At 42.4% G+C, this 144179-nt stretch overlaps 4 protein-coding genes across 4 annotated transcripts; 3 read left to right on the top strand and 1 right to left on the bottom strand.

The window, feature by feature from the left end:
* Nucleotides 1–32932: 32932 nt before the first annotated feature.
* On the top strand, nucleotides 32933–78348 carry chs1 (chitin synthase 1). Its single transcript, XM_056279381.1, has 36 exons — nucleotides 32933–33028; nucleotides 42759–42894; nucleotides 46955–47140; nucleotides 47587–47788; nucleotides 52463–52623; nucleotides 53490–53565; nucleotides 54045–54160; nucleotides 54327–54508; nucleotides 55011–55045; nucleotides 55182–55278; nucleotides 55432–55528; nucleotides 56469–56590; nucleotides 57026–57121; nucleotides 58040–58204; nucleotides 58303–58450; nucleotides 59667–59732; nucleotides 60009–60184; nucleotides 61210–61268; nucleotides 61483–61683; nucleotides 61851–62019; nucleotides 62292–62407; nucleotides 64919–65098; nucleotides 66514–66618; nucleotides 66717–66834; nucleotides 67786–67864; nucleotides 67969–68213; nucleotides 69040–69067; nucleotides 69793–69886; nucleotides 70191–70272; nucleotides 71741–71894; nucleotides 74882–74986; nucleotides 75153–75263; nucleotides 76244–76381; nucleotides 76592–76671; nucleotides 77245–77311; nucleotides 77531–78348. The coding sequence occupies exons 1-36, from the start codon at nucleotides 32982–32984 to the stop codon at nucleotides 77645–77647; spliced, it is 4356 nt and encodes a 1451-aa protein (XP_056135356.1). The 5' UTR covers nucleotides 32933–32981; the 3' UTR covers nucleotides 77648–78348.
* Nucleotides 78349–81466: 3118 nt separating this feature from the next.
* On the bottom strand, nucleotides 81467–100265 carry ddx21 (DEAD (Asp-Glu-Ala-Asp) box helicase 21). The gene is made up of 16 exons (XM_056278605.1): nucleotides 100113–100265; nucleotides 96702–96917; nucleotides 96060–96215; nucleotides 95031–95103; nucleotides 91584–91762; nucleotides 90393–90510; nucleotides 89481–89666; nucleotides 89150–89295; nucleotides 88171–88320; nucleotides 87648–87809; nucleotides 87032–87151; nucleotides 86569–86642; nucleotides 86180–86339; nucleotides 84966–85100; nucleotides 84098–84142; nucleotides 81467–82745 (listed from the first exon to the last, which is right to left on the bottom strand). The coding sequence occupies exons 1-16, from the start codon at nucleotides 100194–100196 to the stop codon at nucleotides 82512–82514; spliced, it is 2238 nt and encodes a 745-aa protein (XP_056134580.1). The 5' UTR covers nucleotides 100197–100265; the 3' UTR covers nucleotides 81467–82511.
* Nucleotides 100266–114094: 13829 nt separating this feature from the next.
* Nucleotides 114095–122195, top strand: LOC130112082 (globoside alpha-1,3-N-acetylgalactosaminyltransferase 1-like; the record flags this gene model as incomplete). Its single annotated transcript, XM_056279380.1, has 7 exons — nucleotides 114095–114228; nucleotides 114539–114647; nucleotides 115482–115595; nucleotides 116356–116472; nucleotides 120176–120291; nucleotides 120561–120638; nucleotides 122048–122195. Coding segments are annotated over 7 exons (816 nt in total), but the record flags the coding sequence as incomplete, so codon positions are not given.
* A 16159-nt stretch (nucleotides 122196–138354) lies between these two features.
* On the top strand, nucleotides 138355–139899 carry LOC130112081 (UDP-glucuronosyltransferase 2B13-like). The gene has a single exon (XM_056279379.1). The coding sequence runs from the start codon at nucleotides 138442–138444 to the stop codon at nucleotides 139897–139899; it is 1458 nt and encodes a 485-aa protein (XP_056135354.1). The 5' UTR covers nucleotides 138355–138441.
* Nucleotides 139900–144179: the final 4280 nt, after the last annotated feature.

The following is a 144179-nucleotide window of genomic DNA, read 5'->3' as shown; positions in this document are numbered from 1 at the left end:
CCAGCCGTTTCTTTTCTGCTGACTGTGAGGAGTTTGACCAGGGGGATGTAGCACGTGGGAGAATCCTGCTATTCCCCCCGGACAGGAGCCCCGACTGACCAGGGGAGGTGCTAGTGCAGCGACCAGGAAACATACCCACATCTGGCTTCCCACACACAGACATGGTCAATTGTATCTGAGGGACACCCAACCAAGCCGGAGGTAACACAGGGACTTGAACCGGCGATCCCCATGCTGGTAGGGAATGGAATAGACCACTACACTACCCAGATGCCCCACATCAATTGATTTTTACACCATTTTCCTGTGCTAAAGGACACTGTTAGTCAATTTGAACTCACTTCCCTCTGAGTCACATTCCCTCGCCTAGTCTGTGTTGATTTCAGCTTGTGCATTTCACCCCTTCTGTATTGAATAGTGACACAGGTGGAGATTCTAAGCATTGAGCAAATGTGATGGCAGCAGACAGCATGGTCTTTCCCCCAAATAACTCAGAGTCAAATTTGCTTGGAGTCAAACCTTCAACTCTGTGGTCTTATTTTTTTTTAATCTTTTATACAAAGATCAGTGAAGTCAAGGTACCACAACAGTATCCTTAAAGACAATGTAAAAGTGCCGCTGTAGATGGCGGTGGGTGAGAACTAGCCACAATAGTGTCCTAGATTGCAAGCATGTATGGTTTAAAGTGGAGGTAAACAATCCTGGGCAGAAGTTAGCGAGTGCTAGCTTATATAGTGTCAGTGTGATGGGGGGCATTCACAAGCCATGCCCCCCCCCCCCAAATGAGCTATTGTGCCCCCTCCCCAACAGCAGGCCAAGCCTTTGGTGCCAAACTTTGCATTTTATTAATTAATTTATGTATCATATGAAAAGTGAAAACCTTGCCGCTCTGATGGCCGAGCGGAATAAATCGCCGTTCTTGCAACCCGCTCGTCATGTAGCTGGGAGGTTCGTATCCCAGACTCGCCGTAACCGGTCACAGCCAGAGCGTCCACGGGGTAAGGCATTCATTAGGCCACCCTTACCCGAGGGATAGTGGGTGTAGCTCGGTGTAGTGTTCGGGGACTCGTCGTTCTCCAGCGACCCCTCTGGCCCACCCGGGCGCCTGCAGCCAAGCAACCGAAAGCATTCTCCCTACGCCTCCTTCGCGGCCTGAAGGTGATGCAATCCATGCGAGGCTTCAACGTGTTAAAGAGCGAGAGCAGCCGACACGAGTTTGAAGGAAGCTGGTGTTACGACTATCTCCTTCCTGTGGAAACGTGAGCCAGGGGAGTTATTCGACAAGAGTTCTGGCCATATGCCATTGGGTTAATTGGGTGGGATAAAGGGGAAAAAATAAAATAAAAAAATAAAAGTGAAAACCTTTTCGCTAAATAAAATTAAATAGAAAAATAAGAAAAGAAAAAAAACATCCTGTTGGTCATATTTGCATAAGGTCACATTTGGGGAAGTGGTATGCTCATTGGTCCGGTGCTTGACCTATGACCAACTGGTTTTATTTGTTGTCATTACGTCAAGATAAGCACTTAACGTACAGTGAGCAAGTCAGATGATGCTTGGCGCTAATATGTTCCAGTGAGAGCAAGCAACTATCAGACTGCACTTCGAACAGAAAAAAGTGGATCTAAGAAAATGGTTACATGGTGGTGCTTCTTCAAGGCCTCCTCCACCAACAGACGAGGGAGCAAATGCGCCCAGCACCACCACCTCTGTAGAGCAAGAGCCACCTTCCGTGAGCAGCCATGATGCACCTGGTAGCATAACCGCTAGCTGTGGAACTTCCACCTGTTATGGACCTGTCATGATCGCCTATAATTCAGACAGAGTACAAAGATGCTAAACAGTTTTTCAGCTCGCAAAACAAAATCACAGCCAATCTCAAAGTACCACACACATAACAGTGGCCCAGTGGTTAGCACTGCACTGTTGCCTCACAGCAAGAAGGTCCTAGATTCGAACCCCAGGCCGTCCCAGATCCTTTCTGTGTGGAGTTTGAATGTTCTCTCTGTGTCTGTGTGGGTTTTGTTTGGGTGCTGCGGTTTCATCCCACCATCAAAAAGATATACATGTTAGGGTTAATACTCCTGCCTATGGCCCTGACTGAGGCAATGGAAAGAAGAACTGGAGTTGGTCCCCGGGTGCTGCAGCTGCCCACTGCTCCTATACAATAGGATGGTTTAAATGCAGAAAACAAATTACATTAAAACCTGTACAATGACAAAATAAAGTGGCTCTCTTTCATTCTTTCTTTCTTTCTTTCAAAAGTACCACACACGTCTGATTGCAATGCCCAGTGTACTGACCTCTTTCAAACATGCCTTGATAGTTGGTGCCTCCACAGCAATGTGCAAGAATTCATTCTGCAGTCTGAGAAACTTGTTTTTGGACCACAGACACGCAATGCTCCATAAACAAAAGACCCAGTTAGTTCAGCTAGCGTTTGAGAAAGACTTAACCTGAAAATGCACTACTGAGTGAGTGGAAGGACACCGTTCCTAGGAGGTTCAGGACCAACACTCGCCACCTGCAACTCTTCTAAAGGTAAGCCATGTGTTTCATTCAGTTTATGATGCAAGCCCTGGCTTTCATGATTATTACACGGTGATGAATGATTTTTGGGTATGTCTGAATTTATTCAGTTAGAGTAGAGCATGTAGTCTACGGCCAAATCCTAATGTCCACACTCATGGACTATGAGGCGCGTTCCCATTAAGTCCGTGAGGGCTTAGGGCTGTCTCACTGTCAAATTGTCAAGTGCATGAGGCCTATCTCGCAGACATTTTGAGCCCTTTATGCAAACTTTCTATAAGTCTGCATTTCTGCAGACTTTGCCTTAGGGAATTACCCACAGTTCATAGTGTTGTGACATTGAACATGGGGTTACCACACATGGGCACATGCTGGCATATTGGGTACACTGGTATGCCTAAATTTGCAAGGAAACACTACATTAACAAAGATTTAAGATGGTATATAAAAAAACACATGAAATCAGAGGAATGCAAGTATATGCTATATTACACACCTAGTTTATTCATCAACTATTTCTTTTAATCTTTGCTTAATGATGTTGTTTTGACAGAAATTAGTAAATTGATTATTTGACAATTACCTCTCGTCCACTCTGTAAACTCAGAGCCTGGAAGACATTCAAATCAGGCAGCCGGTCCTTTTAAGTGCCTTGGCTGTGAAGAAAGTAAAAAGCGTAAAATAAAAAGTCCTAGACCCACAATAGTACGAAACATGTTTTAGCACCGTCAAGGTAACGTGGTATGTCGTAAAGTGCTGTCCCATTCCTATTAATACAATTTCGAGCCCTCGCAGCATCTCACACTCAAGCACTTACAAGGTGACATCAATTAAATCCGTGAGGGTTTAGGCTTTAGGGGGGACATTGGGATTGGGCCTATTTAAAATGATGTTCTAATGATGTGCACAGTGTAGCGAGTGTGTGTGTGTGTGTGTGTGTGTGTGTGTGTGTGTGTGTGTGTGTGTGTGTGTGTGTGTGTGTGTGTGTGAGCGATAGAGAGAGAGAGAGAGAGAGAGAAAGAGAGAGAGAGAGACTGCAGCATTTTTTGAAATGGAACTGGGTTGGTGTGTTGATTGTTGATGACAAACTCATATTATCAAGCATTTTCACCATAGATTGAGTTCTCGAATGGCAGTTTTTGCCACCCACCCCAACCCCAACCCCAACCCCAACCCCAACCTCACTCCCTACCCCTACGGTTCCCTAATGCCACCCAGTTAGATTTGTTCTGATGCTGACTCTGGCTCTGTCGCTATATTTTGAAAACAAACTGCCAAAGAGCCTCGTAAAAACGCAAACTGATTGACAGCAAGTAGGGACCAACGTGGACACCGATTTAAAAAGAACTCTCCTGATTGGCTGAAAAGAAGAGGGTACCAGGGGAGGACTGGGAAAGAAAAATGGCCCTGGGTATTTTGACTCAGACCAGAACACCAATCCACCACCACCCACAAAAACCATGCCACACTTTATGTAAACAAGATTGCTTAAAATAGATGTAAAATAGAACAAGGAGAATGTGTTGCTCTTAGGAGGAGGCTGGCTAGAAGGAGCACATTTTGACACAATGGCACTGGCAACAAGGTGGCAAGTATCTCTGGAACCATCTGACCAGTAAAAGAAATAATCCAGGGAGAAATGAGTAGGCAAGTCATAGAATAAAATAAAAATAAACATATTTCCTACCTCCTTAAATTAGTCATTTCTGCAGCAGCTCACTTCTCTCAGCAATGCTGTCTATAACCAAGTTACTGTCCAGGGCCATTAAAACGTCTTGCTCAGTAGCCATGAGCACAAAAGCCTCCAGGTGCTGTTGAGATAGGGTGCTCCTGAGCCTACTGTTGTTGAGTAGAGGAGCTCCACTCGCAAGCTACCAGGGTTACTGACAGGGTAAGTAGGAACTTGTAAGCAAGGCCCAGGATGTGGTATGCATCGGTCAATAGGTTGTACTGACTAAGAATACGGTAGCAACACATTGAACAGTCCTTGCAAGATGAGCAGCTCTTGTTCACCATCTCCACCTCATCTTCATTTCCTTAAGGTCCATGATCCTCCATAGTCCTGGTTGTGTAGTCTTCAAATCCCGCTTGTTTTAACCTAGTTCACTGTTCTGCCAGACTCATGTGCTCACTCTGTAAATTGGCCACCATTGATCTGCTATAGGGAAAGGGTGAGATCGCGGATACAAGTGGCTGAAATGAGTTTCCTCCAAAGGGTGTCTGGGCTCAGCCTTAGAGATAGGGTGAAGAGCTCGGGCATCCGGAGGGAGCTCGGAGTAGAGCCACTGCTCCTTCGTGTCAAAAGGAGCCAGTTGAGGTGGTTCGGGCATCTGATTAGGATGCCTCCTGGGCACCTTCCTTTGGAGGTTTCCCAGGGACATCCAACTGGGAGGAGACCTCAGGGTAGACCCAGAACTTGCTGGAGAGACTACATGTCCAATCTGGCCTGGGAACACCTTGGGATCCCCCAGGAGAAGCTGGAGAGTGTTGCTGGGGAGAGGGATGTCTGGAGTGTCCTACTTAGCTTGCTGCCACCGCGACCAGACCTCGGAGATGCAGCTGATGATGAGATAAGATGAGAAATCACTCCAGTCATTCTGTTAGTTCACTTAAAATGAATTGGAAAATATTTTGTTTGTGCACTCCAGGCAATTGGTAAATCATCTTTTAGAGGAATAACAGATAACACCTGTATATAATAACATGTTAGTTTCTTTCATGTTGTTGGTGTATATAGTCATTCACACCTCACATCAACAGTATTAATTTTTATGTGTTGAGTGAGCTTTATTGTCAGTTTAAATTATTTTAAATTGTTTGATTGCCGTTGAGTATTTGGCTGGGTTGTGTTGTTTTTCTACCAGCATGCCTGTCATCAAGCGTTGTATCAACCTTGTTTTCTGTTGACATTTTAGAAAGACTTTGTGCCTTGAGGATGTTGCTGAGGCGTCTGATTTACAATCTGAGGGCATAATGTGTGTTTTGTGTATTAATGGCATGCAAGGATTATGCCCACTTTATAGATTGCAGGAACATTCTTGCCACATTGTGGTAGTACAATATCAAAGGGTTGTCATGTTGTCCTCATAAAACAAATAATAGTTTTATATATATATATATATATATATATATATATATATATATATATATATATACACACATAGCGTTTTTTTACAGAAACCGTAAATGGTGTTGGTAAAAGTGTTCAACAAATGAACAGCGGAATATTAAGATAGATGTAGGGGGAAAAAACTTTAATACAGTACAAGTACAAGCCTTTTTCGTGCGTCATGCACTCATCAGCTGCCAAGGTGGCTAAACAACAAAGAAAAAAACACACACACAGTGAATAAATGCTGCGTTGCCTCGCACCAAGACCCTAGTTACGGTGCACAGCAACCAATGGGAGGATAGAAAACATTTGAAAAGTAACTTATCCAAAGTTCACTACTGTTACTTTTCAAATGTCTTCTATCCTCCCATTGGTTGCTGTGCACCGTAACTAGGGGTGTGGTGTGAGGCAACATAGCACTTATTCACAGTTTTTTTCTTTCTTTGTTGTTTAGCCACCTTGGCAGCTGATGAGTGCATGACGCATGAAAAAGGCGTGTACTGCTATGTATTAAAACTTTTTTTCCTGCATCTGGATGGATATATATATATATATATATATATATATATATATATATATATATATATATATATATATATATATATATATCCATTATCCGAACCGCTTATCCTACACAGGGTCGCAGGGATGCTGCAGCCTATCACAGCAGTCGCTGGGCAGCAGGCGGGGAGACATCCTGGGCAGGCCGCTAGGCCATCACAGGGCCGACACACACATTCATACCTAGGGTCAATTTAGTATGGCCGATTCACCTGAACTACATGTCTGGACTGTGGGAGGGAACCGGAGCACCCGGAGGAAACCCACGCAGACACGGGGAGACATGCAAACTCCACACAGAGGACGACCCGGGACGACCCCCAAGGTTGGACTCTTGCCCAGGCCCCCTGTTGTCTAGAGCTGGGTCTGGTTGCAGTAGTATGAATGCAATTATGCAATTGAACATAATTTCACTACGTTATTACTGACAGGTGTGCATCTCTTTATTAATACTACACACTCAAGAGGGTACAGTGAAATTGTTCTGTCTCTGTTTACAGCGCCGAGGGTGTCCACAGAGACCGGATTTTTTTTTTCTCAGTGCATCTACTTACTTGATAGCTGTTCGGATGTAGATAGAATTTGACCAAGTATTATAAAAAGTTTACTAAACTGAAATTGCTGATAGCCACCTTAATGTACCACAGTCAAGTGAGCAGGTACATCTCGTCAACCAGCAACCGTGTGCAACTAGTTTTAGAGGGCAGTTCTTGCTTGCTGTTCAATTTGGGATTGGTCCTACAATAGGCTAATGGATCAGCTTGCAGGATGATGTATTACGTCACATTTTATTAGTGGTTGCACACATTATTAATGGTAATATTTTCCTATTAGGTTGGAGGACTTTTGGAGAAAATATGAATGATTTCAGATTTGACAAAATCAAGTTTTGTCCTGCAAACAGATCTGTTCTAAAGGGACTGAGAGTGAGCCAGTTCCCTGCTTATGCTAAATTATTTTAACATTGAATTAAATAAGTCATAACGGACATGTAAAACTATCAGAACTAACTATTTTAGTTCTTATTTTACTGTTTTAAAAAATTTTAACATTTTTTATTTCCTCCCCAAATTATCATTATTCAACAAATTTATAATGTTTGTTCAGTTAGGAAATACAGCCATCTCCAACCCATGAATTTGCATTCGGCTATACGATATAGTTTAATCTATGAATTTAATTTTGTAAGATATGAGTATGATTTGTAGCAACTAAAAAAGCTGCGTAAACTGCGTTTAGGTGGGTTTAATCTCTACTACATTCTTTTATCTATGGCTCTGACACTGACTTAAAAGTTAAAATTACAAAGACTCAAGGAGTCGCGTTGGGAGTCAACTCCTGAAAACTTGAAGCAACACATCACTATGTGGCAGCATCCTACGAGAACAGCAATACAAAAACGCTCACAACTTTCTCATAAATTATCAAACATGCCTGAAGCATTTCTTATGGGCTCTCAACATTACACGCTACCAACCCATACATGTGTTTACCTTGACATTTACTGTTCCTTTAAAAGCTCTATAATCAATTTAATGGATCTTAGTTGGCTCACAGAAGGTTTAAGGGTTGCAGCGTTAGAAGTCTGCAGTATTTGCTTATCTAATAAGCAGATGACCTGGTGATTGTTGCTATATATCTTAGAAAATCCAACCAAACACATTACATTGATTACTGAGGTTGAAGCTACTTCAGCTTGTCCACAAATTGTTTTTAAAACAATAAGAAAATGTGGATTGTGCTGTGCGAACATGATTTGGCTTGGGATCCTGGCACAAAAACAGTCATGTCGTCATTCAGTTCAAATGAAATGTGAAAAATACGTGAAAAGTTTGGTTTAATTTGAAATATGTACTGTATAGTATAAAAAGAAGGAAAGAATCAGGTCATTTCACTGTGTTAATATGATGAATGTGAACTCTAAATTTAGAGTTGGATGCTATCCAAAACAGTAATGAACACACACATAAACAAATAGAGAAAGCGTAAGTTACAAGCTTTTCATACCACCACAGCAAATGAGTTTTTCCCCACCGGCGGAGTGAGAAGATGCAGAAGCATGATTGTTTGCTCAAGTAAATTAAAAAGACAAACTGAATTAAATATCGAAGGAGGAAGAGGAGAGAGAGAGGGGACTTTGGAGGAGAGGTGAAAGACGCAGGGATTTCTTTCCGTCTTATTTAATTTCTATCTTGTATAATAAGGTCTGGAAGGTGTGTGGAGTGTGTTTGGGAGAGACAGAAGTGTCTCATGGATGCACTTGTATGTTTCAAGGTTGAGGAAGGCTTCTTCTTCTTCTTCTTCTTCTTCTTCCTTCTTCTTTTTGCTACTCCTGTTAAGGATTGCCACAGTGGGTCATCCGATTTCATCTCCTCCTGTCCTCTGCATCTTCCTCTGTCATGCCAACCACCTGCATGTCCTCCCTCACCACATCCATAAACCTCCTCTTTGGCCTTCCTTGTTTCCTCTTGCTCGGCAGCTCCATCTGCAGCATCCTTCTCCCAATATGCCCAGCATCTCTCCTCTGCACATGTCCAAACCATCTCAATCTTGCCTCTCTTGCTTTGTCTCCAAACTGTCCAACCTGAGCTGTCCCTCTAATATACTCATCCCTAATCCTGTCTATCTTCATCACTCCCAATTAAAATCTTAGCATCTTCAACTCTGTCACCTCCAGCTCTGCATCCTGTCTTTACGTCAATGCCACCGTCTCCAAACTGTACATAATAGATGATCTTACTACCGTCTTGTAAACCTTCCCTTTAACTCTTGCTGGTACCCTTCTGTCACAATCACTCCTGACACTCCTCTCCACCCACTCCACCCTGCCTACACTCTCTTCTTCACATCTCTTCTGCACTCTCCATTACTTTGAACAGTTGACCCCAAGTATTTAAACATACCGCTGCTCGCTGATTATCACCTCTTCTCTTAACCTAGCTTCCACTACCAATTCCCACAACTTCATGCTGTGGCTGGTCACTTTTATACCTCTGTAGTTGCTACAGGCAGCTCTGCACATAATCCTCATTCTTGAAAATCGGTACCAGTATGTTTCTTCTCTACTCCTCAGGCATCCTCTCACTTTCCAAGATTGTGTTAAACAATCTAGCTAAAAACCCCACTGCCATCTCTTCTAAATATATCCATGCCTTCACAGGTATGTCATATGGAACAACAACCTTTCCACTCTTCATCCTCTTCATAGCTGTCCTCACTTCCTCCTTGCTAATCCACCATTCTTCCTGATTCACTATCCCCACATCATCCACCCTTCTCTCTCTCTCTCTCACAATTTCTTCATTCATCAGCCCCTAAAAGTACTAATTCCACCTTCTCTCCTCGCTTGTCAGCACATTTCAATCTCTATCCTTCATCACCCTAACGTTCTGCACATCCTCCCAGCTTTTTCCCTCTGTCTAGCCAATTGGTACAAGTTCTTTTTTTCTTCCTTAGTGTCCAACCTATCATACAACTCACCACATGCCTTTTCCTTTGCCTTCACCACCTCTCTCTTCACCTTACACTGCATCTCATTGTACTCCTGTCTATTTTCTTCATCTCGCTGTCTATCCCACTTCTTCTTTGCCAGTCTCTTCCTCTATATATTTTCCTGCAATTCCTAATTCCACCACCAAGTCTCCTTGTCTTCCTTCCTCTGTCCAGATTACACAATTTCCTAGCTGTCTCCCTCACCACTTCTGCAGTAGTTGCCCAGCCATCTAGCAACTCTTCACTACCACCCAGTGCCTGTCTTAGCTCCTCCCTGAACACCACACAACAGTCTTTCTTCTTCAATTTTCACCATTTGATCCTTGGCTCTGCCTTCCCTCTTTTCCTCTTCTTGATCTTTAAAGTCATCTTACAGACCACCATCCTAGCTACATTCTCCCCTGTCACCACCTTGCAGTCTCTAATCTCTTTCAGATTGCACCTCCTGCATATGATATCCACCTGTGTGCAACTTCCTTCACTCTTATATGTCACCCTGTATTCCTCCCTCTTCTTGAAATATGTATTCACCACAGCCATCTCCAATCTTTTTGCAAAATCCAACACCATCTGTCCTTCCATATTCCTCTCCTTTACAACATACCTACCCATCACCTTCTCATCACCTCTGTCCCCTTCACAAATGTGCCCTTGAAGTCCACTCCAGTCACCACTCTCATCCTTGGGTACCCTCTCCACCACTTTATCCAACTCACTCCAAAATTATTCTTTCACTTCCATCTCACACCTAACTTGCAGGACTTATGCGCTGACAAAATTCATCAACACACCTTCGACTTCCAGCTTCATACTCATCACTCTGTCCGACACTTTCTTCACCTCCAACACATTGAGATACTCTTCCTTCAGGATTACCCCTACCCAATTCTCCTCCCATCCACACCACGGTAGAAGAGTTTGAACTAAACTTCAATGCTCCTGGCCTTATTCCTCTTCCACCTGGTCTCTTACACACACAGTATATATATCTTCCTTCTCTCCATCATATCAGCCATCTCTCTGCCTTTACCAGTCATAGTGCCAGCATTCAAAGTTCCGACTCTCACCTCAACACTCATACCCTTCCTCCTCTCCCGCTGCTTCTGGACATGCCTTCTCCCTCTCCCTCTCCTTTGCCCAACAGTAGCATAGTTTCCAACGGCACCCTACTGGCCAACTGTACCGGTGGCAGTCATTGGTAACCCGGGCCTCGACCAAGCCGGTTTTGAAAGTTGGTTGATAATCCACATATTTGATTCGGCAAAGATTTTACGCCGGATGCCCTTCCTGACGCAACCCTGCCAAATTATCCATGCTAGGGACTGGCACTAAGAATGCACTGGCTTGTGCATCCCCACTGGCTGGGTTGAGAGCTCATTTTCTACATCACTACATTTCTACATCTTTACTGCATTTTTGCTGATGACGTTATTGCAAATCACAAGTTGTGTTTTAGCGTTAACTGTATTGTATTTTATACCTTATACTACTTGTATTTGCGCTATATTTTTTAGACCCTGTACTTTTTATTTCTGATATTTTAATTTCTTATCTCTTATTTATGCACCATTTTGAGGTTTGACACAACTGCAATTTCGAATTTTGAAATATCAAGCAAGGGATGTTAGTAATGCTTGATCAGTTATTCATTGGCTACTGTATGTGTGCAAATTTAGAATTATTTACACTTATTTGCAGTTTTTACCTTTGGCGGTGTAAGAAACCCAGCTTCCTGAAATTGAATTTAACTCTGGTGTGTCAGGGAGAATGTGTGTGATTGGGAGGTGTGTGTAGGAGAAGGTTTACACTGAAATGTAAAGACACAATACCAACCTACACTACACTTCAAACTAATGAGCTTGTGGAACATGTCGGCCACATTCAGGTGACGTTATTTGAGGAGCCAGAGAGAGAAATTTAACTAAAAATCATGTCCATTTGAAAAAGAGCATGCAACTATGCATACAGAAAAACTAATTCCCCGCACTGCGAAGGGGTTGACAAATACTACATACAGCGAGCGAGAAAACAAAGTAAAACAGAGAAACAACAAACTGATGCCATCTGGCTCATTATGATTCAGTACAACTGGCACGGACGCGCACACACACACACACACACACACACACACACACACACACACACACACACACACACACAAACACAAACGCACACACATCATCATTATCATCATCATCATCCATCATCATCGTCGGCAGTCACTCGGGGTCGAGTATGACCGTCCTCCCTCTGGGTCCCTCTAGGTCCTCAGGAGGGCGTAGAGGCCGATCCTGGAGCCGCATAATGGGAGGACGCCTGCGTGTGACAGCTTTTCATGTGAAGAGATTGATGTGCCTGCAGCCACCACACGGTCCTTGGCAGGGGGTGGCCAAAATCCAATGGCATGGAGAACCAAGACGATTGGGGACCACCCTCTGTTGCAGCCTTCATCCGCCTTCGCTGCCGTTGTGACCTGGAGACATGTCCCGCCAGTTCTGCCATTTAGGTCTTTGTTGAATCACGCTTCATCTGGAACCTCCCCCTTGACCTCTCCACCTTGGGTGACCCTACCAGGAGCCAAGCTCCGGACGGCATAGCTCTGGGATCATTGGTATACGCAAGCATCTCCACCACAGCAATATGACAATCCACAAAAGACACGCACACACACACACACACACACACACACACACACACACACACACACACACACACACACACACACACACACATACGTACATACAACTCTGCAGGACACTGAAAGCATCCTAATATATCTCTGAGATTAACTATACTTTAAAACTTTATGCAATAGCAAACGGCAGTATTAAACAGTGAGATTAAACAGCAAGTGTAGTCAAGAGCCATCCAAAGCCAGACTCAAATTCTGGGATTTGATTGATTTAATAGAGAGCTAATCGTAAGTGGTGCGTGTTCTGTATTCTGTGCATCGGTTCTCAACTGAGAATGGCTGTGTGTTTGCCCTCTCCTCAAAGTTAAAATCCCTACGGTTGAACAAAGGTCACACTTAAGCCTATCAGTATACTGCACACTCACACGCACTAAGAGGCATATTGGCAGGAAATTAACATTGGAAAGGAAGAGGAAAGCTGGGGGTGGAAGGCCTCGAACACACATGTGGTCTACAGAGGTTGCCATCGTCACCCAAACAAATCAAATAAGACAGACAGATAGATAGATAGATAGATAGATAGATAGATAGATAGATAGATAGATAGATAGATAGATAGATAGATAGATAGATAGATAGATAGATAGATAGATAGATAGATAGATAGATAGATAGATAGATAGATAGATAGATAGATAGATAGATAGATAGATAGATAGATAGATAGATAGATAGATAGATAGATAGAAGTTATTAAAACTATTGAGGCTCTCCTAACACATCCCCTCATACATCTTTTGGTAATGATTTACATTAACTTCATTACATGATACATTACTCAACACATTCATTACACAGCTATAGATACAATGTAGATATGCTATAACTGATCCAGTATGAGTCCTAAAGGTTTTATTCATATGTTATGACTCCACCTCGCAGGCCAATAATTCTTGTTGGGCCTACCGACTGGTTTCTTGCCTCTTGTTGGGCCTACCGACTGGTTTCTTGCCTCTTGTAGGGCCTACCGACTGGTTTCTTGCAGCTCTCCAACACTGGAGAGCTGAATACTCAGTCAAGATGAGATGTAGGCCTAGCACAAGAATTACCAGCCAGCCAGGTGGAGTCATAACATCTGAATAAAACCTTTAGGACCCAAACTGGACTAATTATGGCATATCTATGGACTGTCTATAGCTGTGTAATGAATGTGTGGTGTAATGTGTGGTGTAATGTAGTTAATGTAAATCACTTTCAATCTTTCAATAACAAATGTTGCGTAAGATCAGTCAGGACACCACATATTTGGAAAGACATGGTGGTAACAGGTATTGTATTTGCATGACAATGATTTTCAGCTTTGGCAATGAATGAATCTGCTTGCGTGTACAGACAGTACCTAGAGCGCACAAAAATCTATCACTAAAACAGAGCACAAAACCCCAAAACATCCAAGTGCCAAGCAACAAAAATGTGTGTGCTGCCGGCAGTGCTGTCCTCCTGAGCAGCAGTGAAACAAGGATGGCACCCACAGCTCAAGCATAGGAAACCAATACAAACTGGTCTCCCTCAGTTAATCAGACCAAACTTTATCAGAGGCATTTCAGGAATCAGGAACAATTTGTTGTCATTTTTTTCATGTACTTGTGTACACAAAAGAAACAAAATTCCATTTCCCCCAGCCCTCAGTAGTGTGACACAAAAGACAAAAACACACATCCCAAATTTCCCAAAAACGACATCACCAAAAACATACAAAAACAGAGAACAAAGCAAAAAAAAAAAAAACCCCACACAAACAGTTAACGCAGTCCACTCAGTGCAACACAGTCCAAAAAATTCCACTGTCCAGAGAACGAAAGCCAGCCAGGATGACTGTCGGAGCTGCCGGTCTGCATGGGCTAGCAGTTAGGTTATCCTGCCCTGCTTCCGCGTCCTGTCAGATCGGCCTTGGTGTTTCCTCTTCGGGAGCAGCTCCAATCAGGCCCATGGTCCCTGGGCCCAACAGGACGCAGCAGACCAAGCTCTCCCAGCCGATCCAGCGCCAGCTCTCCCAGCCATCAAACGAAGACAAAATAAACCTAGACACAGACGTGGCCAAAGACACTGCATGACGGCACTGGGTGAGGCCGCCACAAACGTAAATTCCACCGCCATCTTCCCACATTGGTACTGGGTGAGGCCGCGCAGCCATCTTCCCACACAGGAAGTGGAAATTTGTGTTTGGTGTTTAGTTAGTATGTGGTTAATACACAACTGAGGTCATCTGGGTCAGCAGGAGTTTCTTGCTGCCTATTGTGTTATATTCATAAGTGATTATGTCCTGAAAAGTAACAAAATCACGTGTTGAAACTGACAGAAAACTCACTAGCATCGAGGGAAATATCCCAAAAAGGTGTCACAGAGGCTGCAGTAATTGAGACTGCCTTACAGAACAAATGATTTGAAGATCATCAAACCAAAGTTGCTGAGCAGGACATGACGCACCAAGATATTCAGCATCTGCACTCATCTGCATGGAGGAGCCAAGTGAGGGAGCAATGAGAATAGAGGGTGACAAGTTTGTAACAGCACATGATGTGTGTGTGTGCAGGGCCCCAATCTTCATTCACAGTGAGATGTTAACCCTACGATTGCTCCTACAACATTTATGAACTGGGCCAACCTATGTAATTTCTTCCAACCTGGGTGGTGAACTTGGAACTTCAGCCTTAACACAGCTGGCTATAGCTAGCTAATGCAAATACAACTAGTTAGTTACTCCAGGTGATTGACATTACAATATGCTTGCCTGGCACACACAAAATGGCATAGAGGCAATACAGTGAGTCAGATTTCTTTGACATGTAACTGACTATCTGCATCCATTTGTCATGACCAATTAATGTTTTCGTTGTGACTAATTCACTGTTGTGACATCATGACTAAGTGAACAACACCCAGGACAACACGTTGGTCTTCAATGACACAAACATTTCCAGTTGTACCTGTATACCTATCAGTCCATGATTTAAGCTGAGAACATGTAATGTCAAGTCAAGTCAAGTCAATTTTATTTGTATAGCCCAGTATCACAAAATTACAAATTTGCCTCAATGGGCTTTACAGCAACACAACATCCTGTCCTTAGACCCTCGCATTGGATAAGGAACAACTCCCTAAAAAAAAAAAAACCTTTAACAGGGAGAAACAATGAGAAGAAACCTCAGGGAGAGCAACAGAGGAGGGATCTCTCCCCCAAGATGAACAGATGTGCAATGGATGTTGTGTTTAGACAATATACAAAATAAAGCATTGAAAGAGGATAGCAGAATTATAATGGAATTATAAAATATATGAAGAACATGATGAGGAGGATGCCAAGCAGTGTCCAGATGCCACCAGAACAGCCCAGGACCTGAACCATGTGACCACCATCATCATGTAGACCTGACAAGAGGACAGACTACACACACAGGAGACTCACATCACACCATTCACATATGTGGGAGAAGAGACGAGCTAAAACATTAATTCACAAATCTGAGTGAGAGGACATAACATTGAAACAGGATAACAAAATTAATTTATAAGATATATTTAAAAGACAATGTGATGAGGGGGATGCCAAGCAGTGTCCAGGTGGTGACCACTGTCACCATGGAAACCTGGGAGGAGGACAGACTGCACGTGCACACAGGGGAGACTCACATTACACCATTCACATACACAGGAGAAGAGAAAAGAGAAGACATAACTCAGAGAGAGAAAAGACGTGAGAGAGAGAAGAGAACAGATTGCAATAATCAATAATATATAGGCAATAATCTCGTCGGCAGAACAGTGCTTGGTAAATTCACTGAGACAGAAACCGACCCGCCATGCAGTACAGGTTGTGAAGCACTCAGCTTAAATGCAACTAATTGTAGGTTAAGGCAAAAAGATTAAATTGAAAACACCTTCATAATTCATGATGTAAAGCCAGATCATAGCCCCGATGTGGTCATGATGGCTGATTTCAAAAACCGAGGAGAGCTTGCACCGATCTGTGCAAAACAGGGCAGGCTACCACGGATAGTCAGCGCATGTCTCATAGTGAGCAGGGGTTTGGGAGTCAAATTTCTCACCTCCCAATTGAGCCTTCCACCAGTTGGACTTGTCAGATCATATCAAACATGCAATTCCTACTTGTCAAAATCTAGATATGTCTTAACATGCTTGCGTAGTGTGAGCTGGTCAATTAAAAAAAAGAGCGTTTAAGTGTGTGTGGTTTTGAAGCTTTGCAGCACTGTAACCATTGCAACAATGACACAGCCAAAACAACCTACATCTCACACAAACACACAAACACACATGTTTCTGTTTATTCACAAACATTTTTTTTCTGTAGAAAAAATGAAACAGTGCTCGCTTCTACTTGCCGTGCATACCATTTACACTATCTTGACTTGAGGTTTCTCTCACGTCATGTGAATCCAATTACATTAAAGCCAAACTCCACATGCAGCCTCCTGAGATGCTCTCTCCTATTTATCTTCCTGGCTGCAGTGCACTGATATACCCGGGTCTTAACAGAGTCCATGTTTTTATCATCTCTGCCTTTCCATCCGGTGATAAAAATGACTTTTAAAAGCATTTATCTTTTTAACATCTTTACACTTTAAGTGAAACCCCCACTCCTTCTTTTTTGTCAATTGGTATATTCCCTATCCATCTTTTTTCACTCCAACTCTGTCCCGCTCTATCGCTTTCAATCTATCTCTCTGCTGGACATATAGGATGAGGGGCAGCCCTTGAAAAGAAAGACCATCAAATGGATGATGCCCCCCTCCCCCCAAGTGGAGGAAAGTGCAAAGGATGTCAGGACATGTGAAAGCATCACCGGCCTCAGGGCCTAGCAGAGTGCCCTACTTACATTAAAGTGCAGCGGGGGTATTGAGATTTCTCTGGAAGTTTATGAGACTTGCAGTGGAAGAGGGAAGTTCATCATGGTGTGGGGCAGGGAGGATTTTTCACTCCCAAAGATAGAAAGTCAGTTGACTCAGTTCAGTTTGTTGAGTTAACACTGATTTGCCTGTTGTGGCATTGAGGCTGTTACTTTGAAAGGAAATGGGTATTTTAATTATTTCTAATTATTTGATAATTGATAACAATATGGTGCAAAAAAAAGAAGCAGGTACACTGGGTTTTTCTGGATGCTCGAATTACACTGATATGATTTGGCACCAAATTCAGTCTGCCGAGAGTAAAAAAAGAAACTTGTGTTTTGTTTGTTTTTTGTTTTGTTTTTGTTCCCACAAACTCATTAGTGTATTTGGCTCTATAATGCGTAGCCTTGTGTGGGAGGATTTTGAGCTGGATTCTAGACACTAAAGAATTTGGTTGGGAAATATTTGTAGGGTATTACATGTGTTTCACAACAACCGAGTTCACTAGAGCATGGTGGCATCTAAAGAGGGGCATTATGGTAGGGTGGATAATTTCCCCTTTGGCTTTTACCATGGCAATGGAGGCAATCATTAGGACATCAAAATGTGTGGTTGGGTGCTGGCTGCTGGGAAGTCTGTGCCTTCCCCTTAATAGAGAGCATGTAGGGCTGAGAAGACTATGATAACCACCACAGCACCTCATACAAACAAGGTGCTAGTCACGCTAGAAGATTAATAGGCTAATTAGACTAGGATGAAAGCCCAGCCAAACAAAGATGGCAGAAGGACGGGGACGAAATCCAAACAACAAAGAATAGGGAAGCCTATCAAAAGCTTCGGAGGACGACATTACATGTTGTTAAATAAGAAGGAGCAAATACAAGGGCTAAGGCAAGACACAGTAAAAGGCCATGTGGTCACAGAGAGGTCAAACCTTGGAAAATGATTAAGGTCAGCGTTACGATCGTCCGGTTAGCTTGTAAATACACCTCCACATTGATGCCACAAATTATCTGCCAGGGAAGACATGTTCTATGGTATGGAAGCAGTGACAACAACAGAGAGGCAGGAATCTACACGGCAGGTAGCATGGATGAACACGCTGCACTGGTCCTTGGGAGTGACTAGAAAAGACCGAAAGAAAAATGAAGACGTGAGAGCTACGTTCAAGATCAGAGGAATGGATGAGAAGTTGAGAGAGACAAGATTTAGATGGTTTGGACATGTACAGAGAGGAGGCATGGACTATATAGAAAGAATGTACTGAACCTGGAAATACCTGGCAAAAGAAAAAGATGGAGAGACCAGATAGAGGAGGACATGAGGAGGGTTAGACTGCGGGAGAGGGATGCATCAGACAGAAAGCTATGGAGGGCGAAAATCTGCTGTGGCGAACCCTGAGAAATAGGGAATAAGCGGAAATAATGATAATAAGAATATACCAGGGAAGAGAATAAGAGAAAACAGAATGTTTTTAAAAGAAAGCATTGCTGATTTAGTTCTAATCAGATGAATAATCTAAACAGTAATAAACAAGACATTTCCAACAAAAATGTTCACTTTAGACACTGTTTATATATCTTTGAGTCCTTTAACTCTCTCTAAATTAACCAGATTTGTTTTTTGGAAAATTTCATTCTTTCAAAATATTGCTTGGTTTCCATTCAATAATCCACAAAACAACAATAGCAAAAAGAGAATGGCAGCAAAAAAAGTGTGTGCATGTGAGCATGCATGTGTGTTTTCCCCTGGATCACCACCTTGCCATGGTGGAGATGCTTGCATGTACCACTGATCCCAAGAGCTATGCCATCCGGAGCTTGGCTCCTGGTAGGGTCACCCAAGGCAGATATGTCAAGGGAGAGGTTCCAGATGAAGCGTGATCCAACAAAGACCTCAACGGCGGAACTGGTGGAAGATGTCTCCAGGTCACAACGGCAGTGAAGGCAGATGAAGGCTAAAACAGAGGGTGGTCCCAAATCGTCTTGGTTCTCCATGCCATTGGACTTTGGCCAACCCCTGCCAAGAACCGTGTGGTGGCTGCAGGTGCATCAGCTTCTTCACATAAATAGCTGTCACGCGCAGGTGTCCTCCCATTATGCAGCTCCAGGACTGGCCTCTACCCCCACCTGAGGACCCAGAGGAACCCAGAGCGCAGAATAGACCCCGAGTGACTGCCGATGATGATGATGATGGTGGTGTGTGTATGACTGGAGTGGGCTAAAGTCTGGTTCATGTAGAGAGCTATGCACATATTGAAATGAGAAATATAGGCATTTTGTTGTACATTTCCCTTGGATCATTGCAGCTGTCAAATTTTAGTTTAGATATGAGGGGATGGAGCTTTAGAACAATTTTACAATTGCATCGCAGTGTTTACAATATTGTGATATTTGGAAACTCAAATCAGGTATCTGCCAACTCCCAGGCTGAAAGCAGTTGAACTGATAGCATAACTTCGAAAACAGTCCTGTCCTCTCTCTACCAATGCATCGGTCACTGTGGTCTCTTAAAGGGGCAGGACACCTTTCCACTTTGTCCACGTATTTCATTGGTCTAAAAACCACCACATACACCGCATATTTTTAGCCTATCGTTTGTCTCGTTTTTGAGTTGCAGACTGCTGTCCTGTGTCATGGCTAAAATTTGTAGAACGTGCATTTCTGGGTCTTCTTGGCTTGTCCAATGTGACAGTCCATCGATATGGGATATGGTCAAAGGCTCCCATAAAGTTCTGGCATTTATGGTTTAAATCAGCAAATGTGGCTCTGCTAATGAGTAAATTCTAGTGGCTGACCACGGGGTACATTATTGGTGTGGAAAAGGAATCATGCTTGTACATGAAATGAGTATTTAAACACAGTGGCCGAGATAGTCAGGTACGATCATGTCTTCAAAGATGAAGTGCTCTCCAAAAAATAATATATGAAGTTAGACATGTGGAACTGTTGCAAAGGCATGATGCTCTCTTTAAAGTCTTGTGTCCAGAATATCAGGAAAGACAAATAAATAAATAAATAAATAAATATCACTTCCTCTTTGAAGACATGATTGTAGCCAATACTGTCCTATCCCTCTCCTGTCCCAAGTAACAGCTGAATCCATAAATTATTTATTTTCCCTTTTTTTGGACTTTGAATAAAGCACTGCCAGCACCATTGCAACAGCTTGTCGTTGGTCCGCTGTGCTTGAGAGTGATGCACCTCCTCGATATCGATGGCTAATGTAAGCCATACTGTGCTAGCCCCCCATATGTAGGCAGTGCAAGAAGAGGTGCCTCTGATGTCATCATATGACATCAGCAAATCAGGGACATGGGTTGATTTTAAAGAGCCAGCATAGATTTTCTCCATCAAAATGGCTAGTATGTGATGCTGTCTGGTGTCTTCATGGAATTTATCACCAAGGCAATCACCTTTGCCCTTGTCTGGAAATACCAACATATTTTCAACTCAAAATTGTAAATAAAGGTTTATTAAACTGCCCTATAAGTGTGTGAGTCTCGACGTCTCTGGGTGAATTTGTCTCTATGCTTGTGCAAGAATTCTAAAATTTATATTTGTATTTTCTCATGTGTCCAAGTCATTTTATTCTCAACTAGTCCCTGGTTGGGTTTCCCATTCACTATATTCACTACTAACATAGCAGCCCTGTTGGAGGATTTTCCCTGTCAAGCAACAGAGAAGTAATGTCCAGCACAATAAAGATTAGATTAGTTAAGGGGAAACTCCATACAAAAAGGACTGGCTGAGGAAAAGATGCTTAAACTTATAGGCTTCCAGCAAATATATTTTATTTTCAAAGCTTTGACAATTGTTGAATTGTAAAATCTGTTGACAATTTGCATTAATTAATTGATAATTGATATGTCATTGATTGACTTTAATCGATATTGACATAAACGTCACAGAAAGTTGAATCAGTTCATCTGGACACAGCTTTTAGTGGGAGGAACATTTCATCACTCATCTATGTGACCTCTTCAGTCTCAACTGACTGCAGGTACCCCCACCCTTATAAACAGCACAGTTGCATAACGACTGAAACCAACGATTGGTTTCATATACAAATTGCTGTGTTCATTAACTAAAGTTACAATGGCAATATGCACCGTTCACTGAGAATTGGGGAATGATTCTAATCACACCATTGTAAAACGGCAACAGATGTATTCTTAGGCCCCCTCCTCAGTTTAGGGATTGTCATTCCCTCTTCACACCATTCCTCAATCCTCTGTGAATAGTACCACTTCAGTGCCACTGAAACTCTAGTTCCATATGAAACCGATCGTTGTTTACCATCGTTATGCCACTGCATTGTTTATAACGGTGGAGATACCTGCAGTCAGTTCAGATTGACTGCAGGTATCTCACACACACACACACACACACGCGCTCACGCACACGCGCACGCATGCACGCACGCGCGTGGTTGCCTCACGGCAAGAAGGTTTTGGGTTTGAGTCCCGGGGTAGTCCAACCTTGGGGGTTGTTCCAGGTCATCCTCTGTGTGGAGTTTGCATGTTCTCCCCGTGTCTGCGTGGGTTTCCTCCACGTGCTCTGGTTTCCTCCCACAGTCCAAAGATGTGTAGGTCAGGTGAATCGGCCATACTAAATTGCCCCTAGGTATGAATGTGTGCGCATGTGTGTGTGTGTGTGTGTGTGGCCCTGTGTGTGTCGGCCCTGTGTGATGGCCTGGCGGCTTGTCCAGGGTGTCTCCCAAACCTGCCGGCCACTGAGTGCTCTTCTAGTCTGGCGACCACTCAAAGTGCTTTACAGTGCATGCCTCACATTCACCCTTTCATACACACACATTCATACACTGATGAGGCTGTCATACAAGGTACAAACCTTCTCATAAGGAGCAGTTAGGGGTTCAGTGTCTTGTTCAAGGCCACTTCGACATGCTCTCTGGAGGAGCCAGGGATCAAACCAAAGACCTCCCCATCACTAGATGACCCGCTCTATCTATCTATCTGTCACTGTTGTTGTTTATGCATAAAAATACAAAAATTAATTGTGAAAAAATGCTCTCTCTCTAGCAACATCCAACACCGTTTAAAATTCACAATTGAATATGTTGACACTTGAGAACTTCTTTGTATAATCACAATTCTACCAGAGGAGGAAAGAGCAAAGAGCATTTTATGTCTTCTATTTTATCCTTTCAGTAGCATGTGTCCCAGAGGATGTCCCATCTCCATCAACACATTAACAATTATCTCACATTTATTGAGCCATGCCTGAGGTGATATTGGTATTCTCGATACAACAAAAGTACTTTCTGGCTCATGTGACTCGTTCCAAGATCGACATGTGCCAATAAAGGCCATAAATTATTGTCTTGCATCAGTCTGAAGTGTTTCAAGGTTTCAGTTAGACAATGAAATGAAAAAATCGAAACAAAACAACTCTTGAGATAAAAAACATTTAAGAAAGCATATTTCTACATTGGATTTGGGCCGACTTTGCATTTTGTTAGACACTATAGTGTCAGTAAGCAGTCCTAATAAGCCTCCTTAACTAAGCAGCCAACTTTGCGGCCCTCAGATTTGATTATTGACGTGTGTGTGTGTGTGTCATCTAATTTTTATGATATTTTACACAACTTTTTTCCATATCATATAGCAGAGACAGCAAAGAAATGATCCGTGACAAAGGTCAAAAGCTGAAAGGGTTTGTGGGAAATGACAACAATCAAATTTTTTTCCCAGTGAATCATTACAACAGTTATGATAATCACAACCAAGATAAGATGAGAGGAGTAATCTATGAGGGTGTGGAAAATAACCCCCAAGTGTCATCCCTTATCATCTTTAAGAAGCATGTGTGCTGTGTGTCTGGGTGGCATGGCAGTCTAATCCGTTGCCTACCAACAAGGGGATGGGCGGTTATAATCCCCGTGTTGTAGCTATGGTCATATCTATGCTCACATCCGGGACACACACCACTTACAGTTAAGGTCAAAATTATTAGCCCCATTTATGAAGTCAAGCATAACCCTTAACTTTTCCATGGAAATGACCATAATCAAAAGTGTTCATAGTTTAATTGCTTCCAAAAGAACAAAGAAAAATCTCCACTAAGCTTGATTAAGATATTTTACTGATGTACTGAATTGAAACAAGAAAAAACAAAAATGACAAGGCCAAAATTATTAGCCCTCTGACAATTAATAGTCAATAGTGTAACCTTTCTGATTCACAACTGACAACAACCTCTTATGGTAGTTTCTAACTAGGTTGGCATATGTCTCTTGGCAAATTGTTCCAGCTCATCCAAATTGTTTGGTTTTCGAGCATGGACATTAACCTTGAGCTCCCGCCACACATTTTCAATAGGATTGAGATCTGGGCTGTGAGAGGGCCACTCCAGGACTTTGATTTTGGTATCCTTCAAAAAGTTTTGGACCAACTTGGATGCACGCTTCAGGTCATTGTCTTGCTGGAAGACCCAGCAGTGGCTTAAAGCTAGACTGGCAGCAGATTTGCTTACATTATCCTTCAAAATGTCAACATAATCTTCTTTCTTCATGATCCCATGCCCCCAAACAAGTTTCCCTGTGCCTGCAGCAGCAAAACAGCCCGACAGCATCATGCTCCCACCACCATGTTTAACTGTGGCAACTGTGTTTTTACGGTTGAAGGCTTCTCCCTTCCTTCGCCAAACAAAAGCACCACCCATGTGCCCAATCAGCTCAAGTTTAGTCTCATCAGACCAAGGGACAGACTTCCAAAACTCATGCCCATGTTTCAAATGTTCACAGGCAAACTTCAGTCTGGCTTTGATGTGCCGCTGTGTGAGCAATGGAGTTTTTCTTGGACAATGACCTCGAAGCCCACCACGATGAACTGCCCTCACAACAGTCTTCCTTGAAACATCAAGTCCAGAAGAGGCCAGTTCAGCAACTATCATCTTGGCAGAGATCCGGGGATTGTTGTTGACATCTCTGACTATTTTCCTCTCCAAAGTCTTTGAAATCTTGCACTTTCGACCACGCCCAGGTTTGTTTCTAACAGAATTTGTCTCCTTGTGCTTTGCAATGATGCAACGTACAGCTGTTCTAGACACTGTGAAACGCTTGGAAATGGCAGTATAGCCTTTTCCCTTAAGATGAGCATCCACTATCTTCTCTCTGAGTTCTAGACTGATTTCTTTACTTTTTGGCATGATGAAATTACTTCTTACCAAGAATTTAAGAGTAGTCCCTCTCAATTAAGTGTTCAAGTGCCACTAGCTCTGTTCATTTGAGTCCCTTAAGTAAAGTTCAATGCTGATTGATTGCTCAGGTGTGGTTTGAAAGCTGACTGATTGGTCAGGTGTGTTTTGAAAGCAAAAAATCACATAGGGGCTAATAATTTTGACCACCTCAATTTTCAGTACATTTGGTATAAAGCAAACTTGAAGATTTATTTTACATTCCAAAATGTACCAAATAAGGGCCTCAACATTGATGAATGTTTTACTTTGTAAAGTTTTATGAATGATGCAAACATCTGGCAGAATTTTAGGGAAACGTTCCATAGTTCCTTGGGGGCTAATAATTTTGACCTTAACTGTATGACACATATAGTGCATTCTGATCAAACTCTCTATCAATGACTTTAGATTAACACATGTTCTAGAGGCCAGAAACACTGTAGTCATTACATGACCTGATCAAACTCTGTGTACATGACACGGATTTTGAGTTGAAAAAGGTTAAAGAAACCTTGAAGTGGCTGAAGAATAAAAAAAAGGTATCTTTCTTCACAAGCCAATTTACACAAGGCAAAATGGTACACTTATTTTTGCATATCAAGGACCAAAGCAACCACCACTAACTTCAACCCTATGTTATCAATAGTCCTCTCTACCAGCCGCCGCCTCTCTGATATACGTCAAGGGAATAATAAAAATTATTACCAGGGTGTGGGGTGTGTATTCAATAACAACATGATGCAGCTCCATCTCAAATAACTTAAGGTGGAGCAGACCTCAGTTTTGACCAAACATGTTGTTCAGTCATGCTTTCTCCAGCTCAAGCTCATCTCCAAAATTAGGTCATCTTTATCAATTGCCTTTCTCCAAAAAGCTGTACATGCTTTTATCTATTCTTGGCTTGATTATTGTAATGCACTTCATTCTGCTATCAGCAAGGGCTCCCTCCACCGTCTGCAGTTGGTACAAAATGCCACTGCTCGGCTCATTACCAGGACAAGGAGGCATGACCATATCACTCATGTGCTTGCCTCCCTACACTGGCTCCGTTATATTTCGAATTGATTCTAAAATTTTACTGCTCACTTTTAAGGCTTTAAATGGTCTTGCTTCTTCATACATTTTTGATTTATTGACTTAGTCTATGCCCCATCGACCATTAAGATCTGCAGATGGAGCCCTGCTAGTTATTACCAGGTCTTGGTTTGTCACAAAGCGTGATCAGGCTTTTGCTATTAGAGCCACCACACTATGGAACTCTCTGTAAGCACCATCAAAAGACTAGGGAGACGTTATTTGTTAACAAACTTTTACTGAACATATTATGGAATACAGCATACATAACTTCAGCAAGTGGCACTCACGCTGGCTCCATTACACTCTGCAACCTACTTCCTGCTCTGCGATAAGCACATGAGTATAACTACGTGCGCATGCACAATAACATGAAAACCCAATACACTACACCCCTTTCCCCCAGTTCACAAAATCTGCCAAGTGCCGTTGTAGGTGGTGTTCTCTTGCATGGCGCTGTAGAGGGGTGGTGGGCTCAGGCACATCCACAGGCCAAGAAGGACTTTCACCAGGCCTGGCGGCATTGACATCCTCTGGTGTTCTTGGCCTTGCAGGCATGGCTGATTTAGGTGGCGAATCTTCAGGTGGCAGGCCACCATGATCATTAGACTCTTTTGAGGCCGTGTTGGTGCATAAAGTTACCCGGCCACGCAACTGATCCACATGGCGGTGATGCAATTGCCCATCTGCTGTCTGCACTCTGTATGAAACTGACATCCACAATCACACCCAGGACCCATTTGTGACCCCCAGTATAACTCTTCATATACATACCATCATCTGGTTGAAAATAACTATTCGGGCCTTGATGCTTCTCTGCACACACCTCCTGCTTGAGGTACATCTCACTCTCATGGTCAGGATGAAGGCAATCTAGGGCAGTGGTCAGGTGTCAGTTCATGAGAAGTTCGGCAGGGCTTTTCCCTGTTAATTAATTAGGGGTGACATGCTGTGACAGCAGACATCTAGCCAGACATGTCTGCCAATCACTGACAGTTATCCTGGATAAGGCCTCTTTGGTTGTCTGGACCATGCGTTCAGCTTGGCCATTCAAACTGAGATGGTATGATGCTGTGGTCACATGCCTGATGCCATTACACCTGGCAAACTGCTGGAACTCTGCAGAGGTGAAGGAGGCACCACTGTCAGAGACAATGACATCTGGCACCCGTGAGTTGCAAAGAGGAGTCTTAGTGTGCTGATGACTGCAGAGGATGACATGGAACGCACCATGGACACATCTAACCACTTAAGAGTGTGAGTCCACTACTATGAGGAATGTCTTTCTTTGGAATGGACCAGCAAAGTCAATGTGTAGACGGGATCATTTCTTAGTCATCCACTCCCAAGGATGCAGCTGTACTGTAGGTGGTGCATGACATGACCTTTGACCATTTCCTCTATTTCTAAAGCCATACCTGGCCACCATGCATAACTTATTGTCTGTTTCTTCTCCCGTTCCCCCCCCCCCCATCTTGTTGTACCCCTAGCAGAGGCAGTGTGTCGCTGCTGGAGCTAAAGACTTCCAGGCTAACGTTTTCGTTGCTAGCTAGCTGAGGCTGTGCATTGCTGCAACCGATGGTAGACGCTTCCAGGCTATCGTTACTACTTGCTAGCTTGACATCCTTCGTCGGAATCTGCCCTCTTCTTCACTTTGTTTAGCTTTTTTTTGAAAAAAACAAAAGCAAAACTTTTTTGTGTGGCCGCTTCTTTCACTTTTCCGTTCTTTTGGCAGCCCTGCTGAGCTTTTGATTAACGCCGTCCATTTTCTGCTGCTTGGCATTTTTCCCCACACACTTGTCACTACCTAGTACAACCTAGTAACTGATAGTGGGTCAGGGAAAAATTAATTCCACTGTTTTTAACCTTGACTTGGTTTAAGAAAAACTGATCTTGAATCTGTGCAATGTAAGCCACCTGCTCTCTATACCCACCTTGACCGTTAGCCAATCTATACCGCGTATTGCCGCTTGCTCACCAGTCACCATTTGCCCAGCCATCTCACCAATATAATAATCAATCATGAGACTGCTTGGAAAAAAAACTTTTATTTCATTCTGATTGGATAATTGTCAAGAGAATGGGTCTAGTGTTGTGTCATATCAGTGGAGCCCAACATAAAAAAAAGAAAAAGAAAAAAAACACATAGATTTTTTTTTCTCCCATCGGGAGGGCCCTTTTATGCTTTAGGGGCCCCTGGGCCCATATGGTAGATCTGGCGTAGACCATAGATTATACCCAGGGGAAGCTACACTTAGTCTGTATGGTTTACCTAAGATACTACATAAACAGAATGTGCCATTACAGCCTATTGTTAGTATGATTAACTCAGTGACATGTAACATCTCTAACTTTCTGGCATCTCTTCCTAACCCATTGGTAGGCAGTACTGAACATCACAGTCAGAACACTATGGATTTTGTGGACAAGTTGAGGGACATCACTGTGGATGTTGCATCTCTCTTCGCATGCGTTCCTGTTGATGAAGCAGTGGAGGTGGTCTGTGGGAAATTATAAGACGACCCCACCCTTAGTAACAGAACCACCCTTAACACTGACCGAGTGTGTCTGCTCTTGAAGCTGTGTCTTCAGTCCACATACTTCACATACAGGGGGAAGTGCTATAAGTAGAGGCATGGGTGTGCTATGGGTTCCCCAGTTTCACCTATGGCCAACTTGTATGGAGGAAGTGGAAAAGAGGGCTCTGATGTCCTATCCAGGGACACCACCTAGCCACTGGTTCAGATTTGTGGATGACACCTGGGTTAAAATTAAATCTCAGGATGTACCACAGTTCACTGACCACATTAACTCCATGGACAACAACACCAAGTTCAGCAGGGAGGATGTGAAAAATAACAGGTTAGCCTTCTTAGACTGTGAAATTGCAATTGGTGATGTAGGACATTTGATTGTTGATGTATACTATAAACCAACACATACTGATCAGTACTTAAGGTTTGACTCTCATCACTGGAGCACAAACTATGAATCATCAGGACGTGGTACCACCAAGTTGACAATGCCCCCCACCAACACAGCGGCCGGGGAAGGGGAGAAATCCCATATTAAACAGGCCCTGGTTAAGTGTGGTTATCCTAACTGGGTGTTTGCCAAAGATAGAAAGATGCCCAAACAGAGCACCAGCTGATCAAAGCGAGGAGAAGGAAACCAGTGGTGATGCCATATGTGGCAGGAGTGTTGCGACAATAGAGACACATATTTTCCAAACACCGTGTCTCAGTTGCTTTCAAACCCCAAAACATGTTGCGCCAGAAATTGGTCCACCCCAAGGATCGGGTCCCCTGACACAAACTGAGTTATATAATGTATGCTGTTAAGTGCCAGGAGGATTGCCGTGACTTGTACATTGAGGAAACTAAACAGACGCTGGCCGAGAGGATGGCACAACACAGAAGAACTAACACGTCCGGCCAGGACCCCACAGTCTACACCCATCTACAGGCCAGTGGCCACTCTTTCAAGGACAAGGATATGCATATCCTTGATAGTAGGGAGGACCGCTGGTTTGAACGGGGAGTCAAAGAGGCCATCTATGTGAAGAAGGAACAACCATCCCTCAACCGAGGGAGGGAGGGGAGCTAAGAGTACATCTGTCGCCATCTCACAATGCTGTGATTACAACTATTCCCCAATGCTCATTGTAACTCTAGTTAATGGTCATGGCAATTTGCATATGAAACTGATTGTTAGTTTTGGTCGTTATGCCACTGTATTGTTTATAAGGGTGGAAATACCTGCAGTCAGTTGAGACTGAAGAATTCACTTAGATGAGCGATGAAACGTTTCCGCAATAAACGTTGTGTCCAGATGAACTGGTTCAACCTTTTGTGATATTCGTACCTGGATTATTGAGCATGCATAAAGACATTGACATGAATACCTTTTTCAAGCTCCACAGTCTGAGCACAATAACATGTTCAGGCCTGAATAGCTGGTGTTGTGCAAAGTCAATGACTCCGACGTTTCTCCTTTAACCATTATTTTTCCTTGGGTCACTGAGTTTATACATAATCTTTCAACGTCTATACAGCTCCTGCCATAAAACTTTGACGTAGCCTGATACAAACACAGCACCATTATGGCCTTCTTCGCAATCAGAATCAGAATACTTTAATCATCCCCGAGGGGAAATTGGGTTCTATTACAGAAACTCAAGCTCTAGTAAGAAAAAACTAAAAACTAACAAGATAACAAAAAAATAGAAACAAGAAAAACAGAAACAAATAGAAATAAAAGATAAAGTAAGAAATAGAAATGAGAACCAAAATATATCAACAAGCATGGTGCACATAACACCCTATCTATACTGCACTACCGCAGCACAAAACAAGCAGCACGAATAAAACCCAACAGGGTAAAACAAGTGGAAGGGCCAGTCCAATGATCATTAACTCCGAGTGTCTGAGGGAGGAGTTGTAAACTTTGATGGCCACAGCCAGGAATGACCTCCTGTGGTGCATTTCGTCAGAATGAGTCTACTCCTAAAAGTACTCCTGTGCCCAACCAGCACGTCATGGAGTGGGTGGGAGACATTGTCCATGATGGTGCATAATTTCAACAGCGTCCTCCTCTCAGAGACATCAGCTCCAGTGGAAAATACGGGGCAAATGCCTTGCCCAAGAGCACGGGAATGATCAGTGATCAGTGGGCCATAAGGAAATGTGCAAACTATTTATTATGACACCAGATTTTACACACCAGGCGGACGCAGGTTACGTCCTAACCCTGCTTTTCTTTCTACTGCTTTGGATAGGGACATGTGTATGTGCGGCATGCAGTTATTACTGTAGTGTCCATAAAGCCAGCTAATGCTGGTCTGGAGCAATACTCAGCAATAAAACTTTTGGCTGTAAATGGCTCTGAAATACTGAAACATCAAAGGGGCTATTGTAGTTCACAGGGCAGGATGATCCAGTCTGCCAGATGATGGGGTGAAAGCATTGAATCCAATGGTTGATATGCTCAGTGCTTTTAAAATCGACAATATGACTCTTGTGAATGTACACTCACCGGCCACTTTATTAGGCACACCTGTCCAACTGCTCGTTAACGCAAATTTCTAATCAGCCAATCACATGGCAGCAACTCAATGCATTTAGGCATGTAGACATGGTCAAGACGATCTGCTGCAGTTCAAACCGAGCATCAGAATGGGGAAGAAAGGTGATTTAAGTGACTTTGAACGTGGCATGGTTGTTGGTGCCAGACGGGCTGGTCTGAGTATTTCAGAAACTGCTGATCTAATGGGATTTTCATGCACAACCATCTCTAGGGTTTACAGAGAATGGTCCGAAAAAGAGAAAATATCCAGTGAGCGGCAGTTCTGTGGGCGAAAATGCCTTGTTGATGCCAGAGGTCAGAGGAGAATGGCCAGACTGGTTCGAGCTGATAGAAAGGCAACAGTAACTCAAATAACCACTCATTACAACCGAGGTATGCAGAAGAGCATCTCTGAACGCACAACACGTCGAACCTTGAGGCAGATGGGCTACAGCAGCAGAAGACCACACCGGGTGCCACTCCTGTCAGCTAAGAACAGGAAACTGAGGCTACAATTCGCACAGGCTCACCAAAATTGGACAATAGAAGATTGGAAAAACGTTGCCTGGTCTGATGAGTCTCGATTTCTGCTGCAACATTCGGATGGTTGGGTCAGAATTTGGCGTCAACAACATGAAAGCATGGATCCATCCTGCCTTGTATCAACGGTTCAGGCTGGTGGTGGCGGTGTAATGGTGTGGGGGATATTTTCTTGGCACACTTTGGGCCCCTTAGTACCAATTGAGCATCATGTCAACGCCACAGCCTACCTGAGTATTGTTGCTGACCATGTCCATCCCTTTATGACCACAGTGTTCCCATCTTCTGATGGCTACTTCCAGCAGGATAACGCGCCATGTCATAAAGCTCGAATCATCTCAGACTGGTTTCTTGAACATGACAATGAGTTCACTGTACTCAAATGGCCTCCACAGTCACCAGTTCTCAATCCAATAGAGCACCTTTGGGATGTGGTGGACCGGGAGATTCGCATCATGGATGTGCAGCCGACAAATCTGCAGCAACTGCGTGATGCTATCATGTCAATATGGACCAAACTCTCTGAGGAATGTTTCCAGTACCTTGTTGAATCTATGCCACGAAGGAATAAGGCAGTTCTGAAGACAAAAGGGGGTCCAACCCGGTACTAGCAAGGTGTACCTGATAAAGTGGCCAGTGAGTGTATGTTAGCCATTTATTGTCTTTTTTTAAATCAACAATAATTTCAGTTTTTGTTTTTGTTTTTTTGTCTAGCAAGTAAGCTTTCCTCTTTTAAACAGCCTCTTTCTATCCTAGCAAAATAACTTGTCTTATTACTGTGGTCTGCACTCATTTGCAACCTTGAGTCATCAGCAATGTGTTGACCATATGTGGTAGATCATCTTAATGAGTCAGAGTCCACAGCCTAATGGATATATATCTATGCACACAGAACTCGCAAATGGACACACACACACACACACACACACACACACACACACACACACACACACACACACACACACACACACACACACACACACACACACACACACACACGTGTGTGTGAATGATCCTTGTACCTTATTATTGTTATTGCCCCAATAGAAACAGGAGGAGCAATATCTGGAGCTACAGAGAAACTTTGATTAAATGCACACACACACACACACATACACACACACACTTGAAAATGCACATGCTTATTAATTTTTTTTACAGCTTTTGCACACTGTGGGTTGATCTGCGGCTATACAGACTAAAGGGTGGGCCGTATACCTGCCTGGTCCTACGTGTGTATGTCTCGTTCACTCGTCAGTCATCACACGCAGGCCTACAGATGGACAAAGGGGGAACGGACAACTATTCTGGATAACGACAATAGGAGAAAAAAAAAGATTTTTTTTTCTGGTGGATTCATTTTCATTTTAAATCCAGTTCGTACATTTGAGACTGAAGGTCAGCGTTCATTTTAAATCCTTTTATCCTAATCACGTAAACTGTATTTCAACTTCCTGTTTAACTATTTCAACGGTCAGAGTTGTCTTTTTTATTTGAGTTGGGAAGAAACATCGAACCCGGGTCTATTTAGAATGACGTTGAAGGCGAAGTCGCTCCAAAGAGAAACAAATATGCTAGGGTAGAGGATAAAACCAGATTTCATCCCTGTTATGTACCAGAACAGCACATAAGCTAAGGTTAATGTATTTTGCTTGTGTTTGACACCTTCATTGTTTCTGTTTTTCTGACTTTCATCTTAAATCGTGAACTTCATAGTACACTGTACCAAACCTGAATGATGAACATGAATGTTGCAGTGATTAACTTTTTAATACCTATGAATGTGTGTAGGGGCCACAGAGATCCTGCGTAACGGGCCACAGAGATCCTGCATCACTCCTGGAGAGGCTGAAGGACATTGAACTCACAACATGGAGGACCTGAAATACCGAGGGAAGAACAGGGAAGCCAGACACACGTAAGATCTGATCCAATATCTCTCACCTGCTGAGGGTTATCTGATGGCATTTTCGGTCAATTTAAATATGATCAATAAATAATGATTGAGTCCGGGATAGACTGGGATAATATCATATCATAAATTGAATTTCATCTCGAATCAGGGTAGAATAAAAATAGGAATACTGTTACCTCTACTTTATCACCAGGCAGCAGATGTCCATATTCCTCTCTGGGGTGGGGGTCTACCTTTTTTCTTTTGACCCCATCTAATTTTGTGGGGCTATTTTAGGACTCCCTTGGTCAGAAATATATATGCCTAGGTGGCTTCTGGGTAGTATAGCGGTCTATTCCATTGCCTACCAACACGGAGATCGTCGGTTTGAATCCCCCTGTTACCTCTGGCTTGGTCGGGCGTCCCTACAGATACAATTGGCCGTGTCTGCGGGTGGGGAGCCGGATGTTGGTATGTGTCCTGGTCACTGCACTAGCACCTCCTCTGATGAGTCGGGGCGCCTGTTCAGGGAGGAGGGGGAACTGGGGGGTATAGTGTGATCCTCCCAAGCAGTACCCCCCTGGCGAAACTCCTCACTGGCAGGTGAAAAGAAGCGGCTGGCGACTCCACATGTATCGGAGGATGCATATGGTAGTCTGCGGCCCTCCCCAGATTGGCAGAGGGGGTTGAGCGGCGACCGGAACGGCTCTGAAAATAGGGTGATTGGCCAAGTACAAGTGGGGAGAAAAAGGGGAAAAAAATACACCCCTATAGTATTTTTTCCAACCTGTTACGACAGATGCTTGGCAAAAGCTATGGCGATATGAAAAAGATGAGAGTTTAGCTGTGGAAAAAACTATCAGTGGTCTCACCAAATGAAATAAATAATCAAGACTCCATTTTAATCCTTTAACATCGACCCAGTCTCTGAAAAACGCTGTTACACAACACATCTTGAGCAGAGTTGTGAGTCTTTTCAATGATCAAGTGAGTACAGACGGAGAAAAGACTGGATATGTGTCACCTGTCTGTGAACGGACCGCGGCCTCCGCCGTGTTTCGCTGGGTCGAAGCAGAGAGGCGGCGGTTGCATTGACACCGTGCAATTCAGGCCCTACATCTTAACCAAAACCTTAAGCAAGAGCGGTCAAAGAATCTGTTTATTGTATAGATCCTTCCCTTGATTTATATGGTGTAGGTGATATAAGCGGTGGGATGTCTTTTTGAATACCGCAACACAATCTCCCCTATGGGAGATAAGATAAAAAGTGGAAAGAAAAAAAAAACTAACAATCACTCATCAGGTTATTGCTAGTTTTGCTTAGACCTTTCTCTACAGACTTTCTAAAGATGCTTTGGATGTTGTTTAGATTGGATTTGTGTGCTGGTGAGACCTAGAGGGACAAAATAACTTTATATGGAAAAGAATAGTGGCGTACCGCCGTTCTGGTGGCCAAGCGGAATAAATCGCCGTTCTTGCAATCCGCTCATCATGTGGCTGGGAGGTTCGTATCCCAGACTCGCCGTAACCGGTCACGGCCAGAGCGTCCACGGGGTAAGGCATTCATTAGGCCACCCTTACCCGAGGGATAGTGGGTGTAGATCGGTGTAGTGTTCGGGGACTTATCGTTCTCCAGCGGCCCCTCTGTCCCACCCGGGCGCCTACAGCCAAGCAACTGAAAGCATTCTCCCTACGCCTCCTTCGCGGCCTGAAGGTGATGCAATCCATGCGAGGCTTTAGCGTGTAAAATAGCGAGAGCAGCCGACACGAGTTTGAAGGAAGCTGGTGTTACGACTATCTCCTTTCTGTGGAAACGTGAGCCAGGGGAGTTATTCGACAACAGTTCCGGCCATATGCCATTGGGTTAATTGGGTGGGATAAGGGGAAAAACAAATTTATAAAAAAAGAATAGTAGCGTACCATGGGGTTTCAGTCTGGGCCTTCAGTAACGAACACATATTTCTCACATGGGTGCCGATACAGCCAACACAGCCATACACAAAATACACTATCACGCACTATGTGCACTACTGGATCAACACCAACAAAACAGTTGATGTTCAACAACCTCAACACACACCATTGTGCGCTACAGCAGCTACTGCAGCATCACCATCAGACCTTCCTTTATGTCCCTCAGCGACCGGATTGCACATCCACACCACATGGTACAAAACCAATTAGAAGAGTGCAGATCTCCACCAGGCATATCTCCCCTTCTCCGGTGCTCGGACTTGGCGACAAACCACCCCATTTTTTCCGCCTACCGGGACAAGGGGCCCTTTTTAAAAGACTTCAGATGTGTTAAACCATCGTGGGTTTCGTGATATAAAATGAACGTAGGCAAATGACTTCCATTCATTCTGAAGCAATAAGACATTGGTAAGAAAACAGCTCAGCCATGGGAAATTATTTATTGTAGCTACTGAGGTGATTTCCAGCTGTGGCTGTGATTAATCCTACTCTTGAAATCGTATTTTTATAGTGGCATTCTAACAATGGGGTGTATGGCACTTCTGCGTCTGATCGCCCCCTCATGATGTCAGTTAAACAAACATGGCAGCGAGGTGACTAAAGCGAATTCATGTTGGTTGGGTGTGGACCGGTACACACATTCTCACTGCCGGTGGAGTTTTGTCCATTCGGACACCTGCGTGGGGAACGCCCTAAGTACAGTTTTTTGTGTGCGCACATGGTTTATACATTTGGCCCCTGGAGCTGAAGTTCCACCTCACTTGAGAGACTCGTGGCAGCCTTCGCTCACAAAATTCACTAGTAATTTAGTCCATTTGGAAGAATATATGTAAAAAAAAAAAAAAGCAGACAAGCCTGACAGATTTGCAAAAAACAGAGTAGGTCGACAACAAAATCGGTACTAGCCTCCAACGACACTGGAGGCTAGTACCGAAACATAGCAGGGCCCCGGGGCGTTCTGCCACTACACGTTAAAATTTGATTGGCTGACGATACAATCACTCAAAGTTGCAATCAGTTTGCAGCTTCGGGCTTCAAGGAAAGGCTAGCAATACCGCTAGTGCTGGTCCAAGGAGCTGTGATGTGTTTAGATGACATAGGAAGTCCCTGATCAGACCCATGAGAAAAGAGGTAACATTTCAGGCCCACTTCAATTTAACTGCAGAAAACATATTATGATTTTGACTTTAACAGGGCCAGCAGAGAAGGTCCTGATGGCCCTGACAGCCCACCACTGATAATAAGTTATTATTGATAAAACGTGTAATGCACCATGCTTGCAGATCTATATCGACCAGCTGTTCCACTTCCTGTCCAAAGGCACCGAATCAAAGTTTATTCATCAACACTTCTTTGTCATCAATTCAATGATTAGCAAGGCAAATGAAAATAACTTTGAATTGTCCCCGAGTGTCATGCAATAAAAGCACCGGATCTACACGTTTCTCTTAGGTGTGACTGACAGCTCCAGGAAACCGTTCATTTCCCCTGTGCTGACTTGTGCTCTTTACTGCTGCCGCTTATATTGCCACTTTACAATAAATACTAACACTGGTGAAAGGGGAATACCACTGTTTGAAAAAAAAATCAAATACGTCATACGGTTTCAAAGAATATCTTTAAATTTAATGAAACTGTTTACAGTGGAATTTAATTTGTGAGACATTTGAACAAAAACTCATTCATATTCCGTACTCATTCAGTACAAGGTTTTATACCAGAAAGGTGAATCAGTTCATCTGAACACAGTGTTTAGTGGGAGAAACATTTCATCACTCATCTGAGTGACTCTGTCAGTCTCAACTGACTGCAGGTACCCCCACCCTTATAAACAATACAGTGGCATAACGGTCGAAAACAGCGATCAGTTTCATAGGCAACCTGCTGTTACCATTTGAGTTACAATGGCCATGTGTACTATGTATTCTTAGACCCCCCTCGGTTCAGGGATGGTCGTTCCCTCTTAACATAGGTGGCCTCTTTGACTCCCCGTTCAAACTAGCGTTCCTCCCTATCAAGGATGTGCACCTCCTCATCCTTGAAAGAGTGGCCACTGGCCTGTAGGTGGGTGTAGACTGTGGAGTCCTGGCCTGGCATGTTGGCTCTTCTGTGTTGTGCCATCCTCTTGGCCCAGCGTGTGTTTGGTTTCCCCGATGTACGAGTCACGGTAATCCTTCTGGCACTTAACAGCGACACAACACCGACGTGTTAGACAGCGCGCTCCACCGCCATCATCAAAACATCAAATGAGGGAATATCTTTTGGCAGAATGATGCTCCATCCCTCCGGTAGAGTTCAGAGACTTGTAGGATCTATGACAAGGTGCAATGAAGCTGTTCTGGGGGCCCATGGTGGACCAACCCCTTACTAAGACACATTATGTTGGGTTTTCCTTTCATTTGTCATGGCTGATAAGAGTCTATGTATAGACATGTGAGATCATGTGTGGTAGTTTGATAAATGTTGAACTCCAATAGATTGAAAGCTCATGTAATCTGCTGAGGTTACAGCTTGCAGGTATTCTCCTCAGGTGAAATTAAGTGCACTCATTTACTACTATTCAACAATGCTTACAATGCGAGATACACTCTTAGGAACGACATGTTAATTTGAAGACTCGAGCGTGGACGTTACTAGACATTAGTTATTACTCACACACACTCACATGCAAACGCGTAACACATCTGCTCCACCTTAAGTTATTCGCGATGGAACTACATCTTGCTGTTATTGAATACACATCCCACACCCTGATGATAATTTTTATTAAGCCCTTGACGTATATCAGAGAGGCGGAGGTTGGGTGAGAGGGCTATTGATAACATAGGGTTGAAGTTAGTGGTGGTTGCTTTGGTCCTTGATATGCAAAAATAAGTGTACCATTTTGCCTGGTGTAAATTGGCTGGTGAAGAAAGATCTTTTTTTTTTTAATTCTTCAGCCACTTCAAGGTTTCTTTAGCGTTTTCAAACTCAAAATCCGAGTCATGTACACAGAGTTTGATTGAGTCATGGTATAACTGCAGTGCTGCTGGCCTCTAGAACATGTGTTAATCCAAAGTCATCGACAGTTTGATCAGATACACTATATGCATCATCAGCGGTGTATGTCTGTGCGTGTGTGTGTGTGTGTGTGTGTGTGTGTGTGTGTGTGTGTGTGTGTGTGCATAGCTACTTATGCTCTTTAAGATCATAAGGAATGACACTTGGGGGTTATTTTCCACACCCTCATAGTTTACTCTTCTCAGCTTATCTCGATTGTGGTTGTCATATCTGTTGTGTAATGATGATTCACTGAGAAAAAAATTTGATTGTGACATTTCCTGCAGACCCATTCAACTTTTGGCCTTTGTCACGGATCATCTCTTCGCTGTCTCTGCAATCTAATAAAGAAAAAAGTTGTGTAAAATATCTCCGGCAGTCCATTGTTTAAGCTCGGCAAGCACACCTGTGGGCCATCAGGCCCGCATTAGAGCGACAATATCGTTCACATTCGTCACAGATGAATGTTTTTTGTGTTGGTCTTTTACAAGCTCTCCTCACAAGTGCTTTTCCTATCGAGCTCTCCTCATATCATGCCTTGCACAGTAGTTAAGACAGTCGGTGTCTTGCCCCCACTGAACAGTCTCTGTGGCCCTCAGAACCCATTCCTAAGTGGTATACCATAGTGTAACAGGCTCAGTAGATAAAGAGGTTGCCCTGCAGTGACAGCTTACTTGTCAAGTGATGCCATCCATTGACCAACAGAGTGGTTCCTCTGCATGCCATCTGAGGTTTGTGCCATTGGTCCAATAGGGTTCGTGATCCTACTGGACTCTTCTGCCACAAACACCATCGAGCGCCCTGCTGCCAGCGCCTTCTTGGATTTGAATTTGGAGTTACTTTCACCCAGCCTTTTCCTAAAGAGGCAAATCTACAAGGCAGTAGAAACAGATGCAGATAGTACCATCTACTTCCATGATGGTAGCAGCGAAGGTTGACCTGACTTGGTACTATTTAACCCATAGCTGGGGGGCTGGTTCGTGGGCATCAGGGAATATCCACACACCGGTGGGCCTGCGTACCGCACATCTAGGGGCCAGACCTCCTCCGAGTCCCTTGTAGTTCAGCCAGGGTCCAAGGTGTACCCAGTTACCATGTGTCGCCATGAGGAGGCACTACACAGGGCTTACTGTTGAAGAGGCTATGTACTGGCAGGGAGAGACTTACGTGCTCGGCTCTCCTGTTCGCATTTCTGCTAGCCAGCAGTGAAGGTTGAAAGTGAGACGTAACAGGCACAGAAAACTACACCAACACACTAGACGCTTCACAACAACCCCACTTCTTACAGAAGAATGTCAGACACATGGTCAGACACACTGTGTAAAATATAAAAATGATATGACACACACACATCAATAATCAAATCTGAGGGCCGCAAAGTTGGCTGCCTGGTTAAGGAGGCTGATTAGGACTGCTTACTGACACTATAGTGTCTAACGAAATGCCAAGTCAGTCTAAATGCCATGTAGAAATATGATTTCTTAATTTTTTTATCTCAAGAGTGTTGGTCCTGTTTTGTTTTGATTTTTTTTCTCAACTGAAACATTGAAACACTTTAAACTGATGCAAGACAATAATTTATGGCCTTTATTGGCAGATGTCGATCTTGGAACAAGTCACGTAAGCCAGAAAGTACTTTTATTGTATTGAGAATACCAATATTACCTCAGGCATGGCTCAATAAATGGGAGACAAATGTTAATGTGTTGATGGAGATGGGACGTCGTCTGTGACACATGCTACTGAAAGGATAAAACAGGGTGCTGCTGAGGGCCCAGAATGCTGTATTCAGATCCGTTGAGAAGGCAGCCCTCAAAACAGCAAGGGCCAATCTGTTGTGTGGCATCAGGGAGACCAAAAGACAATATGCACAGAGAATCAACAGCCACTTCACTGATAACAGAGACGTGCAGCACTTGTGGGAGGGTATCCAGGCCCTCACTGGCTACAAGCCTCCTCCTCAGACCTGTGGCGGTGCCCCCCACCCTCCCAGATGCACTGAATGACTTCTACACATGATATGAGAGGCTGAACAACGTGCCGGTGGTGAAGACTACATCCCTGATGGATGACCAGTTTCTGCAGGTGACCGCAGATGATGTGAGAAAGACCCTCTCCAGAGTCATCCCACACAAAGCTACGGGTCCAGACAGAATCCCAGGCTGAGTCGTCAGGGACTGTACTGAGCAGTTGACAGATGTCCTTGCTGACATCGTCAACATCTTGCTGACCTGGCAGTCATCCCCACATGTTTCAAGTCTACCCTCATCATACCAGTGCCAAAGAAATCCCCTGTATCCTGCCTGTATCCTGGACCCTCTCCAGTTTGCACTCCACAGAAGATGCCATAACCTTTGCCCTACATCCAGCCCTGTCCCACCTGGAGAGAAAGACCAGCTATGTGAGGATGTTGTTCATTAACTTCAGCTCAGCTTTTAACACAATCGTACCACAACACCTGATCGGGAAGCTGAGCCAGCTGGGTCTTAACACCTCCCTCTGCAACTGGGTGCTGGACTTCCTCACCGGGAGGCCACAGTCAATGCAAATTGGCAAGATCACCTCCAGAACCATCACACTGAGCACCGGCGCTCCACAGGGCTGTGTGCTCACTTCGCTCTTGTTCACCCTGCTGACTCACGACTGCACAGCATCATCCACCTCCAACCTCATCATAAAGGTTGCTGATGATACTAAAGTGGTAGGTCTCATCAGCAAAAACGATGAATCATCATACAGAGCGGAGGTGGATCAACTGGCGATGAGGTGCAAAAACAACAACCTCTCTCTAAATATAGAGAAAACTAAGGAGGGTATTATTGACTTAAGGAAGACCAACGCCCACCATACCCCTCTGAACATCGATGGTATGGATGTGGAGAGTCAGCAGTGCTAAGTTCCTGGGAGTTCACATCACAGAGGACCTCTCCTGGTCCTCAAATGTCACTGCGCTCTCCAAGAAGGTCCAACAGCGTCTTCACTTCCTGCGGCATCTGAAGAAGGCGAGTCTTCCCCCACCCATCCTCACAACATTCTGCAAAGGCACCATAGAGAGCATTCTGGCCAGCTTTATCACTGTCTGGCATGGGAACTGCAAGGCCTCTGACCACAAATCCCTACAGTAGATAGTGAAGACAGCTGGAAAGATCATAGGAACTGCTCTCCCATTCATCCGGGCCATCTATGATGCACGGTGCACCCGGAAGGCTCTCAGCATCATCAAGGACCCCACCCATCCTTCCCACATCCACCTCACCCTCCTACCCTCTGGCAGAAGGTACTTTCTCTACCAGACTATGCAAGTTTCATTCCTCAGGCTGTGAGGTTCCTCAACAGCCTGAACACTCAGACCTTCCATAAAATGACTTTTTGACCTTCCTACTCACTGTCCATGTCAGGTGTGCTTGTGATGTTTAGGTCTGTGAAGTAATTTTTGTTTTCAATGCATTTTTTGTTTTAAATATTTGTTGTGTGTTATTTGTTCTTATTTGGCACTGTGGTCCGTGTGAAACGTAATCTCATTCCCCTTTATGTATGAGATATGGATATGAGGCAATGACAAATAAAACCAGTCTAAGGCTAGAAGACATAAAATGCTCTTTGCTCTTTCCGCCTCTGGTAGAATTGTGATTATACAATGTTCTCAAGTTTCAACATGTTCAATTGTGTGACTTTGAAACAGGGTTGGATGTTGCTAGACAGAGAGCATGTTCTCTCAATTAATCTTTGTATTTGTATATATAAAAAGAAAATACAACATATAGGTAGGTAGGTAGGTAGATAGATAGATAGATAGATAGATAGATAGATAGATAGATAGATAGATAGATAGATAGATAGATAGATAGATAGATAGATAGAGCAGGTCGTCTATTGATGGGGAGGTCTCTGGTTTGATCCCTGCCTCCTCCAGAGAGCATGCTGAAGTGTCCATGAGCAAGACACTGAACCCCTAACTGCTCCTTATGAGCAGGTTGGTGCTTGGCAGGGCAGCCTCCTCCATCAGTGTATGAATGTGTGTGTGAATGGGTGAATGTGAGGCATACACTGTAAAGCACTTTGAGTGATTGCTAGACTAGAAAAGCGCTGTATAAATGCAGCCCATTTACCATATATATATATATATATATATATATATATATAGATGGATGGAGGAAAAAACTTTTAATAAATAGCAGTACAAGCTTGTTTCGTGCGTCGCGCACTCATCAGCTGCCTATATATATATGTGTGTGTGTTTGTGTGTGTGTGTGTTATAGTTAAAATCTTAAAGGGGAAATTCAAATATATATATATATATATATATGAAATCTGTTTTAAAAAGTCTTTGTTTCAATAAACTGGCTGCTGGCTGAGGCACCCCATTTATAATAGTTGTCTGTGTCTCTGCAGTGACTATGGTGACTTGCTACTATGAAGTAATAGACCAACTCTTATGTTCAATAGTATATGAAGTAAGGTACTTGACTCGGGGGCTACAATCAGGGGCTTCATTGTCTAAACTAACTTTTCCGGTTTCTGCTTATCAGTAATTTGTTCAGTTTACCAATCTGTGGCTGTCATCAGGGCAACCCATGTTTTCAAAAGCACAACTTTTGGCTGAAATAACCAGAAAATTAATTTGAGTCTTATGTGTATCTGTATGTGTGTGTGTGTGTGTGTGTGTGTGTGTGTGTGTGTGTGTGTGTGTGTGTGTGTGTGTGTGTGTGTGTGTCTCTCTCTCTCTCTCTCTCTCTCTCAGGGATACATGGGACCCGTTCCAGTTGAACCCCATAGGAGCAGAGAAAGAACCGAAGAGGATATGTTTCCGGATAGCCCAGTACCTGGTAGCTTTTATAGTGGGGCTGGCTGTCCTGGCCAGCGCTATTGTAGCTAAGGTATGACCACCCGTCTGTCTGTCTGTCTGTCTGTCTGTATGTCCTCACCAATGCCAATGCGGTCATTGATGAGAAGTCTTAATCTGATGCTAAATGCCTGAATTACAGTGCATATTTAGTCCAAATTATGAATCTAGTTTGGGACCAGCATCCATGGGCAACTTCACCCCACAGACTCTACGTGCTCTACTTCGCCAAGCTTTTTATTGTACAATGGAACCAGTATAGACATTTGGGGAGCTCTATTGTAAGAAGCTTTGAACATTATGCACCGCTCATGTTACACTAGACACACTAGACATGTTACACTAGACATGTTACACTAGACATGTTACACTAGACATGTTACTGGCAAGTCCCCCTGAATGCAGTGTAATTGCATGGACTTGCATCTGCTTTGCCAACTTAGTCACTTGTGAGCTTGACCAGCCTGGTGAGAGGCAGGACACAAAATTCAGCAATATCCCAACAACAAACCAGATCTTGTTTTTCTAATCAGATGACTGACTGCATTGCAAACAGTGTCCTCATTTACATAACGTTAACTGAAGTTCAACTTTTGTCTCACCTTTTTCTCCATGCCACAAGCTTGTTTTGGGACATGTTGTGTTTTTCATCCCCAATTTAACACGTCTAATTCCCTTTTCCGCGGCGTCCCACCAGTACATGACCTGTAAGGTATTTGGGGAGGGCGAAGCTATAACTACTATATAATTATATTGCTCGAATTAGACCCTACCTCTCCCTGGAAGATGCCAAAAAGGTGACGCATGCTTTTATCGCTTTGCGTCTAGACTATTGAAATACACTTCTTGCTGGTTTACCCAAAAAAAGTATCGATAGGCTGCAACTGGTACAGAACACGGCAGCAAGGGTCTTAACAAAAACCAGGATGAGAGATCACATTACCCCAGTTTTAGCATTGAGGGTTGATTTTGAAATTATTTAACTTGTGTTTAAAGCTCTGCATGGTTTAGCACCCTCATACCTGTCTGACTGCTTATCTGATTATGTTCCGAGCCACTCCCTTAGATCCTCTGGTGCCGCCTGCTCAGTGTCCCTAAAATGAGCTACAGAAAGTGTGGTGAAGCAGCATTTTGTTTTTACGCACCGCAGTGGCGCCCCCAGAAATTTTTCATAGGGGTGGCCAAATGGGGCCACTGAAAATCTTGGGGTGGCACACCGAAACCAAAAGCCATGATTGAATTTGGGGAATTCTATGCTGCTGTTGTAGTATACTGTACAGCCTAGTGGAAAACTGTCAATATGAAAGTTAAGAAAAATATACATTATTGATTTAAATGAACAGCACCTAATGCAAAATATCAGATAGAAGCATATTATGCATAATCAGAAGCATATTCTGCATATGCGACTCGTGGCTGGGGGGGCCAGCAGGGGGGCCAGGGATAGTATCAGGGTGGCCGTGGCCACCCCTTGGGGGCGCCACTGAGTCGCACCGACGGCTTGGAATAGACTCCCCCAACAAATAAGAGAAGCAACGTCCATACCTAAACTACTAATAAGACACATTAGTCCCTAGCTAACGGGTCTGACCCTTTAGCCGAGCGGTTAGTGACGTCGCCTTGTGGCGCAGTACACCTCGTATCGAATCCCGCACCGGGCAAGAAAATAACAGGTTGCAGCGGTGGGATCCGGAAGTGTGCAGATCCTCAGAAGTCTCTTCGGAGTGCGGGAAGAACAAGCGCGAGGGCGCGCTTCCGGGGAGGTTGACGACTGTAAACTACTAATAAGACACATTAGTCCCTAACTAAACAATTCGAGCCTTTAGCCGAGCGGTTAGTGATGTCGCTTTGTGGTGCAGCACACTTCGTATCGAATCCCGCACCGGGCAAGAAAATAACCACTTATAATAGCTTTAAGAAAAGGCTCAAGACGCATTTTTATGCTCTTGTTTTTAATTAATTCCACTTCATATTTCTTTTTATTCTTATTTTTTTTATCTTGTACTGTGGTTTTATTTCTTGCCTTGTTTTATGTTTTGTTTTGGGTTTTTTTTTGCCTAGGTCTGTGTTTTATTATTTTTAACTTACTTTATCTGTATTGTTGTTGAGTTTTATTGTTTCCCCTGTTTTTAATGTAAAGCACTTTGAGCTGCATTCTATGTATGAAAGGTGCTTTACAAATAAAGTTTATTATTATTAGTATTACTTCTTTCTGTAAGTCATCCAGGTTAAGTGAGGGCTTACAGAAAGAACTATAAACCTGGTCAGGTGACACAGCGACCTTATCTTTCCCTGATAGTTTGCCTATCAACATGGCAACTTGAACTGCATTACAGGTATTTATGGCAGGGCTAATTTATCACGTCGTGCATAGTTCTCTTCTGTCTTTCTCTTTTACTTTAACACCATCTCTCTCTCTCTCTCTCTCTCTCTCTCTCTCTGTCTGTCTGGGTGTCTCTTACTTTCATTTCTCAGTTATCAGTTATATTTTATTCTGTCTCTTTCAGGCAAGATGAAGTCACGTGCATGCTAGGATGTGGCTATTAATACAGTTAAAAAGATATATCTGAAATCGAAATCCCTATGTAAAACATGCAGTGTATCTTGTCACAAATGCCAGATTTAGAGAGATACATACTGTAACGTGCATGGATAAGAAGACACGCTGGCCGCTGGCTCGCGGGTCTGATTCTTTAGTCAAGCAGTTAGCGATGTCTTCTGCGGTACGGGCGATACGGGTTCGCGTCCCGGCCGCGGCAGTTCCTATCAATGTGTAAGGGAGATATGTGTCGTACTTTTTATGACAAGTGTTCCCAAACTTCTTCCTGCCAACTCGTGTCATGGACCCCCAAAATGTTCAATCAACTCACTGAGACCCCCTCCCCCGCCAACAAAGCATAGGCTACCAGTATACTGTGTGAAGCATAGCACAATCTTACGCCTAGTCCACACGTACACGTGTATTTTTGAAAATGGGGATTTTCCTCCATTCTTAAAAAGCTCCCATCCACCCAAGCGCTGTTTAAAAAACAAATCTGTCCAAATGAAAACCCCCAAAACACACGCTACTCAACACAATGAATGCGCTGTCAAGAGCATGCCAAACCACTAGGGGGCGATATAGCCCTAACCCTCAAGCCATATTGGCCAATCAGAAGCCGGAAGAAAAAAAGCCAACAACGCGCCAACAACTCGGGTTTCGCCCGTCAACGTCACAGAGTTTCTGAACATCTTCACCGCGGAAGGAGTTTCCCCAGAAGGTCTGTTTTCAATTACTTTAAACGCAGTTTGTGTGTGGACGAGAGGCCAACACACAAAGAAAAAGCTACGTTTTCAAATATACCCGTGTACATGTGGACTGACTAGGCCTTTCTCGTAACGACCACGGATGAGTGGACTCGGTAGCCCTCGTCAGTTCTGCGGGAGACACGGGTTTGCGTCCTGGCTGCGACGGCTCCTGGCTGCCCCCCTCGAATTCGCTACAGTATTATAGAAGTGGGGAGCAGGTGTGGCTAAATAAGTCGGTGTGTATAAAATCAGATAAACCGTTGTCCCTTTAAGATCAACTTCCTCGTGAGTTGGTAAGCGGACGGTGAAACCAAAGAAGGCATGGAAACCAAGAGGCTCTCAACAGGAGCCAGTAGGACACTTCCACAGGGAACACAGGGTTCCTTGTGGAAGTGTCCTTCCACAGGGAAAGTATCCTTCCACAGGGAACACGGGGTTCCTTGTGGAAGTGTCCTATTACATGGAAGTGTAATTGCAGAATTAATGTTGAAATGAGCTCAGCATATACAACACTATCTCTTATTTGTAGCCGCTGAAGAATTTCACAGGTGCTGTTGGGGGGAGGGAGGGAGGGGGGGTTAAATTCACTTTGACCAAACGGTACAGAAATTAAACACAGTGATCTTACTTTTCACCAGTAAACTGCCCCTTCCTGGCAAGGGCTGTCTGCATGTGACGGTGACACTGTCCTTCACATTAATAATGCGTACGAGAAGGTACTTTCCTCTATGTTAATGGTGTTCTTTTGTCTTCTGCTCAAACATTAAAGTTCTTGCCACCACAATTGCTGTTTTATGTCCAATCAGGGCTCTCTGTTGGTGCTAACAACGCTTTCCAGTCCCTTTTCCATGCGTACCCCAAAGGAAAGGCAGTTCTACATGCTGATGTTGGTTTTCTGCCTCGTCTTCCCGAACTTCCTGCTGTTCATGAAGTCATTGTGGAGATGTGCCTTCAAGAGCTTTGTACAACCCAACTTGAGAACCATGGGATTAGTAAGTTTTATTGCACACATATAGTACATTATGAACTACATGAACATTTGATTTACAATGCTCACATCAAACACTGTGTACTACAAAACTAAATACTGCAGTAAGTGGAGTTATTTGCAAATCTGCAAGCTTTGGTGCAAGTGCTTAAATGGGGCGCTACACTTGACGAGAATCAGCCCTCCCCGGCTCGGCAGAGGGGTGGAGTAGCGACAGGCACGGCTCGGAAGAGTCGGGTAATTGGCCAGATGGAACTGGGGAGAAATTTTTAAAAAAAACTCACAGAAAAAAACAAGGCTTTTTAATTTAGAAATAGCCCATAAATAAGTTTTCATATGAGGAAATTTTCATATTCAAATTGTTTCATATTCATACATGCCTCATTTCAAATGGAGGGAGAAACCTTGCAGTGTAAGACTCTAAATAACTACGTTGACATTATGTTCCAGATCTGTACCATCGAGTGCCTGGTCTCTCTTGGTACCTCGGTCCTGGTGCTGATCGTCATGCCTCAATTTGATGTGCTGACCAACCTTTTCATCACTGGAGGAGTCTGTATTGTGTCGTCAGTGCTGCAGATAGTTTACCGACTACAGAGAGACAACTGGAAAATTTTATTTCCAGTTTGTTCACTTCTTCTGATCATCACAGGTAACTTGCTGTGTCTCCGTTTCTCTGCCTGTCTCTCTCCTTTTCTGTGTTGTAGCTTGTTAAATATGAATATTTTTCTGACTGGTTTATCGAGACAAATTATTTATCTCTGTACAACTAACAGGCTAATTCATTAAGTGACTCCATAAATAACCAATTAAATATGTAAATGGCATATTTGTTCAGCTTTAATTGTCAATTTACAAATGACCTAGCCTGCTAACTTATCATGTGCCATACTACCTAAGTATGACCATGATTATGGATTTTCATGGACTGGTCCTGATGACGCCCCACTGTCGCAGTGTGCTATCTGCAAAGAGGTGCTAGCTAATGACAGGATGAGACCGTGTAAACTCCGGCGTCATATTGATACGAAACACCCAAGTTTGGTGACCAAGCCACAGGAGTCTTTTGATAGGAAGCTAAAGGAATTGCGGTCACAGAAGAAAGCCATTGACACATTTAGCACTGTAAACACCAAGGCAACCCAAGCATCATACCGAGTGGTGTTGCGCATAGCTAAGGCAGGTAAACCCCACTTTAAAAAATTGTTTAAAATGTTTAAAAAGATGTTTAAAACGTTTAAAAATGTTTAAAAAGATGTTTAAAACATAAAGATAAAGATGTTTAAAAGTGTTTGAAAAAGATGTTTAAAAAAATAAAAGATCATCTTCAAAGATATATCATTTAATGTTGAAACCCGTTTTTATACCTGAGTGGAACATACACTACCGTTCAAAAGTTTGGGATCACCCAAACAATTTCGTGTTTTCCATGAAAAGTCACACTTATTCACCACCATATGTTGTGAAATGAATAGAAAATAGAGTCAAGACATTGACAAGGTTAGAAATAATGATTTGTATTTGAAATAAGATTTTTTTTACATCAAACTTTGCTTTCGTCAAAGAATCCTCCATTTGCAGCAATTACAGCATTGCAGACCTTTGGCATTCTAGCTGTTAATTTGTTGAGGTAATCTGGAGAAATTGTACCCCACGCTTCCAGAAGCAGCTCCCACAAGTTGGATTGGTTGGATGGGCACTTCTTTGAGCAGATTGAGTTTCTGGAGCATCACATTTGTGGGGTCAATTAAACGCTCAAAATGGCCAGAAAAAGAGAACTTTCATCTGAAACTCGACAGTCTATTCTTGTTCTTAGAAATGAAGGCTATTCCATGCGAGAAATTGCTAAGAAATTGAAGATTTCCTACACCGGTGTGTACTACTCCCTTCAGAGGACAGCACAAACAGGCTCTAACAGGTACTATTTAATGAAGATGCCAGTTGGGGACCTGTGAGGCGTCTGTTTCTCAAACTAGAGACTCTAATGTACTTATCTTCTTGCTCAGTTGTGCAACGCGGCCTCCCACTTCTTTTTCTACTCTGGTTAGAGCCTGTTTGTGCTGTCCTCTGAAGGGAGTAGTACACACCGGTGTAGGAAATCTTCAATTTCTTAGCAATTTCTCGCATGGAATAGCCTTCATTTCTAAGAACAAGAATAGACTGTCGAGTTTCAGATGAAAGTTCTCTTTTTCTGGCCATTTTGAGCGTTTAATTGACCCCACAAATGTGACGCTCCAGAAACTCAATCTGCTCAAAGAAGTGCCCATCCAACCAATCCAACTTGTGGGAGCTGCTTCTGGAAGCGTGGGGTGCAATTTCTCCAGTGTACCTCAACAAATTAACAGCTAGAATGCCAAAGGTCTGCAATGCTGTAATTGCTGCAAATGGAGGATTCTTTGACGAAAGCAAAGTTTGATGTAAAAAAAATCTTATTTCAAATACAAATCATTATTTCTAACCTTGTCAATGTCTTGACTCTATTTTCTATTCATTTCACAACATATGGTGGTGAATAAGTGTGACTTTTCATGGAAAACACAAAATTGTTTGGGTGATCCCAAACTTTTGAACGGTAGTGTACGTACATTATAGCAACAACAATAATAGTAATAATAGCAATAATAATTGGGGGGGGGCAGCTGTTTTTACTTTCTCTGAGGGGAGGCTCACTTTCCTACCCTTTGAAAACCCCTGAACAAAGTGACTGAGCGACCATGTTAGCGTGACTGACTGAGTGATCATCAGTGTTGCCAACTAATTTTCAGGGGAAGTTGGTACAGGCAGGTTGACTTGTTATTAAAGGTTGCTAAATGATGCTGCGACGTCTCTGTGTGATGATGTCATCACATAATGACGTAAAACTGTGCCATTACATAAAAATGCACAATGGTGTTTCTCAAATTGGCCATCTCGGTGAAAAATAGGATTTGAAATTAGTTAGTTTAGATTTGCTTGTTTATTATCAAATATTTGTCTTTGTAATAGTATATAAACACAACACATTTTTTACGATCAGATATTTTTATTTTCAAACACAATACATTTAATTATTGAACAATTACACATTATTGAACTATTACATTTTATTTTCTTATTAACTAGTAAAACTACACATTCTGCGAGCGATCACTTTGACACGATTGGCTGCCGGATCAGGTGACCAACAATATCACTGAAGTTACACAACTAGTCGGCCGAGCGTTGAGAAGCATGGCGGAGAGCGCGCAGTTAAAGCACCCCAAATTAACAATCACTCTGACAAAACACTGGCGAATTTACAAAAGGATTGCACAGCTTTTGCGCCGTCTCAGTGCTCCAATGCTATTTGGGTGTATTTAAATTAGGTAATATGCATACATTTGGTGCAAAATTGGCCCCTTTCTATGCAAATTAGCCTCACTGCAAAAAAGTCCAATTAATAAACACCAGCCTTAATAGTGCCAGACTGTTAGAGTGGTAATTATTAGCTTTTTCAGAGAGTTGGTGGTAACTGACGCCCAGACTTTCCAGTGGTCATGGCAGCAGTGATTGTACCCAGGCAAAGGCATCATCATGCCAGGCGTACTGGTGAGTGGATATTTCACAGGAGATATCACTTTCTTGCTATACGTACTTGTTGACCCCAAGGTTGACATTGAACCTGCCAACTGTCTTTGCCCCCATTTATACTTCAATATCTTTTGTGAATCGGACCTTGGAACGGGGCAGATAGCAGTTGCAAGTGATGTGCAATTCATGGTGCTATCAGCAGACAATTCGTTCTTTGTGAATTTGTCTGTCAATACAGCATGTCTTAGAAAAGCGAGAGACATCCGCAGATAGAAACAGATGAAAGAGGAGGGGGAGTTAATGGATAACTGGAATAGTTATAATTACAGTTGAATTAAGTTCTCTTTCAAATCAAACATCCCAAGATATGAGTGGAATGTACTGTTCTTGAAACTGCATTTATATTCTTAATTTTTTTTAATTACTTGAACATAGCTTATCCATGTCATGTGATATGCTGCTTCAGTACACTTTAACAGCAAATATTACTGGGACCACTAAGGAAAATTTCAGATGAACATTTAATATCCAGGAATTCACATTATAGACACTATCACCTACTATCCCAGTACCAAATTGACCACAATTTCAAACATTGACCGTACACGGTCCAGCCGTGTACTAGATTTTGACCTAGTCTTGTGAAACGTTTACCAGAAACTCCCACAACACAGCCAGTGGACCACTCACTTTTGATGAACAGAGTTCATGGAAAATATTTAACAGCTACAAACAGTTTTTCCACTGTTTTTTCATCCATATTCATTCTCACAGTTTTTGCTGTCAACTGTCATCTGTCCAAAGAACACAGTACCTGCTGTGAGTGGTTGGAGCACATAAAGTGGTTGATGTCATGTATGCCCCTCCCAGGCACAGCGCTTTTAGACGCTGACAACTTTTTATTCTCTTTTAGGCTTTTCTCCTTTTTAGTTCATCCCACAGTAAAGGCATTGGCAATTTGAAAAAATGCAGGAGAACACAAGAAAAGTGAACAATACTCTAACTTAGCAACTAGCGTGGGGGTCAGCCCTGTGTTTCCCTCAACCCTGTGGGTTAGCTAGCGAATAGGTTAGCTATCAGTTAAGGTTAGGTTACGGTAAGCATTGTGTTAAGGTTAGGGTTAGGTAGCGATTGAGGTTAAGTCAGGTTAGGTTAAGTTTAGGTAAGTTCAAGTGTCCAGGTAGCGTGGCGGTCTATTCCGTTGCCTACCAACACGGGGCTCTCCGGTTCGAATCCCCGTGTTACCTCCGCCTTGGTTGGGCGTCCCTACAGGCACATTTGGCTGTGTCTGGGGGTGGGAAGCCGGATGTGGGTATGTGTCCTGGTCGCTGCACTAGCGCCTCCTCTGGTCGGTCAGGGCACCCGTTCGGGGGGGGGTGTAGGGAATAGCGTGATCCTCCCACATGCTATGTCCCCCTGGCGAAACTCCTCACTGTCAGGGGAAAAGAAGCGGCTGGTGACTTCACATGTATCAGAGGAGGCATGTGGTAGTCTGCAACCCTCCCCTGGATCGGCAGAGGGGGTGGAGCAGCGATCGGGATGGCTCAGAGGAGAGGGGTAATTGGCAGGATACAATTGGGGAGAAAAGGGGGGGGGGGTTAGGTAAGTTCAATGAAATAGGGCTGAGGGAACAGAGACACTCCCCTAGCTTGCTAACAGACTGACTCAGTAATTCGTCCATAGGTCTCAACTTTCTGGGAGCTGACTAATACTTGTGGACAAAAAGACTAACAATTTACTAACAAACTAATTTACTAACCAACTAACTAAATTACAGGTTACTGCCTGGTGGGGGCGGACTATTATGTCCGTGTGACATCATATGTGGACAGACAGTCATCGAACTGTTTTATCTACATTGGAGTCGGGATATTCAGCTCAATCCTGGTCTCGTTCTGCTGGTGGGAAAACCCACTGCAAGCTACAAACCAGATGCAGGTAGAGCACTTCAAAACCACCCACATCCATTATTCGTTTCCCCTTTATGGATAATATAATGCCCCTCTGCAGTTGCATTCATGGCAAATTGGACGTGGGATGTGAATTTGAAGACATCAGTCTCAGTCCCTTCTCAGTAGCTATGTTCCTATCAAAGCATTTGAAAGGCTGGATGGGAACAGTAAAATTCCATAATACCTCCTCGCAAAAAACCTTTTACGCTCGCTTGAGGTGGTTTATGTTTTTGTCAATAAAGGGTTTATGTGCGAATTGGGTGATGGAAACACATTTGTGAAATAAAAAAAAATCAATGGCAAATAGAATTAATTGCATGATCAGTTGTTTCTGCATCTTAACCAGTCCATCTTTCTCATGCGTGTCAGATTGCGGACCTGTGACTTAGGACACGTAAAACTACTTCCAAGTGCATTTGCTTAAGCAGATCTGATGGAAATGCACCTGATTCATATTTTATTTTTTCTGAGTTACAAACGTTTGCTTAATATTTGCTTCCATCCAGCTACTGACTCAAAGGGACCTTTGTGAGTGCAAATATCTTTGAAACAAGGTTTATTTTTATAGTTTTTTAGGTTCATGATGAATCAGTGTTCACACATAAGTAATCTTGAACAGAGTGTGTACACCCCCCACACACACACACACTTTTAATAAAGTTACTTTTTTGAATCCTTAAAATGAGTAGATAACCCTCCTTATTTAATTGAGTGCACTTAGTAAAAAATGTTTTTAAATTCTGCTCCTATTTGTGTAACTTTTTTCTTTCTGTCACGCTATAATCTCGTCTTCTCATTTCCACCTTTCTCATCTCTCTCTCTCTCTCTCTCTCTCTCTCTGTCTCACTTTAGGAGATGTTGTCAGAATTAGACGGCTTCAGGGACTTTGTATTTGTCATCACCAGTATTCTGAGGATAATTGTGATAGGTAATCAACAGTCAAAAATTCTGATGATAATTAAAGGAAAACTCTTTCACACAATTGATCACAAACAAAACTGCGGTATTGCTGTGTAATATTGTAAAAAAAAATCTTGTTTCCCACAATCCCACTGGAGAGCAAATAGACAATTCCATACAGGTCAGCAGTGGTTATTGGAAGTAGCAGTCTCCAGCTATGATTGCAAAATGATGCATGCATCTCAGCTATGTATGTTTTTCTATGCCACGCAACAATATTATGTTTACTGAACAGCACTGCAGTATTTCGTTAATGTCACCTTGTGCTCTTTTCCATATCATTCTGATCAGCTGTATTCAGCTTTATTCTACTCTTATTACATGCCATTAATGTAGTTCACACTTCCTTGTATTCCCATTTACTTCATTGTATCCCATAAGAAATGTATGATTATATGATTCCAAATGTGCTTGAATATTATATTATATTATATTGTTTTGATGTAGGAACTGTGTACCTGATCTACTATGTCCTGATTGAAGACTCTATCATCTGGTCTGACTTTCACCTGACCCTGAATGATGAAATGCTGCATATAGGACTGAGGCTGTTGTTCATACAGGTAGGTAGGCTGGTCCACAAATGAGGCAGTGAGCCAACTATATACTCTGTTTTGCTTTTCTCTCTTCTCCCTTTGCCTCCAGTTTCCTCTCCTTAACTTTACTTAATTTCCCAAACCTCTCTCCTTCACACACACCCCATGCACCCCCTCAACCCCCCCATCTCAGGCTTTCTGTTCAGCAGCATGTCACTGGTTCGGTGTGGTGGCCTGCAAAATCCACGCAGTCAGGATGGGTTTTGCTCTGCCACTTTCTAGCACAGGACCAGCAGTGCTACTATTGGGTCTGATATTGTTCATTACGCAGGCAGAGCAACTGACTAACGGAGAGTATATGACCGTCATAGGTGAGTTTTGATCACAGTCTTAATCTAATCCTATTTATATTTCGTCTGTTTGTCCTGTATTTCATTTTGGTTCAGTAATGTAATGTAATTTTGCATGAAAGTTATGTTCTGTGTCTTGAAAGTAAGGCATAACTGGGACAGGGTGCACGGACAGGATAAAATCTTTATATCCTTTAGCCATGTGGTGAAATGTGAACCTTTGGGTCACGCATTTAACACTGTCTCTGGCAAATTGCCCCCATTCTGATTGCAATATTTACGATTGCTCAGTCACTCAAGACTGTTTTTTCCTATATCTCTGGAGCCCTCTATTAGTATTACTAATATCCATCCATCATCCAAGCCGCTTATCCTACTCAGGGTCGTGGGGATGCTGAAGCCTATCCCAGCAGTCACGAGGTGGCAGGTGGGGAGACTCCCTGGACAGGCTGCCAGGCCTTCACAAGGCCATTTACCATTTGCCATTAATATTACTAATATTAATAATGATAATGTACTGATAACAGTGGCAACAATGTTAGTAATGATTTGTGGTTGGACAGTAGCAATATTCACCCACACAAACAGACATCATTAATATAGTCTTTTTCTCTGCACTTTAGTTTGTAAGAATTATCATAATGATCACAATGACTTTACTGATTTTACTGATGCCCAACTATTTTTTGTATGCCTAGAGTTCTGTGATGGCTTGGTCAACTTCAGAAACGACAACGGCACTTCAGTTGTCTTGTTAGAAATCACCAAGAGTATCTGTCGAACCTCACTGAACAGGTCTGTATTGGTATACCTGAGCATGTGTGCGCGTGTGTGTTTGCATTTTTGTTGGTTTATGCGCATTCATGTGTCTACATGTTAATTATATAAGCAATTTTTTTTATGATCAACTGATTCATATTTACATGTATGATTGTGTATGACTGACAGCCCTTACAGCACATGGCCTTTTTTAATGCTGCCACTGGAGGGAATGTGTATGTGGGCTGGTTTTATGACGAGTACATACTACGTCTGGAAGATTAAGGTATAGGCTCTCACACACACACACACACACACACACACACACACACACACACACACACACACACACATACACACACACACGCACACACACTGTCTTTAGATATAGCAATGCACTGAAGATCCTGATGCTGTAGAAATCACTGCAGATATTCACTTACAGATATTCTTCTTATTTATAAGGTTGGCATCATAAAAGGCAAGTTAAAAATAATTTCCCACATCAAATTCAGTCAAATGTCTGTCAGTGCAACTAAAATATCCAAATACTGTATCAAAACATCATACATCACAGGGCGTCCGAATGGCATGGCGGTGTATTCTGTTGCCTACCAACACGGGGATCTCTGGTTCGAATCCCCATGTTACCGCCGGCTTGGTCAGGCGTCCCTACTGACACAATTGGCTGTGTCTGCGGGTGGCAAGCCGGTTGTGGATATATGTGTCCTGGTCGCTGCACTAGCTCCTCCTCTGGGCGGTCGGGCACCTGCCCAGGGAAGAGAGGGAAACTGGGGAGAATAGCGTGATCCTCCCACACGCTACGTCCCCCTGGCAAAACTCCTCACTGTCAGGTGAAAAGAAGCAGCTGGTGACTCCACATCTATCAGAGGAGGCATTTGGTAGTCTGCAGCCCTCCCCAGGTCGGCAGAGGGGGTGGAGCAGCAACCGGGGCGGCTCGGAAGAGTGGGGTAATTGGCCGGATACAATTGGGGAGAAAAGGGAGGAAAAAATCTGGGGAAAAGGAAAAAAAAATCATAAATCACACATCTCTATGAAATATTTTGATTTACTGGTAGTTTTATACATTAACTCGTTGTGTAGATTGTGCAGAAAGATGGACTGACACCCAGAGAGACTTTATTTTACCATAGATGGATAGATACTGTCAATGTAACAGGCAATTAGATATCTCTCAATACTGTGTCTCACACTCCATATCTCAGGTCCAGCGAATAGAGAGAACCTCTCAGCTGTTTGTTCGTCGTCTCTATGAGTCAGCGTTCATTGACTTGTCCTTGCTTCTCAACACCAAGATGAAGGTGACAAGAGCCCGAAATCAAGAGAGGTGGGAGCTCTAGCTTTCGTTGATATGACAGAAATGTAGCTTGGATTTTAGAAAGAAAAGGTTAACAGTGGTTATGCCCTTGGGGCTATCAAGAAATTACCCTCCATTGTAGGTATTTGGTTTCGATAAGCTTGTCTGCCAAGTTTAGCAAACACTAAACAGTTTTCTGATGTAACAGTTCTGTGGAGGGTGGTGGTGTCCAGGTGGAAATGCTGGGCTCTGTGTCATCACTATTTAGTTTTAGGTCTCTGTTTTTACCTTAGAGAGCTCTCTATGGTATGTACATAAATAGTGCATTAATTTGTAAAATTAACTTTGTTTTAGACTTTTATCTTTTGGGTGAATTAAAATGTTTGCACAATCTGGATTGGTCATTCCTATAGACATTATTTTGCCCTTTTCCTCACACTTTTGTTCCTTTCATCCTCTCTGCAGCCATGATGACATCGAGAACTGTGTGATCTATCTGTGTGCCACCATGTGGCATGAGACCTATGACGAGATGCTGAAGATTCTCACCTCCATGTTCAGGTTTGTGTGATGAGAACAATTCTTCATGCACAACACCGCCAACATAACTACAAACACTACATTGAATGGCTTTAACACCGGGGTTTCATTGTGGGATCATACTGAAGGATCAGCAGTGAGATAATTATGATCCTCAGCTCCATGCTCAGGGAGAAGAGTCTTTTTTCATTTTGGTCAGTATGAAACTTTAAAACATGGGAGGTAACCCCCGATTTATAATGACCTTCATGATATTCACAATTTTTTATTTTCAAAATCCACAAGTGAATTAAAAACTAATGCAAAGACCTAAAATAATTATTCTCGGGGGTGTCGGGGTGGCGGTCTATTCCATTGCCTACCAACACAGAGATCGCCGGTTCGAATCCCCATGTTTACCTCTGGCTTGGTCGGACATCCCTACAGACACAATTGGCCGTGTCAGCGGGTGGGAAGCCGGATGTGGGTATGTGTCCGGAACGCTGCACTAGCGCCTCCTCTAGTTGGTTGGGGCGCCTGTTCAGGGGGAGGGGAATAGCGTGATCCTCCCACGCGCTATGTCCCCCTGGTGAAACTCCTCACTATCAGGTGAAAAGAAGCAGCTGGCAACTCCACATGTATCGGAGGAGGTATGTGGTAGTCTGCAGCCCTCCCTGGATCAACAGAGGGGGTGGAGCAGTAACTGGGACGGCTCAGAAGGTGGGGTAATTGGCTGGATACAATTGGGAAGAAAAAGGGGGTAAAAATCTCCAAAAACAAAAACAAAGAGAGAAATAATAATTCTCCTGTTTTTACTTTCTTCATTCGCAAACAAAGATGAGGCGACTTTGATCATTTAATGATATTCATAATAGTGAGTGCTGATGAGTGTCTCGTAAGCTGTTATTATATAGGATTTGGATGTGCGTTACTGATATTTTATTTGATATCTTGTTTCAGGTTGGACCGTTATCGAGGCGACCCCAAGGAGGAGCACCTGGACTGCTTTGACTTTGAGTGTCATATTTATGTGGACGATTCCTTTATGACTGATAAGGACTCTGGAAAGCGAGTGGTCAACACATACGTTAATGACTTAATTCAAGTTGTCATAGAGGTATACAGGTGAGTATCTCCAGCTACCTAGCTGTCTTATCTATTTTTATATACATTTTCTATCTGTTCATCCACCCATTCATCAACCCATCAATTCATTGATCCAGGGTGTTTACCAATAAAGAACCAGATGATGTATCGATCATCGAGACTCCCTATGGGGGCAGGCTGATCTTCTTCATGCCAGAAGGGAACATGCTGTACATCCATCTCAAAGACAAAGCACTCATTAGGAACAAGAAGAGATGGTCCCAGGTATGTGGGTGGGGGTAATGGGGGGGGGGATTAGACGATAATTCCAGTTTCTTACAACCTGGAGCTTTTTTCATAGTTTTTGCCATCGCGCATATCGGTTATGATGTCACTGGCTTCATTTTTGAGATTTTGGACACGAGGCCACTGCAGTACTCGACTGTGCCACAGTTTCTTAACGGGACAACTGAACATGAGTACGGGACATGTTTCAGCAAGTCCAATGTAACCCAGTTATCCGAAACATGTATTTGGAAGTGTAAACAAACGTTAGGGTCAAAAGTTATTACTGCACTTCTGTCCCTTTGATAACTCGGCACACACCACTGGGATCTGATCTGAGTTCATCAGCAACAACTGGTGGAAGGATCCTGTGATTTGTGATTCTGTGAATACTCGTCCTCCCTAATCATATCATATAGCTTGTGCACAACTAGGATGGAGAAGGCGTGGCTTAAATTTGCAATGCTGTCGACTGCTGAGATTTTGAAAATCATTGTTGTGTGCTCACCAATAATCTGATGAAAAAAACTCGACAGGAAGGCAAAAAGGTTATTCTAGGTGTACACACACATACAAGTACGTACACATACTTGAGGATCCCAAAAGCACCACATGACAGAAATCTCTGTGACAGGTGGTAGCAGTACTTACTTGCCAGCTGTCCAAGAGGACCTTGACTGAAAAAGTAGTTTACTTACTATTATAAAGTTCAATTATCCCAGCTGGGGATAATTATCCCAATTAACCTCAATTATTCCTATTAACCCAGTTGGGTATAGTCTTTGTTTCAGCATTTCAAAATATACTGTAGTTTCTGTTAGCTGCCGTGTGATTTGATGCATTTATTCCATAGCAAGGGAATAACAGAAACAAAAAACAAACGCCCTCAGCAATTACAGTCGCAGCTTTCATGATTATTATGATGAAATCCATTCCTGTTTCTTTGTTGTTGGTTTTTTTTGTTGTTGGTTTTCTTTTGGTCGTTTTTTTGGTGTAAGTGTTGAACTCCTCAAGTCATAACATCAGAGCCGGTGCGATTCTCACTGCACTTCCTGGTCCGCTTGACTCAGGGAAATGTCTGATTGATGCCACTTTTGTGTCTGTGAATGTCTTCCGGTTTTAATTATTACACGGTAATGTCGGTGGTTCAATATTTTAAGGTTTGCTTTCACTGACCCCATTTCAAATGTTCTTTTTGTGTGACTTTGTTTTTCAGATCATGTACTTGTATTATCTGCTGGGCTGGAAGGGTTACATTGGGAAAACCCCTCTAAGAATCGCAGTAAGACAAGTTCTAACCTATTCCAGTCTTTTGCTTTGTGTTATTTTATTGTATTGTATCATTTGTTATGTAGTTAGTTACCAGACATGTGCACCTATGCAATTGTGGATGTGTGTATATTATACTCATCCCAACACTGAAACAATTTTTGCAGCATCCTCCAACCCTTCCCTCTTTATAACTTTCGGTTTCTGACTGTCATGCATGTCTACGTATAATGTCTTTTCTCTTTTTAAAAATAAATACGCCGGTGATTTCTGTGTGTGCTCTCCACAGCGCCAGAATAACCCGTGCAGAGCCAGTTTGATCTCTCAGGATGGGGAGAGTTTCCTCTTGCGTCAGGAGGACAATGATGACAAGAGAAAATACATCTTGGATGAAAATGTTTACATCATGGCTCTGGACGGAGACACTGACTTCCAGCCTAAAGCTTTGATTCTTCTGGTAGACAGGTAGGAGCGTTAACAAAATATCTCACCAACTAACTGACCCACTGACTGGATGAATAACTTGCTGAAGGACACATCTGATTGATGACGTTTACATCATGGCCGTCAATAGTACGCTCACTTTCATCCTAAATCAGGGATCTTACTAGGAGATGGGCAAGAGTCTCCGCTTCTTTTTTATCAGTTTCGTAACATGGCTGCTTACTGGCCTGATCTTGACAAGTGATCAACCCATCTTGATAAAAGATGGATTCATAAATGAATTCAGTTGATAAGATGGTTTTTAAGGGCGTCCGGGTGGCATGGCGGTCTATTCCGTTGCCTACCTACACGGGGCTCGCCGGTTCGAATCCCTGTGTTACCTCCGGCTTGGTCGGGCGTCCCTACAGGCACAATTGGCCGTGTCTGCAGGTGGGAAGCTGGATGTGGGTATGTGTCCTGGTCGCTGCACTAGGCGCTTCCTCTGATCGGTTGGGGCGCCTGCCCAGGGAAGAGGGGAAACGGGGGAATAGCGGGATCCTCCCATGTGCTACGTTCTCCTGGTGAAACTCCTCACTGTCAGGTGAAAAGAAGCAGCTGGTGACTCCACATGTATCGGAGGAGACATTTGGTAGTCTGCAGCCCTCCCCGGATCGGCAGAGGGGGTGGAGCAGAGACTGGGGCAACTCGGAAGAGTGGGGTAATTGGCCGGATACAAATGGGGGGGGGGTTAATTAATCTGTCAGTCAGTTCCTTACATATCTAGTTAGTCATCCTTGTGTATATATCTGTTGTTTTGTTATCCTATGTTAAGTACACAGAGAGCCATGAAACCGGAGTCAAATTTCATGTATGTGCAAACCTACATGGCCAATAAACATAATTCTGATTCTGATATCTAGTTTTATGAGCAATTCATTTTCACAGTGAGCTTGTCGGTCAGTAAACGGGCAAGCCATTTATTTAGCCCCAATCATGTAGTTCAATTCCTAGAGTTTTAGCATAATTAAACATCCTTAAATGATATTGCTAAAAATGAATTTTGACAGGCTGAGGATGTACGACAATGTAGGAGCGGCCTGTGGTAGAATACACCCCACCGGCATGGGTGAGTAATATCACTCTTGTGTTCTAGACATGTGCACATAGGATTTTAACTTAACTTACAAGTTAGTTAATGATTTACTTGGTTTGTTTGTATTCTGTAATGTATTCTGGCTCAAGTAAAACTCCCATTTTTTGTTCCCTTTATTTTTCCTTTTCATTTTATCACTGCTTCTCTAACATTGATCTGACAACTGACCTACCCTCAACCATTCCAGGTCCAATGGTTTGGTACCAGAAGTTTGAATATGCTGTTGGCCACTGGCTGCAGAAGACAGCAGAGCATGTGTTCGGCTCTGTGCTGTGCAGCCCAGGGTGTTTTAGTTTGTTCAGAGGGTCCGCTTTAATGGATGATGATGTGATAAAGAGATACACAACCACTGCAACCAGGGCTTCTGAATATGTGCAATATGACCAGGGTCGGTACGCACACAGACACACACACTCACAAACACAGTATTAAGGTAGCTGTCTCCGTTTTTGTTATCTTCATTGTTGTCACATTTTTCTTGCCTTCTTGCTTTCCTGCCTTGTTCCCCTTGTTTTATCTGTCTGTTGACCTTTTTGTCTATGTACTCACTCCCAGGGGAAGATCGCTGGCTATGTACCTTGTTACTTAAGCAAGGATGGCGCGTGGAGTACAATGCCGCATCAGATGCTTACACCAACTCACCACAGGAGTTCAAGGAGTTTTATAACCAGAGGAGACGATGGGGACCCTCTACCCTGGCTAACACGCTGGACCTACTGCACAGGTGAACGCGTTGGGCTCACCCGTGCTAATGTGTGTTATCATCATCAGTAATAATAGAAATATGAGAAATAATAGCGCCATTGGTTTGTTTGGTAGATTGATTGATTAATTGATTCAATTGATTGGTTCAGTTGTTCACTTGTTCTGTTTTTTACCCGCTCAAAGTCAGATCGCCTCCATGCTTTCCATCCTCAACCGCATGCTTGCAATTATACTATGGTTAAAATTATTACTTGATTTTGACTCTTCTTATGTTTGGGATGTGTATCATAGTGGACCAGATACAGTGAAGAGAAACATCTCCATCTCCAGACTGTATATCTTCTACCAGATGTTCACGGTGGGTTCATCCATTCTCGGACCTGCTTCTGTGACGCTAATGATAGCAGGTAGGTTCATTTCTCCTCTATTCTCTTTTCTTCTAATAGATGTTCACTCTCGAGTCATTTATCATTCTATCAACTTCTGCCATAGGCCTCTGATGATTGCAGGGGGCTGACTGTTTCTAGCCATCCCCCCTTTATCATGGTGCTTGCTTCAGCGCTATTAAACTCTAACTTAGATCTTTGTAAGTGGGCTAATAGTAATAATAATAATCTTGTTGTTCCTATCGCACTCTCTGTAGTTATTTCTTATTATTCTCTAAAAACTGTGGGTTGGAGGTCTATTTGGCTGTTACATGTGGGCATTACACTGAGGTTCTCAGTTTGAATCCCGGTGTTGTGATCCTGGGATGCTAGCCAGAGGGGGTCTCCTGTCTCACCTTTGCAAGTTTTGACTCCGACAGCACGTTACACCTCTGCACATCTTGAACTCTCCGAGAAAAACCTGAAAAGTGGCAGCTGGCTGGCCCCACATGTATGGGAGGACACACTTGGAAGCTATTGACATACCCAGCTACTGTATGTGTTAGGGTTGGGCTGATGGAAAACTATATAAGGAATTGGCGATGGGCTAGATCGATCACTGAGGGATATTTTTTTTTTTTTTGCCTTTATTTTTGAAGACCTTTATTTTGGTTATTTAAATGTCTGCATCCTCAAGCATTCAAGGCATCGAATGTAATGCAAATAAGTGTGTTTGTCATTTAAAGTCGCAGTTGAACGGGTGTCCGGGTAGCATGGCGGTCTATTCCGTTGCCTACCAACAAGGGATCGGCAGTTCGAATTCCTGTGTTACCTCCGGCTTTGTCGGGCGTCCCGACAGACACACTTTGCTGTGTCTGCGAGTGGGAAACCGGATGTGGGGATGTGTCCTGATCGTTGCACTAGCGCCTCCTTTAGTCGGTCGGGCACCTGTTTGTGGCAGGGGGACTGGGGGGAATAGCGTGATCCTCCCATGCGCTACGTCTCCCTGGCAGAACTCCTCACTGTCAGGTGAAAAGAAGCGGCTGGAGACTCCACATGTATCGGAGGAGACGTGATAGTCTGCGGGATGGCTCGGAAGAGTGGGGTAATTGGCCGTGTCTGCGGATGGTAAGCCAGATGTGGTTATGGGTCCTGGTCGCTGCATTAGCGCCTCCTCTGGTCGGTCAGGGCGCCTGTTCAGGGGGGAGGGGGAACTGGGGGGAATGGTGTGATCCTCCCATACACTATGTCCCCCTGGCGAAACTCATCACTGTCAGGTGAAAAGAAGCGGCTGGCGACTCCACATGTATTGGAGGAGGCATGTTGTAGTGTGCAGCCCTCCCCGGATCAGCAGAGGTGGTGGAGCAGCAACCGGGACGGCTCAGAAGGGTGGGGAAATTGCCCGCATACAATTGGGGAGAAAAGAGGGGGGGGGGATAAGAAAAAACAAAAAAATAGTTGCAGTGGAACATGCAGCCGGGCTTCATTCAGGACATGTAGCCTGCATCTGACAACACAAGCTCCCGCATACCCATCAAGTCACGCATTTGTTATGGTAACGTGGAGCATTTGACAGCCTAGCAGGTTAGCTCTATTATTCCAACTTGTTTCTTCATATGAAGGCTGCAAGCGATGGCATGGGTTCATTACCAAAATTTGTTTGCTATTTCTTTTTGACTTGACTGCAGACAAGCAAGCAGACATTTCAGCCAAAAGCTGTAATGCTTAAACATCTGCTGAATACATTGGCAGTCACCAACTGAAGGGTTGGCGGTGGCCCAAAGGAAAATTTTGAGCCATGTCCCAACTCCAGTTGGTGTTGTGCTATGGTAGGAACCAGGAGAACTGCGAATGGGGCACACCAGAACAGGAGAATATCAAAAAGAAAAACCTCTGGAGTCTATATGGGGATATGCACTTAAACAAATCAGGAGCACTAGTGTTACATTTGTCAGTCTTCGACAGTTGCCTTAAACCTGCCCTTGAAAAACAACAACTCTAAAGGAAACTTCATCATGGAAATCATTCAAGCTATCCATCTATCAAGTCTGTTCACCTGCTGCCTGTCTCTTTCTGTCTACATAGCCAACGTCTATCTATGCATATATACATCTTTTTACACTGCAAAAAATGAAATCTTATCAAGTGAAAATACCTTGTATTTGGTACAATAAGTCCAATATTGAGTAGAATTATCTTGAATTATCTTATTCCACTGGCAGATAATTTTGATTATTTCAAGTTTTTTTTTCTTGATTTTGGTCAATTTAATCTTGTTTTAAATACATACATGGTAATCTTGTTTTCTTAAAACAAGATTAAATTGACCAGAATCAGGAAAAAAAACTTTAAATAAGCAAAATTATCTGCCAGTGGAATAAGATAATTCAAGATAATTCTACTCAATATTGGACTTATTGTACCAAATACAAGATATTTTCACTTGATAAGATTTCATTTTTTGCAGTGTAGCTCTCCATGTTCATCTGTTGTGTTTCAGGGATGTCTCTCTCTCTCTCTCTCTCTCTCTCTCTCTCTCTCTCTCTCTCTCAGGTGCTTTCCAGTTTGTCTTTAAACTCTCTGGGACACTTTCCATCATCATCGCAGCCATTCCTCCTGTGGTTTACATGATGATCTGCTTTTTCTGCAAGCCCAACACCCAAATAACCATCGCTGCCATTATGAGTGTTTTTTATGCATTCCTCATGACCGCATCCTTCTTTTCTATCATCGGTGGGTAAAAACCTGCAACTGCATGCAGCTGACATGAGTTCCACCCAAATTTGAGAAGATCTTTGTAAACACTACCTCATGAAGTCAGCAGAGCAAGGCAGAAGTCACACAGTGGATCCTAAGCTTAACAAAAGAAATATGGAGGGAGAGTGTAATGGAGAGGGACTGATAAAAGTAAGGATGAAGCAACAGGGATGACATAACCAAAAAAGTCATCTTTGAATTTACTATTTGCAGTGTAACTGTTGACAAGGATTTAGAAAAGAAAAAAAAAGTGAAAGAAGGAAAAAGGAGAAGGGAGAAAGGAAAACTGCGGGACAAGAGAGGTTTGAAGACCATACTTCATACTCAACTCCAATAAATGTAATGCAACACTCTGGATATAATAATGTCATAATAATGTTATGATAGGGGCGTCCGGGTAGCGTAGCGGTCTAGTCCATCAACACGGGGATCGCCGGTTCAAATCCTTGTTACCTCTGGCTTGGTCGAGCGTCCCTACAGACACAATGGGCCATGTCTGTGGGAGGGAAGCCAGATGTGGGTATGTGTCCTGGTCACTGCACTAGCGCCTCCTCTGGTCGGTTGGGGCGCTTGTTCAGGGGAAGAGGGAACTGGGGGGAATAGCATGACCATCCCACGTGCCGCATCCCCCTGGTGAAACACCTCACTGTCCGGTGAAAAGAAGCAGCTGGCGACGCCACATGTATCGGAGGGGGCATGTGGTAGTCTGCAGCACTACCCGGATCGGCAGAAGTGTGTGGGGGGGGGGGTAGCCACTGGACCGTATACAATTGGGGAGAAAAGGGGGGAAAATCCCCCCCCCAAAAAGTCATTATAATAATATTTTCAGTCAAACAAACAACATCTCAGTGTTTTGTGTTAAGTTTGAGCTTCCTTCCTTTCATATATGTAGCTCAGTATCAATGGAGGGATACCTCGTGTAGCCAAACCCAACCTCCAGAATCACCATCACAAGCATTTCATTCATCCTCCTTCATGACAGCCCTTCTGCTTTGGTTTTTGTTTGTTTTGTTTTGTTTTTTAAGGTCATCTGTAGTTTGTATTTTAAATCAGTTCCACTTCCAGTTTCCGATTCCGTTTATCAAATAACCAGTCCCGATTCTAATCCTAACTTTTGTGGATCAAATCAAAAAGTTTAAAAGCAAACCCTGTTATGTCAGTATGGTATTTGGGGTTTAGGATGCTGGTCAGATGAGTGAGGAGAGGAGGTGTGGATGTATCAGTGGTATCAGATGTATCAAATACAATGGTTATCAAGGAAGGGACAGAAAAGGCACATAATTTAAGTCTCTGAAACAGCATTATGATTTGCAACATAGATGGCCCTTATAATTTGTTCATTACATGTTTATTTATTATGTTACCTAACCCCCGTTGCTCACCCCTTCTAGGTGATATGGTGGTACAAGGCACCTTCATAACACCCACTGGTCTCTTCTTGGTTTCCATGGCAATAATGTATTTTGTGACAGCAATTCTGCACCCTGAAGAGTTTGGTATGACTAACTTGTCTTTTCTCATCTTATCTCATCTTAGTATGTTAAATTATTGGATTGTCATGTTATGTCTTTTAATGTGTTATTTTCTCCCTCAGGTTTGATTATATATGGTCTGATGTACTTCATCTGCATCCCCAGTGGCTACTTGCTACTGACCATCTATTCACTGGTTAACATGAACATAGTGTCCTGGGGCACCAGGGAATCCAACAAGTAATGCAGTGTTATTATTCTGAGTAGAAGAATTAGTAATAAGAAATGATTTTCTATAAATATGATGCTCTAAAATCAAAAAACATTATTCAGAGTGGGCGACATGGTGGCGCAGTGGTTAGCGCGGTCACCTCACAGCAAGTAGGTCCTGGGTTCGAGCCCTGGGGTAGTCCAACCTTTGGGGGGTCGTCCCGGATCGTCCTCTGTGTGGAGTTTGCATGTTCTCCCTGTGTCAGCGTGGGTTTGCTCTGGGTGCTCGGGTTTTGTCCCACAGTCAAAAGACATGTAGGTCAGGTGAATCGGCTTAACTAAGTTCTCCCTAGGTGTGTGTGTGTGTGTGGGGGGGGGCCTTGTGATGGCCTGGCGGCCTGCCCATGGTGTCTCCCCACCTGCCGCCCAATGACTGCTGGGATAGGCTCCAGCATCCCTGAGAGCAGGATAAGTGGTTTGGATAATGGATGGGTGGATTATTCAGTGTACAGTAGATGGATAACATCCTTGCTCAACATGCTGATGATCTAAAGAGCTAAGGAATCGGACAAATAATAAAGACTATAGCGCAGGGATAAATTATATACAACAGAGTGGACATTGTTTTGTGAACCATGAATTCACTGGCCAATATTAGGTCAATACAAATTTATAGAAAACAATCAGTATGATCATTCTTATAAAATGTATTTGGATCATTATTTTAAATGTAGTTACTAGAGATTTAAGGTAGGATGGATTTGTTGTCAACCAGCTATTCAGTGGTCAAACCAACACGTTGTGAGACGGGCCACCAAGGAATAAACTCGAGATTGTGCCATTTTGAATTTTCATTTCAGATAGATTAAATTAAAACATTAAATATGTATTTTCTTTGTTAAAAAAATCTGTAAATATAATTTGAGGTCTCATAATAGCACGGGTGAGAGTAAACCTGTCTATGTCTGTCTATATCAGGAGTGTAGATGAAGTGAAGAAAACCAGGAATATTCTGTGTGATAAAAACTGTAAAATCTGCTGTTGGGACATGAAGATACAGGTACTGTATACACACACACACACACACACACACACACACACACACACACACACACACACAAGCAAAGACACAAAATAACATTTATCCAATGTATTTCTTTGCAGGTGACACAGGAAACAGAGAATCTGATGATTCAACAGATCACCGCAGCAGTTGGCCAGAACTCAGTGCAGGGCCCTCCACTTCCTGTTACAAACCAGGACGTAACTCAGCCTCCAAGGGTGGAGCCTCAGTCCATAATGGAAACTACCGAAAAAGAGGCTGAAGAAGCGGCTAGGGATCAGGACCATCAACTAGACAATCAGAGAAGAAGAAATGAAGGATGGAAGGATTTGGCTTTGAGAGACAGGTATCCATTCATGCTGATGTATTTCTATTTCTTCGATGATTTTATTATTCTGTCTGTCATTCAGCCGCTTGGTCAGCCATAAGGTCATTCAGTCAATAGGAACGTATAGTCGGATGGACAGTGGAACAGACAGCCAGTAACATAGTGCTGTATTCATTCAATCAGTTGAGCGGTAGCCTTGGCCTGATTGGACATGCACCCATCCACACACAAACACATAAAAAGACAAATAGACATAATTCACATTCTAAGATTAATATAAGCAACGTGTTGACACTTAAAATATTGTCATCCTAAATAGTCTTGGTGAGGGCAAGCTTCATCCCCCCAAAAGTATCAGGGGAAAGAGAAATACCCACAGCCAAAATGTTTGGCTGTGGGTATGTGTCCTGGTCGCTGCACTAGCGCCTCCTCTGGTCGGTTGGGGCGCCTGTTTCACTGTCAGGTGAAAAGAAGCGGCTGGCCACCCCACATGTATCGCAGGAGGCATGTGGTAGGCTGCACCTCCCCCGGATCGGCAGAGGAGGGGAGGGGAGCGGAGCAGCGACCGGGACGGCTCGGAAGAGTGCAGGTAAGGCCAGATACAACTGGGGGGGAAAAAGGGGGAAAATTACAACAACAAAAAAACATCCAAAACATGAATAAAACATCCACAGGAATTGTATAAGTATGCCAATCAAAGTATTGCTTTTCCTGAAAACAAAAGAAGAAACAATGGATAGCCCTACAAAATAAGAAGCCTTCATTGCCATTGTATAGAGTACAATGATATTAAGAGCACTGGTCTGGTTCTGACAAAATCTGTTATGTTGTGATTTGAGTTCAGACACAAAAGCCGTTTCCCACGTGGGAATGTACGCTTTAGCAGCCAATTAAGGTTGGGTCCGTTGAAACGAAGACATTTAATTGGCTGCGTAAGCGTACATTCCCATGTGGGACCTGTTGTAGTGTTTGAATTCAGACCACAGCGTAATAGATTTTCTAAGGCTATCACATTTCTTAAAACATAAAAATGGATGGTTTTTTTTTTTTTTGGAGAAGCAATTTGTACAATTACCATGGATGTGTTTTTTTTTTTTTTGGACTAAGTAGATAAATTTACATATTGTAGCTTTAACCCGCAGTCTTTAATAATTGGTGTAGTTTGTCTTCATGATATGAGGTAAATTGATTTGTAATTAATTAAACACTTCAAAATAATGTAACATGCAGAAGTTGGCAGGGTTGCTGGAAGAAAATAAGCTTTAAAGATGGCAGGCTGGTAGAAAACCAGCTCCGCAAAGCTAAACTGACCGATTGTAAAGAGTTGTGTTTCGTGGCTTTGCAGCAGTCAGCCGGAAAAGACAGTATTCAAAATACACAAACTATTTTTTAAACTATGACTCTCCAGTAAAATTGTCCCTCTATTTTATACCTAGTGGCAGAGCTACTGGCAATTAAAACACATGACCTGTTGACGTTAATCATAAAGATCATTAAATGATTTCATTCATTAGTCCCGTGTGTATTAACTAGGCTGCAGCATCCCCACGACCCTGAAAACAGGATAAGCGGTTCAGCTAATGGATGGACGGATGGACTAGATGAGGATGATGATGATGATGATGATGATGATGATTACAATGACCAATTCCTTGATGACTCAGAGGAGAGGGAGGAGCTTCCTGCCAGTGGTGAGAGACATGAAGAAACTAGTTTGTATGTTTCTGTCTGGTGGACTGTTCTTCTCTAGGACCAAAACCAAGGAGAGAACCATGCATGTCTACCTTTGTGTATTCATAATTGAGTAAAAAACAATATGATGAAACTTCAGTAAATGATGCCTCTTTCCTTTGAAATCCAGTACAGAAAATGACACTAACTGGATTAAGGGAGTGCAGGGAAGAAACTATGGCAATGAATCCAAATATATTTTTCACATAATTGTTTGTCTGTGGATGTGTCTTTATGGGTTTGTGTGCGTCTGTGTGACCATAGACTGGGTGCAGCCGGTGAAAGAGGAGTTCCTGAAGAAGCTGACCTATGCCAATCTGAAGAAAAACCTAAAAGCACAAATCCGGTAAAAAGGACTCAATCTATCTAAAAATTCATGGGTTTTTTTCTTCCCCTCTTAACCAAGCAGGGGATCAATTCCAGTAAGTTTGTCATTAGCATCGGATGCTGCATGCTATTGCTAATGACCTGCCTCACAGCTAGCAGCCATTGATCCCTATGAATTATGGCGATATCAGGTAGTTTTCAAGAGAGCTCGGGGATAATTTGATGCTTTTTTTCCCCAGCGTTGTTCTGGGTGTTGAAATGTATCGCATTAAAAATCTAAACATGCCCGGGTAGCATCGCAGTCTATTCCATTGCCAACTCAGGGATCACATGTTCAAATCCCCGTGTTACCTCCGGCTTGGTCGGGCATCCCTACAGACACAATTGACCTTGTCTGCGGGTGGAAAGCCGGATGTGGGTATGTGTCCTGGTCGCTGCACTAGCGCTTCCTCTGGTCGGTCGGGGCGCCTGTTCAGGGGGGAGGGGGAACTGGGGGGAACAGCGTGATCCTCCCACGCGCTACGTCCTCCTGGTGAAACTCCTCACTGTCAGGTGAAAAGAAGCAGCTGGTGACTCCACATGTATCAGAGGAGGCATGAGGTAGTCTGCAGCCCTCCCCGGATCGGCAAAGGGGGTGGGGCAGCAATCGGGATGGCTTGGAAGAGTGGGGTAATTGGCCGGGTACAATTGGAGAGAGAAAAGGGGGGGAATAAAAAAAATCTAAACATCAACATATCACTTAAACCCTTAAAATAAACTTTGACTTAGTTATAATACTACATGCCTGTGTGTCTGCTAATGAGTATGTGAAATTATACATTGTTGAATGAAAAACATATGCATTAAGGAATTAATATTAATTTTGTATGGGTTTCTTAGTGTATGTTCACACACACATATATATACTATATATATAAAGACATTAAGATATATATATATATATAAGATAAGATAGATATTAAGATGTAAAAAACTTTAATTCATAGCAGTACAAGCCTGTTTCGTGCATCACGCACTCATCAGCTGCCAAGTTGGCTATATATATATATATATATATATATATATATATATATTCCAAGTTGGTGTGGAAATGCAACAATCACATCTCAGATGTGGTGATATACAGATTCAGACAACTTTATTTATCCCAGAAGGGCAATTCAATTTCACAATCTACCCAGACCATACACAAACTCACGGACAAGCGGCAATCATCAGTATGTCAGAGACAATAGACAGATCAGTACATGGGCAAGAGATGCACACTGTCACCCTTGTGTGGCCATGCATGCAGACTCACACGAGGACCAGGCGAAGGACAAAAATTCACTTAAGTTAAAAGAATTGAATAAATAAATAAAGCATCCTAAGATGCATTGCACATTACATTCCACGACTACATTTAGTGAACACATAGGCCCACTCTACTTAATGCCTCAGTTGTAATTGTGTGGGGGGGGTTTTTTTTGTCATAATCCTGTCCTCAGATACACGTTTCGTAAAAGAAAACAGGATGATGTGTGTGACGAGCTGGTCTCAATGCTAACAGACACACTCACTGGAGAACTGAGTGGAGTGGGGCCAGAGGACATTTTGTCAGTCACCCAACTCGAAGAACTGCAGCAAGCACTAACTGAGCAGGTAAAATCAGGCCATCAGCAGCATCGGGAGTTTTCTTGGTGGACCGCAACCATACTGGCCCAGTCGATTAGATTTTTTTTTTTCTGTTATTGTTTTTTTTTTTTTTTTTTTAAATAATTTGGTCATTTTAATTTGATAAACCCAACAACCAATGTTATTACAGTTGTACAGCCTGTGTTAATTACTTTGCCTATAATCACAAATAATAATCATGATGGTCATCCCAACTACTACTACTACTACTACTGCTACTTTCGGCTGCTCCCGTTAGGGGTCACCACAGCAGATTATCCGTTTCCATTTCTTCCTGTCCTCTGCATCTTCCTCTGTCACACCAGCCACCTGCATGTCCTCCCTCACCACATCCATAAACCTCCTCTTTGGCCTTTTTCTTTTCCTCTTCCCTGGCAGCTCCATATTCAGCATCCTTCTCCCAATATACCCAGCATCTCTCCTCAACACATGACCATGATGATGGTCATCCCAAGTAGGATGGAATTTATCTCTATATAGCATAAATAAAAAGTATTTTAGGTTGTGTGTAGAACTGCTGTTCTGATACAGACATCTTGCATTTCATTATTTCTTACTTATACTGCTCATATGGGTTTTAAACGCTGTACGGTAATATTGTGTATTTACTGACAAATAGCATTCTTGGCAACTGGTAGCCATGAACCCTTTCCATAGTGGTACAGTTCTGCTTACATTCACATATCGCTTGGTGATGTCATGTTTATATATGTTCGGGTTTCTCTGCAGCACAGTGTATGAGAATATAGTGGTGCTTGAAAGTTTGTGAACCCTTTAGAATTTTCTATAGTTCTCCATAAATATGACGTAAAACATAATCATATTTTCACACAAGTCCTAAAAGTAGATAAAGAGAACCCAATTAAACAAATGAGACAAAAGTATTATACTTGGTCATTTATTTATTGAGGAAAATGATTCAGTATTACATATCAGTGAGTGGCAAAAGTATGTGACCCTTAGCTTTCAGTGTCTGGTGTGACCCCCCCCCCCCCCTTGTGCAGCAACTAAACGTTTCTGGTAACTGTTGATCAGTCCTGCACATCGGCTTGGAGGAATTTTAGCCCATTCCACTGTACAGAACAGCTTCAACTCTGGGATGTTGGTGGGTTTCCTCACATGAACTGCTTGCTTCAGGTCCTTCCACAACATTTTGATTGGATTAAGGTCGGGACTTTGACTTGGCCATTCCAAAACATTAACTTTATTCTTCTTTAACCATTCTTTGGTAGAATGACTTGTGTGCTTGGCGTCGTTTTCTTGCTGCATGACCCATGTTCTCTTGAGATTCAGTTCATGGACAGATGTCCTGACATTTTCCTTAAGAATTCGCTGGTATAATTCAGAATTCATTGTTCCATCAATGATGGCAAGCTGTCCTGGTCCAGATGCAGCAAAACAGGCCCAAACCATGATACTACCACCACCATGTTTCACAGATGGGATAAGGTTCTTATGCTGGAATGCAGTGTTTTCCTTTCTCCAAACATAATGCTTCTCATTTAAACCAAAAAGTTCTGTTTTGGTCTCATCCGTCCACAAAACATTTTTCCAATAGCCGACTGGTTTGTTCACATCATCTTTAGCAAACTGTAGACGGGCAGCCATGTTCTTTTTGGAGAGTAGTGGCTTTCTCCTTGGAACCCTGTCATTGTACACCATTGTTGTTCAGTGTTCTCCTGATGGTGCACTCATGGACATTAACATTAGCCAATGTGAGAGAGGCCTTTAGTTGCTTAGAAGTTACCCTGGGTTCCTTTGTGACCTGGCCAACTATTACACGGCTTGCTCTTGGAGTGATCTTTGATGGTCAACCACTCCTGGGGAGGATTTGTACACAATTTGTCTGACAGTGGATTGGTGGAGTCCAAACTCTTTAGAGATGGTTTTATACCCAAACTAACACACATATCCAAACTAAACAAAAAAAATCACTGTTCAGGAGAACAAACACCAACCATGATGACTGTCGGAACTGCTGGTCTGCATGGGCTAGCAGTTAGCTTAGCCTGCCCTGCTTCCGCGTCCTGTCAGACCACCTTCGGTGTTTCCTCTTTGGGCACAGCTCCGGGCAGGGCTGTGGTCCTTGGGCCCACTGGACGCAGCAGACCAAGCTCTCTCAGCCGATCCAACACTAGTTCTCACAGCCAGACACCTTCAACACACCTTCCCGCACTCCACACGACGACACTAAAAACACAGTCAAGGCTAGGCGAGGCTGCTGCCAGACTGCCCTCGGTGTTATCGGAACTGCCGGTTTGCGTGGGCTAGCTGTTAGCTTAGCCTGCACCGCTTCCGCGTCCTTTCAGACCGCCCTCAGTGTTTCCTTTTCGGGCGCACCTCCAGGCAGAGCCTTGGTCCCTGGGCCCACAAGACACGGCAGACCAAGTTCTCCCAGCTGATCCAGCACCAGCTCTCCCAGCCATCAAACGAAGACACAAACTTAGATGCAGACACGGACAAAGACAACTGCATGAGGCTGCTGCAAATGTGAATTCGTACTGCCATCTAGTAAATCCAAGCAAATCCAAGCTTGAAAGTGGCTGAAATCAAATACATATATTAAAGCAATTCTGTTGAGGTGGGTTTTTTAAGATTTATGATACTGAGTTAACTGTCCAGCATTTCTCAAGTGGACCATTCCAGTCTAGTCTGATGCTTTGCAAAAGTTCATTCACCTGTAGTTTCAACTGTACAAAGAGCTCAGGTTCATTCTGACTGATGGGGATTTCCCATTAACAATGCCACCTGTACACAAAAGCCAACTTTAAGAATAACAAAGTTAATATCAGCCAATGTCATCACCAGCTTTGTAGAGCAATGAGGATGAGCTGAATTAAATTTTCCAGGTTCATTATCCTCTAAACACCAAAGTCAGGAGATACTGAAGAGGAGGAATTAATGAATGGATGAATGAATGTATGAACGAATTGCTGTCTGTCTCTATCCCTCAGGCCCATCGTGTCCTGAAGACCAACCGAATGGGGAGATTAGAGAGGAGGGTAAAGAGAGCTATTGAGAAAACACTCATCGCCCCACAGGTGCAAAAACTAGATGAGGTGAGATGCACATTCAGTGTATTTGGGTCACGGAGCATCAGCTTTCCATGCTGACTAATTAAGCAACAGAAATTTTAACTACACTTTATCCCACTTGTGGTGTTTTGATTTAATTGATTTTATTTTCTTTGTGCATTCATGCATGTGTGTTTATGTGTGTTTTCAGTCTGAGAAAGATTTCTGGGTGAAAGTAATAGAGCGCTACCTGACGCCTATTGTTGACACCAAGGCTCACCAGGAAGAGGTCTCCAGAGAACTAAAATCACTACGCAACAAGGTCAGCCGTCTGTGTGTGTGTGTGTGTGAGTGTGTGTTTTGTGTAAGTAAAAATGTAACTTGCACTTATGGGATGTCCGGGTAGCGTAGCAGTCTATTCCGTTGCTGACCAACACAGGGATCTCCGGTTCAAATCCCCGTGTTGCCTCTGGCTTGGTCGGGCGTCCCTACAGACACAATTGGTTGTGTCTGCGGGTGGGAAGCCGGATGTGAGTATGTGTCCTGGTCATTGCACTAGCGCCCCCTCTGGTCAGTCGGGGCGCCTGTTCAGGGGTGACAGGGAACTAGGGGGAATAGCGTGATCCTTCCACGCGCTACATCCCCCTGGTGAAACTCCTCACTGTCAGATGAAAAGAAGCGGCTGACGACTCCACATGTATCGGAGGAGGCATGTGGTAGTCTGCAGCCCTCCCCGGTTCGGCAGAGGGGAGCAGTGACTGGGATGGCTCGGAAGAGGGGGGGTAATTGGCCGGATACAATTGGGGAGAAGGGGGGGGGGTAAATAAATAAACATGCGTGTTCGGCATAACATGCCAGCATATTTGGACAGATTGTCATATTCAATAAGTCATCTTGAATCTCAGTTTATCTCTGTGTTTAGACACAGATTCTTTAAATGCGCTTACCTACTCAACTTGCTCAGCCTTCAAACCAATCTCTTGATGTTTAGTCAGATATGCTTTATGGCCTTTTTACATTTATAATGTATATCTATGTGGCCTCGGCTATGAGTTGAAATTACTCGGAGGCACTATGGTTGTTTGAATAAATAAATAAGCATTGAGCCATAAATGCAAGCTTGAATCATGCTGATCCTGCAAAAGAGCTGCAGGATAGACATAGATAAATGAAGCGCCGGCTAATTTTCTTGCTGAATTCCACAAAGTCTGAACTGTCCATCTAGTTATCATCTCATTTCTCCTCCAGACTCTATTCATCTTGCTTGTATAATTTATCAATCCCTCCATCTCCTCCCCACAGGCAGTCTTCCTGTATTTCATCATCAATTTGCTGTGGGTGGTAGCTACCTTTATCCTGCAGGCTATTGGAAATGAGATCATCAGTATCAGGATCCCCAAATACTTCCCAAACGGCACTTTATCTGGAGAGGACCTCAAGGTTGTGTCAGGCACATACACAGACAGACAGTGAGAGATAGATTTAAGAGAAAGACTTGATAGACAGACAGAGAGATCATGTTATGTGTGCTTTAAGAAATGATTGAAGTCATACCTTGACCCAAATTGTAGTAATTCTTGGTCATATCACCAGTGATTATAATACTTCTTCTAATACTACTATTATTACTAATAATAATCGTGTCTACAGGTGGAACCTCTCAGCCTGATGTTCCTGTTATCCTTTGCCATTCTCCTCGTCGTCCAGTTCCTGGCAATGTTATATCACAGGTATGCTCCCAGGGATGCATACACACAATATGCATTTTTGTTGGCATTTGTGCTAAAAGTTTACATACAGCTTATTTAATACATGGTGTTTTTCTGAGAGTAAACCGCTGAAATTTTCAGCATGTTCAAGAAAGTTTTTAAATCTTAAAGCCGTGAAATGAGACCTGAATTTGACAGTTCCCGTATTAACTGCTTGACTGGGCAGGACCCACTAAACTGGTGCACTGAGATATGAATCATGTAAAAGTCACAGATTATAGGCGGAACTTAAAATAGTGTCAGAGTCAATTAATGGTTTGGATATTTTTCGAACGACAGAGGTTATCAGGTAAGTTTCAGTGGTGCTGATTTTCTCCCACGGCAGCAAGAAGAGTTGGTGATGAAATGAATTTCTGTGTGTTTTCATTGAACTCATCTATTGCTTTGTTTCACGCCTCTCCATACCTTGCCCTTTGTGCCTCTGTACCTCTTCCTCTACCCTCCTGCCTCTCTCTACCACTTCCTTTTACTCAATATCTCACTTTTAAATCTCCCCGCCACGCTCACTCTCCCTCATTCTCTCTCCGTCTTTAGGGTCTACACTCTTATACACGTGGTATCCTATCGGAGCACAGAGAAAGACTACAAGCAGAAAGAGGACGTAAGTGATATTCACACATGGACACACACATACACTGCACAATTGTACACACACTGCGTAGATGTATTCCGTATCAAACATTACAGCAAACTGATAGAACCACCGAAACAGAGTTCAAGCAGGTTTCACTATGGGTGCTGTGGACAATAACGTGTGTGTGTGTGTGTGTGTGTGTGTGTGTGTGTGTGTGTGTGTGTGTGTGTGTGTGTGTGTGTGTAGGATGATGATGATGATGGAATGGTTTTGGAGAACCAAATTGCCAATGGACTAGTTATCACAAGTGATGACTTGTCAATGGCAACGAACTATAGCCAGTCGTCTACAACAATTATGTAATGATGTTGGAGAGCAGCGCCTTCAATCAACAGCAGCAACGCACCTCTTTGCCAAGAACAACCTCTGTTGGGTCGGGTGTAACAAACAGAAACCAATTGCATCATCCTGCAGACAGTTACTATCTGGAATAGTGATCAAAATCTTTTTCCATCTCGCCAATTCAGAAAGCAAATGTGAAATTTGAGTCTAGAAACTTTTTGTAATAGGCCATTTCCATTTTGGTTCCACAAATAACAGTGGGCAACAATTCAATTTATTTCAATTAGACAAGGTAACGTGGCATAATGCGATGTAATCATAATCCATCTGATTATTATCATTTAACTGCTCAAAATTTTTATTTTTTGTAACATTTTTACAAGGGTAACTCTTGTATATTTATATTCTCTTGTAAGATGAGATCCGTAAAGTGATCTCGTCTGAGTTGCAGTGACGGGTTGTGCTGTAGCTGTCGGCTATTGTTACGGGAAGTAATCGCTCTCTAACGTGGAGCTTATTAATGTATTTGTTTGTGATTTACATGTGAGAGATATGAAAGACTTAAGCATTTGTTGAGCTTAGTGTGGATGTGAAAACAGTGTGGCGTCTCTGTTGGGACACTTGCAGTCAAATGTGTTGCACAAACCAATATTCATTCACATATAGTTTCTTTTTAACTGCTTTTTAAGAGAAAAAAAAGGCAATGCAATAATTATGTGCAAATAAACATTTCATGAATCATGATTCGTGGTTAGGATTTGGTTTTAAATTGGCTTTTTTTCTCTTTCATTTTCTCTTACCTGTGCCTGGATGGAGTTCTATGACTGATTTTTATTCAGGAAGAAAAATAAGCTCTGACATTTTTTCCCTCCCCGATTGCATTTGGCCAATTACCCCACTCTTCCGAGCTGTCCCGGTCACTGCTCCACCCCCTTTGCCGATCCGGGGAGGGCTGCAGACTACCACATAATTCCTCCAATACATGTGGAGTCGCCAGCTGCTTCTTTTCACCTGACAGTGAGGAGTTTCGCCAGGGGGACGTAGCGAATGGGAGGATCACACTATTACCCCCAGTTCCCCCTTGCTAGTGCCACCTCTAGTCGGACACATACCCACATCTGGCTTCCCACCCGCAAATAAGACCAATTGTGTCTGTAGGGAAGCCCTACAGATGGGGCGTCCCTACGCTACTACACGGGGATTCGAACCAAATATCCCCGTGTAGGTAGGCAACAGAATAGACCGCTACGCTACCTGGATGCCCAGCTCTTCAATATTTTCATTCCCCCAAGAAGTCAATATCCCTCAAATCCAAAACTGTTTCAGGAGGCTAAGTCAAGTCAATTTGATTTGTATAGCCCAATATCCCAAATTACAAATTTGCCTCAAATTTGTAAATTGGTTGTATCCAGATGAACTGATAACCTTCTTGGACTCAAATTTGAGGTTTACCCATTTCACAAAAAAATCAAAAAAGAAAACGGCACACTTTTTTAAACAAATTTGATATTTTTCAAACCATTTAAAAACTTTTTTTAATCAAATTTACTCTTTTACCATTTTTTAATAAACTAAAATGAACGGACATAAAATCAAATAACAAAACGGGGATAACGGCCCAGAGACCTAACTACCTGTAGCCACTAGATGGCAGTATGGCTACATGGTAGAAATGCAGTCGAAACCTTGACTCGGTATCTCATCCAATTTTAAGCATTATGGGGCCTTGTCTAGGCCCCATAATACTGCAAACATAATGCGGCAAACAATTTCATGAACAATGATCTAGCATTGTTCATGAAATTGTTTGTCGAGTAATATTAGTTGGATTACTAGAGGGTTAAACAATGAGTTCATATCAATTCAGTTGTGTACAGAAACAGTTACCTTAAAGCTCTATAAAGAATTTTTGAATTTATGACCTCAGATAAGGTCACCAACATCTGGCACAGTTCAGAGAGAGGTTTTTGAGGGTGTGCATGTGATCATGTGTGTCAGAGTCAGGGAGAGAGAGAACGAAACGAATTGATTTAATTCAAGTAATTGTCCCGACTGAGAAAATGTGCTGTACACAACTGCCATCCTCACCAATGATGAGAGGAGAAGGTTTTCCCCTCTTGTGTGGAGATGGGGATTAACTCCTTCCTGTGATCAACAGTGAAGATAACCTGGAAAGGTCAGTAACTGTTCACATGTCCTGCTATAAATTTTGATGATCACGTCAATAACATGATTACTGCGGGAGGTCCTCTGGTCTGGTTGATGTCAATTTGGCACATTTATGTGGGTTGGGTCGAAGACCAGTTGCAAACTCAGTATATGAAAATACTTTGCCTACTTCTCTCTGGAGATGAGATAAGTTTAAGAGGAGAGGGGGAGAGAAACGGACAGGGACACAGAATCCTCACTTCACTCTTAATCTACACCCTTTTTCCTTTTTGGAAATTTTTTGCCCATCTCACCATTGCTCAGACCAATTGATGATATCTTCCTCGAATATTTTTGTCCGACAACTTCCTCCTACATAGTTAATAACGGTTGAATAACACCCAGCTTTGGTGATTTTGTTACAGTAATTGGAGTGAACGGTCTTGATAACCGAGTCAACCAACTTAACTCCTAAAAATCAAAACTTGGACCGAATCAGAAGACACGCCGCGAGTCCCTTGATGGACTTTTCTTTTCAAACTCGTTTTGAGTTTTCAAAAATTCAAGTTAATTTTCTATTTGACCAAAGTTGTACAGCGAGTACCTAAAAGCTGTCCCAAAAGCAGTCGTATTTTATATGACAACTCAATGGTTGTGTGGAACATTTAATGAAAAATAAAAGACGTTTGATCATATAGTTTACATGCCCCATACTGCCTAGCCTTCTGGCATGCAATCGGCAACAGATAAAACCCTAAAAATTACAAATAAGCTTTGCAGTAAAAAAAAAAACTCACATGCAGCCTATTTCACACACCTTATATATAAAGTAATCGATGTTGGCATGCTATTTAGCTACATAGCTCAGCCCATTTCCAGCCACCTGACATCTTTTCCTTGATGCAAGTTCATCAGTGCTTGGCTTAAAGCACTGAGCTGTAGCCACTTTCAGAATGGAGGCAAGCTGTTTGTGTGTGAGAGGATTGTTGATCTTCATCACAGAGAACATTTGCTCACACAAGTGCTCATGAACATGCTCAGGACATTGAGGAGGAGCTGTGGCATCGTGTTTGGGATGAATGGTGTTTACTCGCCTGCCCCAAGAGTCACACTTGGCCTTAAGTGCACCTAGGTGGTCCCCAGACTCTGGCCTCCTTTTAAACAGACAAGCTGTTAATTTAACCATGTATTTTTGTTGTCATCTTGTTATTGTTATAATGCACTGTTGAGATTGTCTTTGACAATGACAGGAGCTTGTGATGAGCTCGTTGAACCTTTCCTCTCAGGAATGAAGCAAACTGTCTTTGAATCACGTTACCTTCTGTAGTCTATCTGTTGTGGAATGGTTGCTGACCTCTCTCTACTGAAGCCTCTGGGCATTATCTATTCAATATTACAACGGAATAAGTTTTCATGACATGAATCACTTGATAAGACAAGTTGTTAGTTCAACACATCGAGCTGCAATGCAAATCTGCTTTACAGTCACACTCATTTCTTTTGCATTATCGATTGCGATGTTGAAAATACATTTCCATAATATCTGAATACTTGTAAGGACTTGCATGATTATAATTGCATAATTTTTTTTATCTTGTTTGTGCAATGACAAAGGCATTGATTCATATTCACTTTATCGCCACCCATGTTGCTAACGAAGTAATCAAATAATAAAGTCAAAAATTCTCAATATTCAGTCAGACCACTTTTAATAAACAAGTTGTCATTCAAATGAATGGATACATTATAAAGACACAGGTATTAAATATAAACAATTGCAAAGCAATCATTTGATCGTTTTAGGAAGAGGGTTGTAGCAAATGGTAAGGTGACGATCACATCGACAAACCATGTGAAAACACGGTTTTCACTTTACCCCTCCGAAAGCATGCAGTACACAATGCTTGGTGTCTCAAATTTGGTACTTTCCAACTTCAAGATGAAGTTTTCAGTTTGTGTTTTTGGGGGTAGAAAAAAAAACTTTTAGGGAACCTCAACTATGATCATCGGCAAACACACCGTTCCTCAAACACCCAAGTATTTTTTGTTCCATCAACACTGGACCTAGACCCCGTAGCCTGTTTTGTTGACTTTTTCAGACAGCAGTAAGTACTAGAATATGGATAATAAAGGTAAAATTATCATAGATTCAATAACTGCACCAGATTGCATCCTCTATATTAAGATGTGACCAACACATGGCCAATGCCTCGATTTGGGTCAAGTTCTAGCATTATAAATGTCATTCATTAACCAGGGTTCAACTAATGTGTTGCATGAAAAAAAAAAAAATGGCTGTTTAAAACTAAGAAAAAAAAGCTGATCCTTAACTGGTACAAGTGGCATTGTGAAAGCTGATCCTTTCGTTGTGTAGACATGCTCCCCCCCCTAACAGGTTTGAGAAGGGAATCGAAACAGATTTCATGTCATTTGTCCCGGTCAGATATAGGCCAGAATGTTTACTGATGGTTGTAATTCTTTCATAACATGCCCGATTCAAATTTTTTCACACTGCTGTTTTTATGGACTGAAAGGTAGTAATTTTGTGGACGTGTATGTTTGAGTAATAAATACTCAGTTTCAAGAACTTAACTCCTTTGATAGCTGAAATTAGCTGGAAAATAATTCCAGCAAACACTGACAGCCAATAAAAAAAAAAAAAAAACACTGCGAGCCAAGAGGTGATGCAAGAGTGGCATCAGTCCAAAGGAAGGGTTCAGGAGCACAGGCGGGGTGCTTAGTAACTGAAAGCTTGGCTAAAGCTTCGTTTCTGTCCTCCACCTCTGTTGTTACCAAAGCCTCTTCTGCCGTCCCGGAAGCCTCCGCGATGACCACCTCTGCCGAAGCCACGCCCCCTTCTGTCTCTGAATCCTCCCCCTCTGTCGCTAAAGTTACCGAGCGGCTTCTCCTCCAGCTCTGGAAGCTCCGTGGCAAGAGTCAGTTGCCAACGACGGCAATCATTCCAGGCATCCTGTTGAATGAGCAGGAGGTCAGACAGAAAGGGTAGCGGCATAATCAAAACATCTACACAATAATACAGCCACAACACCTTAACTTTTAACTTTTTAAACTTTGATTGGAACTGAAGTACAAAGGGAAATGTTTAGTATCGGTTATATTTTAGTTTTTTGCAAAGTTATTTATAGTCATTATGCATTTGGTTGCATGTGTGCGTCTGTCCAAGGCTAATCTTGCAAGCTACTGGACCTATCAGTCTAAATTTTGTGTGCAGTTATTGTATGATGAAGAACCTCTCGTGATTGCAGTGATTAAAAAACTTTGTTCACTATCACCAGTCCCTCTCTCCGTTCACACTAACTGACCCACGCTACTCTCTGTCGCTAACCAGTCAACGGATTCAGATCCGGCAGTGACATGATCAAAAGAATCCTGAAAATGCGAAAGTTATAAAAGGAAAAACTTCCTGTTTTGATTGCAGCCCAGAGGAAGTGTTGCATGGTCTTGTCGCAGCCCAATCTGAGTCAACTGTAGATGTGTCGCACATGGTTTACCCAGCTTTATTAGATTATGAAACTTAAGACTAAGGGTTTAACTTTGACCAAAATGGTCACATAACAAACCTTTTCATTTTGGAACGTGCAAGTTCATATTGGTTGCATTTGTGTGAAGGTCCACCAAGGAGGCTGCACATCCAGACTGACAGGCAAAATGTGTGATTAGGGAGATTTTTTTAGCTTGGGCGCTGCATATTAAAAACTTTTTTCCCCCTCATATTTCCCATTCAGTCGACTTGACTGCTGTGCAAAAGTGTTAAAATGGCAGGAAAAACACTTTTTTCTGTCCACTGCTAATATCGCACACTACTGGTCAACATAATTTTTGTGCACAGTTATGACTTTATGATCAAGGACCTCTCGTGGCTGCGGTGATTCAAAACCTGTTTTATACCACAATTGAGCGCTAACTCCTCCGCTGTTTTTTCGCCTAAGTCCGAGCATCGGAGAAGGGGAGACACGCAGGCAATGCCTCCGTATTTTCCCTCCTCCCGGGGTAGGCTAAAAAAGGGGTGATTTGTCACTAAGTCAGAACACCGGGGAAGGGGAGATTCGCCTGGCAGGGATCTGCAGTCTACTGATTGTACTCTTCTAGTTTTCCTTAATTTTAGTGACTCAACTCATTGAGAATCTTGTAATGTAGGTTCCTTGCAAGCAATACCAGCTCCAGGATGGTATTGTTCCATCTTGAGGACACCTTATATTAGTGAGTTGCTCTCACAAGTTTTTAAATTTAAGTTCACTTTACTTACAAAGACAGTGAGACTAACGAGACTTGACTGACTGACATACAAGATGACTCACTCACCTTAATTTCCTTAACTTTGTTGGCCGGAACATCAAAACAAACCCCCTGTTAGAAACACACACAGAAGTAAGACAGTGAGTATAGCTATTAAAGTGTCATACTTCTTTAATGTGATTTCTTTCTAGAATGAGAATTCTATCAGTCATCTAAAGAATGATATTATCTAGGTGTATATTTTCTTTTTTTGGGGGGGGGGATTTTTACCCCTTTCCCCTTCAATTGTACCTGGCCAATTACCCCACTCTTCCGAGCCATTCCGGTCGCTGCTCCATCCCCTCTGCCAATCCGGGGAGGGCTGCAGACTACCACATCTCTTCTGATACATGTGGAGTCGCCAGCCGCTCCTTTTCATCTGATAGTGAGGAGTTTCACCAGGGGAATGTAGCATGTGGGAGGATCACGCTATTCCCCCCAGTTCCCCCTCCCCCCTGAGCAGGCGCCCTGACTGACCAGAGGAGGCGCTAGTGCAACGACCAGGACACATACCCACAGCCGGCCGGCTTCCTTTCCACAGACACGGCCAATTGTGTCTGTAGAAGACGCCCGACCATGCCGGAGGTAACACAGGGATTCGAACCGAAGATCCCTATGTTGGTAGGCAAAGGAATAGACCGCTACACTACCCAGACACCCCTAGGTGTATTAATTTGAGTGTAATACTGCAGGGAAATGAACTTCCTTAAACTCCAAATACTATATCAACACAATAGTTTCTACTTTTGCAATATTTTGGTTTCTTTCTCAAAACAGTTGGAACTGGGATTGGAAAGGAACTCGGGTCAATCAGCAGAATCAAAATCTAAACGATACCAAAACCTAGCTCAGGCAAATCTAGCCAAACATTATTTCCAAGTATTGATCTACATACAGTTTTGCCTTTGAGGAAGGTCATTCTGTGTATGTGGTTCTCAATTTCTTCTCCAAGCTGTTCTTTGATGGTCCTCCAGGCATAACCCATGTTATGCATTTCCTGGGAACAAACCAGCTGTATAGTCGAGTAACCCTAGAAAGAAAGATAAACTCTGAAACATCAACTGCAAAATGGAGAAATTAAACACATCATCGCCATCATTGTGTAGTTAGGCAGCTCCGCAACAGACATTAAGGATGTCATTAAATATCAATATAATGAATATCTAACAACATGTTTGTTGTATTAAGAAAATCTCAAGGCATCAAACTATTAGAATTACAGTAATGTCCTGTTTTTCTATTCATTCCTTTTGTAATGCAACACATCTGACGACCAAATAGAGGCGACAGTACACTGTGCACCTCTCCTAAACCAATGGTTTTGACCAAATCGGCAAAAAACTTCTCATTCACATAAAAACAAATATGGAGTGTTTGACTTGTGGCATATAATGGGCTAGATGCCTAATTCATTTTAATAAAACGCTTGTATCATACAAGATTTTGTCGCCATTCTCATGATGTGAAATATTATTAATATAATTATAAGTTATTTAACCAGTATATAAGCTGGTCTACAGCCAGTCAGTAATTTCAAATATGTATATATATGAAATTACTGAGACACACACTTATGTATGTGTGTGTATATATATATATATACACACACACACGTGTGTGTGTGTAAATCATCAGGATTTTTCCTTGATCATATGGGGATTGATGACAAGCCTAACATACATGCATACACAAATTAATTCAGGAAAGAAAGAAGGCTATGGGTACAAATATCTGAGTAAGTACATATGAAACTCGAGTTTTAGTATCAGCAGTGTGCACCCGGTCACACAAAATTAGGGCATAGGCCTCCGTTTTAATGTTACAGCCCTAGAGATACCTATGTACAAGTGCATGTCAATGTTTGTATGCTCAGTGGTTTGCACAGATTTTTACCTGGGTGAGGTAACCAGGTATATAACAAGTTCTGTTTTATCGGTATAATTTTTTTTTGGTTTTTCTAAAAACCTGTCTGAGAAAAAATGCTGCTATCTGTGATTGATTAGAGAACAATCTGCTCTTACTCTATACCCCTTCTGCTGAACACCGTCACACGTGTTTTTCAGACTTATGGGAAACACTGATGTGTGCATATGTTAGTATATAACTCACAGCGTCAGAGTTTAGCAGTGACCTCTGTTCTAGAGCAGTGGCTCCAGATATATGTGCCAAGGCAGCGGCTAGGGCATCAACAGCTCCTCTCTCTGCAATTAGTTTCTCAGCTGACTCTTTGAAATAACCGATTGCTGCGGCTGGGACAGAGTCCAGGAACCTGAAGAGAATAAAGTCAACCAATAATACTGTGATACTTTGGCAAGCCCCATGAGGAATGTCTTTTTGCTTGGCTGCCTTCATACGACGTCAAACCACAACCTCTGGTGAAGAATGGCCTCCTTGCAGTGGGTAGGCATTCAATATCTACAAAGCTTAAGCTTGCAGCCTACAGTTGACAGGCAGTCTAGCATCTTTTTACTTGTACAATAACAGTAACAAGTACCCACCTTACAGCATCTTTGCTGGATGACTTGATGATATCATTGGGCGTGGGAACACCGACTCGTTTGAACGTAATGCCCTGGAAAAGCAACAGAAGTGGCTTGTAAGTCTGGTAATGCTCATACAAGAGATCTAATGGAAATAAGCAAGCAGAAATGTGTTGGTGACTAGTGGGTCAAGTGTCAATTCCCATACTCTTTTCCTTGTATAAAATAAAGGATAAAAAAAAATGTCTGCTATATCCCATCTTGCTCTGTGCTTCTACCTCCTATCTATCTACCCTTGCTTCTCTCCCAAGGTTCTCCCACTCTCTTCCTCCATTATTATAATGATACTTCTTCCCCTTTCCACTGCAGGTTTTAAAACCTTGGTAACTTGCAACTTTGACTGCTTCAACAGGTACAAGTCTGATCTATTGATAATGTCTCTTACACCCACCCCCCCCACCCCGAGTGTAAGGTGACTTACCGCCTTATTTTCTACGTAGCGTAGCTGCTCCTCTTCTTTCCTCTGGTAGAAACAGATACAGACTCCGGTCCTGCCTGCTCGACCTGTACGTCCTGAGCGATGTATGTACGACTCCACATCCTGAATCAAGCAAAGCGTAACAGAAATATAAATGAATGAAAAACAAATAATAAAGAATACAGACATACAGAGATATTTAATCTGAATAAAGGTAATTACATCATTTAAATATGAGTATGCATCAAAAGTATGAAAAATTAGCATTCACCTTTAACTTCATTTGCTAATTGCATAAACGGATGCAAATCAGTGCACAGCTACAATTAGTATGGTAAACTTCTGCTATAAGAAAGCTCTACAATCAGAGTGATTAAAAAATAGACAATTTTGAAATTGTGTTATTTTTCTTGAAGAATGTAGCTTTTAGCAAACACAAACCTAAATTTGAATATTAAAAAGGCAAGACAGCCTAATTACATTTTACAGGGAAAATTAGCTTCTGAAAACAGCAGGGCTGAAATAAAATAAATAAAACCACATTCTCTTAGTAATTTGGAAAGAAAGCATTTGATATAAACTATACACTTACGTCATATCACGATTAGTATTAACATACCTTTGGTGGAGAACACTGGACCACCAGGTCTACTTCAGGGATATCCAACCCTCGTGCTGCGACATTAGTAGCTACAAGAACCTCGAACGCCCCCTTTCTAAAGCCCTTCAGTGTCAACTCTCTCTGTTTCTGGGGGATGTCACCATGGAGGGACTGGGCACTCTGAAATATTAAAACAATAAGCTTACTGAATGGTAGATATATAAATCAGTAATAGACACAATAAAGCCCATCCTAATGAAGTTTAACACCTTTTCGTTTGTCATTCACCATGGAGGGACAGGGCACTTACGCCACACTGATCCAAGGCTCCAAATCCTTTTGAGAAGATAACCCTACAGCCCAACCTTTATAGCACCTTTAGTGGTGCTACAAAGTTGCAGTGTACTTTAAGAGAAATATGTAAAGGAACAATCAACCATGATCCGTCATGGATTTAATTCTTAGCAATTTTCACTGGGTGGCACCACATCCTACACCACTGTAGGCATGTTATCATTAAGTGTTCACAGTATGCGTGCACCTGTTTGATGGATGTGTTCATGGAAAGTTCATTGGCCTCCTTCTTGGTCTCACAGAAAACTATGCTTCTGCCATGGCTGCCACTGTATACCTGGACCACATCACCTATTACTGCAGCACGCTGGGACCAATGGCATGCTATGGCAAGATGCTGAAGAGAAGGAGATAACAGAAATAGATGGTGAAGAGAGGTGATGAAGGTTATGTAGAATTTAGGCTTACCATAAGAAGGTTAACTTAGGCCAACATAGTATACTTAAGTTATTGTTTACCATTTTTTGTGACTGGTGATCTGTGATGGCTGATTCATTCCCACAGTTAAACATTTTAAATGGTTAGCGCAATGAAAAAGATCCACTTAAAAACCTTAACTTTAAAAATGCAGGATAGTAAACTAACATGACAAAATACAAACACCCACACATTTTTTTGGGGGGGGGGGGTTTCCCCCTTTTTCTCCCCAATTATATCCAACCAATTACCCCACTCTTCCGAGCCTTCCCGGCTGCTGTGCCACCCCCTCTACTGATCCGGGGAGGGCTGCAGACTACCAGGCGCTTCCTCCGACACGTGGAGTCACCAGTCGCTTCTTTTCACCTGACAGTGAGGAGTTTTGCCAGGGGGATGTAGTGTGTGGGAGGATCACGCTATTCCCCCCAGTTCCCCCTCCCCCCGAACAGGCACCCCGGCCGACCAGAGGAAGCGCTAGTGCAGCAACCAGGACACACACCCACCTACAGACACTGCTAATTGTGTCTGTAGGGACGCCCGACCAAGCCGGAGGCAACACAGGGATTCAAACCGGAGATCCCCATGTTGGTAGGCAACGGAATAGACTGCTACGCTACCCGGACAAACACCCACACTCTTTAGTGTACTGTGGCAACACTTGTGTGTCTTTGCTGTGAAGCAAACATGCTGGCACTCTGTTCTGATGCAGGAGTTCGTTCTCACATTCTCGCTCACACACCCACTCTTACCTCTACAGTTGTTGCAGCTTTCTGTGTTTTCTTTCCAATCAGGTCAACATGTTGGTAATCTGTTCTCATGTATTTCTTGGCTACATCATACACCCATGAGGGACATGTGGCCGAAAACAGCAGAGTCTGAGGGTTCAAGTCAGAGTCTGGAGGAAGGAGAAAAACACACACACACACACACACACACACACACACACACACACACACACACACACTGAGCATGAAACCAAATGTAGCTCATTTTCTTACCCTTTTTACATGGAAACTCCAAAAAGTAAACACTGCTCTCATACACACACCTTTTTCTTTCTCACACACAAATTTACTTTACCTTTCTTATACGATGTAGCCAATATTTCTTCCACTTGTTCTGCAAAACCCATATCCAGCATTTGGTCCACTTCATCCAGAACAACGTGCTTGAGTTTGGAGAGGTCCAGTTTATTGTTCTGGAGGTGATCTCTAATCCGACCAGGTGTGCCCACCAAAATATCAATTCCATTACGGATGGCATCAACTAGAAGAAAAGGGACAGAATTAGCAATGCGCAATTAATTACATATTAATTGTGATTAATTAATAAATAATTGTGATATTGGCTTCCACAATTGATTGATTGTGGCTGGGGCAATTATTCACGCTGGGTTTAGCTTCCCCTGGTGTGAAAACAGTATGATTTTGATTTGAAGATGTGTAAATTTTAATGTTTATTTATAGGTTTATAAAATACATTAGGGATAAATAATCATGATCCCAATATTAACCAAAATAACTGAAATGATCATTTTAGCCATAATCGTGCAACCCTAGACAGAATTATAGTCAAGCAACATCAACTGACTTTATTTTCACTGTGCTTTCTTAAAAGCAATACATAAAAAAGCCAGAGACAAATGGATAAAGCACAGACTCAAAGCACCCGAATGTATCAACTTATGAAGTTGAAGAGAGAAGTAAGGAGTACAAAATGAAAATCTGACAAGGATAAGAAAAGTAGGAAATAAGACGAGAAGAGACACAGCAAGAGAACCCCATGTAAAACTGAATAAACCAAAGTAGCCTAAAAATCTTAGAGGGTATTAGCGCCCACTACAGAAGTCACAATAAAAACACGGTGTAATCAAAGTATTTTAGTGCGACTAACATCTTGGTATACATGAGCTGCAGTATTTATGTACGGGCAAATATATGTGTGCGTTTTACTCAATAACTGTATGAGCATCACTGTGTGTGTAAGACCTACTCTGTGGGTTGTAAGAGCTGCCTCCATAGAAGCAGGTAATAAACAGTCTTTTGGCGATATCTTTGAAGTCCTTCGCTACCTGGATAGCAAGCTCTCTGGTCGGGGCCAACACCAAAACCTGGAGAGTGGAGGAATGATATACACACACACACACACACACACACACACACACACACACACACACACAAAAAGCTTAAAAGCAAAAGAAATGCCTCAATTGTTCAATGAAGATTTCATACAAATTTTTAGCAACACACAGAGCATGTTTCTCAATAGGCCACCGAAGCAAGATGTATACTTTCCGCCCAAAATAAGGGATTCTGGGTCCACTGACCAACCAAACCAACAGGAAAATAAATAGGGGAGTAAAATCATTGACCCAAATGAGATCTGAAGCAACACTGACCATTTCACTCAAATTTCAATTTAACATGGTTTCTGTATTGGTTAAAGGTCAGAAAAAACAGCCCAATTTAGATACACCGTAGCCCCATCTGAGATTTTCAAAAACGGCAGAATTTGGCATTTTTGAAAATGTTTGGGTGGGCTAAAAGTACTAAACCAAATCCCCCCCAGTTTTTTTTTTGTTTGTTTTTTTTTACGTTTGGGAAAAGCTCAGTCTACTCTGGACGACGTTGCGAGTTAACAGCACCCATGGAGGGAAGTGAGAGTACAAATTCTATAGACTAACTACAAAACTAAACCAATCAGCCAAAAAAATTAAAAGCACTGACAGGTAAGTGAATAACATTATCTTGTTACAATGGCACCTGTCAAGGTGCCCCAATGAAAAAGTTTAAAAAACTGGTAGCGTTAACAAGCCAAGCATTTTTGTGCATTGTAGCAAGGAGACAGTCGTGGTTGCAAGCAGTGAGAGAAATGGCGATTTTGTGACACACATCCACACTTAGTCTTCTTAGCAAATATATATTTTAGATTAGATTAAGTTGATAAAATGTATAAGAAATTCACCATTTGGTATTTCCAATGTCTTGGCATTTAAAAAGGACAAAATGATACAGTACACAGGAACCAGAAATCCTATTCATATTTGTCATAGGCGAAAAATTAATGGAACCGGTAGTAAAAAGGAATCCTTTCCAGCCCTGAGATGATGACACCACTTCGTGGTCTATGGGCCTAGCACTGTAGTTGCCATAAGCATCCAGTGTTAAATGTTTATCTTTGCACCTTGGGAGCACGTCCTCTGGCCAGGTCCATTGAATCTTTCTGGAGCTTCTCCACCAGCGGGATGGCAAAAGAGAACGTCTTTCCTGTTCCTGTTCTGGCCTGGCCAATCACATCCTTTCCATCATACACTGGGTTAAATGTCTTCACCTGAATGTCAAACAGGTAAGAGACTCCTCTGGCTGACAGGGAGAAGGAGAGAGAATGGATTAACAATTAAAATGAAAGTAGAGGTGAGGAACAGAATTGAGATACTTCCTTATTTTAGGCTGTACAGTCTTGCTTTCATCAGTTGCAAAATAGGCATTTTTTTTAATCCTCTGTTGACCTTAAAAATGCAACCCAATTTTTGATCGCCCCACGTTTAGATTACTGCAATTCCCTGTATTCTTTCCTAGGCCAAAAGTCAATTCCCCACCTTCAGCTTATTCAGGATACAGAAGCTATACTTTTAACCACGTCAAAGAAAAAAATATCACATCACCTTAATGTTTGCCTGTTTGCATTGGTTACCTGTTAGTTTTAAAAAGGACTCAACATTTATTGATTATTTTAAAAAGGTATGGCTAGGACTGACCCCAGCCTTCATACCTGAACTTTTAACCCCCAATATGCCACAGTGCTGCATGAGATCCTCTAGCGGGGCCGTCCATTGTTCCAAATTCTAGTGGTCAGTAAATGTGATTTTACCATTAAAGGGAAAATTCACAGATTTTCAACCTTATTTTTGTCTATCTGCGACAGGGATAGCACATGAAAACCGGCTGCAGTTGTTCCTGACTGTTTCTGCATCTCTGGGGCAGCAGTCAAACCTAGTTTTTTTCCGGCCGCCAACTTAACATACCATAATGTCTTTTGGCAGTTGGAAATCTACAGCCCAAAAGGTTTTCATCTACTCTAAACAGTGTTAAAAAAAAACAAAAAAAAAAACAACACTCGTTTACTCGACTAAGCAAAGTATCCATTGGTCTCACAGCACTAGCACGGAGGATTTCATGAACGACTTCAATCCACTAAATTACTCATCAGTACGGCTCGCACATACACAAAACCACTTCCCTTTAATGCCCCTAGACTTTGAAATAGCATTCCCAAGGAAATCAGGCTTGCAAAGTCTGTACTGTTCTTTGGATCTATTAAGACTCGCATTAAAAAACAGCTTTTTGTACTGCACTTTGTAATTGTGTTTTGAAAAATGCTTCATAAATAAAATCATCATAATTATTGTTGTTGTAAAACTTAAAACTTGTCAACAGTCATACCAACATGTACCCTGGCTCTGCCAAATGACAGAAGCTAAGCAGGTATGGGCTTGGCTAGTACTTGGATGGGAGACCTCCCAGGAAAAAGTTGCAGCCAGAAGTGATTTTTTTTTTTACATATATATATATATATATGTTTTTAGTTTTTTTTGTAGTTTGGCTATATGTGTTCTGTAGGTTTTGGATATGTCTTTGTGTTGTACTGCTGTGGGCTGGTGGGAAACGATATTTCATTTCATTTTATGTACGCAAGTACATGAAATGAAATGACAAACAAACGTTCCTGATTCTGATCCTGAAGTAATGTTGGTGGGCCAGTAGGGGGCAGTCTTCCCTCTGGTCCTGACAATAGGTTGTTTGCATATGACTTCCCAAACAACAGATGGCGGGCAGGAAGTGATTTTCTACATAGGAAGCACTATCACAAACTTTCGAAATGCCTATGTTTGGCGTCATTAACTGAGAAACCACAAGGAGTTTTTAATGAGTACCAAAAGTTGTTGTTCATGAATAGGGGGAAAAAATGCAAGAAATTGACTGAAAACGCCGGAAAAAATAGCTTGCGAACCGTCGCCTGCGGTCAGGAGGAGCGGAGTCGGATAACGCGCATGTGTGCAGTGACCACTCCGTCAAAATAAAAAAATCCCTCTTCATAACATAAGTATCATGTCCAACATATCTTACTTTCTGTTTATACCTTTCTCTTATAATATCATCTAAACTAGCACAGTTCGGGCTAAACTAGCTCCATCTCGTCCATTCTGCTTTTCACTTTCTGCCCTCCATCTGACTCTCGCACGTCATCAGAATCACGTGACTGCAAACAAGCTATAACAACAAATATCAAATCCCAATGCCCCAGTGCAGTGACAGGGACACTGTGCTGTAGGAGAGGTCATCCTTTGGCTGAGACGTTAAACCGAGGTCCTGACTCACTGTGGTCATTAAAGATCCCATGGCACTTATCGCAAAGTGTAGGGGGTTCCCCGGTGTCCTGGCAAAATTCCCAATCTGGCTCTCTCCATCTGGCCACCTAATTATCCCCCCATGTAATTGGCTCAATGATTCCTCCCTCTCCACCTCAAGCTGATGTGAGCATTCTGGTGCAAAATGGCTGCTGTGTATCACCCAGGTGTGGTTGTGGCTAGATAGGATACAGCTACCAACGGAGGTGACGCAAATTCTCGCTGACTGGATGTCAACAAAAGATGGCGGAGCGAGCGATGTGAAGAATTCCTTTCGGGGCTTGACATTATGCGTTAACCCTAACAACAAATTTCATGAGTGTTTCCTCCTCCAATTTTTTTAAATTTCCTTCAAATGATCGACATGAGGGAAACTTTGAAAGTAGCCGTGTCTTCTTCTTCCGTCATGTCTACTACCACAGATGCCTTTACCTATCGCCATAGCAATGAAATCCACCCAGCGAGAGTTTGAGAATTTGCGTCACTTCCGTTAGTAGCTGTATCCTATCTAGCCACAACCCCCACGTGGGTGCTACACATTGGTGGTGGTTGAAGTGAGTTACCCTCTTCAATGTGAAGTGCTTAGAAAAGTGCTATATAAATGTAATTATTATTATCAAAAGTTGTGTAAACACAAGTATCTCATGTTTCTCCTGAATGAAGAAAATGTTCAGGTTTCATGAACAATATATTTATTGTGACTGAGATACAAAGCAACTCATGGATATGGAAAAGAACTCATTCATTTGCATACTCACAAGTAGCTAGTGTGTTTGTGTGTGTATGTGGGTGGTAGGGGTGTAACGGTACACATATTCAAACAAAAAACTTTTGGTGTGGGTCTTTTGGTTCGACACACGTGTACCGAAGGAATACAGCGTTGTTTTAAGCACTGCACATGCAGAACTTTTGAGTTAAGGAATGTATTCAGCTTGTAAAACACAATGTTTTAAATAGTGATACACTGCTATGTAGTGACTAACTGACAGAATCAGTATTGATCCAAGTGCCTTTTAGCGGAGAAAAGTAGTCGTTAACATCTACAGGACTCGGGTGCAAACCTCTGCTCATAGCCTCCGGGAGAAAAAGCTAACTGGTTTAACGTTTTTCCACGTTTCTGCTAATGACCAAAACAGACTTTTTCATACACGTATATGTCTGGTGTACAAATACAGGCCAATATCTGGACATTAACCTTTCCATCACAGTTTTCTTATGCTTACCTTTTAGCCGATCAATGGTGACTTGGGAGATATTAAAGTTGGAAAAGGCCCCTTCCTTCTGCTCTGGTGTTTCCTGAAGGAAAAACTAAATTAGTCCTCATTTTTATTGTGATATATATCTTGTACTGAAATGCATTTAAGTTTTTTCCTACATCTATCTTAATATTCCGCTACTCATTTGTTGAGCACTTTTATCTACACCATTGATGGTGTCTGGCAAATTGTGATGGCTAGACGACTGGGTCAGAGCATCTCCAAAACAGCAGGTCTTGTGGGATGTTCCCAGTATGCAGTGGTCAGCACCTACCAAAAGTGATCCAAGGAAGACAACCAGTGAACCGACAACAGGGCCATGGGCGCCCAAAGGCTCATTGATGCATGTGGGGAGCGAAGGCTAGCCTATCTGATCTAATCCCACAGAAGAGCCACTGTAGCGCAAATTACTGAAAAAGTTAATGCTGGCTATGATAGACAGGTATCAGAACACAGTGCATCGTAGCTTGCTGTGTATGGGGCTGCGTAGCCGCAGACTGGTCAGAGTGCCCATGATGTCCACCATCGAAAGTGCCTACAATGGGCATGTGAGCATCAGAACTTGACCATGGAGCAGTGGAAGAAGATGGCCTGGTCTGATGAATCACGTTTTCTTTAACATCACGTGGACAGGTGCATCATTTACCTGGGAAACAGATGGCACCAGGATGCACTATGGGGAAGAAGGCAAGCCAGCGGAGGCAGTGTGCTCTGGGCACACTGCTCTGAACAATGTTCTGCTGAGAAACCATGACCCTGACACTGGTTCACCGATTGTCCTTCTTTGGACCACTTTTGGTAGGTACTGACCACTGCATACTGGGAACACCCCACAAGACCTTCTGTTTTGGAGACGCTTTGACCCAGTCGTCTAGCCATCACAATTTGGTGGCACTGGTTTTCTGATTCTGTACTGATGTATTTCAATCCTGACAACACACAGATACCAGGCAAAAAAAAAAAAGTAAAAACATTTTTTTTCCCTAATTGTCTCACCACGTCTTTCTCAGCATCACTGGCTGAGTCATCACTTGATTGTGATGGGGTCTCGATGGGGATTTGGGTTGGGGTGCTTGAGGTGGAATGTCCATTGATCTGAGGAAAACTGCCATCTGTTGCCACATCAGGAGATTCCTTCTGTTTCTTTTTTTTCTGAAACCCCAACCAAGAAGGGAGTTAAGAGGATGGAAATTGAATACATTCAAAATTAAACTTAAAATAAACCACCACTTCTGGTGAATGCTAACACCTATTTTAGGAAAATGGGGTGAATGATTTCCAATGAGAAACATAAAAGTGGGAAGAAAGTACAGCATGTAGTAATGGAAATTTCAAATTCTACTAATCATATTTATCTTAACATAAATGACAATTTGGCAATAGAAATTCCAGCCTTTCCTAAATAAATCAAATGAAATTATTTGTAAAAGAACATGGAGATGCGGTGTCATATGTGAAGCACTACTTTTAGCCAAGCAAGTTAAGACCTGAGGAATTTAAATTTAGTAGACCAAAGCCATGCGAGGCATGTAAAAAAAAGTAATACCTGTATGTTTCCATAGTACTTTATGGAAAGAAAGTCACACTAAGCACTCTGGACCCAATGCAGGGATAATACATTATTAAGTACTTACTTACCTCTTTAGTTTCCTCTGGTTTTGGTTTCTTTTTTTTTTTCAGTGGCGTTTCAACACTGTTGTCATCTACGTCTGTGGAACAATTAATGTTGCCATTCACTTGGTCCGCGGTTTGCTTGTCTTTTTTCTTCTTTTTTGGTTCTGGAGGGTTGTTGTCTGACTCATTCTCTTCCTGGACCTTCATCTTCTTTAGTTTTTTTTCCTCCTTTTTCATTTTCTACCAGAAAAGAAAAAGAAAAGAGGCAGCAGAACTTTCAGTCAGACCATGTGTCATGCAAGCCTACAAATAGGGGGGAGGGGGGGTCAAAGAACATGCATGGATTCTGAATACATAGCACGATGCCATTGTTTACAAGAGAAACCAGATCTTAAACTATGATGTCCTATGGGCTGTGATTGGTCAGTTCACAACAATTGACATGATGAATGCCAACAAACCTTTTTCAAATAGGCTCAGCCACTTTTAACAAAAAGAACAACCCAAAAAAGCAAGATTGCTCAGAGGGGAAAAAAAAGAAAAGCACCAGGCGAGGTACCTTTTCAAAAAGTAAGAGACCCCAAGTGTTAAATCCAAACAAACTAACTGAAAAAGGCTTCTGGAGCTAAAAAAAAAAATTTTTTAAATGCACTTACAGTGTTCCATTTGCTTTACTAAAATTATTGTTTTGGAAGAATAATTTCAATTCAGATCTTCTCCAATTGATACAGTAACAAAATATATATCCCCATAGAACAGTAATCCTGTTTTTTACAATACGGCTGTTATTTTTGTAGTTTTTGCCATAGTGCATATCGGTGGATGTTGTTTTTCCTCACCAGCTTCATTGTGGAGATTTTGGATACGGGATCACTGTTGGACAGAATTTTTTTTAAAAAAAAATTGCTACCTCAGCTAAGACGACTTCCAGTTGCGCTGGCTGGGTAGTTTATCACTGATTACCACCACCTACACTAAGTAATATGGTCATTCCTGCAAGTTGAACCAGAAAGTAGCTCAGTAATGTGACAGACCATTGGTGATAATATGACAATAGGGGCATAACCAGACCCCATTCCATCCTATTATTACTTCCCAATCCTCACCTTGTTTATATTGAGCTCAGAAAAAGACAGGTTGAACGGATTATTCTCATGTGTTGCTATTCCTCATACAGTTCCCACAATTGCACAACATGCATTTGCATTATGCTGTGGTTATTATATCAGATGCCATACACCTCAGCTATTGTGCAACAGAGGAGGGACAAATACATAAATGCTAGAATGCAAAGCTGTCATCTTTGCATAGAGGACACGGATATGTACTTTCATTGATTGCATTTTTAACATAATGGTCTCAAACACAACACTTGGAATGTGCGAATTTTGGGATTCTGTGGGACCCGATTACTACCAATACCTTTCCAAGAAAATGCTGTTCCCAATGCCTGAGAACATTGCTATGGCATACCAAGTACCAAAACTCTTGGATTTAAATCCTTTCATGTCGAACACAAATGTAGTAAAACCCCAGGATTTTAATTTGATATAAAAATCGAACTATCAAAAATCGACAGCTGGGATAGACTCTAGTGTCCCCGCAACCCTGAGCAGGATAAGCAATTTGGATAATGGATGGAGGGATGGATAAAAAAAAAATCAATCACCACTCAGAATCTGCAGACACTTTGTCCCTTATTAATTATTATTATTATTATTAACTTATTAACCCTTAACTAGCAACACCCAATACCCAATCTCACAATTTTACCTTGTAATGGCTGAGGCACATTGGAGCAAAGTGACAAAAATATCCTGTCTTAATTGATGAATTTCGCCCTGCTCTACAGGGTGCTTAATATGGATTTTTGCCACTTGCTGAATGGTAACCATATTCACAGGGATCGCTTAGCAATATTTACTGTCAGAGTTGGACCAAAGTCATCCAGGGGTGTGTGATTACAAGTTACCGTTCAATTTCACTACGGTCCCATTACAAGCAAATTTGGCCCAAATCCGACTTATTTGCCACATGTGACACAGATCTGATTTCATTTTAGAGCAGTGTGGATGCAAAATCAGATTTTTACCAATCAGATTTGGCCACTTTAATATGTGGCACTAGAATCCAGACAGATATGCCCGAGTCTGACCAGGCAGATCGGAATTCGTGCGACTTTTTCATCACTCAAACTTGTACACGACTACCAACAATAAATGCTAACGCAGCTACAGCTATGGCTTTGGCCCTTTCCCCCCTTCTCATCGTCAAGAGATGACCGTCACCCGACTACCAGAGCAAGCCATTTCATCACTGAATATTTGCACCGCTGCTTCTTTCATGTGGATCATGTTTTGCCGGTGTCGCAATTATGACGTTTTTGTTGTCGACGAGGCATTATGGACCCGGCTGATTACGACGCCCTGCGCAGCATCCAGGCGCTTGGATTCCAGGAAGACCCGCCCCTACTCTGCCTCTGATGAGCTAACCTTAACCCCGCCCTAACCCTGACCTTAACCAACCCAACCAACGGAGGCAACGAGTACTGGCCAATCAGAGAGAGCGCTAAGAAAAGCAGTGGGCGCCACAATAACGCGTCGATGAACGTAACAGGTTACGTCATTTGTTGTAAACTAGCACGTGGATCAGGGCCCAAATCTGTTAAAGCTCATGTGAGATATTGGTTGCTTTACAACCATGAAGGTAAACGACCAAGTTAAGAGATCGGATGGGGGGGGGGGGCACTCGTTTCTTCTCTGTCAAGGTATCACAGATATGTTAAATCAACGGGGCCCCCTTTAAACACGTAAACGTCTGGTTTAACATTAAACGGGTGTATTATCATAGATTATGAAAAGACTTAAGAAAAGCTAATAGAATTTAACGTAAATTACGAGCCACCCAAAAAGCTAGCATACGTTATGTAAGCGGGGTCTCTTCCGGGTAAGATATATACCAACAGAATAATGCTACAGAATGGTACCGACTCTTCGATTAGAGGCTGACATTTCACCACATTGCTCGGGAGAACTCTCAACGCAAGTGACCGAGGTGTACATGTAAAACAACAGAGAAGACGCAGCTGTTTACATATTCCTGGACAGGGCGGAACCTTTATTCATCCCCACTTTCAGCCTAACTGAAGAATTAACTAGAGCCACCAAACTACTGAAAATAAATTGTTCACCGTGTAAAAAAATCACCATCATCATCAGATTAGACTTCAGCAAGTTATGACCGTTACCGTAACTCCCATCGTGTAGTCGCTTGGCTAACCATGCTAGCAGTTAGCATGCTAGCTAGCAGTTAGCACGCTAGCTAGCTAGCGAACGCTACCGTCGCCGCACGTTGTTACGGAGGCGCCGCAGCCGGGCGCTCGCATTTCACTCGCCAGTTCGGATTTGCCCACATTGACACTCCTTTTCTGCTCACCTTTAAGGTCTTGGCGTCCTCCACGGTGTCCATAGCTTGCCCTACAGTTTGGTCTTCGGTTTCAAAGATGATTTTTGAGGGCATTTCTCTCTCTGATGTCACCCCTCAGCACGGACACAGGCGATCCTGGGGCCACGTGGATAGAAAGGACCATGTGACGGGAAGTGCAAAGCAACGCCTGGTAAACGTAAATCTTCTTCTTGATGGTTTTTTTTTGGGCGGTTGGCATCCGAAATGTTGGATTACCGCCACCTACTGAAATATAATAACTTCACGATACTATTTCTTTACAATGTACACCCAAAGAGATTCTATTCGCGACATTGTCCATACAACCCAGACCCAGTCTGAGTTGATGCAAAGCCTTCCCGCAGTGTCTAGATCTTCTCCAGATGTCAAAAACACTCAAATATATCCTGGCAGCGTCCAGTACCATATTGATTTTTTCCAACTTACCTTTTCAATCAATCAATCAATCAATCAAATCTTAATTTATTCATACACATAGGTCCATATGAAACTGAACACATATGAAATGTGCGAGCCACCATATTGGCTTGTGCATATACTGGCGCTGCACATCATTGTCATCACATAGGTCATTCCTGATGATGTGACCCAAATATCTTACTTTGTTCAACACATTTAGTGCTTGATCTGCCACGAAGAATGAAGGAAATGTTTGCTCTTCGGTTTTAGCAATCATGAAAACACTCTTTTTAGAGTTAAATTCAGTGTCATGCTGCACACCATAACTAGAGCAGACTCTGAGCAGTTGCTGTAAACCAGCACTATAAGGAGACAGGACGACTAAGTCATCGGCGTACATCAGATGTTTAATAAGACTATCCCCCACCATACAGCCAGTTTTACGCTCTTTTATTTTTTCAGAGAGATCATCTATATACGAATTGAAGAGAACAGGTGACAGTATTCCGCCTTGTCGGACCCCATTGGTCACTAGGAAGGGTGCAGATACTCTTATCCCATCTAACTTGCATGGTTTGATATGAATACCAAAAGTGCAAGAGCCGTATCAAATAAGAGACCCCTCAACTCTTGGTAGTTTAACAAACAATTTGATGAAATATCCCAGAATGAGTTAAAGGGACATTTCACCGATGCTTTTGTGTATGTGCAGTCAGTACTGTTGAGTAAGGTAGTCGACTGAAGCAACGAAGTCCTCATTGTGTACAATATTGACGGAGTAATCGGTCGTCCTGCTGCTCGTGTTCATGTCTGTGGTCCTGCTCGCCGAGTCGTTCCCACAGCGCCTACATGTACCAGAATGCATTGCGCGTAAGCTTCCGTACCGTCGTCCATAAATCCTGTTTTGTTTTGTTTGTTTTTTCCTTTTATTTTATAGTTTAAAAAAATCAAAACACAACATACGTATATTAAAGCAATAGGGAAATAAAATATTTCATAAACCCATCGAACTCAATAGAATCAAAGAGGATGAGAATTAAAATTTAAAACACAGATAGACAAGACAGAACATAGTGAGGTAACCTGTAGGCCACCAAATCAAAGACATCAAACAAAATATACACATATACCATACACACTACACTATTTAACCAAAATCCAACATCACCCCCCCTCCTCCTTCCCCAATCACAAAAGTGCTCCCCTCCACAAATCCACTAATAAACCCTTCTTCTCCATCACAACTATACAACATATTAACAACTCTTTCCATTATACTCTTTCATAATCTGTTTCAGCATCTCTGATATATTCTCTGCACCACTGCATTTATTACCTCTCATTTCGCCTGTATAAGTCAATCCTCGTCCATATATATGTGAAGATTGTTGTGTTGTGGTGTGGTTATTCTGTTAAGTACACTGAGAGAGCCACGAAACCGGGGTCAAAGGCCACGTATGTACAAACCTATATGGCCAATAAACAGGATTCTGATTCTGATTAATAGCTTTAATTCCTTGAGAAGGCTAAAAACTACAGGTATTCTGGATAAATAACTCTAGCAAGGCTTTAGACTAGTAAACGCTTCCAAATACAGAAATATCTCCTGTAGCAATAAATATAGTTTAGTTTTACATTCACCAATCATAATTGTGTTTGCCTTTCATTTGTCTTTTTTTTCACAACACCAAGATACTGTTTCACAGTCGACTTAATAGGTCTGCCATGTCCTTCCTGCAGGTGGCACTCTCGCTAAACCAGCAATACTAATTATCGCCCAAACACACTTAACTGTCTAAGATACACGACGCAAGATCATGCATTGTGCTGGAAGGTTTTCGGTTATTTTTGTTTTAGTCGTGGCTTTTTAGGTTGAGATGTAGACATTTCACTTTTCAACCAAATTTAGCCAAGTTTTAGCCTAGACATGGTGTCCAGACTGGAATCACTGGTTTATATTTGGTGTCCAGTATGAATATCAATTTTGTATTTTTACTAGCCTAACTTAAGTTGTTTTGACACTACAATATATGGCTGTAAACACGTTAGAGCTGATCATTCAAACTTACACCGTGTAAATGCAGACTGGTAGCAAGGCAAGCCAGTGAGCTGGACCCCACAAGCATTGTTTTCAAAACAAAACTGAAAGCAACCTATTTGCTCGGCTGCTTCAGAGTAATCTACAGACAGTGTTGTTGGTTGCAATGTTATCAGGTAATCTTTACATTTGTGTGCATTTAGAAATGAAACGTCCCCAGTCTCTCTGGACTGGAATGTCTTTTGCAAAGGTCCAAAATGCTTTGCAGTACGGGTCTTTATGCATGCTCAGTAATCCAGGTAAGAAAATCAAAGAAAGTTGAATGAATCAGTTCATCTGGATACGTTTATTGACAGATGCTTAGATGAGTGATGGAACGTATCTGTCAGTAAACATTGTATCCAGATGAACTGATTCAACTTTCTTTGCTTTGCAGTAACAAAATAAATAAATAAAGGACCCTGTCAAGTGTGCAGACTACCAGCTCACTGAAGCATTTTTATACGAATCCTCTTTTCTAACGAGCAACATAGTCCACATCTGTCTTCTCCACTCTGTTTACTCGTTAACATTATCTGTGTAAAGGTTTAGGCACATTAGGTTCGATAATGCACACTTTGAAGACTAGCTCATTGGCGGGTTCACAAGGAAAGCAATGTTGTAGACCCGCATGGCCAACCACAGCTGCAGCGTCCCTTTCTGAAAATAAAGTTAAATGGTCAAATGTAAACCTGTTTCTTCAAATATGAATTTTAGCAGTTTTAGATGCACAACAGCAGCAATCTACCTAAATGATATCATTTGAGAACCAGTAAAAGTAACCATCCCACCTGAGAAAAGGTCCAAGACGCTCATGCAATTCATTCCCTATGCAAGAATTTACAATGCAAAAGTTCATGTATAATACCAAGGCCCTTCATTTTTCTTTTAAAAGGTGTCGGTTTAGAGAGTCAACATTTTCACAAGACATTGGTAACAAATGCGGTCTGAGATGGGAATTTATGGATCAGTAATTGTAGATAACATTTAAATATTACTGGATGGGTCACACACTTACAACTGTATACTTTGGGAGTACTTGTTTGATTAATAAACACATAAGCCCCCATTGGCCTCACAAATCCCTTTCTAACCTTTACCCTTACCCCGGTCTCATCAGGGTACATATGTACACATAGTACATACCGATACATATATACTATATATACATAGGGTCCTCGCAGTTTTTTATTAATTGAGCCTTTAACTTATCAACTTATTTTATTTTCTCTAATTTCTATTATTATCATTATTATTATTTCTTTTGGGTTTCCTGTTTTACATCCTGTAGAGCCAGGTCCAAACTATGGACCTGAGGCACTATAGGGCAGATGTCACTTGATTGACAATACTCGTCGTAATATGTGGGCTGTTCCGAGTAGGGCGAGCTTCTGGACTGCATGGATGTTGATGTTGCCTTTGGCTGCTTGTATTGCTGGCTTGCCATACTTGTGTTGCCCGGTCCGTGCCTTGGGAGGAGGGTTTGAACTTCTACAGACCTTATTATTATTATTATTATTATTATCATGTTTTTTAACCAACTCTTGTGTGCAACATTATTCTGATTATTGTGAACCGTGGTTAATATTCTGTGACCTGTAAGACTTGTATTTAGATGTGTTATGTGTCTGGATATATGCATTGTATGTTGTATGTCTGAAATCTGACACTTTTTAATTGCCCTGTACTGGATAAAGGTGAACTGAACTGAATTGAATTGAAATACCTGCCACCAACAGAGGACAGTTCAAAGATTTCTAGTCACATAACGTGGGTTTTGAACTCAAATCAAGAATATTTCTTCATATCAGGAAGAAACATTAAAACCTTCCTTTGCCTGTAGGGGTGTGGTGGGGGATGTTCTATGAAAATGAGAAAATATCCATTTTGCAACACAGTGTCACATATGGCTGCATACACAGACATGGGCATATAAATACAGATCCGGGTCCTGCCATTATGTTGAAGTTATCTTAAGAGTTTCAAAAGCAAAAGCATATTGACCCAGCTGGAGAGCTTGTCAGCTAATATTTGACCAACGCAGGCCAACATAAAGCACCATGGGTGAATTTCATGTTAGCCTGTATGTTTTGCAGCAGGGCATGATTCTGAGTTATAATGTCCAGTGGGAAATTCATTCTACAGGGCAATGCAACTCAGAAAGTGAGAGAGGTAAATGAAAATGAAATCTGCTGTTTTCTAGTTAATGGGTAGCGATATTTAAAATGTCCATTCCATCAGCTTGCTCTGTATATCCTAGTTCTGTGAGACAAAAACAGACAAGTCAAACAAGGGAAGATGACAGTGGCTATAAAATTTAGGTCCCCCAGCTAAATGACATGTATTCATTAACTTCAGTGAGGAAATGGCTCCCGGGTGTCTTTTATTACACCTGGTTCAATATTTTTTAAAGTAATTTATTTTCAATTTTTCAAGATTTATTAGGGTAGACATACAAAACGTAGTAAAAAAGACACAAAAAAACTGAAGTCAAAACATGGCTAGATCATGTATGAGCAATGTTTGTAATTGTGGCCAATTTGTTACGGGAATAGTCAATGGTAGTGTCTATAATATGAATTCCTGGACATTAAATGGTCATCTGCAGATTTCTGTAGTGGTCCCAGTAATATTTGTTGTTCAAGTGCACTGAAGTAGCACATCACATGACATGCTTAAGTTATACATGCAGTTGCAAGAACAATACTTTCAACTCATATACTGGGATGTAGAAAGAGAACTTAATTCAACTGTAATTATAACTTCTAATTATCTGTTAACTCCTCCTCCTCTTTCATCTGTTTCTATCTGTGGATGTCTGTCGTTTCTCTAAGACTCACTCTGTGTTGACGGGCAAATTCACAAAGAATGAATTGCGGCCGCTGAAAGCGCCGTGATTTGTGCATCACTTGCAACTGCTATCTGCCCCATCTCAAGGTCCAAGTCACAAAAGACATTACACGAATAATATTACAGCGCAAACGCCAATAAAGTTTGGCAGATGAGTGCAATTTGCCCTTGTTTTGGTCGCTTTGCACCAAGAACACAGTAGGCATGTCATCCTTGATGTCATCAAGTATAGCAAGAATTGTTTGACCCGGCAACCTGTGTCCATTAATGATTTCAGTCTCAGTTAAATCAAAAAGTGATATTCTCCTGAGAAATATCCGTTCACAAGCACGCCTGGCATGACGATGCTTTCACCTGACGACAGTCACTGCTGCCATGACAACCCGTTCTCGTTCACAGGTCATCAAATACAGACACATTGTCACACCCCCTCGGTGTCTGATACCAATGCACAAGGCACCTTTAGCGTCTGTATGAGACGCACCGGGCTTTCTACTGACTTCACTGTAAACCCATCCGCGGCGATATCTGATGCTCAGAGCAACTGCTCCGGGCATCCATTCACCACCGCCCAGAAGTCTTCTCCTCACTGTCAATTCCCATTTTAAGGCTTTCTTTTAAATGGTAAATGGACTGCCTTTGTATTATAGCACTTTTCTAGTCTACTGACCACTCAAAGCACTTTAAAATGTATGCCTTACATTCACCCATTCACACAAGCATTCATACACTGATAGTGGAGGCTGCCATGCAAAGCACCAACCTGCTCATCAGGAACCGTTAGGGGTTATGTGTCTTGCTCATCATCATCATCATCATCGGTCATTAGGGGTCAAGTATGACTGTCCTTCTAGGTACTTGTGGGTCTTCAGGTGGGCGTAGAGGCCGATCCTGGAGCCGCATATTTTGGGGCAATGTGGACAAGGGTGTGAAGAAGTGGTTGAGGATGTGGTTTGGGCCTTTCTTGTAACTCGCTCCTTTCTGAGGCGTGTGTGTGTGGTGTGTCGGTCCTGTGATGGACTGGCAGCCTGTCCAGGGTGTCTCCCCGCCTGCCACCCAATGACAGCTGGGATAAATACCCAATTAAGATAATGCATTGCATATTTTAGTATGTTTGTTAGGAAAAGACCGACACCCAAATTAATATTTTAACAACTATAATACTATTTTTAAACAATTTAAACTTCAGAGAGACATGGTCGAACTTGAATAGCAAAATTGAAAAATTACCTGAAAAACAAAACGAAAATCACATATTGCTAATCTAAAAAACGTAACAAGGTATATAAACGTGAAATGTAAAAAAAAGAACTGAAAATAAATATTGAAACAGTCCCACACAACAACCGGAACTTAAAAACTACTAGAACGACCATGGGCGGTCGAACATGATCCATTTGAGCCGCTGAGCTATATGATCATATAATGCTATAAATTGCTTGATCTTGTTCCATGTGAAGCTAGAGGACAATAAAACCAAAGAAAATCTGAAATTATTGTAGTATTCCTGTTTTTTTTCCCGTCACATTACTATAGAGACATGTAATGCTGTTGGCTATTTCTATTGTAGTACTACAGGAATATTTCAGGAACACTTTTTACTATAGAGAGAGGCTATAGTATTTGTAACATAATGTGACGAGAGAAAAAAAACATTAAATACTATGGTAATTTTTATTGTAGCCTTCTAGAATAGTATTTTAGGCTATTTGTATATCAATGTGGCTAAAAACCCTCACAATTGTGTTGATAGAAGCACTTAAAGAAAATAATACAAGGTAAATACAGCCCAGTAATCTTTATGGTTTCGCTGAAGTTTCCATAGGCGTCTTCACATACATGGTACAAAGTTCGAGCAATAAACTGCCTTGTCCCAAATTCCACATTTTTACCCACAAAGAAACTCAAAGTTCAGCCCCTTATTTTTTCTTCAGTAATGATGGGATGGGACCCTATCTCACTGCTGTACCAAGGCACCTCATGAAACAACTGAGCGGATGTGTTAAGCCTGTTGTCATTAAGTTCTTAGAGGGATTCCACTGACTGTCGATATGTTAAGATACGTCTCCAAGAATTTTTTCTTCTCTGTTGTTTTTCTTATCATCCTGGGGTAAGACTGATTTTTTTCCTCAACTGTCACTTTTTAAAAACAGTATTTTTTGAAATGTTTTACACATTCATGAACTGACAAAATTAGATATTTTTCCCCCATAGAGATGAACAAAAATGCACCAAGTAACAATGTAATCCTTTGGGGCAAATAACGCCTATTAAAATGACTATTTTGGCCCAAACAGGCTCATTTGAGAAGTGTCTGAAAACTCTTTCCAGTGTGAAAAGACAATCCCAGTAGTGATAGACCCAACACAACAAACCCTCCTTGACACTTGTGTCCAAACTCTCTCACTCTTCCTCTGTGTCCTGCTGCTGCAAAGAAAGAACTTCTCTGTTGATAAATTATGAGAAAATACTGTTTTTTCATCAACCATTGACAAGAACCCACATGGCCCTAACGTTAGCCATTACTGCATGATAGGATGTTAGCCACAGATAAAAACACACACAAACCCCCCCCACAAGTTTACAAATGTATGATATGTGCATTTGCAGCATATACATCCTTGTTGTCACCACTTTATGCTGTATGTCTAATTTGTCAGATGTCCAGAGCCATTTCTGGATTTACAAAGAACATCTGATGTCACACTTTCAGAGTTCATTTTCAGAAGACCCCTTTTGACTAAGAACATAATTTTCTTCCATGTTAAACTGGCTGTGAAAGGGTAATATGGGGGTCACATCAGTGTTCCTGTGTCTGTCTGTGTCTGTTCTTTTTTGTGTATGTGTTAACTAAGGTAATGCCTTAGCATGGTGTGATTGAGCTGTTTGAGTTCAGAATTTTAAATAGTTTTAACACTGCTGTATATGATGCATGATACTTGTCAATGACGGAGGAATTTCTATTAATCTCAGTTTTGCATTTATTTCCTAGCAGAGGTGGTATGGGTCTCACTTTGTACCCCACACTGCTGAATGTAGGATGGGTGGGGTCAATGTTTTCTTCTTCCCTCTGTTTATCTCCTTTACTTTTCTATCTCAGGGGCATTTTTATCTACTCAGGATATAACATGTCATCTCTGAGGTAAGGTCTCCTGTCCAATTTGGTTTCTCTGAAAGTGTCGTAATCGATAAAGAATACAAAATGTAACAGTACATCTTTCTACACCAAACCAACTTTTCAGTTGTTGTGTAACAGTTTCTTGCCACTTTACCAGCCAATTTTATTTACTGGCAGTCCAAGCAAGTTTCTGATTAGAAATTAATTATGCAAATTAAGTTGCACACATGAAGGAAAAAGTTTTTTTTTTCATTGGTTTGACACGCTTAGCATCCACAGGCAGAAGTGTGTAATTGGCTGATGGAAATGGCAACAACTAAGATGCATGGTTTTGTGTTGTAAAAAGTGTACTAAGCAACGTTTTTGCAGTAGAGAATTCGCTCAGGTTTTATCCATTCAATCCCCTTCAAACGCCACAATTTAATCCAGAATGTGAAACATTTTACATATACTATAAAATACTTTAGATCATTTAAGCAGGGAGTAGCAGCTTTTTCCTGGCAAAACTGTGAAATATTGTTGATTTATCAATGGACTTATCAACTTATGACTTATCGACAATAAAATTATAACACTTTAAAACATATAAATAGTTCATTTTGATATTTAAAATGTCCTGAATCAACAGTTGGAGGAAGAACCCTTTAATAATACCAATCATATAATAATAATAATGATAATAACAATAAACTTAATTGAAAACAGCTTAAAAAAGGGCTTTAAACAACGGGGAAAAAAAACAACTACCTAACTTGAACTACATTTAAAAGCATGGGTGAAATTATGCATATTTACTGTGTCTTCCAGCCACATATTTTGCTCAGTGGGTGAAGAAACGCCCGAGCCATTGTCAGAAGAGATAGACAACAGAGATGACTCAGGTCGCTGGAGGATCGGTGACCTAAAAATGCAAAGGGGGTGAGGGTTCATATTTATTTTTTGGAAGTTCTTAAAGGAGGAATCCTGATTTAGAACATAGGCAAAATCTTCACAGTATAATTGTCATGGGTTTGTCGTTTATGCTACACCTATTCTATTTAGAATTGTTACAAATGCACCTGTTGCATAGGTTTTTGTTTTATGCACAAGTTATTAAGACATATACTGAAGGAACCCACATGTACATATGACTAACTAAGTCATATGAGGTAAACGTGAAGGATAGATTCAGGTGTTTTGTTTTGGGGTTTTTTTTTTAAGTTAGAGCTCATTAAAATGTTGTCAGGCATCATTAAGAATCACAAAAACACCATGGATGGTTTCAGTATTGAGAAATTTAACAATTTCCTGAATCATGTTACTTTATTTCAACACAGTGGGGGTCATCGTTTCAAAACATATTTTCTATTATCTTTTACCTTGTGCATCAGGGCCTCTGATGTAAATTTTTTTAATGAAGCAGGCATTTATTTGATTTCAGTCAAACTACCTTCAACTAGCTTCAGTAATAATGTGTTTTCTGCTCTCCACATGACACTGACCAATATAAGTTCATTATGTCTTGATGCATGCTCAATAATATAGGTAAGAAAATCATAGGTCGATTGCCGTGACTTGTACATTGGGGAAACTAAACCGACACTGGCCAAGAGGATGGCACAACACCGGAGAGCTAACGCGTCAGGCCAGGACTCCGCAGTCTACAGCCATCTATAGGCCAGTGGCCACTCTTTCGGAGATGAGGATGTGCACATCCTTGATAGGGAGGAACAATGGTTTGAACGGGGAGTCAAAGAGGCCATCTATGTGAAGAGGGAACGACCATCCTTGAAATGGGGGCGGGGGGGGGGGGGGGCTAAGTACATCCGTCACCATCTTACAATGCTGTAATTGCAACCCAACCCTCTGTGAATAGTACACATGGCCATCGAAACTCAAAAGGGAGAGAGCTCCAACGTTTAGGAGCCACAACCTCAAAAACACAATCTCCTTTAGTTTTAAGCCTAGATCAAGGGACAACCTGAACAGAAGACCTTAGAGACCTCCTGGTGACACAGGGCTGCTGCGGATCTCTAATGTAGGCAGATGCCTGACTATGCAGAGCTCTATGGGTGATCACAAGAACTTGGAATTGGATTCTAAATTTGATGGGGATCCAGTGAGGACCATTCAGAATTGGTGTCACATGAGATTTTTAGAGGACCTGGTCAAGAGTTTAGCAGCAGCATTTTGGACCACTGCCCCCCCTTTTTTTCTTTCTCCCAAAGTGTACCCATCCAATTGCCCCACTCTTCCGAGTCGTCCCAGTTGCTGCTCCACCCCTTCTGCCGATCCGGGAAGAGCTGCAGACTCCCACTTGCCTCCTCCAATACATGTGGAGTCGCTAGCCACTTCTTTTCACCTGACAGTGAGGAGTTTCACCAGGGGGACGTAACCTGAAAAGGCGGCCCAACCAACCAGAAGAAGCGCTAGTGCAGCGACCAGTACACCTACCCACATCTGGCCTTCCACCCACAGACACAGTCAATTGTGTCTGTAGGGATGCCCGACCAAGCTGGAGGCAACACTGGGATTCGAACCGGGATCCCCATTTTGGACCACTTTTAAATGACCCAGGGATGTTTTGCTGAGGCAGGTACAAAGGGAGTTTCAGTAGTCAAGACGGGACAATATAAAACATGAATTACCTCTGCTTGAGACACAATGGGCCTGAGCTTTGCAATTTCTCTGCTGGAAAAAACAAGAGTGAATCAGACACTTGCCATGTTGGTCTAGAGTTAGAGCCTTATCCACACTGACACCTAGATTTCTTATGGAGGATTTAATCAATGGGGCAAGAGACCCAAGACCATCCCTTATTATCTTAGGAGCAAGACTAGGAGGGGCAAATATAAGGATTTCAGTTTTGTCTGCATTTAGCTGTAAGAAATTATCTGACATCCAGTTTCTTATAGCATTTAGGCAGTAATTCAAACCTGACAATTTAGCTACTATGTTTTGAGGCTTAAATAAGACTATAATTGAATATCATTTGCACAGCAGTGATAAGAGATACATTTAAAGTGCCTTATTATCTGTCCAAGGGGAAGCATAGACAAGGCACACAGACTAGGACCAAGGACTCACCCTTGAGGCACACCACAATAAAGAGTTTCAGATGAGGAGGCGAAGCTGCCAACAGAAACTGCAAAACTCTTATCAGAGAGGTAGGAGGTGAACCACTGCAGGGCTGACCCAAAGATATCCACCCAAGTCTCTCAGTCAAGATACGGTGGTCCACAGTATCAAAAGCTGCACTGAGATCCAACAGCACCAATACCAAACAATCTCCTGCATCACCATGCATCAAGATGTCATTCGAGACTCAAAGAAGAGCTGTTTCTGTTGAGTGCAGCTGAAGGAAGCCAGACTGAAACTTATCAAAGATATTATGCTCATCTATTGCAGTTGTGAGCTGCTTAACAACCACATTTTCTAAAATTTTGGCTACAGGAGGCAACTTGGAGATGGGCCTGTAATTTTGGGGTCGAAAAGAATTAAGGTTTGATTTTTTTTTTTTTGGAAGTGGCTGAATAACAGCTTGATTGAATTGAGCAGGTATACAACCAGATAACAAAGAGTTGTTGATTTTGGAGAGCACGACGGGACCAACACAGCCAATGACATTTTTAAACAGAGACGTTGGTAAAATGTCAAGGGGGCCAGAGGAAGTTTTCAAAACAGTTAACCAAGTAAGATCTTAATATGATGTCCTGATGTACAAGGTAAAACAAAACGATGTAACCATCTTTTAAATACAATTTAATAAGTTGTGTAACAATTCAAATGTTTGCTGCATATTGGCTGTTTTATTTATGTATTTATTTATTTTGTGATACTTTATTGATCCCCATGGGGGAACTATGCTCTCCATTTAACCCATCCTAGCTGTGTAGCTAGGAGCATGGCAAGGCATGGCAAGTTCGTCTTGCCATGCCTCGGTCAGGGGCACAGACAGGCATATAAACCCTAACATGCATGCCAAATCATCTTCATCTTGCCATTCACAGTGACAGGACTCTACAGTAGTACAATCATATTAACTTAACTTTTATTTCTTGGTATACTTCAAATGATGTAACAATGACGATATTCTTACACAAAGGTCATTTGTCTGTCTGTCTATCTGTAAATTTGTATATTTCACAAAACATATTTGAAGCACATGACTGTTCTTGTTCTTTTTCAGAATAAGTATAAACAACCCAGCACACAAAAAGGGTAAGTTATTCTTAAAATGTGTGGACAGAAGTATAGAGTGTAAATCTAATGTAATTACAAAAAATATTCATTGACAAGAAATAACTAATCGCACAATTTGTTTTGATTAATTGAGATTAACCACTTTTTTCTTCTAAGGCTGAAGCTTGTAATAATGGATATTTAAATGTAAAATCATGGAATTCATGTAGAATCAACACAAAGGTAGTATATTTAAATTCAAATACTATCGTTTAATAGCATCTTTTTAACTTTGAACAGAGATTCTCTCCTGTAAACTACAGAAATGATCAACGCCATCAACAGCGACTGTCATCTTGAAAGGATTTATCTATGGGTTACAGCCAATGTGCATGTGTATGCATGTTTGTAATTAAGTAAACAGTGAAGTAGTCGGCCCCGATGTGCTAACACAAAGATTTTGATTTCCTGTCGAGTGACAACACCTTTTTAATTCCTTTTTGAGGTAAAGGGTTGTATGTTAAAAACAATACTATACACTGATATGCAACATTGATCTAACATTTAAATTGTGCTGGAAAGAATTGAATTTGGTCTTTGCAACAACCTATTTAGTCATACCACAAATATGCTACAAATACTAGACAAATGAGATGCATTTTGTAAAGAGCAAGTCACAACAGTGAGGTCTCAAGGGTTTTTTAATCCAAGTCACAGGTTGTATTGACAAAAAAATGACAGTTAAGGTAGCGTGGGATATTCTAGACCAATGAGAGTTGTTTTGAACAGAATCAATTGAAAATTGAGTGAGCCATTGAAAATAAATTGTGCAATGTGGTAATTCAGGATGCACTATATTTAAAAAAAACAAAAACATTTAATGGCTGTGAAAGTTGGTGAGGAATATTCTAGACAAATATGTGTTTTGAAGAAAATCAACCTGCTTTTCGGCCAGCTGAGCTAATACCTACCATTTAAAGAAAATGGCCTTCAATGAAAGTTATCCTCATACACTCATCTCGAGCTTGCCTTTCCATTTGGGCCGCCATCTTTCTGATTTGTACCTTGGAGGGATATGCCCATTTGGGTGCCATAAAGATAGATTTATAGCTAAACGGTGACTTTTTTTAGCATAAAATTTTTTTCTCCTTTTTTTATCTGCCAGTCGCAGGGCCCTATGCAACTTGCATGTTTTGTATATAAGGCACATCAGTTCTGATAATGGCGATAAAAATATGTATGGATTTGCTTATAACTGGTTTAGTAGTCCACTCTGATTGATTAGTAAAACTTTTTTTTCTGCACGTTTAAAAACTGTATTTGAGATCAACGTCTTAATCTCTTAAACGGACTGACGTGAACTCGGTAACAAACTGGAATGCTCCTTTGGTGTGGGAGGGAACCTTCGATCCATTGGTCATTGATTCCATTTACAAGAGCATGGACCCAAGAATTGCTGTGGTAGTATTTGCTGTTGGCAAGTAGGTATACTGGTCTCTCATTGCCTCCCCTTCTTCTTTCTCCTTCCCCCCCTGAAATTGGCACTAGTACCTTTTTTTTAAACGTCTCATAAAGTGGATATGAGCTTATCCTGGCTTTTTTCTTTTTAAATATACTTTCTTTTAGTTCCTCTCATGTCCGTGAAAAAAGGGAATCTTCACACACTGAATTCAGGATTGGATTCAATGTGCAGATATTATTTTTGTTTTGTTGGACATTATCCTGTATCTAAGCTTGATTTTGGGTTCGATGTGCACACTTTTGACTTCTGTTCCTCTCTGTCTGTTCCAGGTACACTCGTTTCCTAAAGAGCTTCCTAGAATCAGGGGAGAAGCACCTGCTGGTAGACTTTCGGGTTACCTACTATGTCTTCACTGACCATGAAGATGAGGTTCCCAACGTGAGTGGTTGCTTATGTTACTTATTTCTATTATAATCAATTCTATAGCAATATCAGTAGTAATAGTAGTAGTACTAGTGGTAGCTAATAGTTGCCAGAGAAGCAGTTTTATAATATACAAATGTCCTAAAATGGGCAGTTTGTTTTTATTAAATTTTGTCTGATGGAGGGCGTCCGGGTAGCATAGTGGTTTATTCTGTTGCCCACCAACATGGGGATCACTGAGTTCGAAACCTCGTGTTACCTCCAGCTTGGTTGGGCATCCCTACAGACACAACTGGCCGTGTCTGCGGGTGGGAAGCCAGATGTGGGCATGTGTCTTGGTCGCTGCACTAGCGCCGCCTCTGGTCGGTCAGGGTGCCTGTTCACGGGGGAGGGGGAACTGGGGGAATAGCATGATCCTCCCACGCACTACTTCCCCCTTGTGAAACTCCTCACTGTCAGGTGAAAAGAAGCAGCTGGCGACTCCACATGTATCGGAGGAGGCATGTAGTAGTCTGCAGCCCTCCCCGGATCGGCAGAGGGGGTGGAGCAGAGATCGGGACGGCTCTGAAGAGTGGGGTAATTGGCCGGGTGCAATTGGAAAGCAAAAAGGGGATGGGTTGTCTGATGGGCAACTGTACAGTCATTCTGTCCATTTCATTATTCAAGACCTTAGAAGGACTACAAGTTGAGGACTGTCAGCTGGGTTTAATACCATGTAATGTTTACTGTCTGTTGTTCTACAGCTATTTTTAAATTTCCTTATAGTGACTCACTGCTTTGTAACAAACTTAGGACATAGCTTAGACAAAAAAGCATCTTAATTGCTTCCTCATTTGTTTGACTAACCAGGTTAACCTGGGTAAGGGCAGGAAGATCTCAGTTGTCACAATCCCCAGTGCCAACCGCTGGCCGGACGTGGTCTTGGGCAGGATGAAATGGGCCACCATCACCATTGACAAACGGGTAGGATGTGGTCATAACAGAGAACTGCAATAAAAACTGGAGACCACGACCAATGCCCCTGCCTATTCAAGTCTGTTGGAATTGAATGTCCAATAAAGTAAACTCGTTGCTCTGGAAAATATAATTTTGCTAATGCCACTGTGTGTCAACAGCTTGTTTATAGCTGTCTTTATGATGTCTAGAGCTTTCTGTCTTGGTTGTCCCATGTAAATTTCAGTCCTCTCAGATGGGACAACTGTAAAAGTTGATCCCTGGTAAGTGTATTCATTACGTGCTTCCTTGAATCCAGGGTACATTGACACCCATTGTCATTTACAGGATTTACCCGATTCTCATTATGTAAATGTAAAGCCCTTTGAGGTAGTGACTGCTTTTCTCGTCTGTCTCTTCCTTTCTTTTGTACGATGAATTATACTCAATGCATACCTGAAACGGACGGGCAAGTTTCTGTACACCTGCTCTGCATATATACGGTTATACATGGAATCCTTTGCTATATAGCTATATAATTAAAAAACTATATAGCTATATAATTAAAAACAATCACATTTTAAAGCATTAGATTGAGACAGTCTGAAAGCTAAGTGGGAGCCAGAGTTGTAGAGAAAAAGGAGTTGAGTTTTTTTTTCGGTAAGATTCGGTCCTTTGGCAATCAGAGACTGTAGAAGACTTAGACTTTTCTCCAAACAAACACATTTCTCTTTATTCCCATCAAATTTCTTCCCTTTTTAAGCGTCCGTCCCCTTTCTTCTTTTCTCAGATTCGTGGAGAAGCTGACTATCTCATCATGATCGACGTTGACAGTATTTTCCACAATCGTGTCGGAGCGGAGTCCCTCAGTCGGCTTTCAGCTGTGCTTCACCGTGGCTACTACAAGGTTTTACCCACTTCCTAAAATATTCTCATCAAGTTAACGAAACGGAAAAAAAATTATTCTAGCCATTTTTTTCTCATGTCTATTTTTATTCCTGCTTGTGGTAGTGTAACCCTTCTTTAATAAGGATAGAATTCTACCTCAAGGTCAGGTATAGTATGAGTTGACTGTGTGTGAATAATCTGGACAAGGCACAAGGTAAGTAGAGTTGCATGGAATTATACTTTAGATAGATGTAGATAGGGAATAACAGTCTACTACTACTACTACTACTTTCGGCTGCTCCCGTTAGGGGTCGCCACAGCGGATCATCCGTTTCCATTTCTTAGATAGGGAATAACAGTATGTACCAATATTCATATGATGGTTCGCAAATACAAATATATATATATATATATATGCAAAATACAAGTATGAATTATACACTGATAAGCTACAGCGCTGCAATACCCCTGTTGTGCACAACACCCAAATAAACAAAATAATAAACAAAAGGAGATATCTCGTTGGGACCCTTAACTGGAAGTTTTATTTGAATAAATCCAGGAAGTGAATGGCTACTGGAACAGTCTTACTTGAATAAATCCGTGAAGTGTTTCCTGGCTCACAGTTCATCGAGTTCGCCAACAGGAGGCGCTACGCAGTCAATGATGGACGATTTAGGATTGATGAATCTGCTGACCACATCCGGTCCCAAAGTCGAATAGCGGGAAGACGCAACCATATTGGCTAGTTTGTGGGCCGTGTCCAAACACCAGTTCGCTAATATAAGAAATAAAAATGTTCAGGCTTGCAACCACGGTAACGACTGGTGACCTGCCAGCTCGCATAGAATGTAATGCGGAAGAGCACAAGTTTCACTGCTATTGCAAAATACATACTACGATTGAAATTAACATTAAGAAAATTACCACCTAAAATATTTTCTACTCACAGAACAAGACGAAAACAAACCTAATTTGAATATTTGTAAACATTTCCGAAATACATCAACCTCTAGAAGATATTAAAACCACAGTATAGCGAAGACTTACATTCACATGTTGTGGCTAACGCTAGCTAGCTACACATAGTGTGGTGAAGGCTAGTAACCATAAGCTAGTCACATCAACGTTGCAAATATATTTACGAACCACGACATTTAAACTTTTACTTTTCAGGGCACTTAAGACATTCAACATAAAATATGTTACACATGGTACTGATAGGTTTACACATGCTTACCTAATATAAGGCTTACAGTCACGGTAACGACTGACGATCTGACAGTTCGCGTAGAACGTAATTCAGGAGAGTACCGCCCAGCAAGCCTGACGTAGGATCCCGGTCTCTTAAAGTGACAGTACCGAATTAGGCATAAGTGCCCATAAATGTAAATGAACTATTGTAATATGATAGGGGGTTACAGTAGTGTGTCCACAAAGACTGTGTCCACTGGAGACTTCTTCTAAAGAAACATCACTTGTGACTGAAGATGTCACTTACATACGTGATGAAACGCGTCTGTAACACGGGGATTCGAACCGGCGATCCTTATGCTGGTAGGCAACGGAATAGACCCCTACGCTACCCGCTTTGTTTTATTGTATTTGATGTAAGGTGACCTTGGGTGTCATGAAAGGTGCCTTTAAATAAAATGTTTATCATTATTATTATTATTATTATTATCATTATATTATTATTGAACTATCTGTGGCATTTGACACAACGGCTCACCAGATTTTTGCTGCTAAATCCTCCATACCCAAGGACATATCTATCAATACATCTATCCGGACACTGATAATTGTCCAGTTTGATGGCAAACCACAGGGTGAAGACTGACAACAGTTTAACATTCTTTGACCACATTACAAGCTGTCTCCCATTCCTGCCGCTTTGCTTCGTATAACATCTACAAACTCATGCCATCATGCTCCTGGTTCAGGCTCTTGTTCTCTTGCAGTTAAACTACTACAATACACTTCTTGCTGGTCCCCCAGTCCATGCAATCCCACCGCTGCAGAGAATCCAAAATGGTGCTGCATGCATAGTTTTAAATTGCCTTGATATGTACATTAGGGTTGCAACTAACAATTATTTTCCAAATCGAATGATGATAATAAATAATATATCATTTATTGATGTCACGAGGGATGCAGGAATTGAGGACCCAAATGCAGACGTGGTAACAGGTGAAACAAAAGGTTTAATGGTAGGAAACATGAGGAGTATTAGGAACACACAGGCACATGACAGTATGCTCGAACAACCAACAAAGTAAACAGCCAAACTTACATACACAGAAACATATTGAAAAATCAACAACAGCTTTGGGGCAAACGGATAAACTGGATGGGTCTTGGGGCTGAGATGGTGTCAGAGCAGGGCTAGACATGAGATGCAAGGAAACCCGGCTGGAGTAGCCAGAACCAGAAGTGGCCATGACAGTTGATTTTTTTTTCAATTAATTGATTAATCATTTAGTCTGTTAAAAGTCAAAAATACTGATGAATGCCCATCTGATGTTTCCAGAGTCCAAAGTGATGTGTGTGTGTGTGTGTGGGGGGGGGGGGGGGTATTAACTGACAGGAGTTTGTTGCCGCTTCAACAGCCAACATAATGCAACCTGATGAGCTAACTGAGTGCCCGATATCATTTTGCACAAAACTGTATCATACAGCTACAGGACTTGAACACGCTAGTTATCTACCTTCTTGCTGTACAAAATATAGGCTATACAATATTGCCCAGTTACTCAGATGGTCAGTACAGATTTGATCATGAATATAAGAAGCATTCATTCACAAACTCAATCAGATGACGTTTAAAGTTTTACCTTCACTTCATAAAGTATCAGTGGGCTACATGGATCAAACACACGACTTATGTGCTTGACAAACACAAATACTTTCCATGCGTATCCTTTAAAACTAGGCTAAATGTTCATCATACTACATGACCGAAGCTATAAACAACTAGCATCTCATCTAAACAGGTAACTTGGCCCTATGTGTGCTGTCTGTGGTGCTTATTTTCTGTGTGTAAACAACCGCACTAAAACAACTACTTCAGAGGATGGATCAGCACATGCAGCTAAATCCAGTCAAGCAAGGCACAACACATCTAAGCAATATAACCACATCAGCAAATGCGCACATAGCTTCATGGGCAGTTTCGTCAACAGTCAAGCCACAGAGCGAGAAGGGGGTGTGCATTTCACTCACCCTATTTGAAGAGGAAGGCCATTCCCGTGACGGCCAGCAAAATGGTCGCTGAAGTTTAGCGCTACTAGCTAGCCATTCCTTATGGTCATAATTTTCTTCATTGAAATTCCGAATCACTCCTTTTTTTCCTCTCCGTATGCAGGTCTAGTTTTGCCGTCAGTCTTGAGTTTAAGTTGCTGCTGCAGTGGTAGTTTGGCAAATTATTATTTTTACAAAAAACTTCAAATCTACACCCTCCATGACTGCACACCACTACTTGCTAACAGAGATATCAATACAGAAAAAATAGCTAATGGTTAAATCTCCCGTTTTTTGTTTTCATTTCAATGATATTAATAACGTGCTATGAGATGAATGGTGTGAGGCCAACTGGCGGCTGGCTTCCCTTGGTTCCCTTGGCATAGATCCAATCCCTCCTGACTAATGGCAGTTTGGCAGTGGTGTGATGGTAGCCTCATCTGATTGGTTAATCCTTCAAAAAAAAATTTTTTTTCACCAAGGGAAGCCAACTCCGGCCTGGCCTCCTCACAGATTTGACACGACTACGTCTACAGCAGGAGTCCAATACAGTGGTTCACCACGTCAACATTAAGAGGGCGCTGCTGTTTCATTCACTGTAAAATACTCAATGAGCAATGGGGAAGGGCAGCAACAGTGCAACAGAATTACCAAAACTGTTAAATGAAGTGGTTTTTTTTTTTTATTAAAATGACAACTTGATTTTTTGCATAAAACAGTGTCATAATTTTTTAAGGGGCTGTCTATGTGCTGGTACTAGCTGTAATGCTGCTTGCTATATAGGTAAAATCCTTTCACTCGACCTTAGCAATGACAGTATACTTGAGAGAAATGCTTTTACTCTTACCATCTCTTTCCTTTCATTAGGTACTGTTATGAGCAGTCAGAGGTAGACGCTAAGAACAAGATCGAGGACGTCTGGCAGGAAGAAGGTCATCTCAACAAGTATAACGTTGCTACTCTTTCTATTGTTTTCAAAGCTTTGCTTATCTGTCTTCCTCTGTCTGTCCCCCTTGTTTGTGTCTTTTGTTTGTCTACCTACTTGACAAATTTAGTGTTCCTCTATGGTGGGTAAGTGATTGACAATTGTCATTGCCCATGGATTAAGTCTTTCATGACTCCCCCCCTTGACCTGTTTGGGTGAGTTCAGTTGTTGGAATTGGCCGATTTGTTGATGACACACGTTGCTTGATGTAGTTTTATGGTGTATAATTACTGTTTAAGGTGGGCCCACAAATCTAATTAAAAGGTACCTAAGGTTTATTACGGTGTTTACTGAGAATTTGAAGGCAGTCACAGTGCATTTAAAGTGAAAGTTATACAAGGGTTATTAAACCAAATATTTTTTTTCTTTTTTTTGTTTATTGAAGTAATTACTGTTCAGAAGGATTATTGTGCACTCTCTCTCTCTCTGGAATAAAGGACTCTTGGAATCCCTCGGAAAGATTGTTAGAATCCCTCGGAAGGATTGTTGGAATCCCTCAGAAGGACTGTTGGAATCCCTCAGAAGGATTGTTGGAATCCCTCAGAAGGATTGTTGGAATCCTTCCGACGGATTCCAGCAGTACTATTATCTTTCTGTTCATAGCACTACCTTTTATTTCTTGATGCTTTCTTTACATCTGTTTTGTCTTGTGCAGGGCTGGGCAATCTTATCCAGGAAGGGCCAGTGTGGGTGCAGGTTTTTGTTCCAACCAAGCAGTTACACACCTGATCCCACTAACCAACCAGTAGAGTCTTTGTGTGCAATTGCTTGGTTGGAACAAAAACCTTCACCCAAACTGTCTCTTTCTGGATAAGATTGCCCACCACTGGTCTAGTGATTCAAATGTAATGGTTTCATGTGATCTTGGGTATTTGTTATTGCATATTATTGTAAAAACGAAAAACAAAAAAACAAAACTTTCAAGAAGTGGTTAGCGCGGTCACCTCACAGATAGGAAGGTCCTGGGTTCGAACCCCGGGGTAGTCCAACCTTGGGGGTCATCACAGGCCATCCTCTGTGTGGAGTTTGCATGTTCTCCCTGTGTCTGTGTGGGTTTCGTCCGGGTGCTCCGGTTTCCTCCCACAGTCCAAAGACATAAAGGTCAGGTGAATCAGCTATACTAGGTGTTGTCCCTTGGTGTAGATGTATCGGCCCTGTGATGGCCTGGCAGCTTGTCCAGGGTGTCTCCCCGCCTGCCTCCCAATAACTGCTGGGATAAGCTCCAGCATCCCACGACCCCGATTGGGATAAGTGGCTTGTATAATGGATGGATGGATTTTCCAAAAAATCTTATATATTTTAGAATGTACTAGATTACTTTGTCTTCTGGAGTTTAATTCTTATTCATCCCTCTCTTTTTTCATTGCAGGTACTTGTTATACAACAAACCAACCAAAGTGCTGTCTCCGGAGTATCTGTGGTCAGACTATGACAGACAACCAAACGACACCAGAGTCATAAGGATCTCCCAGCTGGTCAAGAACTATGCAGAGATCCGGCCCAATCATGGACATTAAAGTCATCGATAATCAGGACATTAAGCAAGCTTGCTAGGCTGCAAATATAAGTTATCTCTAATGTTAAAGCAATCGAGAGTAAATACACACAGGCCGGTTGCCTGCCAGTGAGGCAGGTACACTTAACAGAAAGCGAGAGACCAAATAACCAACATTTGTTTTGTAGCTGCTGTCAATATCAATCTGTACATGAGCATACTTCCCCCTTCCAAAGTTGTTTCACTTTCCAGATGTTTATGTTTGCCCATCAGTCGAAGTAGTTTAAGGCCCCATTGCTAATTTTTTTGTTTTTTTGGTAAAATAACTTTTAATTGTTTATATTGTAATTGCGCTGTTTGAGATGCAACTTGAGACCCTTTGCTATTGCTTATTGTACCTGCTGGTGTACTGGTAAATACCCTGGTGGGGCGTTAGTGTTGGACAGGAAGTGACTTGATTTATGCAGCACACTGTTACCCTGCTGGACTCTAATGCTAATTTGTCTGATAATTAAAAATGACATCTTCTTTTGGTAACGTGTTCTGTAAAGAACATAAATTGTTTTTAAAAAAATTTAATACCACGCGCTGTGTTAATCCACCGTGCATGTGTATTTGTTGTCTGACGTCATCACAAGTTCACAACTGCAGTACAAGACTGCTGCAATAGGGCGTCCGGGTGGCGTAGCGGTCTACTCCTTCCCCTACCAGCACAGGGATCGCCGGTTCGAATCCTCGTGTTACCTCCGGCTTGGTCGGAAGTCCCTGCAGACACAATTGGCCGTGTCTGCGGGTGGGAAGCCGGATGTGGGTACGTGTCCTGGTCGCTGCACTAGCGCCTCCTCTGGTCAGTCGGGGCGCCTGTTCAGGGGGGAGGAGGAACTGGGGGAATAGCGTGATCCTCCCACGCGCTACGTCCCCCTGGTGAAACTCCTCACTGGCAGGTGAAATGAAGCGGCTGGCGACTTCACATGTCGGAGGAGGCATGTGGTAGTCTGCAGCCCTTCCCGGATCGGCAGAGGGGGTGGAGCGGCGACCGGGACGGCTCAGAAGAGTGGGGTAATTGGCCAGGTACAATCGGGAGGGGGGGGGGCTGCTGTAATGAAGTCTCACCAGGTGCCACTATTGTGCCAGATTATCACATTTACTTTAAGGGCTTTAGTTTCCCGACAACGCAAGACCTGCAGTACATTAATGCAAACGTAGTAGCAACTTTGTTGGGTGTACATCCATCCATCCAGCCATCCATTAACCAAACCTCTCATCCTGTTCTCAGGGTCGCGGGGATGCTGGAGCCTATCCCAGCAGTCATTGGGCGGCAGGCGGGGAGACACCCTGGACAGGCCGCCAGGCCATCACAGGGCCCACACACACATTCATACCTAGGGACAATCTAGTACGGCCGATTCACCTGACCTACATGTCTTGTGTGCACATAAACACTATATATGACTCAAAACACAAGAAAGCTGCAAAAGCTGTTTATTTGTGTTCTTTATTTAATGTTTTTATTGTGGCCTAGTAAACAGAAGTGCAGTGTAAGTACGGAAGGTTTTGTTCAGAACGGAGTCTTAATGGCAGCATCCAGTACTGTTAAACTATTCCAGTCCATCACCGTATCGGCCTGAATGTAAGTCGGCCCTAATTATAAGATGACCCCCCTTTTTCAACACCCGTTTTTGGAAAAACACTTTTTAAAGAAAGAAAATCTTGATTTTATAAAAAAAACAAATGAACAAACATTTAATTTGACAACAATGTAGTAAACACATATTGACTAAAACAAGATAAGTTTTTTTAAAGTACCACTCCGGTCATGTTTTAAGACATATGAAAATGTTCTGCTTGATATAATAAATTGTCTGATGTGTTTTTTTCTGCAAAATAATTTATCTTTGCAAAATCCTGAAAGTCACATCTATTCCTTTGCCCTCATTAAAAAAAATCCATAATCTATGGGGCGCCCCGGTGGCCCACCTGGCAGAGTGCCGCGTGCCACATAAGGTGGAGTCCTTTCCGCAGCGGCCTGGGTTCAAATCCAGCCCGGGCCCTTTGCTGCATGCCATCCCCTCTCTCTTGCCCCTGTCCTTCCTCTCTCTCTCGACTGTAACCATCAAATAAAGGCAGAAAATACCAAAAAAGATCATGTTAAAAAAGAAACCCCTCTTAATATGCAAATTATCCCTGCCCTCAATTAAGATCTCCCCGTGATTGCAGGGTCTCTATCCTCCCCCCCCCCGGAGCCACCGGTTCACTCTCTTGGGTCAGCATGGCAAGCGGAGCCTCACCACCTCCGCCACACCGGGCGGAGGCGAATGTACCAGATGTGAGAGACGCCAGGCTAGTGCAGACGGAGAGAGAGACGGAGGGAGAGCCAGACCAGACTGATGCTGTGGGAGAGTCCTGGGCCGTTGGCACGGGATCGAGGGAGATGCTGCGTGTGCCACGGGCAGCACAGCATGCCGGGCGGGTCTGCTACTGGGTCGCTGTCACTGTGAGGAAGGGGAGCCGGAGAAGGAAGGAAGGGAGGGGTGCGAGGTGAGCCGAGGACACACTGGGCAAGCTCTCCGTGTCAGCCAGATCTGTTGCTGGTTCTGTCTACTCTCTGTGTCTGGATGAATGTGTCATAACAAATAGATCTGTGACTGACGATATTTGCCCCCATCCCTCTGTCCAAACCCCCTCGTGGCAACAGTCTTGCCACAGTCGCATACAAGTGGACATATCAGAATGGTAATGTATTTTTGTTTGTAGGCATGTGAGCCCAGTGTCTGTAAATAAATCCCAACCGTTTCAGCAGTATGGTGGAATTTTTTTGGTAGATAGTGGAAGGAAGATCCAGGGTACGGTTTACATCCAAAAACTGCACACTCTACCATGTCTGCTGTCAAAACTTTCATGATATAAATGCAAACTTGCTCTCTGCACTGACAAGTCCGCTCTGTGCAGGAGGTTTCAGGTTTCTTTGCCAGCACCGTATGTGCATATTAGACAGCGATTGGCTTTGGGATTTGTGATGTGCCAAATCTAGCTTGCTCGGGGTACGTTTGAATCTCAGATTTTAGGGAAGTGCACGGACATCTCCCCCTACAGCAGAGGGTTGTGAAAACACTGCTGTAGTGACAAACTCTGCACAGATGCAAGTCAGTATAGCCAAAGTCAAACATTTTAGGGGACACAAACATAAGAAAAACACATTTTTGAGTGAAGGGGTACTTTAAACGAATTGTTGTGAGCCTCGATTATAACATACTTTTGAGTATTTTGTAATTTGTCATTTGCTGGATAGAAAAAAAGCAAGCATAATTGGATAATTGTGCTCCAATTATCAGGGCATCACACTGCTCAGCCACCCTGGGAAAGTCTACTCTAGGGTGCTGGAAAGGAGGCTCCGACTGATTGTCGAACCACTGATCCAGGAGGAACAATGCGGATTCTGTCCCGGCTGTGGAACAACGAACCAACTCTTTACCCTTGCGGAAGTGCTGAGGGAGGCATGGGAGTTTGACCAGCCAGTCTACATGTGTTTTGTGGACTTGGAGAAGGCTTACGACCGTGTACCCTAGGGCACTCTGTGGGGGGTATTACGGGAGTATGGGGTACCGGGGCAGTTGCTACAAGCCATTCAGTCCTTGTATAACTAAAGTGAGAGCTGTGTCCACATTCTTGGCACAAAGTCAAACACGTTTTCAGTGGGTGTCGAACTCTACCAAGGTTGTCCCTTGTCTCCGATTCTGTTTGTGATATTTCATGGACAGGATCTCAAGGCGCAGCAAAGGTGAGGAGTGTGTCCGTTTTGGGAAACTCAGAATTGCATCTCTGCTCTTCGCAGATGATGTGGTGTTGTTGGCTTCATCAGAACGTGACCTCCGGCACGCACTGGGGCAGTTTGCAGCTGAGTGTGAAATGGCCAGGATGACAGTCAGCACCTCCAAGTCTGGGGCCGTGGTTCTCTACCGGAAAATGGTGGATTGCTCCCTCCAGGTTGGGGATGAGTTGTTGTCTCAAGTGAAGGAGTTCAAGTATCTTGGGATCTTGTTCACAAGTGAGGGTTGGTTGGAGTGGGAGACTGACAGGCCGATTGGTGCAGCATCAGCTATGCTGATGCCACACACTAATCAGCACTAGCAGATTATTTTTCTTGTTTTAGGGATTTTCTTAATTCAAATATGTAAAATGTCTCAGTTTTGCAGTGCTGCAATTATCCTTATTGTCTTATTCTCCAAAACCAGTTAAAAACCATCAACGTCAAAATAGATATGCCAAATGTTGTTCAGTACCAAACTATCACAAACACATAGCCATCAGGACATTTTGTTTTGCCCTCTGTAGTCTGTCTCTTAAAGCAGACCTGACTTAGTGGCAGTGCTGAAGTGCTTTAAAAGGGCTCGTTATTACAACACAGTCTCATAGCCCACACATACATCGCCCTGTCCCTTGTCCCTAATGAGTGTTATCGCGTTGGTCCTGCTTGACTTGTCTTGCTAACTGGCATACATATATCCATATGTTCCACATGAGCAGGCAGAGAGGACAGGCCGGGTTGCAGGGACGCTTTCTCAGTTACATTGGAGAATTTTAGAGCAACAGCCAGGAGGAACAAGTCAGCTTAGCGCCATCTTTATTACTCTGTGTGTGTGTGGGGGGGCTACAATTAGTGTCAACAGTACAGTAGTGTCAACTTATCTGTTTTTAACGCTTGCTGAGTAAAAGCGTGGAGTCGAGAGACTTAGGAACATGAGAACGTAATCGTCAAGACGGCCAATAAGCCCATAGTGAGATGTGCTCGCCCATGCATATGCACACAGTTCAGGTTATAGTGGCACGTTTTGACTCAAACAGAAGCGAGGCGGGCTGAGAAAGCACCACACAACACCTCAGCAGAGTGGCAGCTAGCTTGGTGTTTGGATTAAACATGAAACAGGACACAACAAATGACTGAAGGTGAGTGAGTGCGAAAAGTGTTGAAGCAGGGGCCAAAGAGGGGATTTGTAAGGGCAATGGAGAGAAAGAAGCTATAGTTGTAAAGTGAGAATGTGTCAAAAGTCAAAGTGCCCCACGCTGGACTCTGATCACCGCTGCGCTCTGACAGACCATGAATGACAAGACCAGACTCCATATGGGCTCTAGACTTGTTCCCATGGCCTGTGCAGGCAAGGCGACGGGGTAAACGGGACACGGCTCATTTCTAGATGTTAGAAAAGCAGCATTTCTACACTGACATGGCAAACATTTATCCAAAGTGATTTAAAAGAGTCAGTAATATAAGCAGATGTGTTTGTGTCAACCTACAGACATCATAATAGCACTAAACAGTACTAACATCACAGTCAGGAGAGCATGTTATATTCAGTGAAATGTATGTAAATGTGTCATAAGTGCTGTTGTAAATAAAGATTATTATTATTATTGTTATTGTTATTATATGTAGAGCACCAATATTGAGTTATGAGATTCAAATAACAAAATAACTGGAAAATGCCTCAAGGCAGTATCAAGAGTGCAGTGTGTATCATGTCATGTACAAATCGAATAAAAATATGTTAATCACCAGCAAGGATACCAGTAATTCAAATTACAAGACCCCCCATTGGTTCCCAGTAGATGACTTGTTTGTCTGTTGCTGTGCTTGCTTTTAACTTTCTAATCTAAAACTTTAACTTTAATAACTAACAGCTTAACGACCCCTTGGTGCGTTTAATTTGATCATCGGCTCCTGCACTGAGTTGATCCCACTGAAACCCCGATTCTGTAGCGCTGGGGCTGTGTGTGGCTTTGTTTCTAACTTGTGGCTAAGCTAACCAGACAGTGATGCCATCTTTGCCCTACGAAGACGGTGTGCTACAAAAGAAAGCAACCAGAAAGACTGCTGACCTTGAAGAGGACGTTCGATTGGCTTTCTGATGAACTCCACCATAAGAAAGACTCCCTTTTGACCAGCCTCACGGACCTGACTTCTGGCCACTCCAAACGGATTGCCTCTCTCAGTGCAACCATCTAGGACACAGTTCTGTGGGACTCCTCCATTTGTCTACAGCTTCCTTGTGCTCGACACCAAACCACCAGTCGTCTTGGGCCAAAGTGGTGGTCCACGGTCACAAGAGAGGCCTGGACGAGAGGCTCGGACGTGGCTGCCCCCCCCCCCCGCTTAGGCCTAGGCTTAGGCTAGGTCCACCTAGCCTAGGCCATATGGTTAATCCGGCCCAGCCCTTGTGATTCCAGATCCACCCACCAATCAACTCCAGAGGACATTTGGCCATACCCCAAAGCTGGTCCAAGAAAACTAGCAAAAAAACAAAAACAAACCTGCTATTCTCACTGGCACACCAGTGAAGGAGGCACTTGCAGCTGAAAGGCAGGCATAAGGTAAAACGAATATATTCCAAAAAGAAAGGTGGGGGAAACAAATCTAAAACACCAAAGAAAAAGAGGACAGGTATAAAAAGAAAGACTCCAGATGTCTCTTTATCAGATGAAGATGAGTGCCTGTGTCTTGTTTGTGTGGAGCCAGAGAGACTTGGGTCCAGTGCATGAAATGCAGAGGGCTCATGAAGAGTGCCCCCCTGGCAAGGCAAGATACGTGTGCCAGAACTGCAATTCTGACCCTGAGTCTGACAAGTGAGGTTTGAGACCTGGTTTGAGATTTGTTTGAACGCTCGACATGTTTTATTAGAAACTTTGTTTGAAATGATCTTCCAGTTGTTGTAGTTGGGGCCGATTTAATGGCCATGTTCCAGGATTGATTCAAGTTCAATGATTAATCAGTCTTTTTTCTGTAGCTGAATTTAATTCTGAAGTAAAAAAATAACCCAACAGTGAATTGGTTCTTGTTTTATTTGTTGCAAAGCCAGTGTGACATCTTACCCCACACAGTGTGACAACTTACCTACTGATGGGGCAACGTGTCACATGTGCACACTCACTGTTTAAATGCCTATAACTCTGTATTGAAACAAGATATGAAAACGAAATGAATATAAAATATATGCCTGAGACTTTGTTCTTTCATTTGGTTTGCAATTTTTGGTAACACTTTATGATAACTACACACTATGAAGCATTAGTTAAGTATTAGTAACTACCCAATTTTTTAATATGATGTATTGATCCCAAGATATATAAGAGTGTGAAAAGTGTGACAAGATGCCCCGGTGTCCCCTATAACTTTTGAAGGAGGAGCTACGTCCTTTGAGAAAATAGGCGCTCTACCCTGGGGTCATTGGAAACAAAACAAAGCATTATATTCATGTTTACATATTGACTTCCCCATTGTGTAAATTGTTGTACTTTCCTTGGAAAAGAGTTTACCTAACTAAGTTTGTCTACCATCAAGTCTTTGAAATTTATATACTGTTAACAACATTATGATGAAGTTTAAACACTAACATGACAAATATGCAAATTATTGTACTTTCCTTGGAAAAGAGGCGGGAACCCTAAAATAATTCGACTAAAAAACTAACTGAACGTTGTCACACAGAGAAAGATTTGGTCTCCTTTGCATCCACATTCCTTGATATTGTTGGGAAATATACGTATCTGTAAGTAACCATAGTTCATTTCTTTTTTCATTTTGTAAAATAAACTATGTATGATCATAGACTATAGAGCTGAGCAATAGGTTACTTATGAACTTTCAAGTATGCAGGTAAGTGAAAGGAATGTAGCCAATATTAACTTGCTTTTTACAGGCACAAGGGAAAGGAGAATAAGGTTGTATGAAGTTGTGTGATCATCAGAAATTATGTAGAGTAATACGTTTGACAATGTTTCCTCAGAGATCTAAAACTATGCAGTACAGAGCCCACACTGACATTATATATACTTAAGCACAAAAAGTAAGGAAATTTGTGTTTGGTGGATCATTTCTTTGTTGTAACAATGCTTCTTGGCAATAAATCTTATAAAGTTGGAAAGCCTGTTGATTTCCCTTTTAAAGGGGGCCACATTTGTAGGGAACATGCATTTGTGGGCGCAACCCACATACTCAGCTGCTGAGTATGTGGGTTGCGCCCATGAAAAATTTGCCAAATCTTCTCTGCCAATGCCAAACAGCTTATTTTGCTGTCGCTATTGACTCTTGTTTTGAGCTTCTGGTACCCCAGGTGCTGACAATCAAGTGCCTGATATAAGATTTATTGCCAAGAAGCATTGTTACAACAAAGAAACAATCTACCAAACACACATTTCCTTACTTTTTGTGCTAAGTTTATATATGCACTTAAAGGAAATGTTAACCCCAAGTAATTGCATTTACAGATATGTCTTGTCTTGTACTTTGCACATATTTTGTGCTTTATTTTAACGTCTGATATTTTACGTTGATTATCTAACACACGAGACATTTAAAATTTAGTTTTAAAGCTGACTCAAAGAAGTATTTTGACTCTGTAATGCAGTAGCAAGTTCAGAAAATGTGTTTTTCTCATGCTATGACTGGTATGCATTCTAGGGGTGTAATGGTACACAAAAATCGTGGTTTTCAGTACATACCTCGGTTTTGCAGTCATGGTTTGGTACGTTTTCGGTACAGGAAGAGGGAAAAGAAACAAAACAAAACATAAAATGGCGTCTTTCTTCTTTTTTAATTAAATAGTGGTTTACTGAACAAATTAGGGTATGGCTCTGTCTTTCTAAAATAAAAAAATAAAAAACACTTGTAAACACTGCTGCAACCAGCTACAACCTACTAATAAAGTAAACTTTACTTAAAGTAAATCAAAAATAAATATTCTTTCAAATAAACAACAAAATACAATAAAATAAGCTTCCATTAAGGTGCAGCATTTAGAAAATTAACTGTAGTTGAACTCTACTATACTTGTATTCACATTACCATCTTTCAGCTTCACAACAGGACTGTGCAACATAAATATTCTCTAAAATCAATAGAACAAGCACGAACCCGTCCAGACCGCACCTGAGGCGAGTTGCGAGCTTGTGCTGCTGCAGGCGCTGAATTCTGAGTTCTGAGTGGATGATGGTGGTGCCTGGAGTAGGTTAGCGCAGGCTTGTGACGTCAGAGGTGCGACAACTGTTGTTGTGGTTCGAGATTTCTCGTGGTAATAAACGGAGAGTTTCTTGGCGCCAAAGAGTATAAATTCCCGAGTTTTTGTCCTGTTTAAGATACTATCCTTTAGCCTAGACACCTCGGGCGTTACACCGGTGGGATCCGGAAGTGTCCGGAAGCGTGCAGATCCTCAGAAGTCTCTTCGGAGCGCGGAATGACACAGCGCGAGAGCGCGTTTCCAGGAGAAGGGGACTACTGTAAATTACAAAATACTCACAGGCCGGTCGGCTGGGTGGTCGGCCCCTATAGCCGAGTGGTCAGCGATGTCGTCTGGTGGTGCAGTGCACTTCGGATCGAATCCCACAGCGGGCGTTGATTGAGCTGCGTTACACTACTAAACGCCCCTCTCAGGTCGCGGAGAGTGAGTGAGTGCGCACACTTTGCGATGCAGCCCACGGCAGCAGCTGCGCAGCGTCATGGGAAAAATAAAATAAGTATCCATTATGGTGCAGTATTCAGAAAATGAACAAGACTTGAACTGTACTGGATCTCCAATCTGGTTTACCTGCATTCGACATAACTATGAGGCTGCACTGTGCTAAATTACCGGCAATCTCTGTGGCATGCGTGTTTGTACGTGCATGCTTAGTGAGGTGGCTTAACGTACAACATCCGGCCCTTTGCGGAAACTTGGGCGTTTCAAATTAAATTCCGCACACAATAGTCCCGCACGTGCATTAGTTCGGTACACGTGCGTGCCGAAACGAAAGACCCATACCGAACATTTTCGGTACGAATATGTGTACCGTTACACCCCCAAATGCATTCATGCAAAGCCAACATTTATATGCATAATTATTCACATTGCGGGTGGCCCAGCTTGTTCACCAGCTGGCAACTATAGTTGGACTTTGTATCTTTATATCAGGCAACTCCTGTGGTTTGTGGCTCGACAGGTGAGGGTATTCTGAGGATGTTTCTGTCTGGTTATAGATCTGGTTGTGTTTAGTTTGTGGCTCAACAGATGAGGGTATTCTGAGGGTGCTTCTGTATAGATCTGGTTGTGTTTAGTTTGTGGCTCAACAGATGAGGGTATTCTGAGGGTGCTTCTGTCTGGTTATAGTATATCTGGTTGTGTAGTTTGTGGCTCCACAGGTGAGGGTATTCTGAGGGTGTTTCTGTCTGGTTATAGATCTGGTTGAGTCATGGTGAAACATAGGCTGTCTCTTCACTTGTCATTTATACAGACAGGATCAAAACATATAGAGCAAATCGCCTTACCCCTTATGTACTTAGGGCATTTTCACACCTATAGTCCATTTGATTTGGTCCAAATCAGTGGATGAGATGAGTTGCTACTTTGTTGCATTTCCCTTTGGTTCGGTTCGGGTTCACACAGCAAAATTTCAAGCGAACCAAAATGTATATAAAAAAAAGAAGCCACGTGGAAGATGTCACTCCGTTCATTGGTCAGAAATTTTTTTGTGGGGTTGGCGGGCGGAGAAAGGACAGTTTGTTTTTCTTCCGGGATAGCTATCCAAAATGGACCATCGGCAGAATAGGCATTTGTTCATACCTGCGGTCATAGTTTGGGCCATAGGCCAAGATATGCGAGCAGAATTTGAACGCACTTCAAGGCAAGGTCTCGAGAACAATGCGTTGCATGATGCATAGCGCGCAACTGGCGGCGGGAGCTGGTTTAATCCAAAAAAGGTGCAATACTTTCTGCAGTTGGGTCGGATCACGTTCATAACACAAACAAACCATACCAGTTTGTAGCTGTACCGGGAGTGGTCTTAGTCCAGTTGTTTCGGTCCACACCCGAGTGTGACTGCTGTGTTCACACTTGCCCAAACGAACTGCACCAGGGGGGGTAAACGCTTCAGGGTCCGCTGTTTGGTCCGTTGTGAAAGCACCCTAAGGGTTGTTTGGTCTGATGGTCTAAGCTGATTGGTCCATTTAAATCTAACCCTGGGGTGTTTACCCCCATGGTGCGGTTCGTTTGGGCAGGTGTGAAAGCACCCTAAGGGTTATTTGGTCTGTTGGTCTGAGCTGTCTGATCCGTTTTAATTGAAACCTGGAGCGTTTACCACCTTGGTGTGTCTCGTTTGGGCGGGTGTGAACACGGCGATCACATTAGGGTGTAGACAAATCGTCAATTTTATTTGTATAGCCCATTATCACAAATTACAAATTTGCCTCAGTGGGCTTTATAACAACGCAACAGCCTGTCCTTAGACCCTCGCATCGGATAAGGAACAACCCCCCCCCCAAAAAAAACAACTTTAGCATGGAGAAAAAATAGGAAGAAACCTCAGGGAGAGCAACAGAGGGGGGATCTCTCTCCCAAGACAGACAGACTTGCAATGGATGTTGTGTGTACACAATTTACACAATACAACATTGAAAGAGGATAGCAGAATTATAAAATATATGAAGAATATGAAGAGGAGGATGCCAAGCAGTGTCCAGATGCCACCAGAACAGCCCAGGACCTGAGCCACGTGACCACCATCCCCATGTAGACCTGGCAGGACAGACTACACATGCACACAAGAGAGACCCACATCACATCATTCACATATGCGGGAGAAGAGACAAGGGGGGGGGGGAAAGCACATTAGTCACACATCTGAATGAGACGGGTATAACATTGAAACAGGATAACAAGATTACATGGATTTATAAGATATACAGAAAGAAAATGCGATGAGGGGAATGCCAAGCAGTGTCCAGGTGGTGGCCACCATCACCATGGAGACCTGGGAGGAGGACAGACTGCACGTGCACACAAGGGAGACTCACATCACACCATTCACACACACAGAAGAAGAGAAGGGAGAAGGCATCATTCAGAGAAAGAAAAGACGTGAGAGAAGAGAACAGTCTGCAATAGTCAATAATCTATACCATTTAATCTTGTGGGCAGAACATCCATACATTTTCCGAACCGCTTATCCTGCTCTCAGGGTCGCGGGGATGCTGGAGCCTATCCCAGCAGTCATTGGGCTGCAGGCAGGGAGACACCTTGGACAGGCCGCCAGGCCATCACACAGAGCTTGAGATGGACTATACGGTTTAAGGAGATGGGACAGGTTGCATATCTTATAAAGTCCATTTAGGATTTTATAAGTCAGCAGAAGCACCTTGAAGTCTGATCTAACATGGATAGGAAGCCAGTGAAGGGAGGCAAGAATTGGTGTAATATGGTGAGATGTTCTATTTTTAGTTAGGATTCTAGCTGCAGCATTCTGAACCATCTGAAGACTTTGAGTACTTTTATTTTATTGTAATGTTCTGTTTTCAGGTCTGAAAACAGAACATAACAATAATCAAATCTGGATGGAACAAATGCATGTATTAGAGTCTCTGCATCAATCATAGAAAGGAAAGACCAAATTTTAGCTATGTTACGTAAGTGAAAAAGGCAGTCTTGGGGATTTCTTTACTGTGCTTATCAGTGGAAAGGCTGGGATCAAACGTAACACCGAGATGTTTGGCTGCCACATTTTGTGAAATCACAGAGTTGTCGATTGTTATTGTTACTTGAGCAGATTGATCAGACCAAAACAACCGGATGGAGACCTTGCTGAAGAGGTGGTCTCGGTCCGGTTACAAACAAACTCTGGTACGGTTCGTTTGTGGTATGAATGTGAGCCGGCCTAGATTTGACCCAACTGCAGGAAGCACTACGCGTTTTTGTGTGTGTATGGATTAAACCAGCTCCCTTTGCCAGCTGTGCTGTGCATTATGGGCTGAGGACAAGCTTTGCCAACACAGGGCAGCATGTCTTCTTCACGTAACATGAGGCAACACATTGTTCTCCAGGCGTTGTCTTGAAAAGTGTTCAAATGTGCCATTCCGCTCATATATTTGGCCTCGGTGTATGGACCAAACGATGACCGCAATTATTAACAAATGCCCATCCTGCCGATGGTCAGTTTTAGATATCTATCCAAGAGGAAAAACAAACTGTCCTCTCTCCGCCCACCAACCTTAGATTGGTGACCAATGACAGCTCCCACGTGGCTTTTGTTGATACATTTCGGTTCGTTTGACACTTTGCCGTGTGAAACCGAACCGAACCAAAGGGAAAATGCAACAAAGCAGCAACTCATCCTCTGATCTGGACCAAAGCAAACGGACTATACGTGTGAAACCCGCCTCAGACTCACTGTGAGAGCCTGGTGTGGGTTGCACCAACTGGTCTTTACTAAACCTGGTCGTTATTGCTAAATCGGTCTTTGTTAAGACCAGTCTTTAGAATGGACTTTACGCCAGTTGCACCACCAAAGTCTTAACAATGCCAGTCTTAGCGATCCGCGTCCATGTGAATGCCTATGCGATTATGGCTATCGCCTAGCGTGCGTTGCTAGGATACATTGGCAATCTCCCGTTGTTTTGCCAATTTGTGGCTAATCATTTCTAATTTGCGGCAACGTTATGGAGGATCAAAGAAAAATAAAATTCAATTCCACTGCCACTGAGATAATAACATTAATAGAGCTGTACAGCCAGCACAAGAAAACGCTGACTGCCAAGGAGCCCAACGTTATAACAACGAAGAGGAGGCAGTCGACTTGGAGAGAAATGACTCAGGCAGCCTTCATTCAGAAAACGATATACAGGGGCGTGCGGGTAGCGTAGAGGTCTATTCCGTTGCCTATCAACACGGGGATCTCCGGTTCGAATCCCTGTGTTACCTTTGGCTTGGTTGGGCGTCCCTACAGACACAATTGGCCATGTCGCGGGTGGGAAGCCGGACGTGGCCATGTGTCCTGGTCGCTGCACTAGCGCCTCCTCTGGTCGGTCGGGGCGCCTGTTCGGGGGGGTAGGAACTCCTCACTGTCAGGTGAAAAGAAGCGGCTGGCGACTTCACGTATCGGAGGAGGCATGTGGTAGTCTGCAGCCCTCCCCGGATCGGCAGAGGAGGTGGAGCAGCGACTGGGTGGGCTCAGAAGAGTGGGGTAATTTGGCCGGATACAATTGGGGAGAAAAAATGGGGGGGGGGGGAATCCTCCCTCCCCCAAAAAAAAAGAAAGAAGAAAACGATATACAGAAAAAGTGGAAAGACCTCCTGAGCAAGGCAAAGAAAGTTGTTTCTTTGAAAACAATCCATCAAACCGGTGAGGGTCTTCCCCCGAAAACGTCAGCATACAGTGACATCATTGTTGATGTTTTTGGAGAGGATTCCCTTGCTTTTACTGGCTTGGGCGGTGTGGAAAGCGGTGGTATTGACCAACCGCCAGAAGGAAGAGTGTGATGTCTCTCCAGAGATTAATGTGGTTCACATTAACATTGGGAGCGACGAGAGCAGCAACGGCTAAGGTGTGTATTCCACATAGACTACCTATTTATTTAGGCTATTTATTTATTTGTTCGTTAGTTTAATAATAGCTAGCCAGAATAATAATAAAATCTGCCAATAAATTCTGCTTCTAGCTAGAATGTAATAACGTTAGGCTAAGTCTTAGAAACTGTCATATAATGTTATAAACCAGATTTAATGAATTCGCTATTTGATTTCAGACTCGACCGATGCCACTCCTCCACAAATGTTTCAAGGCAGCAGCAGAAGCACCACCAATGAAACGGAGGAGACAGAATGAGCCTCAGCAGATGTTGCTTGAGAAGGAAATCCTCAGAGTGGAGGCTGAAACCAAAAAACACAAACAAAACAACAACAAATACAGAAGGAGCAGGAAAAGCTGGAGGTGGAAAAACAGAAAATAGCATTAGAAATACAGTGGCTCCAACAACTGAATATGCCTTACTCTGTATTTTTGAACAGGAAGAGCCATCCTATGTGGTTTTGAATTAAATCAACATGATAATAACAATTATAATCAACCACAATCTAATGCAAATAAAATACTTTACAAACATTGTTGTCCTTTCTTTATATGTGTTTTCTCTTTCTTTATACTTGTTTTCTGTATAAGTCCTTTATGTTTGGTTTACATGAGCAGACATTTAGCCAGGAATCATTTTGAACTGAAGGAATACATTGGAAATAGTTCCAAGACAAGAAGCTGATTAAGATGTTTTGAAACAATAAGAGAGATCTATCGGAACTTACAAGGTGTTAATGTGTGTATGGACTAGTCATCCACTGACGTCCTCATGCACTGCAGGGAGCACAGCGGGAACATCTTCCTCCTGCACTGGCTGATGGTGTTGCCTGGGGAAGGGGATCCTCTTGGCGACACAGATTTGTGGAGGGCAGTGCATGCTGCTATTACGGTACAGACTCTTTTAGGCCGCGTCCGCATCTCCCCGTTAAGGCCGTGAAACCTAGAAAATATAGCTAATGATTAGGGTACTGTCAGGCCCTGTTGAGTTAATTCAGCATACATTTGCAGATCATTTTAGGCATGCAATTAATAATTCAGAATAAAGACAGCATAAAGGCAATTATTTAAATTGAAATGGGCCTAGTGGAAGAAAAGGGCTAATTATAGCTAGTTTCTCTGTAAGGGAAGTTTTTGTAAGATATGCACATTATGTAGCTTACCTGCGCTTGAGGACTCTGGTGCATCGCTCAACAAGTGACCTAGTGGTGGCATGGATGGTGTTATACCATCGTCCTTGCTCAGCCCTCAGAATGATTATCAGTGCCATCAGCCAGCATTTCAGTAAGTAGTCACTAGGGCTGCCAAAATTGGCCAAAAATTACATTCGATTATTCCTTATTAAAAAAAACCCACATAGGTTTGAACCCATTCAAATATATTTTTGCGCATTATGTCCATAGGAGGGCAAACCAATACAACGAGAGACATAAGTACTTGTATAGGTATATTTATTTCAACATAAGCATGTCTTTTAAAAGATCAACATACCTACACATTACAAAATGAACAAATAAAATAATGTCCTATACCATAAACTTAATTTAAAGACCACTGAGAGCTCTCTCTCTCTCTCTCTCTCTCTCTCTCTCTCTCTCTCTCTCTCTCTCTCTCTCTCTCTCTCTCGCTCTCTCTCTCTCTCTCTCTCTCTCTCTCTCTCTCTCTCTCTCACGCAACCGGCGTAACTATTAGAACGCCAAATTATGACCAACTTAGTTTAAGACCAAGCATATGCCCTGTTGGTGAAACCAGCCCCTGATCTTTTATTTTTATTTTTTTCATATTGCAGCAAAACCATGGGATACTACACAGGAACTGTGACCATACTATTTCTTACGGTTCTCTGGCCTGCCTCTCATGGAGGGAAGATTCTGGTTTTTCCTGTGGAGGGAAGTCACTGGGTGAACATGAACTTTCTCATCAAAGCGCTCCATTCCCAGGGACATTCGATCACAGTGGTGCGAACCACTAATAGCTGGTACGTCAACGAGGAATCTTTGTACTACGACTCGATCAATATACCTGTTGAGGGCACTGATGAAAATTTTATCAAGCCAATTATAAAAAATCTCATCGACATGGAAAGAGTTAAGTCTTTTGCACTAAATGCACAGGTAGATATGTTTTCAGCTGTATATAAAGTTCATATGATAAACTGTGACATTGCAAGAAATATGCTGAGTGACAAGAGTTTGATGAGTACCATTGAGAAAAGTCAGTATGACTTAATCCTCACTGACCCAGCATCGGGCGTAGGTATTTTGTTGTCACATTATCTGAAGTTACCTTTAGTCTATAATGTACGGTGGGCAACAGCCGGGGAGGGACATTTGGTCATTGCACCTTCCCCTTTATCCTTCGTTCCAGTAACTTCTTCAGGTCTCTCAGACAAAATGACTTTTGTACAGCGAGTCAAAAATATGCTTTTCTACATGCTTGTGTATCTTGAGGGCAGTTTACTAAATGCACTGTATCAAACTGTTTGTGATGAGTACTTCACGGGCGTCAAATTTAAAGATCTATTGCAGAGTGCCGATATATGGCTTATGAGAGTTGACTTTGTGTTTGAGTTCCCTCGCCCCACCATGCCGAATATTATCTATATAGGAGGTTTCCAGTGTAAACCTGCTGAACCTCTTCCTCAACACCTGGAAGACTTCGTGTTGAGTTCTGGTAAACATGGAGTCATCATCATGTCTCTGGGAACTTTTGTCAGTGAACTTCCAACTGACATGACCAATAAGATAGCTGCAGGTTTTGCCAAACTACCTCAAAAGGTCATCTGGAGGCATACAGGTGCCAAGCCGGCAACCTTGGGCAACAACACTTTACTTGTTGACTGGATGCCACAGAATGATCTTTTAGGACATCCAAAAGTAAAGCTAATTGTGGCTCATGGAGGTACAAATGGGATTCAAGAAGCCATTTATCATGGAGTCCCAGTATTGGGCCTTCCTTTAGTTTTTGACCAATATGACAACCTCCTGCGTCTGAAAGACAGAGGAGCAGCCAAGATTTTATCTTTAGTCACAGTGGACAAAGACAACAACTTTCTGGAGGGCTTACAGGAAGTTCTTCACGAGCCGTCCTACAGAACAAACATGCAGAGACTCTCCAGGCTGCACAGAGACCAGCCAATAAAACCACTGGACCACGCCCTCTTCTGGATAGAGTTTGTAATGAGGCACAAAGGCACTGCTCACCTGAGAACTGAGTCTTACAGAATGCCCTGGTACTCCTACTACTCTATAGATGTTATCTTGATTTTGCTAGCTACTGTTTTGCTGATTACCTTTCTCGCTTTTGCATGTTTCAGAAACATGTGCAATAAGATTTCCCTGAAAACAAAAACAAAAAAAGAATGAAAAAAAAATCTGTCCTGTGCTTTGCCAAATTCACACCATCCTCAATAATATGTAATGTTGGGCTTTCGGTTCAATAAACTGGGAAATACTTATGAAAAGACATCACCATCTCTGTGTTTTACTCACGTTTTATACTAACGTAAATATCCCTTCAACACTATCATAACAGCATTGTAATTTGTGAGTGATAAATCTCCTTCCCACAAAAAGCTCCAGTGACTAGCCCCACCAGTCACAGTGGGGATGAAGGTATTCATTGGTTATATGAGGATTGAGTTGGCCTATCATACCTGTACTGAGTAGCAACAATCCACCACGATCCCTGTTTCAGTCAAGACAGCTGGCATTCATAGGTGCCATCACCAGTGTAAAGGTAGTACTGCCAAACTTTCTCACCAAGCACAATATGGTGTATGTATTAGATAAAGAACCCATAAAGCTATACATATTTTTGTACTGTGTGGTTATTGTATGTTTAAATGTGAAATATTTAACAATGTAATTATGAATCATATCACTGCAATCTAACAGTTTCCCACAGATTTTTTTTTACAATGGTTGAATAACCCAAAACCCTATAGGGTGGTCAAGAAGCATGAACCCCAATTAAGACAATTATCCCAATTATAATATCTAAATAGGGATGAATACAGGTAAAGTGGGACACTTTCTGATAATTTACATTTTGCACCGTTTTAAATTATGATCCAAATGGCTTAATTATCAGAGCTATAGACACTTATAATACATTTAAGAGGTTTTTTTTAAGTTCAGAACAATGCAGTTTGTTGTGCAAGCTGTTAAAGAACATTTGAATCCATCTACACACTTTAAAAAACCCATTAGGTGTTCAGGGAAATATAGTTTCCAAGTAAAACCTTTAAAACTTTATTCATTTTTCTTTTTAGACTTTCAAGGCATACTGTGTGTGGGAGAATTCGTTGGGCAAAGCCAGCAAATCATGTTAGCGCAGAACTGAAGCTCAGCCAACGTTACCACCCAAAACTATTCTTCACTATTGGACATAAAACTAAATACATGATAAATAAAACTTCAAAACAGTTGATCTGGTGCAATCCATAAAACCATGAAATATGAAATACGACTCTGAAATGGATCCTTTTAAACAGGCCAGAAGAAACTTCCTTTAGAATACAGATTATCTCTAGACAGGCATTTCACATTCAAATGACACGTCACTCAAAATCAGGGTTTCCACAAAGGGTTACATCACGCTCAAAGCATTTGGCTTCAGCAATAACAGGTAAGTAAAACACTTCTTTCTGATTAAACGATTATTCAGCAATGGCTGAACACGTCTGCTGTATCAGTCTGAATGACCGTGTTGCTCCGTCAATAGTGTGGTGTGCGTGTGTACCAGCGCCGTTGCTGTACAGTCCCGTTCAGCTCAGTTCACTGGGCGCTGATGTGTGCTCGTGTGCGGGTGTATGCAAGGAATGCGCAGCGGTGCAACGTCCCTTCCAGTGCGTGTGTGTGTGCGTGCGTGTGCGTGTGGGGGGGCGCCCGAGCGCAGCGTTAGTTTGTTCAGTCCACAGGCAGTTGTGTTCAGGCTGCGCACGGTAGCATATGTGTGTGTGTGTTTGTGGATATCAGCGTTAACGTGTGGTGCAGAGGTTACCCAGACAACAGCGGAGATCGCACGTCAGAGATGTGTGATGGCTGGCAGGGCAAACTTCTCACGAACCCTCCTGTATAGCGCAGAGAACACGCAGGCTTGTCTTCCGCTTTCTGGCCTCCTACTGTAGCAAAGCGGGACAGCGTTTCCCCCTCGCGATTCACACACGGAGTGGGGGGGGGGGTGTCCGTAACGGGTTTAACTAGCCCCTGCCTTACACCCTTCGATACTGACGACGTGCAGGCTTGCTCTTCCAAAACCAAACTCTCACAAAGTTAACGTATCACTTCTAGCGACCTAGACGGTATCTATGCACTAGACCAGTGGTTCTCAACCTTTTTGGGGTCCTGGACCCCTTGCGTATTTTTGATCTACCCTGAGGACCCCTCCACCTGATCTTGGGGGAGGGGGGTTGCAATTTGATAGAAACAGTAGAAACTGCATTTTAAATTGCATTATAGCATTTATTCACTCTTTGGGGCAAAAACAAGAGCTTTCAGTTGTAACTTAGATATAGTTAACAAAACAGAATTCTTATGCAGTAACTTTCAGATATATGTAACAAAACAGAATATGTATTCAGTAACTTTCAGATATATGTAACAACAGAATTGTTATGCAGTAACTTTTAACAATGCAAACGGGAGCGAGATCTCTTATTAAAATACAATAAATTACACTTGTGAAACAGATGTAATGAGAGAAAAAAGTCCTGTTACCCTTTATAGTTTAGGTAGATAAAGGTCTCAGGCACATTTGAGTAAAATAATCCTATTTCTATAAATGTCATAGGATCTTTTTTTAAAAGATATTTTATTTTCACGGACCCCTTGCAATTACACCACGGACCACTAGGGGTCCGCGGACCCCCGGTTGAGAAACACTGCACTAGACTAACGCTTGACTGCTCATACAGCCGTCTTCATCCGTGTCCAGCCTATCTGTGCATCGCCATGCAGCTCCAGCTAATAGCAAAAGTTAACAGTATTTCAATGCAGCACTCGCACTAGCAAAGAAAACGAAAACACATACGTAACCACGTTACTGGTATCCAAAGTGTCACCGCCTATGACCACTTGATAAGGTTTTAACATTAATCTGTTTTGCACAGCAGTAGAACTCATCCGCCATGACCGCTCCGTCCACGCTGCTCGTACTCTCTCTCTCACTTGCGCCTTTCGTTTCTTCGTGCGCGTTCATGTGTCTTAAAAGCGCAGTCAATATTTGTACCCGCTACAAAAGGAAGACCATCTCTCTCTGTGCATTCTTACCGATGCCCCACGGTGACATCGACTTACTACCAGTCAGAGAGTCACGAGTAGGCTACCTATCACCGTATACAATTTTACAAGTAGTTTTGCCAGGCAATACTCGTTTGAGACGTAGTATTGCCACGGCGATACCGATGGCAGCGGCCATGACATCCATCCATCCATTATCTGAACCGCTTATCCTGCTCTCAGGGTCGTGGGGATGCTGGAGCCTATTTCAGCAGTCATTGGGCGGCAGGCAGGGAGACACCCTGGACAGACCGCCAGGCCATTGCAGGTCCAATACACACACACACACACACACACACACACACACACACACACACACACACACACACACACACACACACACACACACACACACATTCATACCTAGGGACAATTTAGTATGGCTGATTCAACTGACCTACATGTCTTTGGACTGTGGGAGGAAACCGGAGCCCCCGGAGGAAACCCACGCAGACACGGGGAAAACATGCAAACTCCACACAGAGGACGACCCTGGACGACCCCCAAGGTTGGACTACCCCGGGACTCAATTTCTTGCCGTGAGGCGACCGCGCTGACCACTGCGCCGCCGCCGCCATGATGGCATCAGCGTGGCAATTACTACAGCTTGTCTGATGAATGGGTCTGCCTGTGTGTACAGATTGCACCCAGAATGCAGCACTATCTATGAAGAACACAGAGCACAAAAACTCCATCAAGAACATAAAAACTGGAAATTGGGGGGGGGGTCGATTCAGGTAAGAATCGCGATTCTTACCTTTACGATTCTGAATAGATTCACAAATTCCGAAAATCGATTTTTAAAAACTTTTTTTTTCAGTCTGAAGTCTTCACCCTTAATAAAAACAGATTCAGCCAGGGTGGAGATGACTGAGCAGAAGTCAAGCGTTCATGACAGCAGTAACACAAACTGGTTTCATCCAATTAAATAGCTCAGGTGTGATTGTTATTGTTGTATGATTAATACAAATGCAACTGCTTCACATCAGTTGAGCACAGCGTTGGTTTTTGGTTCCTACCTTACCTCACATTTAGTGGGCTTTCACTGGGGCGGAACTAATCTTCATGGCATGTGTTACCAGGGGATTGATTAATGTAAACACACAGAGAAGCGCGAAAAACGAGGTCATATTTCAAGCGCAAATAAATATCAAGAAATTTATTATTTCATGATCGAATTGTAAAGAAGAACAAGATAGCTTACAAGCAAAACAAGACCTACTAGCCCCTCTAGTGTCATAGGCAGCCTACGAGGTATGTTCATTGTTTACATTTGACAGTAATGTTGACTGCGTTAACTAGCTTAATAGCTAATGGTAGCTAGCGTTCGGCTGTATACTATTGTGTATAAAACACATGCTCTA

The sequence above is a fragment of the Lampris incognitus genome, chromosome 4 (assembly GCF_029633865.1).
Source record: "Lampris incognitus isolate fLamInc1 chromosome 4, fLamInc1.hap2, whole genome shotgun sequence".
In the NCBI taxonomy this organism is placed as follows: domain Eukaryota; kingdom Metazoa; phylum Chordata; class Actinopteri; order Lampriformes; family Lampridae; genus Lampris; species Lampris incognitus.
This window is presented reverse-complemented; position numbering and strand designations above follow the sequence as displayed.

Coding starts and splice junctions, on each gene's coding strand:
- chs1 (XM_056279381.1), top strand. CDS start 32,982: ATGGAGGACCTGAAATACCGAGGGAAGAACAGGGAAGCCAGACACAC. Junction 55,529..56,468: donor ACTACGTCTGGAAGATTAAG/GTATAGGCTCTC, acceptor TCCATATCTCAG/GTCCAGCGAATAGAGAGAAC. Junction 56,591..57,025: donor AGAGCCCGAAATCAAGAGAG/GTGGGAGCTCTA, acceptor TCCTCTCTGCAG/CCATGATGACATCGAGAACT.
- LOC130112081 (XM_056279379.1), top strand. CDS start 138,442: ATGAACTTTCTCATCAAAGCGCTCCATTCCCAGGGACATTCGATCACA.
- ddx21 (XM_056278605.1), bottom strand. CDS start 100,196: ATGCCCTCAAAAATCATCTTTGAAACCGAAGACCAAACTGTAGGGCAA. Junction 95,104..96,059: donor GTGATGCTGAGAAAGACGTG/GTGAGACAATTA, acceptor TTTTTCCTTCAG/GAAACACCAGAGCAGAAGGA. Junction 84,143..84,965: donor CCTTCCTCAAAGGCAAAACT/GTATGTAGATCA, acceptor TGTTTCTAACAG/GGGGTTTGTTTTGATGTTCC.